Genomic DNA, 121,160 nt, shown 5'->3' on the forward strand with positions numbered 1-121,160 from the left:
AGACTACCCTCCCGACCCCCAGGCTACCCTCCCGACCCCCAGACTACCCTCCCGACCCCCAGACTACCCTCCCGACCCCCAGACTACCGTCCCGACCCCAGAGTACCCTCCCAACCCCCAGACTACCCTCCCGACCCCAGACTACCCTCCCGACCCCCAGACTACCCTCCCGACCCCCAGACTACCCTCCCGACCCCAGGGCTACCCTCCCGTCCCCGACACTACCCTCCCGACCCCCAGACTACCCTCCCGACCCCAGGCTACCCTCCCGACCTCAGACTACCCTCCTGACCCCGGACTACCGTCCCAACCCCAGAGTACCCTCCCAACCCCCAGACTACCCTCCCGACCCCCAGGCTACCCTCCCGACCCCCAGACTACCCTCCCGACCCCAGACTACCCTCCCGACACCCAGACTACCCTCCCGACACCCAGACTACCCTCCCGACACCCAGACTACCCTCCCGACCCCCAGACTACCTTACCGACCCCCAGACTACCCTCCCGACCCCCAGACTACCCTCCCGACCCCCAGGCTACCCTCCCGACCCCCAGACTACCCTCCCGACCCCCAGACTACCCTCCCAACCCCCAGACTACCCTCCCGACCCCCAGACTACCCTCCCGACACCCAGACTACCCTCCCGACACCCAGACTACCCTCCCGAGCCCCTGACTACCCTCCCGAGCCCCTGACTACCCTCCCGACCCCCAGACTACCCTCCCGACCCCAGGCTACCCTCCCGACCTCAGACTACCCTCCTGACCCCAGACTACCCTCCTGACCCCCAGACTACCCTCCTGACCCCAGACTACCCTCCCAACCCCCTACCCTCCCAAACCCCTACCCTCCCGACCCCCTATCCTCCGACCCCAGACTACCGTCCCAACCCCAGACTACCCTCCCAACCCCCAGACTACCCTCCTGACCCCAGACTACCCTCCCGACCCCCTATCCTCCGACCCCAGATTACCGTCCCAACCCCAGACTACCCTCCCGACCCCCAGACTACCCTCCCAACCCCCAGACTACCCTCCTGACCCCAGACTACCCTCCCGACCCCAGACTACCCTCCCAAGCCCCAGACTACCCTCCCGACCCCCAGACTACCCTCCCAACCCCCAGACTACCCTCCTGACCCCAGACTTCCCTCCCGACCCTCAGACTACCCTCCCGATCCCAGACTACCCTCCCGACCCCCAGACTACCCTCCCGACCCCAGACTACCCTCCTGACCCCAGACTACCCTCCCGACCCCCAGACTACCCTCCCAAGCCCCAGACTACCCTCCCGACCCCCAGACTACCCTCCCAACCCCCAGACTACCCTCCTGACCCCAGACTACCCTCCCGACCCCCAGACTACCCTCCCGACCCCCAGACTACCCTCCCAACGCTGCGTCAGATCTCCCTATCACCCGACTACCTTCCTGACTTCCCGACTGTCCTCATGGCCCCTGACTACCACAACCCGTAGAATAGTACCACAGAATCCACAGTGCAGAAGGAGGCCATTTAGCCCATCGGGTCTGCACCGGCTCTTGGAAAGAGCACCCTACTGAAGTTCACACCTCCACCCTATCCCCGTAACCCTGCAACCCCATCTCACCCAAGGGCAATTTATCATGGCCAATGTGCCTAACCTGCACATTTTTGGACGTGTGGGAGGAAACCGGAGTACCCGGAGGAAACCCACGCACACACGGGGAGAACGTGCAGACTCCACACAGACAGTGACTCAAGCAGGAATTGAACCTGGGGCCCTGGCGCTGTGAAGCCATAGTGCTAACCACTGTCCTAGTGTGCTGCCCCACTATCCCCCACATCCCTGACTATCCCCCACATCCAACTGCCCCCTAGCTTCTGACTACTTTGCTCCCCCACCGCCCCAACCCCCCCCCCCCAGCCCCGTCCACCCACCCCGAGCACCCCCCCCCCCCCACCTGCCCTGCCGATGTCGCACCCACAGTTCCTGCACCATGTTTAAATGGAGCCCCTCTCTCCAACCCCCTGATGCGATCTCTGGATCCTCCAGTCCCCCAACTCATGTTTTGGGGTGGGTCCCTGATCTTAAGGAATGGTTTAAGTGGCATTCCAATTAAATGTCTCATTTATGTTAAGTATCCAGTCATTGACACTGATTATGTAAAGAAGCTACAGAGAAAGAGTTTTGTGCGGAGTTGTGTTTAAGGAAAATAAAGGTGTTTGTGAGAAGGAGCAGAACTTTTGATTCTTTACACAACAGCAGCTAAACGTCTAACAAATGGTAGCAGAGGACGGTTGCTGTGCACATGTGGAGGGTTGAAAGATACAACTTTTCCAGACCAAACCAAGGAGTGGGTGAGGAAAAAAAAGTTTATATAATGGCTGAACCCAGGATAAAGATGGCCGGATATAACTACCCCCCCCCCCCTTATTTTCTGAAAGGGGATCGTACGGCCAATGGAGAAGTGCAGTAGTTATGTGGACTAAGGTAACTGCCTTGGGAAATAGAAAACAAGGTATGGCATTGGCTCTTTCTCTACCTTATGACAGTAAAATCCAAAGCAAAGGGTTCTCTGAGCTGGAATTGGAAGAGTTAGACTCAGAAGAAGGTCTGGAGACTATTACGTTATATGGATGAGATTTATCAAAAGGATGACTTGTTAAGTGTGTATGAAGCATGGTTGGATTTTGATAGTTTCCGGAAAACAGAGGATATCTCCATGGAAGACTATGGGCGGGATTCTCCGACCCCACGCAGGGTCGGAGAATTGGCGGGAAGCGGCGTGATTTCCGCTCCCGCAGGTCTCCTAATTCTCCCGCCGGTAAAAAACCGGCGTTGTGCAAATCCCGCCGGCAGCCTGTGAAACAGCTGGCGCCGGCGGGATTTCATTTTTTTTAAACTCACCTTTAAATCTCCGGCCCGGATGGGCCGAAGTCCCGCCGCTGGGAGGCCTTCTCCCGCCGCCGAGGTGTACACCACCTCAGAAACGGCGGACTCAGCGGCGCGAGCGGGCCCCCGGGGTCCTGGGGGGGGCGGGGGGCGATCGGACCCAGGGGGGTGCCCCCACGGAAGCCTGGCCCGCGATCAGGGCCCCCCGCTCACTCCGCGGGGCAGTGCCGTGGGGGCACTCTTTCTCCTTCCGCGCCGCCACGGCCTCCGCCATGGCGGACGCGGAGGAGAACCCCGCATCGCGCATGCGCCGGCAGTGAGGTCAGCGGCCAGCTGCCGCTGACGTCACTGCCGGCGCATGCGCCGACCGCCGAAAGCCTTTCGGCCAGCCCCGCTACCGACTGCGCCGGGTGTTTGCGCCAGTCTACCGGTGCAAACTGCTCCGGCGCGGGGCTGGCCCCCAAAGGTGGGGAGAATTCCCCACCTTTGGAGGAGGCGCGACCCCTGAGTGGTTGGCGCCACTCCCCTACGCCGGCACCCTCCGTCATGCCGGGTAGGGGAGAATCCCGCCCCTGATAATGGAATTTGACAGACTATATAAAAGGCTGCAGAAACACAACCTGGAATTTCCACAGTCTGCGTTGGCATTTGAATTACTGGACTGTGCTAGAGTGAGCAACATGGATAGGCTCCTGGCTTTGACAGGAGTTCAGTTTGCGGATAAGGATACCTTATTTGAACAGATGACAGAGGCCTTAAAAAGGTTTCTGGGGAAACATTCGATTCCGATGGCTCTGATGACCCAAATCGGTCAGTCAGCGATAAAGCAGAATATGGAAGATACACTATTAACAGGATGGCGAAATCGTATGGCTACGAAACATGTTGCAAGAGTATGGAAGGAGATCGGGAACCTATAATAGGAGGAGGGACATGGAGAATGGAAATAGGGAGATGAACCCCAGAAATGCCCGGGGTATGATAAATCAATGTTTACGATGTCACTCTCAATACCATTATGCTTTCAACTGTCCAACACGTTATAATAGAATATTTGAAGCGACACATGACATAGAAGAGTGAGAGAGGAAAAAGATAGTGACCAGAAAGAAGGCATTGTCCTATTAATAAGCAGTTTTACTCCGGTAATGAGGGTTTTGGTTGCAGAATCCTTCAATTGTGCTGTATTGGACAGTGACTGAACATCCACTGTGTGTGGGATTGACTGGTTCAAATGTTACCTGGACTCTTTGCTCTTTGAATGCTGAAAATCGTAACAAGGTTAAGGAATTTGAAAGTTCCACAAGTTTCAGGTTTGGGGATGATAATACTCTGAAGTCGCTGAAAAGAGTGGTGATCCCTTGCAATATTGCTGGAATGAATCATTTCACTAGCACAGATGTTGTATCGAGTGAGATACCTTTGCTTCTGAGCAGACCGTCGATGAAGAAAGCACACATGAAACTGCAAATAATATTTCAGGTGCAGTTGTTAAGGATGTGTTAATGGCAGTTGGAAATGGGACTTTAGCTGATAAAAAGCTTGTTGTATTCAAACTGCAGAAGCAATTTGCGCATCCGTCTCCTCGGAGGCTGAAAAATTTATTAAAGGATGCAGGGGTAAGGGATGAAGTCTATACTAAGCTGATAGAACAGGTTAGTGATTGTTGTGAAATTTGTAGGAAGTACAGAAGAACACCAGCACGACCGATAGTAACCCTACCTTCAGCCAGGGATTGTAACGACATTGTGGGCATGAACCTTAAGATCTGGGATAAAGCTAACAATATATTTATTTTGCATTTTGTAGATTTAGCTATCAGATTTAGTCAATCAGCTATTGTACGAAGTAAAGAAAAGAGAGTAATTCTGGATCAAATCGTGGAAAAATGGATAGGGACGGGAATGGGCCACCGGCAAAATTCCTGCCGGACAATGGGGGAGAATTTGCTAATGATGAGTTTAGGGATATGTATGAAAATGTGAATATCACAGTTATGAATACGGCTGCGGAAAGCCCATTTAGTAATGGTGTGTGTGAAATAAACCATGCCATAATAGAAGACATGCCCCGGAAAATGTTGGCAGATAGGCCAAACTGCAAGTTAATTTCAGCTTTAGCATGGGCAGTACATGCAAAGAATTCATTGCAGATGGTTGGGGGCTATAGTCCCTATCAATTAGTGTTTGGTAGAAATCCTAAAATTCTGTCCATTTTGGATGACCAGCCTCCAGCTTGGGAAGGGACTACAATTAGCTCTGCCTTTGCTGAGCATTTAAATGCATTACTTTTTTTTTGAAGCAGAAGTCTCTGAAAGAATTCTCAGAGCTTTAAGACATAACGTACGGCCATCAAATACCATTTTTCAGCAAGGAGACATAGTATACGATAAGCGAGACAATTTTAATGAAAGGAAAGGCCCAGGGAAGATCAATGGCCTAGATGGCAAAACAATTATTTTGCAACATGGCAATCAAACTGTTAGGGTAGATTCATCAAGGATAATGGGTACAGATTACAAATGTTCATATTTAGACAGAGCAGACAGACATGACGAGGAACCAGGGTCATCTGGTACGCACGTGTTACAGAACTATGAGGACCAGTTAACTGATATAGACAGGGTTTCTGTAGAGGAACAGAACACTTCTGATGAATTAGAACAGGCCATTTTTCCGAAACGACAACTGCCAAAAGTTGGTGCAAAAGTGACATACTTGCCTGAAGGGTCTAGTCAATGACAAGATGCAACTGTTATTAGTAGAGCAGGGAAGGCCACTGTAAAGTATAAACATTGGTTGAATGTACAGCATACAGGGGAGGGAGTCAAGACAATGGATTGGGAACTCGAAGTTCAAAAATGGAGGACACAGAAACACAGTGCCAGTTCAGATAGTACATCGGATAGTGAACAGGTCCGCAGGAAAAGGTTGAGAACTATTGAAAGGACATCCCACAGCAGAAGGGAAAGATCAAGCAGCAGCAGTACAGAACGAGATACCAGGCGGGAAAGGGGACGTAGTTTACCAAGGTCTCGGAACATGGGTAAGACTATAAATACCACTAGGAGTAGAAGTCCACATGCATGTGAGATTTTGGTGGCTTCCAATAAATTAGATGAAAAAATTATAAAAGATGCCAAACAGCATAGTTGGAGTGAATTTGGGGTATACACTGAAGTACCGGATAGGGGACAAAGAGCTCTAACCCACAGATGGATTTGCACGGAAAAGGTTCTTCCGGACAGAACTTATAAGGCAAAGGCCAGGCTTGTGGCAAGGGGATTTGAAGAAAACTTAGAAGATCAGGATTTAAGGGTAGATTCACCTACAGCAGGAAAGGTTATTTTAAAGATCTTCTTGTCTCTATTAGTCACAAAGGCATGGGAATGCAAATCTATGGATATAAAAGCTGCCTTTTTGCAGGGGCATCAGCTCCAGAGAGACATTTTTCTCTGTCCTCCTAAAGAGGCAGCTAACACAGAAGGGGTACTCTGGAAGTTGAACAAATGTGTCTATGGATTAAATGATGCATCTAGAGTCTGGTATATTTTGGTAAGGTCAGTTTTGTTAAAGTTAGGCTGTTGCCAGTTGAAAGCAGATCCAGCAATGTTTTACTGGCACTATAAAGGAAATCTTTATGATGAATGTCGATGATTTTCTGGGGGGTGGGACTAGTGATTTCGAAGCTATTGCAATCTCTGGTTTGAGGAAAGAATTCACGGTTGGAAGCCAGGCTTCCGGTGCATTTTAATATATTGGACTGGAAATCAGACAGACTAAGTTAGAGACAACTTCACGTCAGCAATCTTATTTGGAAAGCATCAGTCTAACAGCAATTAGTCGTGGCCGGGTTTCACAAAAAGGCGCAATGGTTTCAAAGACGAAAAAGAGCAACTGAGAAATTTAAATGGGCAACTGAATTGGTTAGGTAGACAGACTAGACCGGACGTGAGTTTTGATGTCTTAGAGTTGAGTACAAAAATGAATGATCTCAAAGTGGAAGAGATAATAAGAGCAAATTAAGCATTGGTCAAATTAAAAATGCAGGAGTGTGTTTTGAGGTTCCCGGTTTTAGGTGACCTTTTGGGCAAATGAAACTCATAGTTTATAGTGATGCGCCCTATGCAAATTTATGTGATGGGGTTCCAAGCGCAGGAGGTTTTATAATTTTCCTTTTGGAGAACAATGGTAAATCTTACCTTCTTGTGTGGGAAACAAAGAAAATAAGGAGAGTGGTCAAAAGCACTTTGGCTGCTGAGACGTTAAGCCTTGTCGAGGCGGTGGATATGGCCTTTTATATATCTCAGATATTGACAGAAATTTGGGGATTAGGAGATTTGGGTAATATACCTATTGATTGTCACATTGATAATAAATTCCTGTGGGAAAATGTGCACTCACAAAAAGTGTCAATGAAAAAGGTTAAGGATAGACATCGCAAGTTTGAAGTTTGAAGTTGGACAGAGGGGAGATAGCAAAAATGAAATGGGTCGACAGTGGTATCAATTGTCCGACTGTTTTACGAAAAGAGAGGCTAGTACACAGAATCTTTTGGATATTGTTAATGAAGGGTGTCTGTTTCTGTGACTTTGTTTTTTTTCCTTCCAAAACTAAAAAAAAAGAAGGGGGGAAATTGCGTGTATTTTTGAGTTTCTGGTAATTTTGTTTTCACCTAATTATATTTTTTCTCTAAGGAAGGGGAGACTGTTAAGGAATGGGTTAAGAGACATTCCAATTAAATGTCTAATTTATGTTAAGTATCCAGTAATTGACACTGATATGTAAAGAAGCTGCAGGTGGCCTTTGGGGCATGTGATGTGATGATAGAGTTTTTGTAAAGGAAAATAAAGGTGTTTGTGAGGAGTAGAACTTTTCACTCTTTATACAACAGCAGCTAAACAGCTAACACTTGAGCCCCCAATACCCCACCTCATAGGGGTAGGGCACCCTGGGCCCCATCCCTGGTGTGGGCAAAATGCTACCTGGGCAATTTGGCACTGCCATGGTACCAGGCTGGCAGTGCCAAGGTGCCCGGGTGGTATTAGCAGTGTCAGGGTGCCACCCTGCCCAGATACCAAACACCCTGGGGCTTCTGATTACCTAGGGCACCCCGAATTGTCAGTCCGCCTCGTCCCCGTTTATGGGCACCAGTGCTAAATGGCATCAGGCTGGGGTCTCCTCGTTGAGGCCGGTAGAACCCAGGGGCCAATTAGATCTGGCACCAGCAGAGTTGCTCTCCTATCTCTGCAGGTCTGGGTGCTGCCCATTGTGGGCGGGATCCAGATCATGACGTCTCGCATGATCTCATTAGATCTCGTGAGGCGTAATGACAGTCAGGAATCCCGGAAGAGGCCTATCACAGGATCTACCAGCTGCGTCTTGTCCCGATTCTAGCAGCACACAGCCGGTAAATTGTGCCCTAGTTGTCTGTCCACAGTTAGCCCAGTTGGACCTTACTCTGAGTACTCATGACCTGGGCTGCCTCTGTACCCACGGTAACTAAACCACCCAGGCTTGTTGTCGGGCGGAATTCATGACTCTATTTACTACTTCATTTTACCTTGATTTAAAAAGGCAGTCCAAAACAGAATCATCTTCTGACACCTCACATCTGTAACAACTGATTAGCAAATGAACAAAAGGTGATGCGAAGGAAAAACTTTTTATGCAGCTAATTGTTTATAATCTGGAATGCAGTGTGTCAGAGACAGATCCAATTGTGGCTTTCAAAATGGAATTATCTTTTCTGGAATGATCAATCTGTGATTCTATAACTCAAATCAATTTGTTTTTATTAATTCAAGGGTGTCGCTGACTCGGCCAGCGTTTATTGCCCATCTCTAGTTGCCCTTGAGAAGGTGGTGGTGAGCTGCCTTCTTGAACCTCTGCAGTCCATGTGGTGTAGGTACACCCACTGTGCTGTTAGAGAGGGAGTTCCAGGATTCTGACCCAGTCAGGATGGTGGGTGACTTGGAGGGCAACCTCCAGGAGGTGGGGTTCCCATTTATATGCTGCCCTTGTCCTTCTAGATGGCAGTGGTCACGGGGTTGGAAGGTGTTGCCTAAGGAGCCTTGATGAGTTTTTGCAGTGTATCTTATAGATGGTACACATGACTGTTACTATGCGTTGGTGGTGGAGGGAGTGAATGTTTGTGGAAGGGGTGCCAATCAAGAGGGGCTGCTTTGTCCTGGATGGTGTCGAGCTTCTTGAGTGTTGCTGGAGCTGCACTCATCTGAGAGTTTGGCTCAAGTTAGAATCAGAGCATGATGGGAAATGGAATGAGAGTTTGGTCAAGTTAAATCAGAGCTTGATGGGAAATGGAATGTCAGGTTTGTATACCAGCTTTGTGAAATGAATTGTTCCTGTGAGAAGGCGTTATCACGACCTTGACTGTCTGTGAGAATCTGTGGTGGGAACGAAACACAGCCAGGGGAAGATTCACTCCTCAGGACTTTTTGATAAAGAATTACTATGCTATGAAACTAACTGTATTACTAATCATGGGAAGAAAATAATTACTTAAAGGAGGGGCGTAATGAGCTAATTGTATCACTATTGATTGAAAGCTTGATGGGTTTTGTAAGAATATATAGTCAACTGTAACTAAGAGAAGTTTTCTTTTTCACCAGCTGTAACTCTGAGTTACAGCTGTGTTGCAGCCCCGCGGTGAATAAAAACAACTCTTTGAAGTTATCTGGTGTTCGACTGCTGATTACCTCTGGACTGGTGTCGAGCTTCTTGAGTGTTGCTGGAGCTGCACTCATCTAGGCAAGTGGAGAGTATTCCATTACACTCCTGACTTGTGCCTTGTAGACGGACTTTGGGGAGGGTCGTGAGGCGCGTTACTCTCTGCAGGATTCCTTGCCTCTGATTTGCTCTTGTAGCCACAGTATGTATATTGTTATGGAAGCCTGGTCATCTCTCAACAGTGACTAAGAGACTGGACCAGAACAATAACCTTTTTAAATTTTACTGCGGTACAGAAAGATCGATTCATTCCAGGAGTGATAAAATAAGAAATAAGACTTGGTTATTTTATAAACAAACTTTATTAAAATAAAAGGGGAAAAAAAACAATATTTAAACTTTTAAACTTCAACCCTAACAATAATAGACTACATGTAGTTTCTTAACCTTAACACACTAGTTCCCATTAAACAGCACTTTAATAGAACATGCTGCTCTCATGCCACTTACACAGGAATACTTGAATTTACAAAGCAATTTTTCTTCCGTTAGGGACATGCGTTCTGAACCCTTTTCCAAAGCCTGCCTCGGTGGTAACTTTCATGACCTATCTTGATCTCTTTCCAAAGCCTTCTGAAGATCTTCAGTAACTGTTCAAAACAGGATTTTTTTTCTCTCATTCTCTAAGCTCTGCCCTGCCCCTCAAACAAAGGTTCTCTGGGGTATCCAGACTTGAACCTATCATTGTTATCTTGGCTATTTGACGGCCACTCCCGTGGAACAGACCACGCTTTTTAAAAAATTGTTCATAGGATGTGGGCATCACTGGCTGGGCCAGCATTGATTGCCCATCCCTGAGGGCATTTAAGAGTCAACAACATTGCTGTGGGCCTGGAGTCACGTGTAGGCCAGACCAGGTAAGGACAACAGATTTCCTTCCCTAAAGGACATTAGGGAACCAATTGGGTTTTTACGACAAACAACAATGGTTTCAGGGTCTTCTTTAGACTTTTAATTCCAAATTATTTTATTAAATTCAAATTTCACCATCTGCTATTGTGGGATTTGAACCTGGGTCCCCAGAGAATGACTCTGGATCTGTGGCTTACTAGTTGAGCGACAATATCAATAAGCCACTGCCTTCCCTTATTGATATGCAACTAACCTCCCATTGATGGACAACAAGGCCATCAGGCACTGTAATGGGCTAATGGCTTGTCATACAGGAGTGTCCCAAAGGACAATGGATCTGGGGCATCCTGTACATTCCCAGTAACAAATTTAAGTCTGAATGGGGCAATGTAACTCAGTCGGGTGTGGGTGTATCCCTCTGACTCTGTGCTAGGAGTTTTTTTCCCCCTCAGTTTGTTTAACCCCTAAATTGCCGCTACATCTTGGACCTCATTTCTGGACCCACATCCCTAACATCTCCCTTGTGTAACAATATGGCAAGTCCAGCTCAGTTTCTGGTCAATAGTAACCCCCAGGGTGTTGTTAGTGGCGGATTCAGTGATGGTAATGCCATTGAATGTCAAGGGGGATGGTTAGATTTTCTGTTGTTGGAGATGGTCATGGCCTGACACTTGTGTGATATGAATGTCACTTGCCACTTGCCAAATTTGGACATTGTCCAGATCTTGTTGCATTTGGACATGTACAGCTTCTCTAACTAATTTTGCAAGGCTTGGGATACACTTTCTTCATACAATTACTGAGCCTTTTACTGACGCTGTTGCTGATTACTGATGCTTCTTTAGCACAGTGGGCTAAACACCTGGCTTGTGATGCAGAACAAGACCAGCAGCGCAGGTTCAATTCCCGTACCGACCTCCCCGAACAGGCGCCGGAATGTGGCGACCCGGGGCTTTCCACAGTAACTTAATTGAAGCCTACCTGCGACAATAAGCGATTATTATTATTATTATTATTATTATGTGTGGAAATACAAATATTTATGAAAAATTGAGTAAATGAATAATTTCTCATCATTGCGCTTTATTAGGATGTGCAGTATTCAGTCAACTAACTAAGCTCTCGTGGGACCGCAGTGTATTGTATCTGGAGGTTTCTAATTGCCTTGCATTATTTATGTTGTTTCACTGATATTGAAGACAAATGAAATGAACCAGAAGATGTTTGTTCCACAATGACAATAAGCAGAGACGGTTAAGGGGAGATTTTCTTTTGAAGAGGCGTTCAAAATCTTGAATGTGCTTCACCCGAGTAAATCAGGAAGGACTGTTCCACTTGCTGGAGGGTTGACAGTCAGAGGAAAGAGAATTAAGATGATTGGTGAAAAGAAGCAGAGGATTTTTTCTTTAACGTAACAAGCTGTAAACATCTGGAATTCGACCTCCTGAAAGGATAGCGGGTGCAGGTTCGATAATTACTTCCAAAGGGAAAGCGGATGATTATTTGAAGACAACAGATTTTACAGGGAAAATAGCTGAGGGGTTATTGGGCTGAATTTTCCGCTTCACACCGCCAGTAGCCCGGGCCAAGCATCGTATTCTCTAAGCTCTCGTGCTTGTCCGGTCCAATGGACCTGGAATAATGTGGGAGGGAATTGGTGCCGGTCCTAACAAACGTGCATTTGACGCGATGGACCTCACGGTGGCTCAAGGGGGTAGATCTTTAAGAGAGTTGCCCCCAAATGCATTGGAGGGCTACCTCCCCCCCCCCCCTCCCCCATCCCCCCCCAACAATGTCAGACTGGCCCACCCCACTCACACCAGACCCCTCCCACTACTCCCCATCAGAGACCCCCTAAATATCATTGTTATAGACAGGGCAGAAGGGGGAACAAAAGAGGTGGGGGAGTTGCATTGCTGATTAGGGAGCAGATCACGGCTGTGTTGAGGGAGGACACATTAGAGGGATCTTGTCGTGAGGCATTATGGGTGGTGCTTAGGAATAAGGAGGGTAAAATCACAATGCTGGGGGTGAACGGTAGACCTCCCAGAGCCCGCAGGAGACAGAGGAGCAGTCAGATAGTGAAAAAAGCAGGGTAGTTGTGATGGGTGACTTTAACTTGCACCCATGCTGACTTGGAATCCCTTACAGCCCGGGGCTCGGATGAAGAGGAATTTGTTAGATGTCACCAGGAGGGCTTTTTGATACAGCATGTTGATAATGCAACCAGTGAGGAGGCCATACTAGGCTTGGTATTGGGGAATGAGCCAGGCCAGGTGATTGATGTTTCAGTGGGGGAGCATTTTGGGCTTAGTGACCATAATTCCATAAGATTTTGAGTAGTCATGGATAAGGACAAGAGTGACCTGTGGGTGAGGAAGTTTAATTGGGCGAGGGCCAATTACATCCAAATTAGACAGGAATTGGGGAATGTGGATTGGGAGCGGCCAATTGAGGGCAAATCCACGTCTGACCTGTGGGAGACTTTTAAAGGCCAGTTGATTGAAGTGCAGAACAGGCATGTCCCCGTAAAAATGAAGGGTAGAAATGGCAGGATTCGGGAACCATGGATGACAAAGGAAATTGTAAGTTTAGTCAAAAGGAAGCATATGACATGTCTAGGCATCTAAAAACTGACAAAGTCCTTGAGGAGAACAGTGAAAGGAGGAAGGAACTTAAACGTGGAATTAGGAGGGCTAAAAGGGGCCACTAAATAAAATGTCTTTGTGAATAAAACTTGGTCAAGGAGAATCCCAAGGCTTTTTATGAATGTACTAGGAGCAAGAGTGTAGCAAGAGAAAGAGTAGGCCCACTCAGTGACTATGGAGGGAAGTTAAGCGTGGAACCACAGGAAGTGGGTGAAACCCTTAATGAAGACCATCGGTATTCACCAGGGAGAAGGATATGATGGATGTTGAGGTCAGGTATAGGTGTGTGAACGCTCTGGAGAACATCAATACATCTAAGGAAAAATTGTTGAGTATCCTAAATTGCGTTAAGGTAGACAAGTCCCTGGGGCCGGATGGGATCGATCCCAGGTTATTGTGGGAGGCAAGGGGAGAAATAACTGGGGCCTTAACAGATATCTTCACATCCTCTTTGACCACAGGCGAGGTTCCGGAGGACTGGAGAGTAGCCAGTGTTATTCCCTTGTTTAAGAAAGGAAGCAGGGATAATCCACCAAATTATAGGCCGGTGCGCCTGATAACAGTGGTGGGGAAGCTTCTGGAAAAGATACTGAGGGACAGGATATATGCACATTTGGAGGAAAATGGATTAGTTAGTGACAGGCACCATGATTTTGTACGGGGAGTTGATTGAGTTTTTTGAAGAGGTGACAAATAAAATTGATGAGGAAAGGGCTATGGATGTAGTTTATATGGACTTAAGTAAGGCATTGACAAGGTCTCACATGGCAGGCTGCTAAAAATACTAAAATCACATGGAATTCGGGGTGGGTTGGCTGGATGGATACAGAACTGGCTTGGTTATAGAAGACAGAGAGCAGCGGTGGAAGGGTGTTTTTAAAAAATGGAAATCTGTAGCTAGTGGTCTGAGGCGTTCAAGTCAGACAACCCTGACCTATACAAGAAAACCAGGTACGGCCTCCGCAAAGCCATCCGAGATGCCAAGAGAGAATATCAAACCAAGCTAGAGTCACAGGCAGACTCTCGGTGATTGTGGCAAGGACTAAACAACATAACGGGCTACAAAGCGAAGCCGAGCAGTATCTCCGGCAGCAGCGCACCCCCCACCCCCACCCCCTCAATGAACCAATGAACTCAATGTTTTCTCTGCTCGGTTCGAGCAGGTAACCAACAATCCACTATCGAGTGCCCCAGCAGCCCATAATTCACCATCACAGCTTCTGAAGTCAGATCGGCCTTCCTAAAAGTGAACCCACGGAAGGCGATGGGCCCGGACGGGATCCCTGGTCGTGCACTCAGAGCCTGCACGGACCAGCTGGGAGAGGTGTTCGCGAACATCTTTAACCTGTCCCTACTCCACTCCGAGGTCCCCACCTGCCTCAAGAAGATCACCATCATACCAGTGCCAAAGAAAAACCAGGCAACGTGCCTCAATGACTACTGTCCGGTGGCCCTGACTTCAGTTGTAATGAAGTGCTTCGAGAGGTTGGTCATGAAGCGCATCACCTCCATACTCCCAGAATGCCTTGATCCACTGCAATTCGCATACCGTCGTAACCGGTCCACATCAGACGCCATTTCCCTGCCCCTATACTCATCCCCAGAGCATTTCCACAACAAGGACTCCTACATCAGGCTCCTATTTATTGACTACAGTTCCGCCTTCAACACCATAATCCCAGCCAAACTCATATCAAAGCTCCAAAACCTAGGACTTGGCTCCCCACTCTGCAACTGGATCCTCGACTTTCTAAACCACAGACCACAATCAGTAAGAATGAACAACATCACCTCCTCCACAATAGTCCTCAATACCGGGGCCCCGCAAGGCTGCGTACTCAGCCCCCTACTCTACTCCCTGTGCACACACGACTGCATGGCAAAATTTGGTTCCAACTCCATCTACAAGTTTGCTGACGATACGACCATAGTGGGCCGGATCTCGAATAACGACGAGTCAGAATGCAGGAGGGAGATAGAGAACCTAGTGGAGTGGTGTAGCGACAACAATCTCTCCCTCAATGCCAGCAAAACTAAAGAGTTGGTCATTGACTTCAGGAAGCAAAGTACTGTATGCACCCCTGTCAGCATCAACGGGGCCGAGGTGGAGATGGTTAGCAGTTTCAAATTCATAGGGGTGCACATCTCCAAAAGTCTGTCCTGGTCCACCCACGTCGACGCTGCCACCAAGAAAGCACAACAGTGCCTATACTTCCTCAGGAAACTAAGGAAATTCGGCATGTCCACATTAACACTTACCAACATTTACAGATGCACCACAGAAAGCATCCTATCTGGCTGCATTACAGCCTGGTATGGCAACTGCTCGGCCCAGGACCGCAAGAAACTTCAGAGGGTCGTGAATACCGCCCAGTCCATCACGCGAACCTGCCTCCCATCCATTGACTCCATCTACACCTCCCACTGCCTGGGTAAAGCAGGCTGCATAAACAGAGACCCCTTCCACCTGGCTTACTCACTCTTGCAACTTCTTCCATCGGGAAGGAGATACAGAAGTCTGAGAACACACCCGAACAGACTCAGAAACAGCTTCCCCGCTGTTACCAGACTCCTAAATGACCCTCTTATGGACTGACCTCATTAACACTACACCCTGTATGCTTCAAGCGATGCCGGTGCTTATGTAGTTACATTGTATACCTTGTGTTGCCCTATTATATATTTTCTTTTATTCCCTTTTCTTCCCATGTACTTAATGGTCTGTTGAGCTGCTCACAGAAAAATACTTTACACTGTACCTCGGTACACGTGACAATAAACAAATCCAATCCAATCCAATCCAGTGTTGTTCCACAGGGATCAGTGCTGGGACCTCTGTTGTTTGTAGTATACATAAATGATCTGGAGGGAAATGTGGGTTCTCTGATTAGTAAGTTTGGGGATGATACGAAGATTGGCGGAGCTGCTGATAGTGCCGAGGATTGTCAGAGGATAGAACAGGATAGAGACTTGGGCACAGAAATAGCAGATGGAGTTTAATCCAGACAAATGCAAGGTGATGCATTTTGGAGGATCAAATCTAGGTATGAATTATACTGTAAATGGCAGAACCCTCAGGAACATTAACATACAGAGGGATCTGGGCGTTCAGGTCCACAGTTCCTTAAAGTGGCAACACAGGTGGCCAATGTGATTAAGAAGGCTATGGCATGCTGCCTTCTTCAGCTGGGGCATTGAGTACAGGAGTTGGGAAATCATGTTGCAGCTATGTAAAACCTTTTAGGCTGTTAAATAAGCTAAGAGCCCATGTTGTTAAGGGTAGAATATTCATGGCATGGATATAGGATTGGCTGACTGGCAGAAAGCCGAACATGGAGATAAAGGGGTCTTTTTCAGGATGACAGCCAGTGACTAATGGTGTAATAATAATCTTTATTAGTGTCACAAGTAGGCTTCAATTATCATCTTCTATCATCAAGGAAGAAATAGCGAGGCATCTGGATGGAAATTGTCCCATTGGACAGACGCAACATGTATCCATAAACTAATACCTAACTAATTTTGTGGAATTTTTTGAGGACATTATCACTGTGGTAGACAACTTGGAGCCAATGAATTTGGTATGTCTGGATTTCCAGAAAGCCTTTGACAAGGTGCCACACAAAAGGTTGCTGCACAAGATAAAGATTCATGGCATTAAGAGTAAAGCAGTAGCATGGATAGAGGATTAGTTAATTAATAGAAAGCGAAGAGTGGGGATTCTCTTGTTGGCAATCAGTAGCTAGTGGTGTCCATCAGGGATCAGTGTTGGACCCACAATTGTTCACAATTGACATAGATGATTTGGAGTTGGGGACCAAGTGCAATGTGTCCAAGTTTGCAGATGACTCTAAGTTGAGTGGTAAAGCAAAAAGTGCAGAGAATACCGGAAGTCTGCAGAGGGATTTGGATAGGTTAAGTCAATGGGCTAGGGTCTGGCAGATGGAATACAATGTTGACAAATGTGAGGTTATCCATTTTGGTAGGAATAACAGCAAAAGGGATTATTATTTAAATGATAAAATATTAAAACATGCTGCTGTGCAGAGAGACCTGGGTGTGCTAGTGCATGCGTCGCAAAAAGTTGGTTTACAGTGCAACAGGTGATTAAGAAGGCAAATGGAATTTTGTCCTTCATTGCTAGAGGGATGGAGTTTAAGACTAGGGAGGTTATGTTGCAATTGTATAAGGTGTTAGTGAGGCCACACCTGGAGTATTGTGTTCAGTTTTGGTCTCTTTACCTGAGAAAGGACGTACTGGCTCTGGAGGGTGTGCAGAGGAGATTCACTAGGTTAATCCCAGAGCTGAAAGGGTTGGATTACAAGGAGAGGTTGAGTAGACTGGGACTGTACTCGTTGGAATTTAGAAGGATGCGGGGGGGATCTGAGAGAAACATGAAATTATGAAGGGAATAGATAGGATAGATGCGGGCAGGTTGTTTCCACTGGCGGGTGAAAGCAGAACTAGGGGGCATAGCCTCAAAATACATAAAGAGAATATTCAGAATGTCCAATTCACCTAACAAGCACGTCTTTCGGGACTTGTGGGAGGAAACCGAAGCACCCGGAGGAAACCCACGCAGACACGGAGACAACGGGCAGACTGCGCACAGACAGTGACCCAAGCTGTGAAGCAACAATGCTAACCACTGTGCTACCATGCCACCCACGGTATGAGGTGTGCTTCAGGCATCGGTGTTGGAACCACAACTTGGAAAGTGTCCAAGAATGATCCCTGGAATGAAGAGCTTGTCGTATGAGGAGCAGTTGAAGACTCTGGGTCTGTACTCATTGGAGTTTAGAAAGATGAGGAGGGATCTTATTGAAACTTACAGGATCCTGAGAGGCCTGGATAAAGTGGACATGGAGAGGATGTTTTCACTAGTAGGAGAAACTGGAACCAGAGGCTACAGCCTCAGACTGAAGGGACAACCATTTCATAATAATAATCGTTATTAGTGTCACAAATAGGACTACATTAACACAGCAATGAAGTTACTGTGAAAATACCCTCGTCGCCACATTCCGACGCCTGTTCGGGTACACTGAGGGAGAATTCAGAATGCCCCATTCACCTAACAGCACATCTTTCAGGACTTGTGCGGACGAAACCGGAGCACCCGGAGGAACCTCACGCAGACACGGGGAGAACGTGCAGACGCCGCACACACAGTGACCCAAGCCGGGAATCAAACCCAGGTCCCTGTGAAGCAATTGTGCTAACCACTGTGCTACCGTACCGCCCCAGTTTAAAACTGGGTTTAAAACTCAGCTTAAAACTGAGATGAGGAGGAATTTCTTCAGCCAGAGGGTGGTGAATCTGTGGAACTCTTTGCCGCAGAAGGCTGTGGAGGCCAAATCACTGAGTGTCTTTAAGGCAGAGATAGATAGGTTCTTGATTAATAAGGGGATCAGGGATTATAGGGAGAAGGCAGGAGAATGGGGGATGAGAAACACATCAACCATGATTGAATGGCAGAGCAGACTCGATGGGCCGAATGGCCTAATTCTGCTCACGTGTCTTATGGTCCAAACAGGAAACTAAGTGTTTTGACTCCGAGAATATTTTTTAAAAAATAATTTTTATTGGAATTTTTTACAGAAAATATAAAAATATAACAACAAGTCTAGCAACAAGCAGTAATATGCAACTAACAGCCCCATAACACCCACAATTCCCCCCATACCATAACATCACATGTATCACACTCCCCCCACCCCCCACCCCAACAAGAGAACTTAACCATAAATAAAAATTAAATAAATCGAATTTAAACAAAATAAGCAAACATAATCAACGCCCCCCCCCCCCCCCCCCCCCCCCGGGTTGCTGCTGCTACTGTCCCAGTACCCTATCGTTGAGCCAGAAAGTCGAGGAAAGGTTGCCACCGTTTAAAGAACCCTTGTACCGATCCTCTCAGGGCGAATTTAACCTTCTCAAGCTTAATGAAGCCCGCCATGTCATTGATCCAGGTCTCCACGCTTGGGGGCCTCGCGTCCTTCCACTGTAGCAAAATCCTTCGCCGGGCTACTAGGGACGCAAAGGCCAGCACACCGGCCTCTTTCGCCTCCTGCACTCCCGGCTCTACACCCAACCCCAAAGATCGCTAGTCCCCATCCTGGCTTGACCCTGGATCCCACCACCCTTGACACCGTCCTCGCCACCCCCTTCCAGAACTCTTCCAATGCAGAACATATGGAATTCCAGAACATATGGGCATGGTTCGCTGGACTCCCCGAGCACCTGACACACCTATCTTCACCCCCAAAGAACCTACTCATCCTCGTCCCAGTCATGTGGGCCCTATGCAGCACCTTGAATTGGATTAGGCTAAGCTGCGCACACGAGGAGGAAGAATTTACCCTCTCCAGGTCATCAGCCCATGTCCCGTCTTCGATCTGTTCCCCCAGTTCCCCCTCCCACTTCATTTTCAGCTCCTCTACTGATGCCTCTTCCACCTCCTGCATAAGCTTGTAGATATCGGATATCTTCCCCTCCCCGACCCAGACCCCCGAGAGCACCCTGTCACTCACCCCCCTCGCGGGGAGCGCAGGGAATCCCTCCACCTGCCGTCTAGCAAATGCCTTTACCTGCAGATATCTAAACATGTTTCCCGGCGGGAGCCCAAATTTCTCCTCCAACTCCCCCAGGCTCGCAAACCTTCCGTCGATAAACAGGTCCCTCAGCTGTCTAATGCCCGCTCTATACCATCCCCGACTCCGAGAATATTTTTAATTGCTGACGCCTGTTAGATCAAGACACAGTTACAAGAAAATACTTGGCAATTGGAGAAAAAAGGGGAACACAATCCTTGCAGGTTTGTTTTGTTTAACAGCTAGATTCCAGTGCGTAGCTCTGCAGCTTAGACAGCAGGAGTGTGTGAGTGAGTGTGTGTGTGTGTGTGTGGAGAGAGGGTTAAATTCTCTCCTCCCTCCCCCCCTCCCATCTGTTACAGGCAGCCTGGGAACAGGATCAGTGACAGGGTTGCAGTGCAGTCAGCATTAGTGTTGCTGCAGGCTTGGCTGTGCAGCTTTCCTTTTTGTTTTATTTTCTAATTTTGTTTTCTCTGTGTCTCTCTCTCTCCGTGGCTCCGTTGTGTGTTTCCTCAGGAGCCATGAGGACCCTCTCGCCCTTGGGTGGCTGGCACTCCAACAGCTGCTGCTTCTGCTGTCACGTTCGAACAGGAACCATAATCCTGGGAGTCTGGTACATGGTGAGTGCGGGATGGTGTGAGGGAATGCCGGAGCGCTGGGGGAGGGGAGTGAGTGAGGTGAGGCAGAGTGCAAGAGATAGGGGCAAGCAGAGGGGGGGGGGGGGGGATTGAGGAGGGAGGGGGTGTGAGAGAGGAGGGCGGGTGGTAAGGGAGGAAGAGGGAATTCGGAGCGAGGGTGGGAAAAAGGAGAGGGCGGTGAGGTGGGGAGGGAGAGGAGTGGGTGTGAGTGAGGAAGAGAGGAGTGCGAGGGATTTAGAGAAGAGGGAAGCGAAGGAGGGCGAAGAGAGGAGATTGGGGACGGAGATAAGAGTGAGGGAGAGGTGAACGGGGGGGGGGAAGAGAACGAGGGGGAGGAGAGCGAGGTGAAGAGAGGGAGGGTGACGGGAAGAGAAGGAAGTTGAGGAGGAGAGGGAGTGTGCAGAGAGGGAGAGGAGATTGAGGAAGACAGGAGTGTGACGGAGGGACTGAGTAAGGAAATGAAATGAAAATCGCTTATTGTCACGAGTAGGCTTTAAATGAAGTTACTGTGAAAAGTCCCTAGTAGCCACATTCCTGCGCCTGTTCGGGGAGGCTGGTACGGGAATTGAACCCGTGCTGCTGGCCTGCCTTGGTCTGCTTTAAAAGCCAGCGTATCAGCCCAGTGTGCTAAACCAGCCCCAGAGGAGGGGGTTGGTGAGGGAAGAAGAGAGCAGTGGGAGTAAAGGAGGAAGTAATGAGAGTGGAGGAGGGGTGGGAAGAGGAGGGGCTGAGGAGGAGAGGGAGAGGGAGTGTGAGGGAGGGAGTGAGTGAGGAGGTGGGGAGTGAGGGAGGGAATGAATGAGTGCCAGACAGAAGAGTTATCATGGGACACTTTGAGCAAGCTGGGTGCTTTGTGAGACTCATCCAGTCTAATTGTGATAAACACCTAGAAATGGCGAACCCCTTTCACATGGTTGCGATGTTTATGATTGGTGTCTGTTGACCAAAAAGGCCGGAGGTTATTGTTTGACTTGAGGCCCAGTGCTACTTCCAAACAGGTCAAATCTCCCTGGTGAAAACTCCTTCACTATCGGGATACATTGCGATTGTACATTCTGTACAATTTACTCCCTTTCATTGAATTGGTGAAGCTGCAAGATGCCAAACGCAGGGCTATTTGTGACCTTGGGAGGGTATTTCTGGAACTGTGTAACCTTCGCATGGCTTTATATCTCCAGTCTTAGTAAGATAATACTTCAGGCTAGACACTTTCTCTAAGCTGTTGCTTGAGTCAGAGAACATCCTGCAATGTATTGCAAAAAGGTTAGATAAACATGACTGTGTCAAAGGTGCAATAGTTGAAGCCCTTAGAACAAAAGTGGATGAAGAAAATGCTAATTTATCAAGTATGCGGGTGTTTCACAATTTGCTTCACAGAATCCGGTGTAAACACCAACTTCATTTTCAAAATAATTCTAAAAGATGGAAGTTAAAGTATAGCTTTGGAGTTGAATTTCCTGTGATTTTTCCCACCGAGCAGAGTAATTACTCTAACTGGTTTTAAGCCCTATTATTCTCCTGTTTGTAGATATAAGCACAGTGCAATGGTTGATTTCATGTAGCTGATGAGCTACATTTTCAGTAACTTATGTGCATGGAATTCTGCAAAGTAACCTCCCGACACTTTACCTAACACTGAAGGGCAACTAGGGACAGGCAATTGATGCTGTCCGAGCCAGCTGTGATAGTAGCTTGATTCACCGAATGCAGCATTACAGATCTCTTCCCCCCTATCCACCAACACCCCAGTGTCCCAGGAGTCCCCATTTTTGTTCCCTCTGTTGGCAGAGACAAAGGGCGAAATTCTCCGACCCCACGCAGGGTCGGAGAATTGGCGGGAAGCGGCGTTATTTCCGCTCCCGCAGGTTTTTCAATTCTCCCGCCGGTCAAAAACCGGCGTTGTGCAAATCCCGCCGGCAGCCTGTGAAAACAGCTGGCGCCGGCGGGATTTCATTTTTTAAAAAAATTACCTTAAATCTCCGGCCCGGATGGGCCGAAGTCCCGCCGCTGGGAGGCCTTCTCCCGCCGCCGAGGTTTAAACCACCTCTGGAACGGCGGGCTCAGCGGCGCGAGCGGGCCCCCGGGGTCCTGGGGGGGCGGGGGGCGATCGGACCCGGGGGGGTGCCCCCACGGAGGCCTGGCCCGCGATCGGGGCCCCCCGCTCACTCTGCGGGGCAGTGCCGTGGGGGCACTCTTTCTCCTTCCGCGCCGCCACGGCCTCCGCCATGGCGGACGCGGAGGAGAACCCCGCATCGCGCATGCGCCGGCAGTGACGTCAGCGGCCAGCTGCCGCTGACGTCACTGCCGGCGCATGCGCCGACCGCCGAAAGCCTTTCGGCCAGCCCCGCTGCCGGGGGCGCCGGGTGTTTGCGCCAGTCTACCGGTGCAAACTGCTCCGGCGCGGGGCTGGCCCCCAAAGGTGGGGAGAATTCCCCACCTTTGGGGAGGCGCGACCCCTGAGTGGTTGGCGCCACTCCCCTACGCCGGCACCCTCCGTCACGCCGGGTAGGGGAGAATCCAGCCCAAAGGGAGAAATTCTCCCATCGGGAGACTAATGGGGCGATTCTCCACCCCCCACGCCGGGTGGGAGAATAGCGGGAGGGCCTCCCGCCATTTTTCACGCCCACCCGCTATTCTCCCCCCCCCCACGCCCGACCCACGCCACGAATCGCCGCTCGCCGCTTTTTACGGCGAGCGGCGATTCTCCAAGGCCGATGGGCACAGCGGCCAGGCCTTCACGCCCGTTTCAAAACGGCAGCAAACACACCTGCTCGCTGCCGTCGTGGAACGGGCGCCAGATGCCCATTTGGGGCATCTGGGGGCCCGATTGGCACGGCAGTACCACGGCCGTGCCAAGGGGGGCATAGGCCCGCGATCGGTGGGCCGTGCGTCCGTAACAGACGCGCTCTTTTCCCTCTGCCGCCCCGCAAGATCAAGCCGCCACGTCTTGCAGGGCGGCTGAGGGAAATGACGGCAACTGCGCATGCCGTCATCAAGGCCGCGCCACCGTGAGGCACGGGGCTGCGCTCCTAGCCCCGCCCAGGGGGGAGAATCGGCCCCGGAAGTGGGCGTGAAGGCTGCTGTGGGTCACGGCCTGTCCCACGGCAGCCTTTACGATTCTCCGCATTTGTGGAGAATCTCGCCCTAAGTGCCGACGCCGGATTGAAAACCGGAGTGTTTCACTCCGGCGTCGGAGGTAGCTCCTCGCCCCCTATTCTCCCACCCCCAGGGGGCTAGAAGCGATGATGCGTCAATTACGCGCGCTGGGCCTTGGTGCCGCGTCAAAGCAGTGCCGCGTAAATTACACAGCCGGTGGCGCGTACATGATGTCACCCGCGCATGCGCGGTTGCCGTCCTCCCCGCGGGCGCCCCACAAGACATGGAGGATTGATCTTGCGGGGCGGTAGAGGAAAAGAGTGCGTCCTTTAGAGACGCCGGCCCACCGATCGGTGGGCACCAATCGCGGGCCAGACCCCTATTGAGCACCCCCCTGGTGCTCGATTCTCCCTTTCCCCCCCCCCCCCACAGGCCGCACACGCAGCGTTCGCGCGCTGTTCACGCTGGCAGTGACCAGGTGTGGTTGGCACCGGCGTGAACCGCCGGTCAGGCCGCTCAGCCCATCCGGGCCGGAGAATCGCCGCTCGACCATTAGAAACGGTGAGCGGCAATTCTCCGAGCGGCCTGTCGTGAAACGCGGCATGCCGTTTTGGGGGGGTGGGAGAATCCCTTATGGGTGCCAGGGCGGCGTGGCAGGAATCGCCCGGCACTCCCGCGATTCTCGCACCCGGCGTGGGGATCGGAGAATTGCGCCCAAAGTCCCTGCATATGAATCCCCGTCACTGCTAGCAAGTGTGAATGAGCCGTGTTACAAACTCGACTGATTGTCCTCAATTGGTTGTTAGTGTAGTTATTAGCACACTCAGGATTGCTTGGCAAGTGCAGCCCAATCACGTAAGCACACTTAACAAATCAAGAGCTGCCTTCCCTTCCTTTTCTTGCTTTCGGCTGATAGTTGGCAGGATTAGCAGGCTGATTATCAACCTGTTGAATCTCTTCATCCTTCTGTGACCCAACGAGTGCTAGAGTGGGGCAGGGAGTCTCCCCCTCGGGGGCAGGGGCATTACAAACGGAGGCACAAGAACTCTTTCAGTCCCTTTTTATACTCTTCAGAGAAAACGAGAACAATCAACCTCGTTAAATAATTATTAAAGGAACACTGCACCAAATAATTCTTTAAAGTAAACTTCACAAATTAAATCAAAATAATGGGCGCGATTCTCCGCAAATGCGGCGAGTCGTAAAGGCTGCCGTGAAACTGGCCGTGTTTCACGGCAGCCTCCGCGCCCCCTCCCAGGACCCCATTCTCCCCCCCGGGCGGGGCTAGCAGCGCGGCCCCGTGAAGCACGCATTGCGGGCTTAGCGTCCGTCGCTAAGTCCGTGCGCTAAGCGTCACGGCGGCTGACGCTCATGATGACGTCAGCCGCGCATGCGCGGGTTGGACGGCTCCAACCCGCGCATGCGCGGATGAAGTTATCACGCAGACGCATCAAACCTGCGCATGCGCGGGCCGTCATGCCCCTCAGCCGCCCCGCGGACTGATCCTGCGGGGCGGCAGAAGAACAAATAGTGCGCGAGTATCGGACCCGCTGCCCGCGATCAGTGCCCACCGATCGCAGGCCCATGCCGTGTTGCGGCCGTGCCAATCGGTGCCATGGTTGTCCGGGGCGGCACTTTGCGGCCGCTTTCACGAACGGTGAGAGCAGGTGGGATTGCGTTCGTGAAAACGGCCGTAAAGGCCTGGGAACTCGGCCCATCGGCCAGGGGAGAATCGCTGTTCGCCGTAAAAAACGGCGAGCAGCGATTCGTGTCGTGGGGCGGCCGTGGGGGGGGGGGGGGGGGGGGGGGGGGGGGGAGAATAGCGGGAGGGCGGAAAATTGTCGGGAAGGCCCTCCCGCTATTCTCCGACCCGTCGTGGGCAGCGGAGAATCGCGCCCAATGTTCCCGGGACTGGTGATGCACTGCCCGCAATGGCTTTATACTCTTTTGAGTACAAATAAAAATAAAGTAATTGACAAGTTAACTAAGAAACAAGTTAACAGTGCCTAAAGGGCAGTCCTTTTTTAGATGTGCTTAAGATATTTAATCAATCAAAACCCTCCACCTGTTTATCCTTGACCTTAAGTACATGATTAATAATAATAATCTGCTGCCAGACATTACTGCAATCAAAGATCCCCCCTTGTGGGAGAGTCTAGGACCAGAGGGCACAATCTCAGAGTAAGGGAATACAGGAATGAGGAGGAATTTCTTCTCTCAGAGGGGAGTGAATCTGTGGAATTCTTTACCGCAGAGAGCTGTAGAGGCCGGGTCATTGAGTATGTTCAAGGCTGAGAGAAACAGATTTTTAATCAGTGAGGGAATTGAGGGTTATGGAGATAAGGCGGCAAGTGTTGATGTTGAGAGGCTCTTTCCCTGGGCTGGACAATCTGGAACTAAAGGTCATAGACTCAGGATAAAGGGTCAGCCATGTGGGGTTGGGATGAGGAGAAATTTCTTCACCCACAGGGTTGTGAATCTTTGGAATTCTCGTTCCCGGCGACCTGTTGATGCCTTTGAGTATATTCAAAATAGAAGTCGATAGACTTTTACACTCTCACTAAATCAAGAGATACTGGGACAATTTGAGAAACTGAGGACAAAGGCAGGCATGATCTTACTTAATGGGCTTGAGGGGCTGAATGGGACACGTTCACTGTCCCTGGCTCCTTCACGTGCAAGAAGTGTGTTCAGTTGCAGCTCCTGTTAGACCGCCTGATGGCTCTGGAGCTGCGGATGGACTCACTTTGGAGCATCCGCGATGCTGAGGAGGTCGTGGATAGCACGTTTAGCGAGTTGGTCACACCGCAGGTGAAAGTTACTGAGGGAGATAGCGAATGGGTGACCAAAAGACAGAGCAAGAGTAGGAAGGCAGTGCAGGTGTCCCCTGCGGTCATCTCCCTGCAAAACAGATATACCGCTGTGGATACTGTTGAGGGAGATGGCTCACCAGGGGAAGGCAGCAGCAGCCAGGTTCATGGCACCGTGGCTGGTTCTGCTGCACAGCAGGGCAGGAAGAAAAATGGCAGGGCTATTGTGATAGGGGACTCAATCGTAAGTGGAATAGGCAGGCGGTTTTGCGGACGCAATCGAGAGTCCAGGATGGTACGTTGCCTCTCTGGTGCAAGGGTCAAGGATGTCTCGGAGCGGCTGCAGGACATCAGGACATTCTGGGGGGGGGGGGGGGGGGGGGAAGGTGAACAGCCAGCTGTTGTGCTGCACATAGGCACCAATGATATAGGTAAAAAACGGGACATTTTCCTACAAGCTGAGTTCAGGGAGTTAGGAGTTAAACTAAAAAGTAGGACCTCAAAGGTAGTGATCTCAGGATTGCTACCTGTGCCACGAGCTAGTCAGAGTAGGAATGTCAGGATAGATAGGATGAATGCGTGGCTCGAGAGATGGTGCCAAGAGGGAGGGATTCAAATTCCTGGGATTTAGGAACCGGTTCTGGGGGAAGTGGGACCAGTACAAACCGGACGGTCTGCATCTGGGCAGGAATGGAACTGATGTCCTCGGGGGGTTGTTTGCTAGAGCTGTTGGAGAGGGTTTAAACGAATGTGGCAGGCGGATGGGAACCAATGCAGGAAGTCAGAAGGTAGTAAAATAGGGACATAAACAAAAGGCAGTAAGGGGGAAAGAGTAAGGCAGAGAAGACATAGTCAAAAATCAAAGAGGGCGACAGTCCAAGGTACAGTGACTGAGGGGAGCTCAGTGAATAGGCCCAGTAATAACAAAAGGAATAAAACGGGAAGTAAAAACATAAATTGTAAGTGACGCGGCAGGTTGTTACATGAAGATATGGGTTCAACGACAAGGAAGATTAGGAGAAAAGTTAAGAGGAAATATAAGTTAGGAAAGATTACTGATCGAGGTGTTAAGATTCAAAGCAGAGGTATTGTTGCTCGTTCTGATGAGTGTACTTAACACTCAATTGGCTCTGTTTTATTCCTTAGCTCTAGAGTCGCCAGGTATCCTTATGATACCGCCACGAGGTTCAAGTTCAGATCAATGACTCAATACACCAGTTAGTAAGGTTCAATCAAACACATTTATTATTACACAGTAAATCGATACTCATGCAACTAATACTAACGGACTAAACTATTCCTACCACTATAAGCCAATACTTATCTTTGATAAGGGAACCCACTGGATCAGGGAACAATGGCCTCTTGTTCTGTCCTGAGACTGCAAGCTTCCCAGTTGGTTCGGGCTAAGGGGTCAGGAGTGTTTATTCTCGTAGTGAGCGTTGGGTGACACATGTCGGTGCAGCTGCTGGCCAGGCCTTTCCTCCTCACGTTCAAGTTCTTAGAGAGCTGCTGCAAAGGTGTTCTGCTGGGAGGGCCGACTAAGAGAGAGAACTGGACTTGGGATCTGTCCTTTATAGGTCACAGGGGCTTCGCGCCCATCTGGGTGGACCCTATACCTGCTTGCAATCGATTAGACCTCATACCAATCGATTGGTTTGAATTCCCCAATACTGGGGCTGTTTCCCGATCGCTGGGCGGTTCTTGGGGCTGTTTGTAACTTATCGTCCGGGACTCCTGCTGGCGCCTAAGAGTCTGGCTTGACCTTTTGTTATTCTCGATTGTGTCCATTGTGCCCGGGAATCACCGGGAATCACTCAATTAATATGCGCAACTGTTAGTTTCAGTGCTGTCTGGTTTCTTTGCAGACAGAATACACAGGGAGATTCTGCAGCCTGCTTGTCTTTCTGACATTGTCCAATTTTCCCTGCATGCATTTCAATTCTCCATTTTATGTCGGGAAATGGCCAACTTCGGTGGCTACAGTATAAAAGCCAACATAAGTGTACTTTACCTGAATGCTCATAGTATTCGGAATAAGGGAAATGAGTTGATGGCGCAAATCATCGTGAATGACTATGATTTAGTGGCTATTGCTGAAACGTAGTTAAAGGATGGTCACGACTGGGAGTTAAATATCCGAGGGTATCAAACTATTCGGAAGGACAGAGTGGATGGTAAAGGAGGTGGTGTAGCTCTGTTATTTAAGGATGACATCCGGGCAATAGTAAGGGATGACATCGGTGCTATGGAGGATAAGGTTGAATCCATTTGGGTGGAAATCAGGAATAGTAAGGCAAAAAAGTCACTGAAAGGAGTAGTCTATAGGGCACCAAATAGTAACAGGTGGGGCAGGCAATAAACAAAGAAATAACTGATGCATGTAGAAATGGTACATCAGTTATCATGGGGGATTTTAATCTACATGTTGATTGGTTTAACCAGGTCGGTCAAGGCAGCCTTGAGGAGGAGTTTATAGAATGTATCTGCGATAGTTTCCTAGAACAGTATGTAATGGAACCTACGAGGAAACAAGCGGTCCTAGATCTTGTCCTATGTAATGAGACAGGATTGATTAATAATCTCATAGTTAGGGATCCTCTCGGAAGGAGCGATCACAATATAGTGGAATTTAAAACACAGATGGAGGGTGAGAAGGGAAAATCAAAGACTAGAGTTTTGTGCTGAAACAAAGGAGATTACAATGGGATGAGAGAAGCGCTAGCAAAGGTAGACTGGGAGCAAAGACTTTATGGTGAAACAGTTAAGAAACAGTGGAGAACCTTCCAAGCGATTTTTCACACTGCTCAGCAAAGATTTATACCAACAAAAAGGAAGGACGGTAGAAGAGGGAAAATCGACTGTGGGTATCTAAGGAAATAAGGGAGAGTATCAAATTGAAGGAAAAAGCATACAAAGTGGCAAAGATTAGTGGGAGACTAGAGGACTGGGAAATCTCTAGGGGGCAACAAAAGCTACTAAAAAAGCTATAAAGAAGAGTAAGATAGATTATGAGAGTATAGAACAGATAGTAAAAGTTTCTGCAAATATATAAAACAAAAAAGAGTGGCTAAGGTAAATATTGGTCCTTTAGAGGATGAGAAGGGAGACTTAATAATGGGAGATGAGGAAATGGCTGAGGAACTGAACAGGTTTTTTGGGTCGGTCTTCACAGTGGAAGACACAAATAACATACCAGTGACTGATAGAAATGAGGCTATGACAGGTGAGGACCTTGAGAAGATTGTTATCACTAAGGAGGTAGTGATAGGCAAGCTAATGGGGCTAAAGGTAGACAAGTCTCCTGGCCCTGATGGAATACATCCCAGAGTGCTAAAAGAGATGGCTAGGGAAATTGCAGATGCACTAGTGATAATTTACGAAAATTCACTAGACTCTGGGATCGTCCCGACGGATTGGAAATTAGCAAACGTGACACCACTGTTTAAAAAAGGAGGTAGGCAGAGAGCGGGTAATTGTAGGCCAGTGAGCTTAACTTCAGTAGTAGGGAAGATGCTGGAATCTATCATCAAGGAAGAAATAGCGAGGCATCTGGATGGAAATTGTCCGATTGGGTAGACGCAGCATGGGTTCATAAAGGGCAGGTCGTGCCTAACTAATTTAGTGGAATTTTTTGAGGACATTACCAGTGCGGTAGATAACGGGGAGCCAATGGATGTGGTATATCTGGATTTCCAGAAAGCCTTTAACAAGGTGCCACACAAAAGGTTGCTGCACAAGATAAAGATGCATGGCATTAAGGGTAAAGTAGTAGCATGGATAGAGGATTGGTTAATTAATAGAAAGCAAAGAGTGGGGATTAATGGGTGTTTCTCTGGTTGGCAATCAGTAGCTAGTGGTGTCCCTCAGGGGTCAGTGTTGGGCCCACAATTGTTCACAATTTACATAGATGATTTGGAGTTGGGGACCAAGGGCAATGTGTCCAAGTTTGCAGATGACACTAAATAGAGTGATGAAGCAAAAAGTGCAGAGGATACTGGAAGTCTGCAGAGGGATTTGGATAGGTTAAGTGAATGGGCTAGGGTCTGGCAGATGGAATACATTGTTGACAAATGTGAGGTTATCCATTTTGGTAGGAATAACAGCAAAAGGGATTATTATTTAAATGGCAAAATATTAAAACATGCTGCTGTGCAGAGAGACCTGGGTGTGCTAGTGCATGAGTCGCTAAAAGTTAGTTTATAGGTGCAACAGGTGATTAAGAAGACAAATGGAATTTTGTCCTTCATTGCTAGAGGGGGTTTAAGACTAGGGAGGTTATGCTGCAATTGTATAAGGTGTTAGTGAGGCCACACCTGGAGTATTGTGTTCAGTTTTGGTCTCCTTACCTGAGAAAGGACGTACTGGCGCTGGAGGGTGTGCAGAGGAGATTCACTAGGTTAATCCCAGAGCTGAAGGGGTTGGATTATGAGGAGAGGTTGAGTAGACGGGGACTGTACTCGTTGGAATTTAGAAGGATGCGGGGGATCTGAGAGAAACATATAAAATTATGAAGGGAATAGATAGGATAGATGCGGGCAGGTTGTTTCCACTGGTGGGTGAAAGCAGAACTAGGGGGCATAGCCTCAAAATAAGGGGAAGTAGATTTAGGACTGAGTTTAGGAGGAACTTCTTCACCCAAACGGTTGTGAATCTATGAAATTCCTTGCCCAGTGAAGCAGTTGAGGCTCCTTCATTAAATGTTTTTAAGGTAAAGATAGATAGTTTTTTGAAGAATAAAGGGATTAAGGGGTATGGTGTTCGGGCCGGAAAGTGGAGCTGAGTCCACATAAGATCAGCCATGATGTCATTGAATGGCGGAGCAGGCTCGAGGGGCTAGATGGCCCACTCCTGCTCCTCGATCTTGTGGCCTATTTCTGCTCCTATTACTGAGTTTTTGTGTATCATCGAATATCTCAGTGCATTTACATCTGAAAGATTAACGGGTATTTCTGATCCTGTGCCCAAAGCACTTTAGCCAAAACTCTTGGTGCCGATCTAACCAAAATAAAAGAGTCAGTTCTTGGGGGGGATTAGCGGGATCATTCCCAGCAAGTGTAGCACCAGGACTGACCCTGCTATATAACGGCCCTCTGTCTTGGTTTTTGTAACCCTGAGGAGAACGCCTCCCAAGGCTGCATTTTAGCTTCATTTCCTCCGACGAGCGGGACCCCTCAGTTCAGGAAGCGATCGGGGCACCATATTTAAATGGTGGCCCCATCTGTCGACCCCCCCCCCCGCCCCCGATGCAACCTCTGGACGTCCCCAATGTCCTAACTCACCAATTGTAGGTCCCTACGCCCCATCACATACCAGCAGGGCACCCCAAGCCAATTCCCATCACAGGCACAATGCCAGCCTGGCAGTGCCACCTGGGAACTCAGCAGTGACAGGCTGGCACCCAGGTGACAAGGGCACGAACAGGGTGCCAGGCTGGATGTGCCCAGGTGCCTGGGTGGCTTCACCCGTGCCAGGGTTCCACCCTGCCCAGAGGCTGACCAAGGTACCGGTCTCCTTGGTAACAGGAGCAGGAGGAGGCCATTCGGCCCTTCAAGCCCGCTCCGCCATTCATTATGATCATGACTGATCATGTAACTCAATAGCCTAATCCCGCTTTCCACCATATTCTGTGATCTCCCTCAGTGCTATATCTAACTGCTTCTTGAAAACGTACAATGTTTTGGACTCAACTACTTCAACGAATTCCACAGACCGACCACTCTCTGGGTGAAGACATTTCTCCTCATCTCTGTCCTAAATGGTCAGCCCCGTATCCTCAGACTGTGATCCCTGGTTCCGGAGGCGTAATGGCCATTGGGAATGATGGGGGTGGCCATCAGGAATGCTGGAGTAGAGGGGTGGGGGAGGGGGGGGGGGAGGTTTGGGGTAGTGTTGACTGTGAACAAAGTCAATAAAGTCTCTGCAGTAACGAAAGCAGCTCTGTCTTCGTTTTAACTTCAGTAACCGGCGCCGATCCAGTTAACAGCCTTTATATAATGTTGTGTGGAATTTTCAGCACAGAAACAGGCCATTCGTCCCAACTAGTCCGTCCTAGCGATTATGCTCCACGGAAACCTCCTCCCGCCCTACTTCACCTCGTTCCACCAATGTATTTTTCTATTCCTTTCTCCCTCATGTGTTTATCGAGTTTCCCCTTGACTGCACCCTTCACCGGTGCTGTGTGACCTACTTTGCGTCCCCAGCATTTTCTGTTTACCTTTCTGATTTCGAGGGCCGATGGGAATTTCGCTCTTTTTCTCCTCACTCGCAGGGACTGCCTTTGGTCGTCCAACAGCAAAGTATTCGATTAAACGATATCTCCGACGCTGGTTAATTAGGACAGGTCAACAAATGATTGACCGGGTATTTAAATGTCAGAAACATTGCTACATGAGCTGCAATTGTGTGGGAACTGCAAGTGACTTGAATTTGACCCGCGAGGGAGATTATATTCATTGCCTGGTATCCATTACTGCTTTGTATCTTGAGATGGTTCTTTGGCAACATAAGTAGCTATCTAGCGATTGAGGAAAAAGCGAAGCATCAATTTTGCCGATAACATCTGAATGGAAATGTCGGCCCACAAAAGATATGTCTCACCGGACATGAATCACTCGGAAAGATGATCAAGGAAACTGAAACACACAAATCTCATTAAATTTTCAGTAGCTCCTTAAGCTTCAGGCAAGATAACTGACACACTCGAATGAGGCAATAAAATGGTCATATTTTAATTGAATCGACAATCTGTCAAGCACTGAATTCGTAAGAGCCAATCTGATTTTGCCTTTAAAGCACACTTCCACGCATAACCATTTATGAATTGTATTTTTGTTGTCAGGTACTGGCCCTGTACAAAGGCAGCCACAAGCTATTTTTAAGATGACCAGCGATTGGGCAAGTGTAGGCCACTCGGCCCCTCGAGCCTGCTCCACCATTCGATAATTGAGTAGGGTGATCATGGCTCGGCACAACATTGAGGGCCGAAGGGCCTGTTCTGTGCTGTACTGTTCTATGTTCTATGTTCTATGATAAGAACATGGCTGATCTGATTGTAACCTTAAGCCCACGTCCCTGCCGACCCTTGCCCCATGACCTTTCACCTCCTTGTCACAGTAGACTTTTTCTTTTGATTATTACCACAGCTTCTTTCACCTCTATGCTTGTTTGTACTCAACAGTTTCTATATAATAATAATCTTTATTAGTGTCACAAGTGGGCTTACATTAACACTGCAATGAAGTTACTGTGAAAATCCCCTAGTCGCCACTTTCCGGCACCTGTTCGGGTACACTGAGGGAGAATTCAGAGTGTCTAAATTACCTAATAGCACGTCTTTCAGGTCTTGTAGGAGGAAACCGGGGCACCCGGAGGAAGCCCACGCAGACACGGGGAGAATGTGCAGACTCTGCACAGACAGTGACCCAATCGGGAATCGAACCTGGGACCCTGGCGCTGTGAAGCCACAGTGCTAACCACTGTGCTACCATGCTACCCATAACATGAGTAGCCTCCCTCCTCTGCTGATATCTTTAACGTTGCCAAAGGTTTTCTCATTACTTCACCATTCCTCGATGTGAACGTCACTGTGGATAAGGGGAAGCCACAGAATCAGAATTTCTACAGTGCAAAAGGAGGCCATTCGGCCCATTCAGTCTGCACCAGCCCTCTGAGACAGCACCCTACCTAGACCCACTCCCCGCCCTATCTTCGTAACCCCACCTAACCTGCGCGTCTTTGTACACCCTTGAGCCAGTTCCGCTATTCAATCAGCCCAGCAATGCTCTGTATCTCAATTCCAATCTCTTTTCCTTAACACCCCTACCTAATATTAATCCATCCATTTTAGAAATTTTCAATTGACCCCCAACCTTTTTGCAGGAGGGAATTGCAGATTTCCACCATACTTTGCGTGAAAAAAAATGCCTCCTGACATAACCCCTGCTCATTTTCAGGTGATGGACTTAACAAACCAGAGCAAACTTTCCATCTCTCCTATCAAACCCTTTAATCATCGGGAAGAAAAACTCAATTAGATCACTCCTTAATGCGGAGTCAACCGCATTACTGTGGGTCTGGAGTCAAATGTAGGCCAGACCTGGTAAAGACGGCAGATTTCTTTCCTTACAGGACATTAGTGAACTAGATGATAGTTTCAGAGGCGAGCTTTCAATACCAGACGTTGAATCTCGCGAGAGGCCCCTTGCGAGGTTTGCGAAGTCCCGCGGGACTGAACCGAACCTCGCGAGGTGTTGCAATCTGGATCTCGCCCACGCGAGGAGATGTCCAGATCAGCATATTTAAATGAGCCATTAGGTTTATTTAAATATGCATGCGCCAGATTCTCCGGACACCCGGGAACCAACGGCCTCCCCAGCGAGGCCTCGCTGGGTCCACTAGTCCACACAAATATTGACTCGGCGTAACAGCACTTGGGAGGTCTCCAAGGCCATTAGGGAGATGAGGGAGGTTTGAAGGGTGGGAGGTGAAGGGCAGGTATGAAGGTAGGGGGGGTAGCGAAGGATGAGGGTCCTGAAAGGGGGGGGGCAAAACTGGGAGGTGAAGAGACCTAAAAAGGGGTGGGCCTCAGCGACCCCATAGTGAGGTGTCCTCACTTAGGGGGTGGGGTGGGGGAGGGGGTGTAATACCCATGTGTGCGGGGGAGGGGGTGACATTGCCCCTGTCTGAGGGTCTGTGGGAGACCCTCAAGCCCACTTAGAGATCGGGACACCCTTTCACAATGGGCGGGACCCAGACTCACAGAGTTAAGTGAGTTTAAAAATCCACTTAACTATTTCTATGCCGGAAATGACCCCGCTAATCCCATCCAGAGCAGACGCTGTTTATTTATTAAATCGCACCCTAACTGTGGGTTTGACTGGGGAGAAATTCTCCAAGGCCCAAAAATGACTAAGGGCGCGATCTACTGGTGGCATCCCACCGGAATGGGAATGGGACCCGGCCAGTAAATGCTGGGAGAAGCCTCTCCCTAGATCCCCAATGGCTGCTCACTAGATTGTGCCCCAAAAGCCTGACCGCTATGGTCACCCACCGAGATGTGCGTCTCTGCGCTGGTGGAGTAGGGGGGGGGGGGGGGGGACACAGCCCGCCTACCCTTGCAGCCCAGTGGAAGGTGTCGATCTTCTTACGGCACAGCGTGCTGGTTTTCCTGGTGACGCTCCCCGAGCTTAAGGTCACCGCCGCTTCCTCCCAGGAGACAATGGCTGCCCCGCGGCTGACCCTCCGAGCCCCTCGGGGGGAACAGGGCATCACGTCTGCACTCGGCCGCATCCAAACAATCTGGCCAGGTCGGCATCCCCGAATTGTGGGGCATGGCTGCGAGCTGTGTGGGGTTTGTTCTGCAGGATCGGTTTAAGTGGCAGCACGGTAGCACAAGTGGATAGCACTGTGGCTTCACAGCGCCAGGGTCCCAGGTTCGATTCCCCGCTGGGTCACTGTCTGTGCGGAGTCGGCACGTTCTCCCTGTGACTGCGTGGGTTTCCTCCGGGTGCTCCGGTTTCCTCCCACAAGTCCAAAGACGTGCAGGTTGGGTGGATTGGCCATGATAAATTGCCCTTAGTCACCAAAAAGGTTAGGAGGGGTTATTGGATTACAGGGATAGGGTGGAAGTGAGGGCTGAAGTGGGTCGGTGCAGACTCGATGGGCCGAATGGCCTCCTTCTGCACTGTATAGTCTATGTTTTTAAGGTAAAGATAGATAGTTTTTTGAAGAATAAAGGGATTAAGGGTTATGGTGTTCGGGCCGGAAAGTGGAGCTGAGTCCACAAAAGATCAGCCATGATCTCATTGAATAGCGGAGCAGGCTCGAGGGGCCAGATGGCCTACTCCTGCTCCTAGTTCTTATGTTCTAAGTGCTGCTCCCCCTTGTTGCCGGGGAGCTGGTGGGCGTTGTCCCGCCGAATCAGCCGGTGGGACCATCATTTGCGGCGAGAAGCCTCGTTAAGTGGACCAATTAACGTTTGGTACAGGTAACGTTTGGTACAGGTAACGTTTGGTACAGGTGATTGCCTCGCCGGGTCCAGCACCGGGAAGCTTGCAGCAATTCCCGCTCGCTACCACACTCCGAAACTTTTCCATTAAATTGCACCCTAAGTGTGGGTGAATGGCAGTGCGGATCTCACCCAAACCTGCGGAAAACCCTCACCAAATTCTTTCAGTTGAATTCCACCCTTTATTAATTGATTGAATTCACCCACAATTGATTGAATTGATTGAACGAGGTGGGATTTGAACCCACGTCCCCCAGGGCGTTGGCCTGGGATACTGGATTACTAATCCAGCGATATTGCCACTGTGCCACCATCACCTTGGTGCTAGCCCCCTTGTCTTCACAGACATTAAATGGCATGCTTGCACCCTGTCCTGTGATCAACATTTTAGGATTTTGAAAGGAATTGGATGGGACAGAAAATCTCTCCACTGATGTGGAAATGGAGGACGAGGGAACGTAACGTTTAAAACAGAGCCAGGCCGGTCAGTCGAGGTTCGGGAACACCAGAGCACATGTCATCAGAGCAGGAGCAGACCATGTTCCCTGTCACAGCCCCCCCCCCCCCCCTTTCCCCCCCATTCAATACTGATCCTGGGCCGCAACTCCATTTCCCCGCCCACTCGCCAAATCCCTCGATTCCCTGTGAGACCAGAAATCTACGGGAAGCCGGAGAGGAAGTAAAGTCGAAACCCAATGTCCGCCAGGATCGTGTTGAATGGAGGCGTGGCTCAATGATCTACATGGCCTCCCCCTGCTCCTGCTCTGTGTTCATACCCTCCTGTTGGCAATGGAGGAAGTGCAGCAACCATTCAAGCCAATGGCCTCAGGGATGAAGAACTTGAGGCAGGTGGGTAGATTGGAGAAGTCGGTACTTTTTTTCCTCAAAGTAGTGAATCTTGAGAGGAGATTTGATAGAGGTGTTCAAAACATTGAGGGGCCTGGACAGAGTAGTCAAGGAGAAACCGTTCTTACTGCTGGAAAGACCGAGAACAGGAAAGCAACCATTTCAGGTAATTGGCAGAAGAAGCGATGGCGACGACATGAGGAAAGCCCTTTTCACACTGCGAGTGGTCAGGATCTGGAATGCGCTGTCTGAGAGCGTGGTGGAGGTAGGTTCAATCGAGGCTTTCGAAAGGGAATTGGAATATTATCTGAACAGGAAGAATGTGCAGGTCTGTGGGGGTAAGGCCAGGGAGCGGTAATGTGCTCATTGGGAGAACCAGCACAGACACGGCGGGCAGAATGGCCTCCTTCAGTGCTGTAACCAGCCTGCCATTTTGCGAACTTTGACCACCGACATTGCGGCCTGTGGGAACGGTTTTTCACCATCTACTCTATCAAAACCTCTGTTAATTCTCCCCTTAACAAAGAACAACACAGCACGGGAACAAGCCCCTCAGCCCTCCAAGCCTGTACCAGTCATTTTTAAAAATAAATTTAGAGTAGCCAATTATGTTTCTTTTTCCAATTAAGGGGCAATTTAGCGTGGCCAATCCACTTAACCGGCACATCTTTGGGTTGTGGGGGTGAAACCCACGCAGAGACGGGGAGAATGTGCAAACTCCACACAGACAGTGACCCGGGGCCGGGATTCGAACCTGGGTCCTCACTGCCGCAGTCCCAGTGCTAACCACTGCGCCACACGCCGCCCTGCCTGTACCAGTCATGATACCACCCTTGGCTAAAACCCTCAGCACTTCCTAGTGCCGTCTCCCTCTATACCCATCCTATCCATGTATTTGTCGAGATGCCTTTTGAACGCCGTTAATGTATCTGCTTCCACAACCTCCCCTGGCAACGTGTTCCAGACACTCACCACCCTCTGCGTAAAAAACCTGCCTCACACATCTCCTCTAAACTTTGCCCCACCGACCTTAAACCTATGCCCCCTGGTGACTGACCCCTCCACCCTGGGAAAGAGTGCCTGCCCATCCACTCTATCCATGCCCCTCATAATCTTGTCGACCTCTATCAGGTCACTCCTCAACCTCCGTCATTCTAACCTTCCCTGCTCGAAGGAGATAAGCTTCTCCAGTCCCTCCATGTCACTGAAATCCTTCATCTCTGCTGCATTCTTCTAAATGGCATCTGCGCCCTTTCCAAGGCCTTGACCTCCCTCAAGTGTTCACCAGCTGAGGCCGAAGCAGTGATTTATAAAGGGTCCTGATATCTGTATTAAAGCAAGTCTCTGAATGTCTCTTTTCAGCTGTGCTCAATTCCGTAACTTTTGGACAGACAATAGTCACCGCATAACATTCCCAGATTTCCAGGTGATTAAATATATTTATTGGTTGGTTAAGACTATTCAAACCAATCTGTATTCTGGTCAAAGGTATTTGTGCATTGAAAGAAGGTTTGCTTTGAGTTGCTCACTGTTTTTTGTTTATCTTCCATTAGTTGATCAATGGCGTGGTGCTGTTGATTTTGCTGTCGGCTCTCAGTGATCCAGAACGGTACCACCTTCCCCACTCCGAGCTGGGCAGTGACTTTGACTTCACGGAAGATGCCAGTAAGTCCATACATTGGTTCATTGTCACTCCCCATCCACTCTCCCCCCACCATTCCACCCCTCCCTTCCCTTCTCACTAACTTAGAGTCTTTTTAAAGTTGTGCCTCATCTCCTTCAAACTGTTTGCACCAAACTCCGTAACTTTTTTGTGCTTGCTACGACGTCCCAGATCTCTGCTCTCCGTTCTTTACCATTTCGCTCAAGAAGGTTTTGGGCGTCTTGGGAGCCACTGGCTCATGGAATGTCCCTCTACCGTGTGTCTAAGGACCTAACCTAGTGGCTGCCAATAGGCCAGGATTCATTTGTCCGATGTAATAATAATAATCTTTATTAGTGTTACAAGTAGGCTTACATTCACACTGCAATGAGGTTACTGTGAAAAGCCCCTAGTCACCACATTCCGTCGCCTATTCGGGTACACGGAGGGAGAATTCAGAATGTCCAATTCACCTAACAAGCATGTCTTTCGGGACTTGTGGGAGGAAACCGGAGCACCCGGAGGAAGCCCACGCAGACACGGGGAGAACGTGCAGACTCCGCACAGTGACCCAAGGCGGGAATTGAACCCGGGTTCCTGGCGCTGTGAGGCAGGATTTTCGGACCCGGGTTCCTCTTCGGGGTTCACATCAGGCAGGGCACCAACTTTCACTGCTTCCATCTCAGTGTCCGTGTTCCCATTATCCGGAGGGATAGAATCTGGGTTAATGGGTTACGGGGATAGGGTGGAGGGGTGGGCTTAAGTAGGGTGCTCTTTCTAAGGGTCGGTGCAGACTCGATGGGCCGAATGGCCTCCTTCTGCACTGTAAATTCTATGTTCTAAAATCACAATTCTCCATGGCCTCGACAGCGGCGTCAATGCGTGCTAGAACTCACGTGGAGTAAACGGCGTTGGCATATCATTCGCAGGCCTGACCCGATGTTCTCCGGGGCCTCTGCGATTCTCCGCCTCAACTGGGGCGAATTTCCGACGACAAAGTTCTCTTGTGCTTTTAAAAATTGTGAATCAGCTGCCTTGGTTGATGAGGGAGAGAGAGAGGAGGTAGGTCACGGAGTGGTGTGACCATGGGCTGCCGGGCTGAACAGGTTGGGGTGAGGGGGGCCCTAACAGGGCTGGAGGGGTGGAGGAGCTGACGGGGGAAACAGGTCATGGGGCCGGGGTGACTCCCCACGGGACAGGGTCTGGAGCCTCTTCTTTAAAGTGCCCCACTGCAGTACCCTCAATAACGACACAAGAGTGTGGAATGGTAAATGAAGGCTTTAATAAGCAGAGAACTAGCCAGCTACAGAGACGTGTGCTTACTGAGTGCCGCCTACAGGGCTTCACCTTATATACGGCCCACTGGTGGGCGGAGCCGGAGGCGGAGTCCCCCAGGGTTCCAAACCAGGTCTCAAAGGGACATCACCTACATGGTGTTAAGGGTCCAGTAACAATTCATCACACCCACTAAGGTGAGTGTCTCTGGGATGGTGGAGGGTGTTGGACATAGCTGTGTGCTGAGAGGTGATGGGGGTGGTGCGAGGATGGTGTGGGGTGAGGGTAGTGTTGGAATGGGGGTGTTGACACATGTGTCACGGGGAACCGCAACTAAGAGGAGTGTCACTTCCTCGCTCGAGGCCGATCTCCACCCTGGCGAAGTCCCTTTCCTCGGGCTGGCCGACCACGGTCAGGGCCCGCTCTTCTGCCACGGTGAGGCTCCGCAGGTCCGGTGGTTCCCCTCCAGTCATTCCTGGTAACACAGTGTTAGACAGCCCGGCGCATGCAGCCCAGGGGGTGGGGAGCTGGTGGCCTCAGTGGCCAGGGCACCCGGCCATGGCGGCCGGTATGGGTGCCGGCATGTGGTGCAGGGTGGGGGGTTTGGTCGACCCCCTGGTTGGGGAGGGGTTGGGTTGCGGATGTAGGGGATGTAGGGTTACTGCCAGAGGCACAGTGCTGCCCACTCACCCTGCCCACCCTGAGGGGATCGTGCAGTTTGTTCCGGTACTGCTGGCCCGTCCGGACGGTGTTACTGGTGGCGCTGACCACCTCTGCCATCTGTGCCCAGGCACGGCAAACGGTGGCAGTGGCAGCCTCCGTGAATCTCGGGGCCGCTCTCCTCGCTGCCATCTTGTTGGCTGTGATGACTGAGTGTGAGGAGTGAAGTGTGTATAAGCGGCTGCAGCTTCTCAGCCTCCTGAGTGTCAATCGCGAACCCGGCCAATCCGGCACCGTTTCTCATTGGAATCGATTGTGTTCCACGTGGCGCCGGTGCTAGCCCCCCCCCCCCAGTCGCTGAATTGGTCCTGGTGCGGCTCCAGTTTTGCTGTCGTGGAACTCCATGAATCCTGCCCCAACGCCAACACTTAGAGCGGGATTCTCCGCTTGCCGACGCCGAAATTGTATGAGACAACCGAAGAGCAGCCGCCAATAATGGCCCCACCGCGGCGCTCGGCAAGGAAACGACGTTCGCCGTCCAGAAATAATGAAATGAAAATGAAAATCGCTTACTGTCACGAGTAGGCTTCAATGAAGTTACTGTGAAAAGCCCCTAGTCGCCACATTCCGGCGCCTGTCCGGGGAGGCTGGTACGGGAATCGAACCGTGCTGCTGGCCTGCTTGGACTCCTCTGTGAGCACGGGAGTGCGTTTCTGGTAGAAGAAGGGATGGACACCCGAGAAGACAGATTTATGATGAACTGGGAAAGTCACAAGAGGTGATACAAGGAAACATTTTGCTTTATACAGCGAGCACACTGCCTGGACATGCGGTGGAAGCAGATTCAACAACCCCGTCCATTAGAGAATTAGATGAATGGTCGAAGCAGAAATATCTCCAGGGCTATGGGGAAAGGGCAGTAGGATTAAACCAGATAACTGTACCAAAGGGCCAACACATGCACGATGGGCTGAATGGTCTCTTTCTGCGCTGTATCACTCTATGATTCTAGGATGGTCAAAGAATTTGTGAGGGTGGTTAGTAACCATTTCCTCTGCTATGCGGGGTGCGGGAGTCCAAAACAAGGGCAAGGAACTGAAAATTGGAGCTACGATATTCAGGGGTGACGTCAGTGAGCAATTCTTCACACAAAAATTTTGAACATTTCAAAACTTAGATCCATAAATTTTGGGTAGGGAAGGATATTAAGGGTTACAGAACCAAAATGGGTTGATGGGCTTAAGATTCAGATCATCTATGATCGAACAAGCAAGAGGGCCTGAATAGCCTCCTCGATTCATATTCTAGCATCATGTGGATCCAGGGTACGTACAAATATAGCTGTGAAAATGAAGATGAAGAGCAGATTCAGTGGACCCAATTGAATAAAATGTCAAAAATATAATAAATAATTCAAGCAGAACGTTTCTGAGCAAACGAGTTCAGTTTGTTACAGTTCCGCTATAAGAGAGACTCCGAAAAGTCCTATTGTACATACACAAAGGCTGTTAGATCAAGTTTATTATTCATATCTGATTTACAATCTTCCATATTGTAAATCAGAAACTTACAATGACACAATGATTTCTTGTCCTCCTCCATTAACAATACATTTTGACAGTAATCACTAGTGTGAGGCAGCAAAGGCTTTTTGCTGGGGCTTTTCACAGTAACTTAATTGAAGCCGACTCGTGACAATAAGCGATTTTCATTTCAATTGCGCAGTAAACTCTCAAATGACAGCCAAAGCTGGGTCAGAATAGGTCCCTCCGTGTTCAACTCCTTGTGGCTCTAACCTTCTTTCGCCTATCTTCTGATCTCTGCTCCATCACCTCTCCCCACATCCCCCACAATACTTGCTCATCCCCAATTTGATGGCCATGTTTTCAGATGCCTGAGCCTCAACCTAAACCCCATCATTCCCTCCCTAAATTACAACATTAATTGTGTAATGTTATCAGTATGCACAGATGGCGATGCCTTTGTAGTTGAAGTGATCAGAGAATATACAGCTTTGTAAATGAACAAAAATATTAACTAACTAAAACACTAAAAGGTTTCTATGATGTCTACGATGATTGCAGTTGGATACTATGGCTAAATACAAATAACTATGATTAACTAGTATTAATTACTATTGACTCAGGAGCTACTCAATGTGTGACTGGATTCAATGCCGACAATCCACGTTCTGCCTCACATGTGCCTGTATTCCAGTAACATTTTCCTGTCGCCACGCCACCTGTGGTCGGATGCTAGAAAACATTCTGCCTCACATGCGTCTGTGTTCCAGGAAGATTCTCCTGCCGCCACGCCACCTGTGGCCGGATGCTAGAATACGTTCTGCCTCACATGTGTCTGTGTTCCAGAAAGATTCTCCTGCCGCCACGCCACCTGTGGCCGGATGCTAGAATACGTTCTGCCTCACATGTGTCTGTGTTCCAGTAAGATTCCCCTGCCACCACGCCACCTGTGGTCGGATGCTAGAATACATTCTGCCTCACATGTGTCTGTATTCCTGTAATGTTCTCCTGCCGTCACGCCACCTGTGGTCGGATGCAACTTTATACTGTGGCAGGGAATTAGAGCACCCAGTGGATGTGGAGAGATATTTTGCCTTGAGTCTAGAACTAGGGGGTCACTGTCAAAAAATGAGGAGGTCTCACTTTTAGGTGTGAGATGAAGGGAGTATTTTTTCACTCAGAGGCTGGTTAATCTATGGAATTCTCTACCACAGAGAGCAGTGGAAACTGGGTCATTGAGCCTATTCAAAGCTGAATTAGACACGCTTCTGACTGGCAAAGGAGTCAAGGGCTATGGGGGAAAGACAGGAATGTGGAGTTGAGGCCATAGAAGTCGTCATAGAGGCCATCAGATCAGCCATGATCTTATTAAATGGTAAGAAGTCTTACAACACCAGGTTAAAGTCCAACAGGTTTGTTCCAAACACTAGCTTTCGGAGCACTGCTCCTTCCTCAGGCTCCTTCCTCATTCACCTGAGGAAGGAGCAGTGCTCCGAAAGCTAGTGTTTGAAACAAACCTGTTGGACTTTAACCTGGTGTTGTAAGACTTCTTACTGTGCTCACCCCAGTCCAACGCCGGCATCTCCACATCTTATTAAATGGTACAGCAGGCTTGAGGGGCTGAATGGCCTTTTCCTGCTTTTATGCTTCTGTCCTTGCAAGTTGTTATTGTTCTTGTGAGGATTGTGAGGATTTTCTCACCCTCTCATCAGCAGTCAATGATTATTCTCCATTCCCGTTCCGTGAATGAAGTTATTTATTTATTTATTTTTATTTAAAAGGCTTATATTTACTTAAAAAACAACTTCCCTAACAGTCGAGGGGCCGAATTGACGCAAGCTTTCCAATCAATCATTCTAAGCAAAATATAAAATTCAACAAATGGTGGAAAGAGCAGACTAGAATAATGTAGCAGTCATCAGATTAGGGGCCCCAAGTTCAAGTGGATTGAAGTCACCCAAGGCAGAGATTCCAGTGGCCGATTGTCCCAGCCCCTGCCTCTCAGTGCTCCCTCGACGATCCTAGCTGAGTGTCCTGGGGGTCTGGTTATGTGTGTGAAAGGATTTGAAGTGTACGAACAACCACGATCGTATTGAATGGCGGAGCAGGCACGATGGGCTGAATGGCCTCCCCCTGCTCCTGTGTTCCCATAAAAACATCTTGCGGGATTCTCCGTCGGCGGGATCCTCCACTTTCCCGGCAGCGCACCCACTCCTGCGGGATTCCCAACGGCATGGGGGGGTGGCCACAATGGGAAACCCCATTGGCTGCCTGTGGAAACGGGGAATCCCACTTCCAGCGGGGGGGGTGCGTCGTGCCAGAAAACAGGGCGGGCGGGATGGGGAATCTCGCTGCCGGTGGGTGGGGGGCGCGCCGGGCCGGAAAACGGGGTCTGCAGCACAGAGAATCTCGCCCATCAACTTACTTAATACAGAATAGGTTTATGGGGAAATGTAAGTATTCCACCAGTCCTAAGGTTGGTTTGTTCTCATACTTTGCATTTACATAGCACCTAATGTGCTGTTCATGGTGTGGAAACCTTCCATTTCTCTGTTGCAGATATATGTATTGCCACTGCGATTTCCCTCCTCATGATAACGATCTGTGGAATGGCCACTTATGGAGCATATAAGGTAATGTAACCTGATGACAGAAATGATGATCTAATACGTTTTATTTCGATGATGATATTATAACTAATTTTAATGCTGCCTTTGATTAGATATTCAATTTCGAGCAAGTAAATTGCAATTTTCACAAGTCTATAAATTTAGAAATCAAAAGCTGTTTCGTGCTTTCCAGAAAGTTTTGTTGAGCAAGTTACAGGATTGACACCTCCCGCAATGTGCCAGGCTGGTCAGGGGTCAAAGGTAAAATCCCCTGGCCCGCTGGCCCAGGTTTGGCCGGCCAAAGTGAAAGAAAACAGCTCTTGCCATTGACATCAAAGAAGGCTGCCTGACAAAGGTTTGCTGGTCTATGTGGAGGATTTCCCAGTTTGCATCTGGTGTCAACGGGATTTCCAAACGTTTAGCAACAGCGATTTAATCGAATAGAGTAAGCAGCCACTCACACAACGGTTAGGGTGCAGAAGGAGGCCATTCGGCCCATCATGTCTGCATAGTCTCTCCAAACGGGCATCGTGACTCAGGGCCCATTCCCCTGCCTTTTCCCCGTACCCCTGCACATTGTTTCTATTCAAATAATCGTCTAATGTCTCGATTCAACCTGCCTCCCACCACACATCCAGACAGCGCATTCCAGACCCCAACCACTCGCTGTGTGAAAAAGTATTTTCTCACATCACATTTGCTTCTTTTGCAAATATCTTTACGGGTGGAATTCCCCCGGCCAGCCCGTGACGTGTCTGGCGGCAGGCGGGCATGGAAGGTCTGGTGGGAACCAAAAAGTCAGAAACCCGTCAGAGTAAAGTTACATGGCAATTCTCCCAATGGCAGGTGGCCATTTGCGTCACATGATGCTCCCGCCAGTTTCCTGCAGGCCATTCAATCTTGTGTCACGCCCGGGGGAAATCTTGTCAGTGTCAAACCTACCTGCTAAAGAATGCCGTGAACAAGGTGGGAAGGGACTCTGAGCTGAGTGCAACAAAGTATTTCTGCCATAGTGCTGGGCTCCTCCTGATCCCCTGTCCACCTCTCTGCCGGAGCAGGCTGGTTCCTGCCCTCTGTCTCCAAGCCGAGCTGGTCTTCATGGACAGCACCCTGCCGCTAGGCCCATGGGTGGAGTGCAAGGAGAGGCCGGGGGGGGCTAAGGGGAAGTGCGGCCTTTCAGAGACAATGGGGGCATTGTGGGAAGAGGGTAGTGCAAAGAGTTAGGTGGGAGGGTGAGGGCTCACGATGGCAGGCATGAAGAAGACAAACAATGGAAGGCAGAGGGAAGACCGAGGGGGTGGGGGGGGCGGGGGAAGCTCACAAACAAGGGGGTCAAAGGGTGACCACATAGTTTACTGGAAGGACTTGGATGAGGACTCCAGATGTGTTGGGTAGAGGTCCAAGTGGGGGGCATGGGCGTTTCATAGGCTTTGGGCTCTGGCTGAACATGGTCGACTCAAGGAAGAAACTTCCTCTGGAGGCTGCAGCCTTTCCCCTCTGGGTTCGCTGACATCCTGCAGGGTCTGGTGAAGACAGGTGGGCTAGGAGTGTGCTGGGCTAGTCTTTAAATATGGTGTCTGAGGGAGGGCGGACAAACCAGGCGCTGGCCCACCAGGAGAGATGAAGGAAAACTCGCCTGTGCATAATTCATGAGGTTCCAAGAGCAGACTCTGGCACGGGATTGGCAGAACAGGCGCCACTGAAGTCACGAAGCCACCCACCATTACGCTTACTCTCAAAATGGGAGAATTCCACCTTCCGTCTGCGCTCTCTCGTTCTTGATCCTTTTACGAGCGGGAACAGTTATACCCTATCTACTCTGGCCAAAGTCATGATTTTGAGCATCTCTATCAAATCTCCTCTCAGCCTTCTTCTCTCCAAGAAGAACAGCCCCGGCCTCTCCAATCTATCCTCATAACTGAAGTTACTCATCCCTGGAACCATTCTTGTAAACCTCTTTTGCGCTCTCTCCAATGTGAAATGAAATGAAAATCGCTTCTTGTCATGAGTAGGCTTCAATGAAGTTACTGTCGCCACATTCCGGCACCTGTCCGGGGAGGCTGGTACGGGAATCGAACTGTGCTGGCCTGCTTGGTCTGCTTTAAAAGCCAGCGATTTAGCTGAGTGAGCTAAACCAGCACCAGGTTCATATCCTTCCTATACCGTGGGGCCCAGAACTGGACACAATACTCCAGTTGAGGTCTAATGAGTGTCCATTAGAGGTTTAGCATAACCTCCTTGCTCCTGTACCTTATGTCCTATTAATAAAAGCCCAGGATACTATTTGCTTTGATAACTGCATTTGCCGGGTATTTGTCCACTCACTTAATCCATCTACATCCCTTTGCAGACCTCTTCACATTTACTATCCCACCTATCTTTGTGTATCAGCAAATTTAGAAACATTTGGTCCTTTCATCTAAGTCATTTATATAAATGGCAAAAAGTTGATGTCCCAGCACTGATCCCTGTGACACACCACATCCTGTCAACCAGACAAAGAGCTGTTTATGCCTACCCTCCATTTCCTGTTAGCCTGCCAATCTTCTATCTATGACAATATGTTTCCCCTGCTTCATGAGCTTTTATTTTCCACAACTGCCTTTGATGTGGCACCTTATCAAATGCCTTCTGGAAATCTAAGTACAGTACATCCACCGGTCCCCCTTTATCCACAGCATAGGTTGCTTCTTCAAAGAAGCCCTATGAATTGGTTAAATATGATTTCCCTTTCACAAAACCATGTCGACACTCCGTGATTACCCTGAAGTTTTCTAAGTGACTTGTTATAACGAGCAGGATTCTCCAATCCACATTCTCCTAGTCACCGCTGCTAGCGAGAACAGAGTATCTGGTCCTCAGCCAAAACTCCATTCACGGCGCGCAGCCAGAGAATCCCACCGGCGTGAACGAACGGAGAATTCCGGCCAACGTCTTTACTAATAGCTGGTGACGCTTCCCTCTGACAGATGTTAGATTGACTGGTCTATAGTTTCCTGGCTTCTGGCTCCCTCCCTTTTTGAATGAAAGAGTTACAATCTGACAGTGGCTTTCCTGAATCTAAGGAATTTCAGAAAATTAAAACGAAAGCATCAACTATCTCACTAGCCACTTCCCACTTTTAAGACCCCAGGATGTGTATTGCTGAAAAAGACATTGTGTCGAAGCTTTTTGTCTTGCACTCACCAGATCAATTGCGAGAACACCAATGTCAGGGGAAAACAACAACTTTATATTGTATGAGAAGGGAGTGCCAATTGGTTGGCAAGTGGACACTGATTGATCCAGGCATTGCTGTGGAAAATGTACCAGTTCATGGTGACTGGCAGTTAACTGCCAAGCAATGTCTGAACATTAAAACCAGGCAGCTTGACCATGCAGTGCAAGGGCTGTTAGGGAAGAGCAACAAATGCTGACCTTGCCAGCGACGCCAACATCCCATGAACGAATAAAGAAAATAAAGCTCATGTTCAATGAGAATTGAGTCAAGGGTATGAAAAAAGAACTCCCTTCTCTCATTTAACTAAATATTTGAAAAGTTTAATACTCATCCGGCGGAGGTGGTAGAGGCGGGCACGATAGCATCATTTAAGTTGTATCTAGACAGATACATGAATGGGCAGGGAGCAGTTGGATACAGATCCTTAGAAAATAGGCGACAGTTTTAGATAGAGGATCTGGATCGGCGCAGGCTTGGAGGGCCGAAGGGCCTGTTCATGTGCTGTAATTTTTCTTTGTTCTTTTGTTCATGGGCAGTGTTCGGCTTCTATGTTAAGAGGTATGAATTTGCACGGGTTCCCTTGTTCACTCCGCTGTTACAGTACCGTCAACATAACATAAAGTGACTTGCTTCAGCAGCACAAAGATGCTAAAGATATCAGTTAGGAAGCTACTGATCAGGAATGCAAGATTGATGGTGCTCACAATATAATGCCAAGTCTCTCATTCTGCAGTGTATGTTTAAAAATGCCATAGTTCCTGATTCTAGTTCCAATAAAAATGCGTGAGGTGGAATCTCATCAAACTGTGTCGGAGGTGACGTTTGCAAAACTTACACTTCTTTGTTTTCTTCTGGTTTTCCAGCAACTCAGTGCTTGGATCATCCCCTTCTTCTGTTACCAGATCTTTGATTTTGCCCTCAATACTCTCGTCGCCATCAGTGTGGTCATCTATCCAACCTCCATTCAAGACTATTTGCGACAGCTGGTACAAAAATGCACAATTTTATGTGGAATGATTTCGCATTTATATCTTGAAACGTGGGAACAGGAGAGGAGGGTTCCCACCTCAACATGCAAATTTAGATTCAGTGAATCCATAAACTCTGGAATCGAAACATTTCCACTTTTAAATTAAGTATAATTGCTGTCACTTAAACGATCATTAATTTGTCGTTAAAATCCCATCCGGTTCAATTATCTCCTTTCGGGAAGGAAATCTGCCGTCCTTACCCGGTCTGGCCTACATGTGGCTCCAGACCAAGTGGTTGGTTCTTGACTGCTCTCAAGGGCAATCCGGGATGGGCGACAAATGCTGGCCTATCCAGTGATGCCCCCATCTAATGATCAAATAACAAAATGACAAACTTCTTTGCCCCAGAGAGTGGCGAGAATGTGAAATTCACCGCCCCAGGGAACATTTTGAAGGGGGGAGCTTTAAATATATTCAAGGGGAATTTAGATAAATCCACAGGGGGAAAAAGAAAATCAAAGTCAAGGGAGACACCCTCATAACCTTCGAGAAGTATTGAGATGTGGACTTGCGACACCAAGGCAAACAAGGCTGTGGGCCGTACACTGGAAAATACGATTAGAATAATTAAGTGTTTCTTTTTGGCTGCCGTTGATTATCATAGAATTTACAGTGCAGAAGGAGGCCATTCAGCCCATCGAGACTGCACCGGTTCTTGGAATGAGCACCCTACCCGAGGTCAACACCTCCTCCCTATCCCCATAACCCAGCAACCCCACCCAACACTAAGGGCAATTTATCATGGCCAATCCACCCAACCTGCACATCTTTGGGCTGTGGGAGGAAACCGGAGCACCCGGAGGAAACCCACGCACACACGGGGAGGACGTGCAGACTCCACACAGACAGTGACCCAAGCTGGGAATCGAACCTGGGACCCTGGAGCTGTGAAGCATTTGTGCTATCCACAATGCTACCGTGCTGCCCCAATGTTGATGCGATGGGCCGATGAGCCTTTTCTGTGCTATAGCCCTCTATGACTCTAAAGTTATATTGTTAGGGTTGGATGAGGTTGGCAGCAGAGGGTTCATATGGAGTTTAAACATTAGTATAGACCAGCTTTACCTCCTGCCCTGTTTCTGTTTTAGTAAAACTCAAGGTCCACACAGTCCCAGATGTCATTGTTTCTCAACTTTCTGTTTCCACAGCCTGCTAATCTCCCACACAAGGAGGATCTAATGTCGATGAACCCAACATGTCTGGTGTTTATTGTTCTTACCTTTGCCGGCATCATTCTGGCCTTTAAGGTAAGTTTGAGCTCCCAATTTATCCGACCCCTGTTGAAGAGGTAGATTGAGGTATAAAGAGGTAGGTTTAGGTATAAAACCTAAATACTGTGTTTAAATAAAACCTCAGGGCTCACATGGGCTGCTGCTTGCAGAAACTAGGAGGTTTCCGTCGACAGATAACCTCAGGCCATTGCTGTGACAAGAGATAAAACTCCCAAGCACTTGTAATTTTGGCAAGGATTTCTGCCCCCAGAAGGTTAATTGGTACCAAGCAGCTGCTGCTCACATGATCATCACAGAACACAGGATAATGGAAGGGAATCTGAGGGCTAGAACTCAGTCGTATACTCAATCTAATAACTGTCTGGAAGCTTGTAGATAAGTAAAGGCACCTACATTACTGGCGATATAATACCATGAACGTGCATTGATTATGATTGGAAAACGATACTCATATGAAATGCATTATGTAATCCTAATTATTAATTATGAGTGGACATAGATAATTTTTGAACAAATATGTTCTTTTGATTGGTGTATGTTAATTACCTGAGATAACAGGGAAAAGTATAATTGATCTGTATTTTCTGTGCTCGGGCAGCTGGCAAGCCATCTAGTGGTAGTTTGGCTCCCATAAAGGTTTAAAAGTGTTGTCTGGTCAGTTGGAGAGTGAAGTACACTGCAGTTGAATAACTACTGGTGAAACTCTTGCAACACCCGTTTACCTGAATGACCACTGGGCTGCAAGAGAGATGCATGCTTGATGCTACTGCCCTTGCTTGGCAATATGATTTAATTCCACGGCAACTATGCTGTTGCCAGCGATTTCTGCCTCTCGCCCCATAATTCATCATTTTTATTAATGACCCATGATCACCATTTTCAAGAAAGTAATCCTTCCACAATACACTCCAGCTAAGAGTATTTTGGAAAAATGGAATTGGAAGTTGAATAGCTCTACTTGTACAAAGCTAGGAAACATATTTTTAAGGAGTATTGTTCTGATTTCAGGCTGGACAAGGCGCATTGGGCATCTGACACACACATTCGAAACGTAACGTCTTGCTGTGATTTCCAATGTTACTAACCCCCACAGAGGTCAAGGGGTGTGGAACACCTGGTTCCCCGTGACCTCCAGGGAATACGAACTTCCCTGGGAATGGGGTAGGACTTCTCCTTTAATGGGGGGATCCCTCATAGTATAACAACCCCGACCTGCGTGCAGTTTGAGGAGGGAGACCTTTCGGCGAGTGGAGCGTTATTGGACACCAAGAATAAGTCAGTATTGTTGTACCTGCCTACCGTTGCATCTGTATTCACTCTGCCCCGATTCTACATCCAAATATTAATTTAAATGATTAGACAGAATACAGAAAGGATTCATGAGAATGGTTGTGGAGTTACAGGGAAAGACAGGAGAAGTCAACACTGTTCTCCTTGTGGAAGGGAAGATTTGATTGAGGTGTTCAAAGTGCCTGAATAGAGTAGATAGGGAGAAAACTGTTCCCATTGGTGGACGAATCAAGAATGAGAGGAGACCGGTTTAAATTAGTTGGCAAAATGAAGCAATAGAGACATTGTTATGTTCTTGTCGGATGGCCTAATTTATTACAAGAACACTTATAGCTAAAGTTATAAACGATTTATTAATATTAACTGTGGGTAAACTATATGCAAGACAACGGATGAAAACACTAAAATCATGCCAAGCAACCTCTCTCTTCAACATTCCTCCAGCCAGTCTGAGGTCAGCTGACTTTAACATTGACTTATTTATATACCAGTGAGACTCCTAGTGGTCAGCCAGTGAATTACAACACAACCATGCTATCACGACAGACATAGATATAGAATTTGCAGTGCAGAAGGAGGCCATTCGGCCCATCGAGTCTGCACCGGCTCCTGGAAAGAGCACCCTACCCAAGTTTAACACCTCCACCCTATCCCCATAACCCAGTAACCCCACCCAACACTAAGGGCAATTTTTGGACACTAAGGGCAATTTATCATGGCCAATCCACCTAACCTGCACATCTTTGGACTGTGGGAGGAAACCGGAGCACCCGGAGGAAACCCATGCACACACGGGGAGGATGTGCAGACTCCGCACAGACAGTGACCCAAGCCGGAATCGAACCTGGGACCCTAGAGCTGTGAAGCGATTGTGCTATCCACAATGCTACCGTGCTGCCCCATGAGAGTAGAAACATTTTCATGCAGCGAGTGGTCAGGATCTGGAATGCGCTGCCTGGGAGTGTGGTGGAGGCAGGTTCAATCGAGGCTTTCAAGAGGGAATTGGATTATTATCTGAAAAGGGAGAATGTGCAGGGTTACTGGGAGAAGGCGAGGGAATGACACCAGATGATTGCTCTTTTGTAGAACCGGCACTGGCACGACAGGCTGAATGGCCTCCTCCTAGGCTGTAATGATTCGATGATTCTATCAGAACATCTCACTGCTGACAAACGAAGCTTCCCAAAGACTTGGGCAGTTACCCATTTAGTACTTTTTTATCCCTCTTCTGGCCTTATTCTGGTGGTGTCAAAAGGATAGGCAATACCGGAGGTATCATTTTTCAAGCCAATTGTCCTAACTATGTTCAGTACACAGCGGCCGTGTCTCCACATCAGAATGATTGTGGATCCAAAGCTATTCTTCGGCATGAGTGGAGAATCTAGGTGGACATCCCAGTGCAGTGCCGACGGGTTGGTACATTGTTGGAGGTGCCATGCCAACAATACAACATTTTCTGATGGTACGAAGCTATCTGACTTGATGAACGGTGGCATAGTGGTTTGCACAGTTGCTTCACAGCTCCAGGGTCCCAGGTTCGATTCCCGCTTGGGGGGCTGTCTGTGCGGAGTCTGCATGTTCTCCCCGTGTCTGAGTGGGTTTCCTCCGGGTGCTCCGGTTTCCTCCCACAGTCCAAAGATGTGCAGGTTAGGTGAATTTGTGAATTGCGCTTTCACGTATCTGATCGTCAGTCCAGAAGTAAAACACTCGAACACGTCAGTAACGAATATTCGTTTATTTACGGCCGGGACAAATCTCTAAGCAGTCGGGTAACCACCTTCGAGAAGTGCCAAAGTCCAAAATATGGACGGTATCTTTATACAATCACAGCTTAGAGGTGGTCCCTTTAAATTCCTACATACACCTATGATTTTGCAAGGATCCAGAACATGTACATATATGGAATTATTCTTCGAGGTCGGGAGGTTATTTTTGACATAATCATTAGCACAAGTCACTATCAATATTAATACAAAGGTTTTTGTATCCCATGGCCATCTGGCTTATCTCATTCCAAGGCCCTTCCAATAAACATTTCAATGTTTATTTGTTCCAACTGGTCAAACGAGCTCAATTATGTTATCTCTGCAATAAAGTAACGGTTACCATTCATTCCATTCTTTGCCTTTTTGACCTCTCTGCTTTTACAGATACGGGTCAGAACATTAATTAGTACCAATGCCACACTCCCTATATTCCATCCCATAACCTTCTGACATCTTTGCTTTTACAGATACGGTCAGAACATTAATTAGTACCAATGCCACACTCCCTATATTTCATCCCTTGACCTGTTGACATCTCTTTCACAGAGCTTTTCAGAACTGTTATATTAACCCTATCAGTTAAGTTCCAAATGAAATCCACTTCTACATTCCCCCCTTTGATCATTCCTTGATCACATAACACTCAGGATACTTTAGATGGAAATGAGAGCGAGGCGGAGGTACTCCTCCTCTACTAGGCTCCGGCAGGATGCCACTTCCTCATATAGGTCAGGGGTAGGTGGAACCAGTGTTTCTTTTTCGTCTAGCGCGGATCTCTGAAGCATCTGTGGTAATGCAGTGGCACCCAAACGGTTGCATAGGCATTTCACACCAGTAGCTATGATACAGAGCAACAAACAGATGGTAACGAAGATAATGAGCCCATGGAATAGGTAAGTGGCCCAAGAATTGGACCACATCCAGCTCCACCAGTCAGCCTGACCGGCGAGTCGCAAGCGCTGTACTCCATCTCTGATATGGGTTACCAGACGCGTGATATTCTCTGAACTGTCTGGAATGTAAGTGCAACATTCGGTCCCTATGATAGCACAGGTCCCCCCTTCTTTGGCTAGTAAATAATCCAGGGCCATGCGATTCTGTAGGGCTACCGTTCGTACGGCTACCAACTCTGCACTGAGTTCACTAAATCCCTCCGCGGTGTCATTTGCAACCTGTTCCAATAGGTCGCGGAGGAGCGCGTACTTCTTGAGGGACCAGATGGCGCCTATTTGGGGCCATAAGAGGGAAGTCATCACCTCCCACGGTGGTACTGACCTCTGGGCTCGAAAGTGGGGATGATGTTCGAGCTGGGCATAGTGTGTAGTACCCGGAACAACGAAACCCAAGTAGCACGACCCTGCCCAGTCAGTGGGGAGCCAGGGGTAAGCCTTATGGCCACAAATGAAGTAGGTGCCATTATAGGAGGTGAGGCTAGTTACCATCGAGGAGGTCCATATTTGGGTCCAATCAGGGCCCCCTGTGTGGTTGATAATGTTATTGATGATGGCGTGGCCTTTCCAGTCAGTAAGACCAAAAGTGTACTTACATGAACTGGTTCCTAACACATATGTTCCAGGAGTTCGTACTTCCCGGAGTAAGCAGACCGTTCCGGTCTGGGGGTTCTGGATATTGAAGAACGGGGGTGTGCGATCTGCTGAGTAAGATGGCTGTCGCCAACCAAAGAAATCCCGCAAAGGGTAGCCGGCACTCAGCCATTCTTGGGCTGCTTCCCTGTGGTTTACAGAGGAGGACCTGGAGGCCCTGGTTGGTAAGGCAGAGTGACTAGTTACTGTCCTGTTCTGGTATATAACCCATTCAGCCGTCTGTTCGATCGAGAAAGGAACAGATATCAAGGGAACGCCTCCATGGGCATGGGTCGGGACCTGTGTACATACCCAGCAAGAGGAGACACCCACTTTCTTAGCATAGACATAGGACATAAACAGAAAAGAATTTGCCGTTACATGGTGCGTTGCCCGCTTCCTTCTGGAAGGCGAGTAGGGGTGAGTAGTCCTTGATGGTAAAATTTGTACCCTGTCCTTATCAATGCACCGGTGGTTCCACCGGCATGTGCGGCGATCGTAGATCAGAACCATGTACGTAGTCCGGAATCGGGGCTTCTGGTCGTCGGGATGAACGGTGGTTGGGCAGGTTTTGATAGCCGTGGTGATCCATCGGAGATCTGTCGTTGTTCCACATCGTGGGGTCCCTTCTCGGCACAGGGGTGGACGTCGGCTTCCATACGGGCATCTCCTTCCGGATGCAGCGAGAGAGAGCAGGGTGGCGAGTATTGTGACGGTGAAGAGGGACTTCATCCTGGTACTCGTGTTCCTAGGACTTAAAGGAAAAGTTTAGAACATCATGGATACTTAATTAACTTACAATGGTGCATATGTACCCATGCGTTCCGGCCCTCCACTTTTACTGCAGTGGGGGTAGTGAGTAGAACCTGTAGGGGACCCTCCCATCGAGGTTCCAAACCTTTACGTGTCCAATTTCGAATTAGGACATAATCCCCAGGGTTGATGGAGACGTCATGAGTAATGGATGGGACTTCTTCCTGGGTGGCACGAACTCGGGAGTGTAATCCTTTCAAAATTCTAGTTAGTGTTAATATATAATTAGCCATCTCGGTAGTCATGTAATGGAATTGAACATTCCGTGGAACACTGCTGTCCCAAGGCGTTCGAAAGGGTCTGCCATATAGTATTTCCGCTGGGCTTAGGCGAGTTTTTCCTGCGGGGGTGGCACGTAGCTGGAAGAGTGCTAAAGGCAGGAGTTTGAGCCAAGTGGCCCCAGTGTCTGCTTGTAGTTTAGCGAGTTTAGTCTTTAGAGTCTGATTAGCCCTTTCCACCACTCCAGCGGCTTGTGGTCTGTAGGCACAATGAAACTGTTGCTTTATTCCTAGCAGAGCACAGAATTCCTTATTGATCTGACCTATGAAGTGGGGACCATTGTCAGAGCTCAGCCGGGCTGGAATTCCAAATCGCGGAACAATTTCTCGCATTAACACCTTAACTACTGTCGAGGCCTTGTTATCCGTAGTCGGGTAGGCCTCGATCCATTTGCTAAAAGTGTCCACAATGACTAACACATATTTATAGCATTGACATCTTTCCAACTCAATGTAATCCATTTGCAGGGTCTCAAATGGACCCTCAGGTAAGGGGGTTGTGCCAGGATCACAGGGGACGGCCTTACCGGGGTTGTGCTGTTGACAGATTAGGCACCGACTGCTAATTTGTTGGGCCATTTCTTGCAGTCGTGGGTGCCACCAGCTTTTTAACAATATGTCCCCTGTGGCACGAGCTCCACAGTGAGTTGCAAAGTGTACACATTCGGTCACCCAGGCTGCTAATGCATCGGTCATACATGTTTGTCCTACCGGGGTGACCCACAGCTTATTTTCGATATCATATATACATCCTAAGTTTTTCCACATATTTACAGCAGTTGCAGGAGCGTCCTCCTGCATTTGGGTTATGTCAGCAATGGTTGGCATAGGTTTTTCAGAGGGGGACTTTCCCGAGGGGGTTTTAGTCTGCCTCATCATTCTAGGCACCATTAGTTTGCCAGATTTAGAAATTTCTTTTGCCTTCTCGTCCGCTCTCCTGTTGCCCGTTTCCACCAGTCCTGTGCCTTTTGTATGCGCTGCGCATTTTATCACCGCTATCTTGTCTGGGAGCATAAGGGCCTGCAATAACTGGGTTACTAACTGCTGGTGTGAGATGGGTGTACCAGCGGAGGTTAGAAATCCTCTGTTTTTCCATAATTGCCCGAAATCATGTACTACCCCGAAGGCGTATCGGGAATCTGTATAAATATTAACCTTCCTCCCCTGTGCCAATATGCATGCTCGTATTAACGCAAACAATTCTGCCTGTTGGGCAGAAAAGGGAACTTCAAATGCTGCTGCTTCTACTACGTCACCGTCTTGATCGATGATTGCATAGCCAGATTGTCTATCCCCCCTTTCGCCGACGGAAGAACTTCCATCGGTGAAAAAGGAACAATCTGCACTCGGGATGGGTATATCGGAGAGGTCGTCTCGAACCGAGGAGACTTCCTGCAACAGTTGCAGACAGTCATGAGTTGGGTCGAGCATGTCTGTGGGAGGATGCGTCAAAAAGTCAGCAGGGTTGATAGTGGTGCAGTGGGCAAACTGGACTTTCGGGTTATTAAGGAGAGCAATCTCATATTTGTTCTGACGAGCCATCGTGAGATGCTGAGTCTGTAGCTGTCCCAAAAGGGCCGTAACAGAATGGGAACTATAGACAGTGATATCTTGTTGGAGGGTAATATTAGCAGCCGATTGCAGGCTGCTGTAGATAGCTGCAAGAATTTGGGTACAGATAGGATAGCCAAGGGCTACCGGATCGAGTTTAGAGGAGTAGTATGCAACCGGGCGACAGCGGTCGCCGTGGCGTTGGGTCAGGACAGCTGTGGCGCAGTCGGCAAGGACTGTGCAATAGAGCTGAAAAGGGCGATCATATAAGGGTCGACCAAGGGCAGGGGCCTGGAGGAGTGCCTCCTTGAGGCGGTTAAAGGCCAGTGCGGCTTCCGGGGACAAGGAAAAAGTACCGGGTTCATTGGTGTAGGGGGTAAGGAGGCGGGAATCCAGAGTAATATTCGGGATCCACTGACGGCAATAATTGACCATGCCGAGCCACTGACGGAGCTGCTTGGCCGTCGTTGGGGGTGGGAAATCGCAGATAGGGCGGATCCGGTCTGGATCTAAGGAACGAGAGGTGGCAGATATCCTAACACCTAGGAACTTAACAGTAGGCTGAGCAATCGTAACCTTCAAGGGAGAGACAATGTAACCAAGGGAAGCCAGAAAATTGAGTAAAAGTTGAGTATCGGCCCGACATCCCTCCTCAGTCGGGTTAGCGATCAAGAGATCGTCGACGTACTGAACAAGAGTGGAGCCCTGGGAGAAGGAGAGGGATTGTAGTTGGCGTTGGAGACAGCGGGAGAAAAGAGTGGGAGAGTGAATAAAACCTTGAGGCAACCGTGTCCAAGTATATTGTTGGCCATTATAAGTGAATGCAAAGAGATACTGGCATGATGGATCGAGTGGCAGAGCGAAAAAGGCATGCTGGAGGTCTACAAGGGAAAAAAATAGTGCATCTGCAGGGACCTGGGCGAGAATATGAGCAGGGTTAGGAACAAGGGCGTGGAGAGGTTGAACAATAGAATTGATAGCACGTAAGTCCTGTACGAGGCGGTACTGATCTGGTTTCCCAGGTTTGGGCACTGCTAGGATGGGGGTATTGCACGGAGACTGACAAGGAACTAGGATGCCCTGGTCGAGAAGTTTAGCTATGAGTGCATCGATGGAGTGGCGAGCTTGTGCCTTAATGGGATATTGGCGGATCGAAGGGAGCTGAACATCGGGGAGGAGAGGAATAGTAATAGGCTGGGTAGGGACGAGACCAACATCAAACTTATCCGCAGCCCATACGTGGGGAGAAACAGTCGCAGCGGTCCGGGCGCGATGGTGTAAAAGAATGGACTGGGATGTAGCTGGTGGTGACATGTATGTAATGGTGAGACCGCCAGGGAGAAGTTGGGGTTCCAGAAGAGAGGGGTCAGACTGGTCCAACGCCTGTCGGACCATAGGCCCTAAATCCTTGGCATGGTGGGGGTAGTGGACATGGCGGGTGACATGCGGGGCGGTGTACCCGTCTTGGCGCCATAGCCAGGTAGGCACTTGCGCCGCATCCGCAGTCCCTTGGGGCCCGCTCACAGAAGCAAAAAGGGTGACTGAGAATTCTTGTTCAAGATGAGGGCTGTAAGAATCGACCAGGCCTTCATCGGCTCCGGTCGAGTCGTAAGCCAGCGTGACATGGAACAACCGCTCAGGCATCAAATGAAGTGCCCACCATTGCGGGTGCACATGGGTGAGCAACTGGCGTGGTATGCTGGGTGAATGGGCAGTGATCCCGTTATCCCCACATTCAAGATGTATTCCAAAGGCACAGAGAAGGTCTCGGGCCAGTAGATTACAATCTAGTCCGGTTGTAACAATAAATCGGTGCTGGAGGGTGTAGCCCTGGTAGGAAACGGGCACAGGGAAAGAAATGGGGTAACTAGCTACCTGTCCCTGGAAACCAGATAGTTGCTGGGTCTCTGATGAGAGGGGAAGGTTGAGGTGAGCCTGTACAGAAGACATGGTAGCGCCCGTGTCTATGAGAAACGGGTAAGAGTGACCGTAAATGGTTAAAGAAAGGACAGGTTCAGAATCAGGGGAGGTTAAACGAGAAGGCAACATCGACTGTCAGTTTTGTTGGAAGGGGTTATTCTGAGTGAACGGAGTAGTGACTGGAGCAGCCACTGCGGGCGCTCCCCTGCCCCGTCCTCCCCCTCTACGACCCCCTCCGCCGTGGTTAGGGTGCGTGGGACAGTTACGAGCATAATGCCCTGGCTGACCACAACTATAACAGAGCCTTGCCTGTTGTGGTGGTTGTGCGGGGGTAGGTGCTACCTGGGTCGGCGCTGGTGAATAATAGGGAGATGGGGGAAGGGGGGGGTACTGGTAGGGTGTGGCATAGGGATAAAAGGGGGGTAGCGCGTAGGTCGCCGCTGCTCCCGGGGGGGCATACGGAGGCCCATAGAGCGGTGCTTGGGGCCCGTTTGGATGGGGGGTATATCCTCCACCCTGTGGGGTCACCCAAGCAGGGGCGCGGCACTGAGGTGCCACCTGGCAGCCCGTGTTATCAGGCTCCCGGGAGGGTATTGGAACCTCCTGGGCGTCTTTTCTAAGGACATACTCAGTCTTAATTTTAGGGGTTACTTTAGACGGACCCTCAGGTGAGCTGTTTTTCCAGTAGTACCTCACAGCTCGTGCCATTTGGGTGGGACTATTATCGGACCAATCCATATTGTTAGTCTTAATTGCATCTGATAAGGAGATGGGCAGGCAGCTCAAGAGCATGGCACAATACTGTGGGCTGTTGTTGCCAGCACGGTAATTAGCGTCTCCGGCTTGATTACGGTAGGCCTCATTAAAACGCTCTAAAAAGGAGTCGGCTTCCTCATCCTTGCGGGGTTTGGTCTCAAGTATTCTAGTAATATCTACAGGCTTTTGAAGAGTAGTGTCTAAGGCAGCAAAAATAGCATCTTGGCGTAGCTGGTCCGCCTGGTGGAGCACGTTAAGGGACGCTAAAGACACAGGGAGGGTAATAGTAGGATTCTGCTGTTGTAAGACATTGCAGAAGCGAACGTGTTCCTCTGGGCGCAAGACCCGCTGGACCAAGGCCCATAAGTCTCGTGCTTCGGCCTCATATACACGAATTGTGCATTGAAGTTGGTCAACAAAGGCACTAGGGGACACTTTCCTATCAGGTATTCCAGCCAGTAGGGACATGATCTCATTGGGTTTCCACGGAAAATAAATATTCATGGTACGTTCAGCATTAGGGTTGCCCGCGTTTGCATTAGGGTCATAGGCAGGATTTGGCACCTGGCGCATTGGCATCTGTCGTGGTGGGGGTGAGGGATGGTCGAGGGCTGGTGGAGGAGGAGGAGGAGGAGGAGGAGGAGGTACCTCCTCGTCCTCATCCTGGTCTTGGAAAAGACTATCTAATTGTTTTCCCAATTCCTCCTTTAACTGGACTAATTGCATGAATGGTCTCCCTTTTCCCCTTGTTCTCGACCTTGTACTCATGGCCGGGGGTTGATATGCTGGTTGGGGCGGTGGTGCATAAGGTGGTGGATTCTGAATGGGCGCGTTAGGTGGAGACTGGGGAGGCTTCTGACGTCCCCCGCAATTGAACAGATGTTCCTCATCCCCATCGTCCCCTTCCTCCCAACCTTGCTTCGCATTGCTGACCGGCGCCGGGGGAGGAATAGCAGTCTTACGGTCTTTATATTCTTTACATTCCCTCTTTAAAACCTCTACTGTTTTAACAATTCCCCCTTTGGTGAGGCCAATACCCAATTTTGAGGCATTTGCCTGCCAGCTAGCCAGTATAGAGGCATCTTTCACTGACTGACAGTATTCCCTCCACAAGGCAATTAATTTCTTTGCGGTGGAACCGCGATTGGTTTTCCAGATTACTTGTTGGGCCTCCAGGACAGGACCCAAATCTTTAGGTCCCCCCAGAGGCCATTTATCTTCGCCTAGGCTCTTATGGAGGGCCCCCGACAATTGTCGGAGTTGCTTAGAATGTTCAGGGTATTGTTCACACAGAGTTTGGAGCGCACTGCCCGAGTCATTACAAGTGTCTACCGTATTACCCATGGTGGAAATCTAATTCGGTAGACAATTGGAAATTAAACGATGTGTAATCACAGAAATAAAAGTTAACTATTAAAACGAAAGCAATTTTTTTAATCGAATCTGTGAGGAGACGATATGCCTGAAATGAATAATTAGTTGTAGTAAGATGTTTACATCAAAGATACTTTTAAACTATAAAAGTGAAACAAGCCCATATACAATACAGTCGTTAAAACTTAATAACTCTTCGAAAGAGAATATAAACCCAGGGAGCAGAAGCACCAGCACTCTGCAACAGCAACAGGAGAGAGAGAGAGAGAGAGAGAGAGAGAGAGACACAGCCTGCTGGAGAAAGACAAGGAAAGCAGCCGAGTTTAAACAGCTAATTCAACTCAAGAAGACCAGATTTTAAGTGGTTATTAGCTTACTTTACTTCCTTAATAACACAGGACCCAGGACACCAATGCTATTAAGGGGTAAGTAGGTAAAATTCTTCAGTGAAGGTATGGGTTACACCGGGGGATAGGCTCCGAGAACCCCGCCCGTAACTTCCAGAGAACGCTGCCTGGAATCACGGCGGCAGTCCCGTCCAGAGCCCACAGCCCGTTAACCGTCCCCTAGCAATCCTGAGAACCCCGCCCGTAACTCCAGCGAACGCTGCCTGGAATCACGGCGGCTCCTCAGGCTGCCTCTAGCAGTCCTGGCAACCCCGCCCGTCACTCCAGCGAACGCTGCCTGGAATCACGGCGGCAGTCCCAGGCTGCCCACAGCCCGTTAACCGTCCCCTAGCAATCCTGAGAACCCCGCCCGTAACTCCAGCGAACGCTGCCTGGAATCACGGCGACTCCTCAGGCTGCCTCTAGAGACGATAACCACAGGGTTCACTCACTTACCCTCTTTAAAACGGGTTCGCTGGACTGACCTGGATCTCGCAGAGGCTTCTCGACAAACCAACGGCAAGGCTGAGCAACGATCAAACTAGTAGTAGGCGAATACCAAGGTGGAAAAGAAATTTTTACTCACGTTGGGGGCCAAATTCGTCCTCTACTTTGAACGAGCTCAGTCGATTACGCCGGTTAGTTGCGCAGACCCCTCTGGAGATCCCCGTACGGGCCACCAAATGTGAATTGCGCTTTCACGTATCTGATCGTCAGTCCAGAAGTAAAACACTCGAACACGTCAGTAACGAATATTCGTTTATTTACGGCCGGGACAAATCTCTAAGCAGTCGGGTAACCACCTTCGAGAAGTGCCAAAGTCCAAAATATGGACGGTATCTTTATACAATCACAGCTTAGAGGTGGTCCCTTTAAATTCCTACATACACCTATGATTTTGCAAGGATCCAGAACATGTACATATATGGAATTATTCTTCGAGGTCGGGAGGTTATTTTTGACATAATCATTAGCACAAGTCACTATCAATATTAATACAAAGGTTTTTGTATCCCATGGCCATCTGGCTTATCTCATTCCAAGGCCCTTCCAATAAACATTTCAATGTTTATTTGTTCCAACTGGTCAAACGAGCTCAATTATGTTATCTCTGCAATAAAGTAACGGTTACCATTCATTCCATTCTTTGCCTTTTTGACCTCTCTGCTTTTACAGATACGGGTCAGAACATTAATTAGTACCAATGCCACACTCCCTATATTCCATCCCATAACCTTCTGACATCTTTGCTTTTACAGATACGGTCAGAACATTAATTAGTACCAATGCCACACTCCCTATATTTCATCCCTTGACCTGTTGACATCTCTTTCACAGAGCTTTTCAGAACTGTTATATTAACCCTATCAGTTAAGTTCCAAATGAAATCCACTTCTACAAATTGACCATGATAAATTGCCCTTAGTGTCCAAAAGGTTTCGGTGGGGTTACTGAGATACTTGATGGGCCAAATGGCCTCCTTCTGCATTATAAATTCTATGATTGATTCTATGAAGCTCCTGTTAGAAGTTGTTATTATTTCCAGGCATATGGGCCAACTAAATGAATTTCTGTCCGGCTGGATTTTAATGCTGGGTAAATATCCAGAGTATATGAAAAATACCCCAAGTAGCAAAAATAGTAAAAGGTTAGCTATTCAGTGAATATATTGTTGATTGTGTATAGGGATCCATTTTAATGACACTCTGCTACAAATTAAGTTATTTTAACCTTGTTTCAATCATGGGTGATGCCACGCCGGGGATTTTATCTTCGGAAACATAATGCAGTATTGGGAAGGTTCAAGAAAGAGCAAACCATGATTGCAATGCAAGAGATAGAGAGACAGATTCTTGTGCTGAATTTGCTTTCCATGGAGCAAAGAAGATTGAGATGGCTTTGAGATTTAGATTTTCAGAGTTTGGTCAAATTTAGATACAACGGCTCAAATGGGACTCTTTTAAAACGATTTTTTATGAGATGTGGGCTTCGCTGGCTAGGCCTGCATTTGTTGTCGCTCCTATTTGCCCCTTGAGGAGGTGGTGGTGAGCTGCCTTCTTGAACCGCTGCAGTCCATGTGGTGTAGACGCACCCACTGTGCTGTTAGAGAGCCAATTCCAGGCTTTCGACCCAGTGACAGTGAAGGAATGACCAATATATTTCCAATTCAGGGTGGTGAGTGACTTGAAGCGGGACCTCCAGCTGGTGGGGTTCCCAGGTATCTGTTGCCCTTTCCCCTCCGGATGGTAGTGATCGTGGGTTTGTAAGGTGCTGCCTCAGGAGCCTTGGTGAGTTCTTGCAGTGCATCTTATAGATGGTACACACAGCCCAAGTGGATGTTGTCCTGGTCTTGCTGCATTTGGACATGGTCTGCTTCAGTATCTGAGGAGTCATGAATGGTGCTGAACATTGTGCAGTCATCTGCAAACATTCCTATTTCTGACCTTTTGTTGGAAAGAAGGTCATTGATGAATCATCTGAAGATGGTTGGGCCCAGGCCACTACCCTGAGCCCAAAACTAAAAGACATGAGTACAAGGTTAACGATTAAACAAAACCTTATTGAGACATATATGATTCTCAGGGGGATTGACAGGGTCGATGCTGAGAGGATATTTCCTCTTGTGGAAGAGTCTAGGACCAGAGGGCACAATCTCAGAATGAGGGGTCACCCATTGAAGACAGAGATGAGGAGGAATTTCTTCTCTGAGAAGGTAGTGAATCTGTGGAATTCTTTACCACAGAGAGCTGTAGAAGCTGGGTCGTAGTATGGTCAAGGCTGAGACAGACAGATTTTTAATCAGTGAGGGGGGGGGGGCGGTGTCACTCATTTAGCACTGAAAGGAGAATATTTTCACTCAGTGTCGTGAATCTTTGGAATTCTCTATCCCAGCGAGCTCTCAGTTATTGAGTATATTCAAGTCAAATGTTGTTAGACTTTTGGGTACTGAGGGAATTCAGGGATGTGGGGATACTACAGGAAGATGGAGTTAATTATCTTGCTGTGTGGCACAGCAGGCTTGAGGAAGGATAAAACTGGACCCAATCTTCACACACATCTCCAAGCATCTATTTACAGAGATCCATAAAATCCCGACAGTGGAGAAGGGTCTGCAGCGACCCTCTGAAAGAGCACCCCACCCAGGTCCAATCCCCTGACCCATCCCCACCTAACCTCCATATTTTGGGACACTAAGAGGACATTTTAGCACGGCCAATCCACCTAACCTGCTCTGTGGGAGGGAACACCTGGAGGAAACCCAGGCAGACACAGGGAGAATCTGTAAACTCCATACAGATCATCACCCAGAATTGAACCCGGGTCCCTGGCGCTGTCAGACAGCAGTGCTAACCACTGTGCTACCGTGCCAACCCCTGCTGAGATCTGCATTAAAAAGACACACCTCAATTTCAGTCTGTTGCTCCCCAAAAGGGGTACAGATGAATCCCCAGTTAATGTCAAAAAACCTACATGCAATTAAATACAATGAATATAAAATTACCACCAAATGGCCGACTGCAGCTTATTTCTTATGTCACTGGATATTCTCCCACTCAAATAAAACAATTTTAGGGCAGCACGGTGGCACAGTGGTTAGCATTGCTGCCTACGACGCTGAGGGCCCAGGTTCGAATCCCGGCCTTGGGTCACTGTCTGTGTGGAGTTTGCACATTCTCCCCGTGTCTGCGTGGGTTTCACCCCCACAACCCAAAGATGTGCCGGTTAGGTGGATTGGCCACGCTAAATTGGCCCTTAATCGGAAAAAATAATTGGGTAATCTAAATTTATTAAAAAAAACTAAACAATTTTAGAGACATATCATTCTTAAGCATAATACTCCTGTACCCTCGAAACACAAATTCCGATTTGAGTGCATTCAAGGAAAAGGAAAAAGTAGATAATGGAACGGGTATGTTTTCATTTCTCAGATTATTCAGGGAACTGGAGTAGAAAGGCTTCTGTAATTTACAAAGGTCAAAATAACACATTTCTGTGTATTTTGAACTGTCGCCTCTTCATGCTTTTCATAATGTGCTGTTTTATTCTTCTTACCTGGCCTGGCAGCAGATTTGTTTTAGGAATTGAAAATTTCTACATAAATATACTCGCAGCAGCCAAAGAAAATTAATAGTCAATGGATTAAACTGATGTTAAAGGATTTGGAATAAGCACACTTCATGGGATAATATTAGTGCTGGCTGGAGTTATGTAGTTTCCTAGTCCTGGTGAATGGCTTCAAGCCCTTCTGCAGTCTTGTCTCGGGCGTTGGAGATTGATGCTGTCTGCCAGAGTAAGATGGTTTTATCAAATTTGAATCTACATCGGCCGGGTTCGCCAGCTGTTGGGATCTTTCTTTTCCCAGTGGCAGTGCACTCCCGTGTGCGGGTTTCCCAAAGGCACGGAGTGGCTTCACTGGGAAATCCCATTGGCAGCAGGGGCAGTACATAACCCCACCACCAGCAGAATCCATAAGACCATCAGACATAGGAGCAGAATTGGTCACTCGGCCCATCGAGTCTGCTCTGCCATTCAATCATGGCTGATATTTTTCTCATCCTCATTCTCCTGCCTTCTCCCCATAATCCCTGATCCCCTTATTAATCAAGAACCTATCTATCTCTGTCTTAAAGACACTCAGTGATTTGGCCTCCACAGCCTTCTGCGGCAAAGAGTTCCACAGATTCACCACCCTCTGGCTGTAGAAATTCTTCCTCATCTCTGTTTTAAAGGATCGTCCCTTTAGTCTGGGATTGTGTCCTCTGGTTATAGTTTTTCCTACAAGTGGAAACATCCTCTCCACATCCACCTCTATCCAGGCCTCGCAGTATCCTGTAAGATCCCCCCTCATCCTTCTAAACTCCAACGAGTACAGACCCAGAGGCCTCAACCGTTCCTCATACGACAAGCTCTTCATTCCAGGAATCATTCTTGTGAACCTCCTCTGGACCTTTCCAAGGCCAGCACATCCTTCCTTAGAGACGGGGCCCAAAACTGCTCACAATACTCCAAATGGGGTCTGACCAGAGCCTTATGCAGCCTCAGAAGTACATCCCTGCTCATTAAACAGCAGCAGAGATTGACCTATCCATGCGGGAATTGGAAAAATACACAGAAGAAAACTTCTGGACCAAGATGCAAACAGAGTTTGTGGTTTTGTTACGAAGCAACCAAGGTGGGTAAACGGGAGGGGGTAACAGGGAGCAACCTCAATAGGAGATCTTTCATAGAATCCCTACGGTGCAGAAGGAGGTCATTCGGCCCATCGAGTCTGCACCGACTCTCTGAAAGTGCACCCTACCTAGACCCAATCCCTCGCAACCCAGTAACCCCATCGAACGATTGGACATTAGGCAGCAATTTACCATGTCTGATCCACCTAACCTGCACAGCTTTGGACTGTGGGAAGAAACCGGAGGAAACCCACGCAGACACAGGAAGAAAGTGCAAACTCCACACAGACAGTCACCCGAGGCCGGAATTGAACCTGGGTCCCTGGCGCTGTGAGGCAGCAGTGCTAACCACTGGGCCACCGTGCCACCAGATGCTCTTTGAACAGCTTACACCCACCATCTGAACATTGGATTTCACTATGAGAAGGCAGCCTTAGTTCAGTGTGCAACACCCTCCCTTCTGGGCCGAGATGGTTATAAGGTCAAGATGCAATCCATAGCACAAAATCTAGTAAGGTACCACTGCAGTACTGAGGGAGTGCCACTTCGTCCCAAGTATGGTCGTTTTTTAAAATATTTTTTATCCTCCTCCTTTTTCCCATTTTGTCCCAAATGTACACCCAACAATAAACGATAATCAGTAACGAATGTGCCAATCCCCATATCAATAACAATGATCCCATCCTCCCACCAAACCCCAAACATTAGCCCGCATGTTGACATAAACAAATGACCGAAAGGAATCAGGAATCACCCATAGTCACCATTAACACATACAGCGCCCCCTCTCCCCAACCCTCCCAGCCTCCAGCCCCCCTAAAGCTCGATGTGATCCAATTCTCAAAAGTGCATAATGAATAACGCCCATGAATTGTAGAACCCCTCCATCCTTCACCTCAGTTCAAATTTGACCTTTACAAGCGTCAAGAATTCCAGCAAGTCCCCCCGCCACGCAAGGGCACAGGGTGGAGAGGTTGATCTCCACCCTAACAGGATCCGTCTTCGGGCGACCAACGAGGTGAAGGCTACAACATCTGCCTCCGCGCCCGTTTCCAACCCCGGCTGGTCCGACACCCCGAACATGGTCTCCCGAGGCCCGGGTCCAGTTTCACGTGCACCACTTTAGAGATTATCCTAAACACCTCCTTCCAGTAATCCTCCAGCTTTGGACAGGAACAAAACATATGAACGTGGCAACGTTCACACGCATCTTCTCCCCGCTCAAAGAGCCGCTCATCCTCGCCCTTGGAAGGTGCGCTCTATACACCACCTTCAGCTGTATCAGCCCCAACCTCGCACACGAGGTGGAGGCATTCACCCTCCGAAGTTTGGTCGTTTTATTGAAATGTTAAGCCAAGACCATGTCTGCCTCTCGGATACCATCATGCCACTAATTTAAAGAATAGGACGTTGTTTTGAAATGTAATCGTCCTAACTGACACATCTGGCTTCCTGTAATCATGTGACTATGCCAGGAGGCTGCCTCAGGAAGCAGACATCTTCAGATCAGTTCAATAAAGCCTCTCACTGAGAACACACTGAAGAAGTACAGCTGTTCTCCTTATTTCTGAATTCGTCTACGTTTTATGATACTCATGACACTCACCATCTGGAAAAGGCATTTATTCTGCAGTTACAATGTATCTTCTGAAGAATCTGGAATTAAATGTTTAGTGATGACCCTGAAACCATTGTCGATTGTTGGGAATCTGGTTTACTAATGTCCTGTGGGGACGGAAATCTGCCGTCCTTACCCGGTCTGGCCTACATGTGACTTCAGACCCACAATAATGTGGTTGACTCTTAAATGGTCTAGAAAGCCCCTCAGTTGGAGGGCAATAAGGTATAGGCTGTAAATTCTCAGCCAGTGACGCGTACATTCCATGAGTGAATTTTTAAAATGCTTTACTAATACATAGTTGTGATATTATCTTTGTACATATTTCAAAGCTCCATGTGCAATACCTCGATATCTATTTTGCAATCGATGATCAGGACACCTCACAACACTGATAAGTGTCGCCTAATCAAGATTCGATGCACAACGTCTCCACACTGAAATGCTATCATAGAACACAGAAAGATACAGCACAGAACAGTCCCTTTGACCCACGATGTTGTGCCGAACCTTTTTGTCCTAGATTAATCATAGATTATCATAGAATTTACAGTGCAGAAGGAGGCCATTCGGCCCATCGAGCCTGCACCGGCTCTTGGAAAGAGCACCCTACCCAAGGTCAACACCTCCACCCTATCCCCATAACCCAGTAACCACACCCAACACTAAGGGCAATTTTGGACACTAAGGGCAATTTATCATGGCCAATCCACCTAACCTGCACATCTTTGGACCGTGGGAGGAAACCGGAGCACCCGGAGGAAACCCACGCACACACGGGGAGGATGTGCAGACTCTGCACAGACAGTGACCCAAGCCGGAATCGAACCTGGGACCCTGGAGCTGTGAAGCAATTGTGCTATCCACAATGCTACCGTGCTGCCCTTAAGAACAAATTAATCTACACTCCATTATTCTACCGTAATCCATGTACCTATCCAATATGCGCTTGAAGGTCCCTAATGTTTCCGACTCAACTACTTCCACAGGCAGTGCATTCCATGCCCCCACTACTCTCTGGGTAAAGAACCTCCCTCTGACATCTCCCCTGATATCGTCCACCATTCACCTTAAATTTATGTCCCCTTGTAATGGTTTGTTCCGCCCGGGGAAAAAGTCTCTGACTGTCTACTTTATCTATTCCCCTGATCATTTTATAAACCTCTATCAAGTTGCCCCTCATCCTTCTCCGTTCTAATGAGAAAAGGCCTATCACCCTCAACCTTTCCTCGTAAGACCTACTCTCCATTCCAGGCAACATCTTTGTAAACCTCCTTTGCACCTTTTCCAAAGCTTCCATATCCTTCCCAAAATGAGGCGACCAGAACTGCACACAGTACTCCAAATGTGGCCTTACCAAGTTTTGTACAGCTTACATCCTTATATGGTCTGGGATTGTGGGCCTGGGTTTGTACTCCACGGAATTGTGGGTTTAATTCCCCCATGGCAGCAGTTAAATATAAATGTTAAATATGTAAATAGAGAGCCTACATCATCAGTGATGTACAGTCACATGACAACAGAGTATGCCGAGGGACAGTTCTATGCAGAGCCTCCTGCTAAGCATTGTACTGTACATAGTTAGTAGAATCTTCAATGAAAGGTAAGGTTTAGCAACAGCCTCACCTCCAAAAACCTCTATCAATCCTGACCCAGGGCACCCACAATGATGCTAACAGATGAAGTAGGGTTCAGTTGATCTGGTGCTTGGTTGGATAGCGGCCAGAATTACAATAAACATTAGGATAGTTTTTTTTAAAAGCAAGGATAGAGGCCGGGAAAGAAATAGAGGGAAAGTCGGTGATAGGATTGATGAGACCATCAATTCACGCGACACGTGGTTAGAAGTGAACAGTGGTTTTAATCGTCTTACAACAGAGCCTGCCTGTGACACGATGAACTCCAGATGAACTGCAGGCAGGCTCTCAGCATCAACCTTTATACATCCGGTTAGGGGGGGAGGAGCCGTGGGTGGAGCCACGGGTGGAGCCCAGTACAAACTCCCGTACACTCCCAGTGCATCTCCCCCTAGTGGCAGAGCAGCACAACTGCTCGTGTGCCGAGCTTACAGAGACATAGTAATACAGTGTGAATTACGCTACTGTGATTCACCACAAGGATGGAAGGCAGGCGTGAGTAAATTAGAAGAATGGTGAAGATGCATGGCAGAAGGCGACGGTAATGAGGCAAGTAGAGAAACAAAAGGTCGGCCTGGAGGAGGTGTGAATGAGTGGGGTGGGGAGGCAGGGAAACAGTGGCAATCTGAAAAAGCGGAGTGGGTACCATTGCCTGGCAATGTGGCAGAGGAAAGACATCACGCCAGCTGTGTACCAATAGGAAAACCCCAATCTAAGCACCTCCTCCACTCCCAGAACTTGCTGTCAGAGAAAGCTCAAGCCTGCAGCCCTGACAGTGACACTCTACACTCACAAAACCGAGCAGGCTTTCTCCTCCGTGCCAACAAACATAAATAAGCAACAATTTCAGAAACCAAGCCTAAAATGTTGAAGATATTTTGATACAGGTTCTTTTGGGCTGGTATTACTCCAATGGGGTTGTCAAAGTTGTGTAACGTAACATGTGGACAATCTATCTGTATTGAAATAGAAATTAAAAGGTTAACTTTCTGTATTTTCTAGGCATACCTAATTGGCTGCGTCTGGAACTGCTACAGGTACATCAATGGCAGACACTCGGCAGATATTCTAGTCTACATGACCAATGATACTGCGGTGAGCATTGATATTCAGGTTTTCGTTTCATTTCATTTTGCGAAATGTTTTCCTCTGGGGGAAAGTTAGTCTGGTCGCCAGCCTCTCTTGGAATTTACAGCGCAGAAGGAGGCCATTCGGCCCATCGAGTCTGCACCGGCTCTTGGAAAGAGCACCCCACCCAAACCCATACCTCTACCCTACCCCCATAACCCAGTCACCCCACCCAACACTAAGGGCAATTTTGGACACTAAGGGCAATTTAGCATGGCCAATCCACCTAACCTGCACATCTTTGGACTGTGGGAGGAAACTGGAGCACCCGGAGGAAACCCACGCACACGCGGGGAGAACGTGCAGACTCCGCACAGACAGTGACCCAAGCCGGGAATCGAACCTGGGACCCTGGAGCTGTGAAGCAATTGTGCTAACCACTATGCTACCGCGCTGCCGTCTTCGCTTAGAAAGTGAAGTGAAGTGCAGCTTTCCTCCAGGGGGGGGGGCAAAACGTTGGTTGAATTTCAGACAATCCGCTCGATTACTTGGGGCGGATTTTCAATGAATTCCGGGTCCCAACTCCACGCCTCAACTGTGCCGTCCCGCAAACTGTGACCCAGTTTTGAACTGTAAATGCCCGAACTAGGCAGGAGCCGAATTCATAGCTCGGAGTGTCTCCAGAATGCAGGGGTTGCCAGCCTGCTGCCAGTGGTAATGGTGGATGGCAGCCACAATGGGAACAGCCACTGCCTTGCCAAAGACAGCAGGCAGCACCTCAAAGGGCCAGCAGCGTAAACCCTTCCAGCAATGTCTACACAGCCGGACTACAGGTAATGCGGTGATGATGGTGCTGCGGTGATGTCACTAGACTAGTTTCTCTGATGCCTGGGCTAATGCTCTGGGGTCACGGGTTCAAATCCCACCATGGCGGCTGGCGGAATTTAAATTCTATTGATAATTCTGGAATATAAAAGCTAACCTCAGTCATGGTGACCAAGGAACTAGCATTATGAAACTGAAATGAAAATCGCTTATTGTCACGAGTAGGCTTCAATGAAGTTACTGTGAAAAGCCCCTAGTCGCCACATTCCGGCGCCTGTCCGGGGAGGCTGGTACGGGAATTAATTGTTGTAACGACCCATCTGGTTGATTAATGTACTGTACGGGAGCAGGTCTGCCACCGTTACCCGGTCTGGCCCACATGTATGTGACTCCAGGCCCACAGCAATGTGGTTGATTCTTAAATGCCCCCTGAAGTGGCCGAAGCCATTCAGTCCAAGGACAATTAAGGAGGGGCAACCAATACTGGTATTTCACATCCCATAAGGGAACATAAGGAGAATGATAATGTACTCAATCAGGTGTGAGATTCCCCCACAGCTCCATAATTCCCATATCAGAAAAAAACTTTTCCTTTGCGCCATAAAACCATGGCATGTCCACAGTGCAGAAGGAGGCCATTCGGCCCATCGAGTCTGCCTCATCCCCCCACCCTATCTATACAGCCCCACCTAACTTGCACATCCCTGGACAAAAAGGGGCAATTTATCATGTCCAATCCACCTGACCTGCACATGTTTGGACTGTGGGAGGAAACCGGATCACCCGGATGGAAACCCGCGCAGACACGGGGAGAACGTGCAGACTCCGCACAGACGGTCACCCAAAGCTGGAATTGAACCTGGGTCCCTGGCGCTGTGAGGCAGCAGTGTTAACCACTGTGCCACCGTGAGCACAACAGCTATGCACTATGTAGTTATGTCTGGATTTGGAGTCCTCGAGCCCATTTACAAAGTTCCTCAAGGAGTTAGGGTTAGGGTTAGGGTTAGGGTTAGGGTTAGATAGGACAAGCAAGTTCCCCATTCCCTCCCCTCTATCAGCACTTTGAAAATTGTAGACTGTGTCAAAGGCACCGGGCTCCAGCCCTTTGTTCCACCAATGACATTCGTTCATTCTACAATTAGAACTATTGTCAGCTGCATTTATGGCAAGTAGCTTCTTTCTCCCTGGAGGACAAACTTGTCCCTTGACTAGGCTTGGCCATATTCCTAGAGGAATGGGATAGGAACAGGAGTTGCCCATTCAGCCCCTCGAGCCTGTTGGGCCGTTCAGCAAGATCATGGTTGAAACAACTTCCTCAATTCCCCATTTCCCGCCCTGTCCCTATAAAAACATGAAGGCATAGAATGATGTCAGTCTAAGTCACATGACCTCCTACCTCAAACTGCCCTGCCCCCACACCCCGTCATTGGTCACCTGACATGTCCATCCTCACAGCACAAAATTGGATGATTCTTGACGGTTGATCAAACAGCCTTTAACCCTGTGCACGATATTTTGTTATTACTGAGAGGAGAGACATGCCGGCAAAGAGCTTTCATCTTGCTCCTATCGGGACAAATGCAAGAATGTCAAATTTCAAACGATCGCAGCAATTTCCTCCACAGGACGAAAGGCTGTTGATCAGTGCAATGCCTTTAACAATATGTCTCTCTTTTCAGCAATATTCATGTTCTGTGTCACCAAGCAACTGATAATATTTTTGAAAACAGAGGAAAAAAAGTACTTAAAGAAAGTATAAAAGTAAACATGGAGTTTTCTCCAAATGATGTTGCTCATGGCAGAGTGTGATGAATGTCGCAATTTCAGATATGTGTATTATATGTATTTGGCACAGTAAGGGTTAAAAGCCTGGGATACCGTGTGTGTGACTGCTGCTGTCATGTTTTTTAAAGACAGCCATGGGTTTTGTAGCCAGAGGTGCAATTAAAGCTTTGTAAAAGTTTGGGCTAATGGACTTTTACATTAAGAGGGTTCCTTGCGGAGTAGATAATTAGAGACATTGGGCTGGACTCTCCATTTCTGAGACTCAGTGTTGACGCCAACGCAGAATGCGTGGATTTTCACGACAGAAAAATTGCCACCATACCTAGACCGATTCCGCTACCGTTGAGGGGCTAGTATCGGGGCCACGTGGAACACAATCAATTCCAATGAAAATTGGTGTGGGATTCGCCGGGTCCATGATTGACACTCGGGAGGCTGACAAGCTGCAGCCGCACATACACATTGCACACCCCACACACACTCACCCAGCCAAAAAGGTGGGACAGGTTGTGCTGGAGTGCACCCATACAGCTGATGGGTCGGCAAGGGCCAGAGGGCATCTAGAGGGTTTCCCTGGGGGGACAACTATACGACCCGTGTCATTAAGTTCACAGTGGGCTGTTGAAAAAATGAAAAATGAAATGAAAATCGCTTATTGTCACGAGTAGACTTCAATGAAGTTACTGTGAAAAGCCCCTAGTCGCCACATTCCGGCGCCTGTCCGGGGAGGCTGGTACGGGAATCGAACCGTGCTGCTGGCCTGCTTGGTCTGCTTTAAAAGCCAGCGATTTAGCTCAGTGAGCTAAACCAGCTGTGAGCGCATGGCTACTGTACCAGCTGCGACAATGGTGTTCCTTGCTCGTCCACCCCGACCTCACAGTCCACCTCCTGGCCATTCCCCGCTACTCTACCTGGCAGAAGCCCCCCGGCTAGCGGCACAACTGTCAGCAAATTATAGCGACGTTTGACACTTTCCATACCCCCTCTCTCTCGCTCAGCAGCCACGACGCCCGTTTCACGATTTTTAAAAGCGCAAATGAACCGAACCATTGGGAACTCGGCCCATCATAAGGTGATGTCTAAAACAGGGGTTGGGGTTAGGAGGGTCTCGGAAATGTACAAGGAACTGATGGAGTGGGAAGGGGTCCCAATTGGGGAGGTGAAGGGGAAGTGGGAGGAAGAGCTGGGTGGGGTGTTGGAAGTCGGGTTATGGGAGAAGGCCCTGAGGAGAGTCAATGAATCCTGGTCGTGTGCCAGGCTCAGCCTGACCCAGTTCAAGGTGGCCCACAGGGCTCATAGGGGCTGGTTTAGCTCACGGGGCTAAATCGCTGGCTTTTAAAGCAGACCAAGCAGGCCAGCAGCACGGTTCGATTCCCGTACCAGCCTCCCCATACAGGCGCCGGAATGTGGCGACTAGGGGCGTTTCACAGTAACTTCATTGAAGCCTACTCGTGACAATAAGCGATTTTCATTTTCATTTTCATGACGGTGGCCCTGATGAGCAGGTTTTTTGAGGAGGTGGAGGACAGGTGTGGGGGAAGCCCGGCGAATCATGTACCTATGTTCTGGGTATGTCCGAGGCTCAGGGAATTCTGGCAGGGATTTTCAGATGTCATGTCAGAGGTCCTGGGAGGGAGGCTGGCTCCGAAGCCAGAGATGGCAATATTTGGACTGTTCGAAGATCCGGGAGCCCAGTGGGGGAGAGAGGCCGATGTTGTGGCCTTTGCCTCCCTGATGGCCCGGAGACGGATTTTGCTGCGTGGGAGGGGGGAGGCATGCAAGGGATGGATAAGGGCAGGGAATCTAGTGTATGGGTAGATAAGGTTTAGGGATGGGGGGAGTTCAGTGTGTTATTTCGGGGTTCTTGCGTGTGTTGGATCTCTGTTTAAAACGTTAAAATTATAAATGCCTCAATAAAATATTCTCTTAAAAACAAAAAGTTACATGAGAAGGTCAAAGGGCGCTGTAACAGCAATTAAATAACTTACTGATTACTAATCATTAAATGGGTCATTGTTCAATAAAAAAAAAGGAACTCGGCCCATCGGAGGCAGAGAATCGCGTTGGCCCCGGAGAATACCGGGTCGGGCCTGCTAACGAAATGCAAGCGGTGTTTACTGTCTGTGCGTTCCGGAACCGATTTGGCTGCCAAGGTGACGGAGAAAAGCGATTTAGCGTCAAATTGACACCTGCCCCGGTTTCAGCGTCGGAACCGATTCTCCACCCATTCGCCTTTCCCGATTTCGCCGTCGGCTAACGGAGAATCCTGCCCATTATGTTCAGCCTAGTGAGGTGATGTAATTAATGGGAGGAGCCCAGGGTTAAAGCAGTCTGAGGGGCAGCACGGTGGCGCAGTGGGTTAGCCCTGCTGCCTCACGGCGCCGCAGTCCCAGGTTCGATCCCGGCTCTGGGTCACTGTCCGTGTGGAGTTTGCGCATTCTCCCCATGTTTGCGTGAGTTTCGCCCCCACAACCCAAAAGATGTGCAGGGTAGGTGAATTGGCCACACTAAATTGCCCCTTAATTAGAAAAATTAATTGGGTACTCTAAATTTATGATTAAAAAAGCAGTCGGTTGTTGAGGTTTTCAGTGTTCGTTTTTGGCTGGAAGAGGAGCTGAAAGCTTCTGCAGAGATTCTGCATTATTCTGAGAGGGTGTCAGGTCCCTTTCTTTCCAGCAGTCTCCAAAGATCTCTCTTTCTCAAATAAATGTCTTTACAACATGTATTCCTGAGTGCTAACTGTGGATTGGTAGCTGAGATGGTTCTGTTGTTTGAGTGGAAGTAAAGATAGCAGTTAAGGGTTATAGTGTTACTGTATTGATTGATTAACATTGGTTAAGGGGTAATTGTAAACTATTTTCTTGTAAGATGTTAAAGATATTTTAATACTGGCAGTAATAATGTTTATTTTAATATACAATATACCTAATTTTGTGTGAAATCGCTTCTGGACCGAGGTATCCTTTCCTCACAGTCTTAAGAAATTCAAATAAAATATTGGGGTCTTTGCCCAGTATCCAAGCCGCTGTTGGGGTCAGGTCTGGGATCGTAATAGCGATGGAAAGTTGTCTTTAATCCCCGGAAACTCCAAGGGTCGATCTGAGCCTTGAACAATAGGTGAACTCTTGATTCGTTTTTATTGTGCGGGCTGTCAGCAGCAACTACAGCTTTGAACTGGTGAAAGTGAGAGAGGAGCTGTTTGCCCCATCGTAAAGTACCAGGTTTCAGAGGCTCAGCCAACGTTTTCACGATACTGGTTCGAATCCCGCAGCGGCAGCTGGTGGAATTTGAATTCAATTCATAAAATCTGAAATTGAAAATGATTGAATGAATGAAAAAATGAAAATCGCTTATTGTCACGAGTAGGCTTCAATGAAGTTGCTGTGAAAAGCCCCTAGTCGCCACATTCCGGCGCCTGTTCGGGAAGGCTGTTACGGGAATCGAACCGTGCTGCTGGCCTACCTTGGTCTGCTTTCAAAGCCAGCGATTTAGCCCAGTGTGCTAAACATCCCAATCATGCCACCATGATTATCGTAAAACCCCCTCGAGTTCACTAATGCCCTTTAGGGAAGGAAATCTGCCGTCCTTACCCGGTCTGGCCTACATGTGACTCCAGACCCACAGCAATGTGGTTGGCTCTTAACTGCCCACATAAATGGCCTAGCAAACTATTCAATCCAAGGGCAATTAGGGGTCGGCAACAAATGCTGGCCTGACCTCATCACCCCATGAAAGAATAAAATCACCAGTGGTGCCTCCACAAATCACAACTGATTTGTAGGTTTGATCTCCAGGCAGTTCGAATAAATCTTTTCTGCGCATTCTCTAATGCCGTTGCAGCCTTCCTAAAGTGTAATGCTCAGAAATGGACGCAATACTTTAGTTGAGATCAATATGTTGTTTTATAAAAGTTCACCATATCTTCCTTATTTTTGTACTCTATGCCCCTATGTAGGGGCAGCAGGGTAGCATGGTGGTTAGCATAAATGCTTCACAGCTCCAGGGTCCCAGGTTCAATTCCCGGCTGGGTCACTGTCTGTGCGGAGTCTGCACATCCTCCCCGTGTGTGCGTGGGTTTCCTCCAGGTGCTCCGGTTTCCTCCCACAGTCCAAAGATGTGCGGGTTAGGTGGATTGGCCATGCTAAATTGCCCTTAGTGTCCTAAAAAGTAAGGTTAAGGAGGGGGGGGGGGGTATAGGGTGGATATGTGGGTTTGAGTAGGGTGATCATTGCTCGGCACAACATTGAGGGCCGAAGGGCCTGTTCTGTGCTGTACTGTTCTCTGTTCTATTTATAAAATCTGGAACCCATGTAGTTTATTAATCATTTTGTCAACTTGACCTGCCATATTCAACACTCCACACTCAGGGCCATGCACCACCATATGTACACACTCAACCTCTTTCTCCAGCAGCACTGACTCATTCTCTCTCAAAGCTGCCCTTGTCCCCAGTTCCATTTCATTTGTTGCCTCATCCAACTTACGCCACTATTAACGCCTACCTTAGTCTTTAACACTATCTTTCTTTGCTACTGTCTTTGAGTGAAATTCTCTGGCCTCCCCGCACCGTGATTTCGGCGGCTGTAGGTGACACACCATTGGCCGGCAGCGGCATCTTCTGGCCCCACTACTGTCAATGGGATTTCCCATTGAATCCAGCCCACGCCCCCGAGCAACCCGTGGTGGGGGTGCGCTGTCGCCGGGACTGGATGGTCTCGCCCGTTGTCTCGTGTTCCATGGCACCGTTATCAAATCTCTACTGCGTTGTCACCCGTCCCCCGCCATTCTTTTGATCCACCTGCTCCATCCCCCTCTTCAACATTTTTAAACTCATCACATTTCTTCCTCTCTTCAGCTCCTTCGAAGAGTCATGCGGACTCGAAACGTTAACTCTGTTCCTCTTTCCACGGATGCTCCCAGACCTGCCAGAGTTTTCCCAGCATTTTCTGTTTTTATCCCTGCCATATTCGATGATCAACGAGGCACGGATTGTTCCGTCCAAAAGGAACGTGACTGTTTCCAACTGCATTATTGATCAATACGCAGTCTCGCCTTACATGAACAAACCAGACTAATTCTGACACCGCATATCGTGCACGTATCCTGTGTGTAAACTGTGTTTCGACCAACTGCCCTATTACCCAAAGTAGTTTGACCCAGCATGGTGTCCATATTTCAGTGACAACTCATGATCAAACCTAACCCCCCACCCCAAAAAAAAATGGAATGGGTCGAGCGGAAAGTTGAAAATCTATAAATCTGAAACTCAAACCCATCTCCCGTCGAAGGTACGGTGTTAGTGGATGCAGAGAGAGACATGGTGGTCTTCTCGCAGTGGACAGATTGTTCCTATTATAATAAGGCCGAGTACCTTCAATTCTAACATTGATTCAATTTTTTAAAAAGTATTTTTATTAAGGTTTTGCAGAATTTTTCATAATAAAACAGCAGTAACCATAATAACAAAACAAACTAGAGTGAACATTAACATAGTGCAAAAAGAGAATATACAATAACAATTAAATAGACATTACCCCACGCGACCCAGTCTTCCCCACACCATCCCAATGAAGCACTCATCCCCACCCCCTACGGATTGCTGCTGCTGCTGACATTTTAATTTTACCCGCAAAGGTCGACGAACAGCTGCCACCTCCGAGAGAACCCTAGCGTAGACCCTCTTAAGGCAAACCTTATTTTCTCGAGGCTGAGAAACCCAGCCATGTCGGTAACCCAAGTCTCTGCACTCGGGGGCTTCGAGTCCCTCCACATTCATAAAATCCGTCTCCGGGCTACTAGGGAGGCAAAGGTCAAGACGTCGGCCTCTTTCGCCCCCTGAACTCCCGGGTCTTCTGACACTCCAAAGATCGCTACCTCCGGACTCGGCACCACCCGTGGGTTAAGCACCTTGGGCATTGCCCTTGTGAACCCTTGCCAGAACACTCTAAGCTCCGGGCATGCCCAAAACATGTGGACATGGTTTGCAGGGCTGCCCTGGCACCTCGTACAACTGTCTTCTTCCCCAAAAAACTTGCTCATTCTCGCTGCCGCCATGTGTGCCCGGTGGACCACCTTAAATTGAATTAGACTGAGCCTGGCACATGATGGGGAGGAATTAACCCTGCCCAGGACCTTTGCCCACAGACCCGCTTCCAACTCCTCACCTAGCTCCTCCTACCACTTGCCCTTGAGCTCATCCACCGGGGTTTCCTCCGCCTCCTGTAGTTCCTGGTAGATATCCAACACCCTCCCCTCCCCCACCCAGGTGCCGGAGACCACCCTCCTGTATCCTCAGTGGCAGCAGCGTCGGAAAGGCCACTACCTGTTTTTTCAGGAAGGCTCGTACTTGCAGATATTTAAAGGCGTTTCCCGGCGGCAGATTAAATTTGTCCTTTCGCGCCTTCAAACTGGGAAAGCTTCCGTCTATAAACAGATCTCCCATCCTTCTGATGCCTGTCCTCTGCCAGCTCTGGAACCCACTGTAGCGCTAACAATTATACTCAAAGACGAGAGAGTAATACAATAGTGGCGTTATTGCTGTGCGATGCTATTCCTCCATCTGCAACTGTAGACTAGGGTCTGAGTGACTCACACGCATATTTATACACAAGCTCCCTGTGGGCGGAGCTAGCTGGCAGGGGCTTACCGGAGGAACCTGTATTACAGGTACAGGCATACATCCCCCTACTGCAAGTACACATCACTTCAGTGGTTATAGAACATAGAACAGTACAGCACAGAACAGGCCCTTCGGCCCTCAATGTTGTGCCGAACAATGATCACCCCACTTAAACCCACGTAACCCGTATACCCGTAACCCAACAATCCCCCCATTAACCTTACACTACGGGCAATTTAGCATGGCCAATCCACCTAACCCGCACATCTTTGGACTGTGGGAGGAAACCGGAGCACCCGGAGGAAACCCACGCGCACACGGGGAGGACGTGCAGACTCCACACAGACAGTGACCCAGCCGGGAATCGAACCTGGGACCCTGGAGCTGTGAAGCATTGATGCTAACCACCATGCTACCGTGAGGCCCCAACCCTAGTCTACAGTTGCAGATGGAGGAATAGCATCGCACAGCAATAAAGCCACTATTGTATTACTCTCTCGTCTTTGAGTATATCACCACACCCACCATCCATCCTACCCGGGACAAACCTGTGATTGTTGCATATCGGGGTCCAGACCGACGCTCCCTCCACCTTCTTGTATCTCCTCCACTGTCCCCAGATCCACAGTGTCGCCACCACCACCGGACTTGTGGAGTAACGGGTCGGTGAGAACGGCAAAGGAGCCATTATCAAAGCTCCCAGACTAGTACCTTTACATGACGCCGCCTCCAGATGCTCCCATGCTGACCCCCCCCCCCCCCCCCCCCCCCCCCCCCAGCCATTGCCCACTTCCTAATGATAGCTATATTGGCCGCCCAGTAGTAGTTGCAAAGGTTCGGCAGCGCCAACCCACACCCACCCACCCCCCCCGACTGTGCTCCAACAGCGATCTCCTTACTCGCGGGTCTTCTTCGCCCACACAAAGCCCGTAATGATCCTATTCACCCGCTTAAAAAAGGTCTTGGGGATGAAGATGGGGAGGTACTGAAAGACAAACAAAGATCTGGGGAGGACAGTCATTTTCACTGTCTGCACCCTCCCTGCCGGTGACAGCGGGAGCATGTCCCAACTTTAAAGTCACACGCGAGACTGCGTGTTGAGGAGTTCACCCTTTCTAGGGCATCCGCCCACGTCCCCTCCTCAATCTCCTCACACAGCTCCTCCTCCCATTTATCTTTCAGCTCCTCCACTGAGGCCTCGTCTACCACCTGTTCTTATAGAATTCTACCTGGTAACAGTCCAGCCCCCGGGGCTTTACCCGATTGCATGCCCTCTATACCCTTGACAATCTCCTCCAATTCAATCGGGGTCCCAGCCCTTCCACCAGGTCCTCTTCCACCTTTGGAAACCTCAACTGGTCCAAACATTGCCTCATCACTTCCGCTCCCGTCGGGGGCTCCAACTCGTATAGCTTACTATAGAACTCCTTAAAGACTTTGTTCACCCCCCCTTGGATCCAAGACCGTGTTACCCTCCTTATTCTTTACTCCCCCCGATTTCCCTGGCCGCCTCCCTCTTTCGCAGTTGGTGTGCCAGCATTCTACTCACTTTCTCCCCATACTCATAGACTGCCCCCCTTGCCTTCCTCAGCTGTGCTACCGCTTACCCAGAGGTCAGCAGTTCAAACTCCGCCTGCAGACTCCGCCGCTCCCTCAGTAGCCCCGCCTCGGGGGTCTCCGCGTATCTCCTGTCCACTCGGAGTATCTCCTCCACCAGTCTCTCCCTCTCGGCTCTTTCTCTCTCTTTTCCCTATGGGATGGAATTGAGATGAGTTCCCCTCTGACAACGGCCTTCAGAGCCTCCCAGACCGTTGCTGCTGCTACCTCATCCGTATCATTTGCTTCCAGGTAATCCTGGATTTCCTGCTAATCCGCCCGCAAACCCCTTTGTCTGCCAGCAGCAGCCCCACATCCAGTCTCCGGAGTGGGCGCCGCCCTCTCTCCTCACTGAGCCACAGGTCCACCCAGTGCGGGGCATGGTCCGAGACTGTGATTGCTGAGTATTCTGACCCCGCCACCTTTGGGATTAACGCCCTGCTCAAGACAAGGAAGTCTATGTGGGACTAAACCTTATGAACGTGGGAGAAAAAATAAAACTCCTTCGCTCTCAGCCACGCGAACCTACAGGGATCCCCCCCCCCATCTGCTCCATAAAATCTTTCAGTTCCTTAGCCACTGCTGGTCGCTTCCCTGTCCTGGACTTCGACCAGTCCATCTCGGGGTCAATGACTCTGTTAAAGTCTCCCCCCATGATCAGGCGGTGTGACTCTATGTCTGGACTTTTGCCCAGCTTACGTCTCATAATTCCACATCATCCCAATACGGAGCGTAGACATTCACAAACACCACCCGGGACCCACTCCCACTTTCCACTCACCATTATATACCTGCCCCCCTTATCTGCCACAATTCTCCCAGCCTCGAATGCCACACCCTTACTGATCAGAATTGCTACCCCCCTGGTCTCCGAATCCAGCCATTAATGGAACACCTGGCCTACCCATCCCTTTCTCAATCTCGTGTGATCTGCGAGCTTTAAATGTGTCTCCTGAAGCATCACTACGTCTGCCTTTAAACCCTTTAGATGCGCGAACACGCGCACTCTTTTGACCGGCCCATTCAAACCCCTCAAATTCCACGTGGTAAGCCTGGATGGGGGGGGGGGGGGGGGGGTAACTCTCTCCCCCCCCCCCCCCCCCCCCCCCCCCCGACGACTAGCCATCGCCCGTTCTTGGCCAACCTCGAGCCCGCACCCTTCGCTTCCTCGAGCGCCCCCACAGGGAGCCGCCGCCCCGACCCTCAATTGGTACCCCGAAATTGATACCTCCTGCCAGCAAAGCAGCATCCCTCCCTCCGCTGCCCCCCCCCCCCCCACAGCCCCACGACCCAAAACCCCCCGCCAAGCACCAGCTGGGCACTTGCTCACCCCCCACTATGCTCCCGAGAGTCAGCTGACCCATGCTGACCCTGGCAGTTCCCACCCCTTGCACCGATCAGACTGTCGCCTCATTGTTCGGACCCTTCTCCCCACATGAATAAACCAATTAAACTACCTCTCCAGCCCCAGTGAGTAAATAGTAATACGAAACAAAAAAATAAACAGAAGACACTAACATTGCCCCGTGAGGAGACACTTGTTGAACCAAGGCTCCAACTTCCCGAAAATCAGCACTAAGTACAGAGCCTACTCCCCCCTCCGTATCTCAACTTTGCCGAAAGCACTGCACCCTCCAGCCACCACCACAGCCCTTACACGCACCCAACATTGTACACAATCTTATATTAGAAATGGTACCGTGTTACCCAGTCCCACCGCCGCATTCCACCAAAGCTTCACTGTCCTTTAATTTGAGTCCAGCTTTTCTTGTTTGACGAATGACCACGCCTCGTCCAGCGTCACAAAATAGTGATGCCGTTCCTTGTACGTGACCCATAGCCTCGCTGGGTGTAGCATCCCAAGTTTCACCCCCTTGCTGAAGAGGGTCGCATTCACCCAGTTGAATCCAGCATGCCTATTGGCCAACTCCGCACCCAGGTTCTGGTAGATGCGTATCACGCTGTTATCCCACCTGCCGCTCCGTTCTTTTTTTGCCCACCGCAAGACAAGTTCCTTGCCCGAGAAGCGATGAAATCTCACCACCGTGGCCCTCGGCGGTTCATTCGCCTTGGGCTTCCTCGAGAGAGCTCTGTGCGCCCCGTCCAGCTCCAGGGGTCGAGGGAATACCCCCGTCCCTATCAGCGTCTCCAGCATCTTGGACACAAATGCTCCCGTATCCGACCCCTCCACACCTTCGGGGAGGCCCACAATTCTCAAGTTCTGTCTCCTGGACCTGTTTCCCACGTCCTCCAGCCTCTCCTGCCACTTCTTGTGGAGGTAATCCTGCGCCTCCACCTTAAGGGCTAATACGACCAACTCGTCCTCATGGTCGGATAGCTTTCTCTCCATCTCCTTAATCGCTTTCCTTTGTGTTGCCTGAGTTGTGATCATTTGGTCTATTGATGCCTTCATCGGGGCCAGCATGCCCTTTTTAAGATCAGCAAAACAGCCCCTAAGGAACTCCTGCTGCTCCTGTGACCACTGCGCCCATGGACCCTGGTCTATACCGGCCGCCATGCCGTGCCTCGGCGCCCGCTCCGCACGCTTCTGTCTGCTGGGAGTTAAACGCTGCACCCGGCCACTCCTGTTCCAGCTATCCATACAACAGAGAGGGAATCCTTTTGGCAGTGTTCGCTTCACCAATCTGCCCCACAAAGTCCATGGAAACTCCTGAAAAAGTTCCGAGAGTCGGTTCCAGATGGGAGCTGCCGAATGCGCGACCTACTCCTCCATGGCCGCCACCGGAGGTCTCGTCACTGCTTCTTTAATGGCCTTGGCGAGGTCTTTTCACAGTTGTTCCCTCTGCTGCTAGAATTCAGCTTTAATAAAGGCCCTCAAGTTAGCTCGAAGCCTTAAAGCTTGTCTTCACAGCACGGCATGTGGGTCAGGAGGAAATGTTTCCGTCGGCCCCGACAAGCTACCCTGTAAATCGCCCCACGCCACCACTTTCCCCTCCCGCCATTACCATCTGCACCCCACCCCAGACGCAACAGGATGATTGAGAGATCTGAACGTCCAGGTTTCCTGTACTTAGAACTCACCACCACCGTGCACTCCCCAACACCCCCCCCCCCCCCCCCCCCCCCCCCCCCCCCCCGGTCCAATGTATGAATGTACTTTGGAGATATGATCAGGGTTCTTTTCTCCTTTACAGCAGTTAAAATGAGAATAATTCAAGTTGCACTATTCCGCCCAATGTTGCTCACTAAGTTTATTGTGAATGATTCATCGTGAAATGATCATCGCCTCTGCTCCTCACTCCAAGCTTCAATCCCTCGCCATCGACTTCATCCATCGCATTGGTAACTGCCTGAGACGAGACTGTGCACAATTTTGGTATCCTACCTGATGCCAAGCTGGGCATCTGACCTCATATTCAGGCCATCACTGAGACTGTTCTTTGCACGTTCTCTCCGTATCTCCGTGGGTTTCCTCCGGGTACTCCTGTTTCCTCCCACAGGTCCCGAAAAACGGGCTTGTTGGGTGAATTGGACATTCTGAATTCTCCCTCAGTGTACCCGAACAGGCGCCAGAATGTGGCGACTAGGGGATTTTCACAGTAACTTCATTGCAGTGTTAATGTAAGCCTACTTGTGACAATAAAGACTTATTATTATTATTACATTGTGCAGTCATCACTTCTGACCTTATGATGGAAGGAAGATCATTGATGAAGCAGCTGAAGATGGTTGGGCCTGGGACACTACCCTGAGGAACTCCTGCAGTGATGTCCCGGGACTGAGGTGATTAAAAAGAGAGGCCTTTAGCGAGTACAAGGGGAGCAAATAAACGGAGGCATAAGTGGAGCTCAGAATGTACAAGATGGAACTTAAGAAAGCAATTAAGAGAGCAATGAGAAGATATGAGAAAGGTCTGGCTGGTAAAAGAAGGGAAAATCCCAGGATATTCTGTAAGTATATCAATGGGAAGAGGATAACTAGGGAAAGAGTAGGGCCCATTAGAGACCAACAGGGAAATCTGTGGGTGGAGCCAGAGAACATTGTTAGAGTGTTGAACGAATATTTCACATCTGCTTCACCCAGGAGAATGAGAAGGTAGATATGGAATTCAGGGAGAGAGATTGTGAGGCTCTTGAGCAAATTGTCAAAGGAAGTGACAAGGTATTAGATGCTTAAAAATGGACAAATCTCCAGGTCCAGATGAATTGTGGCCCAGGATGCTGTGTGAGGTGAGGGAGGAGATTGCAGGGGCTCTGACCCAAAATTTTTAATTTCTCTGTGGTCTCGGAGGAGGTGCCAGAGGACTGGAGAATGTGGTCCCACTATTTAAGAAAGGTTGTGGAGATAAGCCAGGGAACTACAGACCAGTGAGTCTCATTTCAGTGGTCGGGAAACTATTGGAGAAAATCCTGTAGAAGAGAATCTATCTCCACTTGGAGAGGCAGGGTTAGATCAGGAATAGCCAGCATGGCTTTGTCAGCAGGAGGTCATGCCAAACAAATCTGATTGAATTTTTGAGCATGTGACTAAGTGTGTAGATGAGGGTAATGCAGTTGATGTCGTTTTTAAAAAATAAATTTAGAGTACACAATTCTTTTTTTTGCAAATTAAGGGGCAATGTAGCATGGCCGATTCACCGACCCTGCATATCTTTTTGGGTTGTGGGGGCGAAACCCATGCAAACATGGGGAGAATGTGCAAACTCCACACGGGGCCGGGATCGAACCCGGGTCCTCGGCGCCTTGAGGCAGCGGTGCTAACCACTGCGCCACCGTGCTGCCCTGTCAATTGACGCAGTTTTCATGGATTTCAGGAAACCTTTGACAAGGTCCCACATGGGAGACAGATAAAGAAGGCAAATGCACATGGGATACAGGGTAACTTGATAAGGTGGATTCAAAATTGGCTTGGCTGTAGGAGACCGAGGGTGCTGACAGGCGGCTGCTTTAGTGGCTGGAAGCCAGTGTCCAGTGGCATACCACAGGGATCTGTGCTGGCTCCCCTATTGTTTGTCATTTATATAAATGACATTGATGACTCTGTGGGGGGTAGGATCAGTAAGTTTGTGGATGACACAAAGATTGGCCGGGAGGTTAACAGTGAGGTTGAGTGTCTTGGGTTCCAGGAAGATACGGACGGGATGGTCAAATGGGCAGAAAAGTAGCTGATGGAATTTAACCCTGAGAAGTGTGAGGTGATGAGTAATTTGACAAGGAAATATTCAATGAATGGACTGACACTGGGAAGTTCCAAGGAACAAAGGGACATGGTGTGTTTGTCCGTAGCTCTCTGAAGGCAGAAGGCAGGTTAATAGGTTGTTGAAAAAGGCATATGGGACATTTGCCTTGATCAATCAGGGCAGAGATTACAAAGTAAGAAGTCTTACAGCATCAGGTTAAAGACCAACAGGTTTGTTTGAACCACTAGCTGTCGGAGCGCAGCTCCTTCATGAGACTCACCTGAGGAAGGAGCTGTGCCCCGAAAGCTAGTGATTCGAAACAAACCTGTTAGATTTTAACCTGGTGTTGCAAAACTTCTTACTGTACCCACCCCAGTCCAACGCCGGCACATCACAGATTACAAAAGCAGGGAGGCCATGTTGGAATTGTATAGAACTTTGGTGAGGCCACAGCTGGAGTACTGTGTGCAATTCTGGTCACCACACTATAGGAAGGATGTGATCGCACTGGAGGGGGTGCAGAGGAGATTGACCAGGATGTTGCCTGGGATGGAACATTGAAGTTATGAAGAGTGGTTGGAGAGGTTTGGGTTGTTTTCGCTGGAGCAGAGAAGGCTGAGGGGCGACCTGATTGAGGTCTACAAGATTATGAGGGGCATGGACAGGGTGGATAGGGAACAGCTGTTCCCCTTAGTCGAAGGGTCAATTTTGAGGGGACACAAGGAGGATGGGGGGGATTTGAGGAAAATTGTTTTGTACCCAGACGGTGCTGAGGGTCTGGAACGCGCTGTCTTTGGGGGGGGGGGGGGGGGGGGGGGGGGGGGGGGTAGTAGAGGCGGGTTGCCTCATATCCTTTAAAAAGTACCTGGATGACCACTTGGCACGTCACAACATTTGAGGCTATGGGCCAAGTGCTGGCAACTGGGATTAGATAGGCAGGTAAGGTGTCTTCCATGCACGGTGCAGACTCGATGGGCTGAAGGGCCTCTTCTGTGCTGTATTTTTCTGTGACTCTGCGATTCTGTGAACGTCCAACCACCACAACCATCCTCCTTTGTACCAGGTATGACTCCAACAGGCGGAGAGCTTTTCCCCTGATTCCCATTGACTTCATTGCCAGGGCTCCTTGATGCCACACCCAGTACAATGTAGCTTGATGTCAAGGACAGTCACTCTCACCTCATCTCATCTCTTGGGTTCAGCAAATTTGTCTATTTTTGGACTAATGCTGTAATGTCAGGAGCCCTACCGGACTCAAACTCAGTCTCAATGAGAAGGTTATAAACGTGGCAGCCAATTTGTGCACAGCAAGTTCGCACCAACAGCCACCTGATAATAATTACTTCATCTGTTTATCTCTGAGGTTGATTGAAGGATAAATAGTGACCAGGGTGATAGTTAACAGTGCAGAGAAGTGACCTGAAATGGAGATTGTGTTGTGGGTGGGGAAGAGGGGGAAAGAGGAGATCAAATAAATTTTTAATTTTCAATTAGTTGCCTGAAAGAAATATAATGCACCAATCATTTAATGTTTGACATATCCTATTAGCTATTTCATCAATAATTAATTATGGTTGGTAGCTAATTGAATATTGTAGACATTAGCTAGCATGTTACATGAACACAATTAACATTTATCAACTTCATCAATATGAATGCAGAATACAGGGTTAACGGTCGGATTCTTGGCAATGTGGAGGAGCAGAGAGATCTTGGGGTCTATATTCATAGATCTTTGAAAGTTGCCACTCAAATGGATAGAGCTGCGAAGAAGGCCTATGGTGTGCTCGCGTTCATTAGCAGAGGGATTGAATTTAAGAGCCGTGAGGTGATTATGCAGCTGTACAAAACCTTGGTAAGGCCACATTTGGAGTACTGTGTGCAGTTCTGGTCGCCTCATTTTAGGAAGGATATGGAAGCTTTGGAAAAGGTGCAAAGGAGATTTACCAGGATGTTGCCTGGAATGGAGAGTAGGTCTTATGAGGAAAGGTTGAGGGTGCTAGGCCTTTTCTCATTAGAATGGAGAAGGATGAGGGGCAACTTGATAGAGGTTTCTAAGATGATCAGAGGAATAGATAAAGTAGACAGTCAGAGACTTTTTCCCCGGGTGGAACAAACCATTACAAGGGGACATAAATTTAAAATGAATGGTGGAAGATATAGGGGAGATGTCAGAGGTAGGTTCTTTACCCAGAGAGTAGTGGGGGCATGGAATGCACTGCCTGTGGAAGTAGTTGAGTCGGAAACATTAGGGACCTTCAAGCGGCTATTGGATAGGTACATGGATTACGGTAGAATGATGGAGTGTAGATTAATTTGTTCTTAAGGGCAGCACGGTAGCATTGTGGCTAGCACAATTGCTTCATATCTCCAGAGTCCCAGGTTCGATTCCAGCTTGGGTCACTGTCTGTGCAGAGTCTGCACATCCTCCCCGTGTGTGTGTGGGTTTCCTACGGGTGCTCCGGTTTCCTCCCACAGTCCAAAGATGTACAGGTTAGGTGGATTGGCCATGATAAATTGCCCTTAGTGTCCAAAATTGCCCTTAGTGTTGGGTGGGGTTACTGGGTTATGGGGATAGGGTGGAGGTGTTGACCTTGGGTAGGGTGCTCTTTCCAAGAGTCGGTGCAGACTCGATGGGCCGAATGGCCTCCTTCTGCACTGTAAATTCTATGATAATCTATAATTAATCTAGGACAAAGGTTCGGCGCAACATTGTGGGCCGAAGGGCATGTTCTGTGCTGTATTTTTGCTATGTTCTATGTTCTAATATAATTATGAGTCGATTGCTTTTAATATTGAACAGAGCCTCTGAATGGGTATATTTTAAGTTGGAAGATATTTTCTGTAAAGACAGAACGTGCACTGTTAAAATAAATCATAGAATTATCATAGAATTTACAGTGCAGAAGGTGGCCATTTGGCCCATCGAGTCTGCACCAGCCCTTGGAAAGAGCACCCTACCCAAGCCCACACACCCACCCTATCCCCACACCTCCACCCTATCCCCGTAACCCCACCTAACCTGTTTTGGACACTGATGCACGATCAATAACTCTCGAAGCGAGATTGGAGTACAATTGAAGGCTTTATTGGACTAGATGTTTCCCCCAGCAGCGCAGGTACAGAATGCAGCAACTAGGGAGACACAGACTCTTATACTCCGCCTTACTGGGCGGAACCAGCAGGCAGGCTTGACCAATGATCTTACTGTCTCAGGTACTTCCCACACCAATGATCTTCCAGCATCAACCTAGGTACCTCTAATACCGACTACCGCAGACACTTAAGGGCAATTTTAGCATAGCCAATCTACCTAACCTGCACACCTTTGGATTGTGGGAGGAAACCGGAGCACCCGGAGGAAACCCACGCACACACGGGGAGGACATGCAGACTCCGCACAGACAGTGACCCAAGCCGGAATCGAACCCGGGACCCTGGAGCTGTGAAGCAAATGTAGCCTAAATGTAGAAAGTGGAGTGTAAATGTAGGGAAAATGGTGCGAGAGGTGAAGACAGTGTGAGAGGCATCATCAGGCATGTGTCCATTTTAAAACACTGGGGGCGGTTTTGAGCCACTACTTGGGATTGGAAACACGGACGCAATATCTGGAGAGAATCAGGAAACGTTTGTGGCATTTCCAGAATTTCCCTGCTCCTCGCTGACAACATCACCAGGTTCACACCCTAATTTAAATAGATTTTAATGGATTCAAATAGCATTAATGGGCCTCATGCCACATGATCCTCCCTCCCTAAATATTCAGGTTGCGTCAGCGAGGTTGACAACAGGTTTGACCAAACGAGAATCAGTCAGGGGGCAGTGCCAACCTGTGCCAGGGCAGTGCTAGAGGTGGGCCCTAGTGGGAGCCCCATTTGTGGGGGGGGGGGGGGTATTCATTTATGTGTGGTGGGGGGAGCAGGGGACACTGAGGGGGGCTGGCGGGAGGTGCCAGCCATACTTCTGTGGTGGTGATGGGGGAAAGCCGGCGATGATTGTCAGGGGAAAGTAGGGCCGACGGGAATGCCGCCGGTAATTGTCAGTGTGGGTGAGGAGAGACCCGATACCCCCATTGGGGGGCCGGGGGCCAGTATGTTTCAGTGCTGATCGGCGGGCGCCGATTAAAGATGGCGCCCTGATCTCCGTGGAGCCGATTACCGGCCCTGTGAGGCTCCGCCCCCGCCAGAGTAATGGCGCAAACCACGCCCGCTCATTATTTTTCTTTAGAGATCTGGAGGTGAAACTGGGTCACTGGAGAGCTGCAGCCCAGTTTCCCGCCTGAGCCTCACAGTTTGTCAAATTCTGGTAAGATTCCGCCCAGTGTAAGAGGGTAGGGGGTCTATTTGAAAACAGGGTGAGAGGCGAGAGCAGTGGGAGAATGAAAACACGGCGAAAATCCATTCGAAAACAACACAAAGTGCAAGATCACAAGGAAATAAGTAAGCGATTGGTTGGTGCACACAAGAGTGTGTAAGTTATGAATAATTGTAAGGATATTGGTAGTATTAAGATTCACTCGCAGTCGTAAAGGATATTGGGAGTAGAAGGGTATATTAAGTATAAATTCATTAATGAGAAAGTAATTAATTAATGAACATATTCTAAAGGCCGCAGGGACAGGTGATGTGCTGCGACTGTAGAGTGTGGGATCTCCTGAACACCGGTGTGATCCTGGGCAAGCACATCTGCAGTTAGTGTCCGCAGCTTAGGCAGCACGGTAGCACAGTGGTTAGCACTGTTGCTTCACAGCGCCAGGGACCGTTGTTGTCTGTCCACACTCTTTTGATTGGCTAGTGGGTGGGTCCGGGTTGGCAGAGCCTGGCACACACACACAGGCAGTAACTGGCACCCAAACAGTTATGAAGTCAAATGGTTACATAGAAGATATGAGCAGGAGGAGGCCTTTTGGCCCTTCGAGCCTGCTCTGCCATTTATCACGATCATGGCTGATCATCCAACTCAACAGCCTAATCCTGCTTTCTCCCCATAGCCTTTGATCCCATTCTCCCCAAGTGCTATATCCAGCCGCCTCTTGAATATATTCAAAGTTTTAGCATCAACTACTTCCTGTGGTAATGAATTTCACAGGCTCACCACTCTTTGTGTGAAGAAATGTCTCCTTATCTCTGTCCAAAATGGTTTACCCTGAATCCTCAGACTGTGACCCCTGGTTCTGGACACACCCATCATTGGTAACATCTTCCCTGCATCTACCCTGTTTGGTCCTGTTAGAATTTTATTAGTCTTTTTGAGACCCCCCTCATTCTTCTGAACTCCAGCGAGAACAATCCCAACCTAGTCAATCTTTCCTCATATGACAGTCCCGCCATCCCTGGAATCAGTCTGGTAAACCTTCGCTGCACTCCCTCGAGAGCAAGAAGATCCTTCCTCAGAGAAGGAGACCAAAACCGGTTACTTTTTACTTAAACCCCGTTGAAATGTAAACATCCGCATTCCTTGTGGTTTATTTAATGACAGGCGACCTGTCCCTCTTCTTACTGAGTTTATAAACACCTCAAATCAATGCTGTGTAAATACAGCCTGTGTCTAACTTACGACATGTGGATTAATATTTCAAGGACTTGTCGAATTGTCTTTGGCCAGCTTTAAACCAGACTGTAGGAATGAAGTTGATGCTTAGGTCCTGAAATACTTCTGCTGTCGAGCACTTGAGGAGACAAGTAGGCTGCAGTAGCAAGTGGGGACTTTGATCCCAGCTTGTGGCTTGGATATGGTGGGGAAGGCGAATGGATTAATTTTCCAGCCTTCAGCTCCGCAATTGCCTTCCTGTAGTGGATTGGATTGGATTTGTTTATTGTCACGTGTACCGAGGTACAGTGAAAAGTATTTTTCTGCGAGCAGCTCAACAGATCATTAAGTACATGGGAAGAAAAGGGAAGAAAATAAAATACATAATAGGGCAACACAAGGTATACAATGTAACTACATAAACACTGGCATCGGGTGAAGCATACAGGGTGTAGTGTTAATGAGGTCAGTCAATAAGAGGGTCATTTAGGAGTCTGGTGACAGTGGGGAAAAAGCTGTTTTTGAGTCTGTTCGTGCGTGTTCTCAGACTTCTGTATCTCCTGCCCGATGGAAGAAGTTGGAAGAGTGAGTAAGCCGGGTGGGAGGGGTCTTTGATTATGCTGCCCGCTTTCCCCAGGCAGCGGGAGATGTAGATGGAATCAATGGATGGGAGGCAGGTTCGTGTGATGGACTGGGCGGTATTCACGACTCTCTGAAGTTTCTAGTGTGTGTGGTAAGAACACTGAAAGACTAAGGGGGCCCCCCACGCCCCCTCACAAACACACACACAGCGTGTAATTCCGGTGGTAGAGGCCAACAGTAAGATCTCCCAGTCCCGCCGATATCTAACACGCTTTGCTTGCCTCGCCCGTCCCGCTGCTGGGGCGGCCTCTCTGATGTTGCTGCCTGTTTTTTAACCATCAGATTGTACCAGGAGTAAGGCTGGGCTATATTCTCATACTCATACTCTTCCCTTTTTCTGTACTTCCAGCAAAACCAACTTGGTGTCTAATTCTTCAGAATAATAATTACCAAGGGACTAGTATGTGGAATATTGCTGAACAGAGAGACATGATGGGGGCAATTCTCCGGTTGGAGACTGAATAATCCCGCCAGTTTGAAAACTAGAGTGATTCGCTCTGGCGCTCGGAGCGTGCCCCACGTGCCTTTCCACAGCTCATCGGGGTCCTGGCTGGAATTGAGTGGGGCGGAACTAATCTTGCGGACAGGTCCCGCTGCTCCAAGACCAGGGCGTCGTGTTTAAAGAGCTCCCCAATTTCAGAATACTGCTACAGCACTCCCCCCCCCCCCCCCAACAGAATCGCTGGCATGCCCCCCCCCCCCCATCTGATTGGTGATGCTGATTGGTTAGTAACTTGACTCTGATTGGTGTGGCGTTACCATTGGGAAAGCAAGTGGCTCATGTACTCTTGCTAGAAGCAACGTACATCATACACAGGCACTTGTTCTCTCCGAAAATTGAAAACGGTCAAGCCTTGTTCCTTTTTTTTTCAATTACCCGCCAGCTCAAGGATCCTTTATCCTTGTTTTCTTCATTGAAATGCTTCAGCCAATCAGAGTCAACCAAACAGCACCCATCACTCTTGCAGTATAAATTGTTGTGATGGTTTGAAAATTGGTATTCTTGCATTTGTCCAGATAAGTGTAAGACGGAAACATGTGTCTTGTTACAGCAGTATTGAAGATCTGTACCATCAAATGACTAGGATATTTTTGGAAAGGCTGTAAGTCGGGGTGGGTCTCCTCTTTTATTCCCCCAGGCAAGGTTTGTTCTCATTAAGCTAAGGATATTGGTCTTTGAAGATACTAAACCTTTTTTATTATTGGCACCAAAATATCTCAGGGCAAGTAACGCAATGAGTTCAGAACCTATTTTTTTATTGGACCACTCAGAATGAACCAGACAATTCAATGGAGATCAAATCCTGCCACGGCAGTTTGACAAATTGAATATGTGTTTCACACATAATGGGAGCGATTCTCCGCGGCGCGGACCAAGTTCCCGCTCCGTCGTGAACGCCGTTGTACGGGCCTACGGCGCGGCCAATTCACTGCCTGAGAGGGGGCCAGCAGCGGCGCCGCGAGGAACGCGGTGTGCGGAGCGCTGGAGCGGATCGATGATGCCGCGCCACGCATAAGGGGGGGAGGAATGGAGGAAGGAAGGAAAAGGGGGGAGGAAGGCAGGGGAAGGAAGGAAGTGGGGGAGGAAGGGGGGAGGAAGAGGGGGGCTGGGTGGGGAGGAAGGGGGGATTGGGTGGGGAGGAGGGGGGACTGGGTGGGGAGGAGGGGGGACTGGGTGGGGAGGAGGGGGGGACTGGGTGGGGAGGAGGGGGGACTGGATGGGGAGGAGGGGGAGCTGGGTGGGGAGAAGGGGGGAGCTGGGTGGGGGGGGAGAAGGGGCTGGGAGGGAGGAGGGGGGACTGGGTGGGGAGGAAGGGGGCCTGGGTGGGGAGGAGGGGGGGCTGGGTGGGGAGGAGGGGGGCTGGGTGGGGAGGAAGGGGGCTGGGTGGAGGGGAGGGGGGGACTGGGTGGGGAGAGGGGGCTGGGTGGGGAGGAAGGGGGGGGGCTGGGTGGGGAGAAGGGGGGGCTGGGTGGGGATGAAGAGGGGCTGTGTGGGGAGGAGGGGGGACTGGGTGGGGAGGAGGGGGGGCTGGGTGGGGAGGAGGGGGGCTGGGTGGGGGAGAGGGATGGGGTTGGGGGGCTGGATGGAGGTATGGGGGATGGTTCCCCCCAAACCCCCATCCACCCCCCCAACCCCCCCATCCACCCACCCCACCACATCCACCCCATCCAACCCCCCCATCCCTCCCCAACCCCACCCCCTCCACTCCCTCCCATCACTAGCTGCAGACGCTTCTTCCTGGTTGCCGGGATGGGCCCGCCTACTTACCTCCCTCCTCCGCTGAACGGCGATGGCGTGACCTGGGGTCACGCCGTCGGGACTTCGGCCCATCCGGGCCGGAGAATAGCGGGGGCCTGTGTGAAGAGCCTCGATTGCCCTCTCGGCGGATTCTCCGACGTGCGCGGCGCAGATCCCGATGAAGCCGTTCCCGCGGTTGGGAGAATGGTGGGACGGCGTCGGACCGGCGTCGCGCGGGAAAATGGCGTAAACATCGATTCTCCGGTACGGCACGGCATGGGAGAATCACGCCCAATATTTGCACCACACAATTACTGCCCATCCTCAGGGACAGAAAGGAAGAATAACTTACATTTATATATTCCTAACCATTGGGAGGTTTAACAAGTGGTTTACAGACAATTGAGTACTTTTAAAGTGTAACCACTGTAGCAATAAAGAGAGAATCTCACCATCACCCCTTGACATTCAATGGTATTACCATCACTGAATCCCCCAAAATCAACATCTTGGGGGTTACCATTGACTGCTGGACTGGCCATATAAATACTGTGCTACAAGAGCAGGTCAGTGGCTAGGAATCCTGCAGCGAGTAACTCACCTCCTGACTCCCCAAAGCCTGTCCACCATCTACAAGGCACAAGTCAGGAGTGTGATGGAATATTCTCCATTTGCCTGGACGAGTGCAGCTCCAACAACACTCAAGAAACTCAACACCATCGATGACAAGGCAGCCCATTTGATTGGCTCCCCATCCACAAACATTCACTCCCTCCACCACCGACGCACAGTGGCTGCCGTGTGTACCATCTACAAGATGCACTGCAGTAACTCACTAAGGTTCCTTTCGACAACACCTTCCAAACCCTCGACGGCTACCATCTAGAAGGACAAGAGCAGCAGATACCTGGGAACCCCAAGTTTCCCTCCATGTCGCTCACCATCCCGACTTGGAAATATATCGCCGTTCATTCACTGCCGCTGGGTGAAAATCCTGGATCTCCCTCCCTAACAGCACCGGGGATGTACCTACATCTCAGGGACTGCAATGGTTCAACCCATCACCACCATCTCAAGGGCAATCAGGGATTGGGAGAAATGATGCCTGGGCCTGTGACTTCTGCATCCCCAGGAATTAATTTAAAAAAGGAGGTTCGTGTGGAGCTTGGCACAGATCAGTTTGGCCAAATGCCCTTTTCTGAGCTGTTAAACCACTTCAAAGGTAAATGACAACCTTATTTCAATGCTGCCAGCCAAATAAGAATTCAATGCCAAGGAATGGGATTGAGTCAAATTCTTTTTAAATATCGCATTGAAATGAAATGTGATTTTTGGAAGCTGCAAATTATATCAGAAGTTAAAATTGGATTGAAAGAATGTTTCCACTAATGGAATGTATTTCCAGATTGCTTGGGCAGAGTTTGTAAAGTCATTAAAATTAGATCACCATAACAACATTGCACAATGTACCATTTACGTTCAGCATTTGCTAATCCTCTTTCAAATTAAAAGACTTTTTTGTGGTTCAGTGCCGGCACACTCATCCTGCAGTCATCAAGTCGTGGGTTCAAGACCCACTCCAGGGGGAGCAGGCTGGACGGGCCGAATGATCTTCTTGCACTCCTACATCTTATGGTCTTGCGCACAAAGTTGACACTGGAGAAGTGCTGGGCTGTTGGAAATAGTCAACTTCTGAATTCCCCTTAAACCTCAGTCTGCTCTCAGATTTCCTTTTCGCCTTAATTTAAAGGAGACATTTCAAAACATAACCCTCCATTCCTAACACCTTTAGGGAAGGAAATCTGCTGTCCTTACCCAAGCTCACTCAGCTAAATCGCTGGCTTTTAAAGCAGACCAAGGCAGGCCAGCAGCATGGTTCGATTCCCGTACCAGCCTCCCCGGACAGGCGCCGGAATGTGGCGACTAGGGGCTTTTCACAGTAACTTCACTGAAACCTACTCGTGACAATAAGTGATTTGATTTTCATTTCATTTTCAGTCGAGCCTGTACGGGGCTGGAGACCCACAAATAATAAACACAAGTGTCCAAAAAATACTATTTAAAAAATAATGGGTGAGATCTTCCGCCATGTTTCCCAGTGGCGTGCGGTGAATTCAGTGAAAATTCCATTGACAGTGGTGGGACAAGAACATGCCGCCACTGGTCAATGGCAGGCCGCCTCTCACCGACGAAGATCACACCACAGGAAGGACAGTGAATCTCGGCCAGTGACTTTTTTTCCGATTGCCTCTGTGACTTTCCCCCTGTTGTTTATTTCTCCCAGCAGTGTCCGAGACATTCGTCTTACATTCCTAGCGACTCCAGGGCAATTCTGGGGAGGTTGGCACCAGTAGATGGTGCGCTCAATGAGCAGGAGGTGGTCAAGGTGAAGGAAATGCCAGAGCCATCTTGTATTAAACGCTAGTGTGTCCGGGCTGGAGCACTGCAGGTAGACCTTATCATCGCAGTATAGGGTAGATGGGATTGCACGCGAGAGAGTGTAGGAGTTAGTTACAAGGATATTACCTGGACTGGGGAAATTTAGTTATGAGAAAAGATTGGATCGGTTGCTTCTTTGGAGCAGAAGATGCTGAAGGGAGGCGTAATTGAAATTAATAGTGAGAGTGGATAGGAAGATCCAATTCCCATTGTTTGAGGGGGGTCCATAACCAGGGAGCACAGGATTTCAGGTAAGAGAGGTTCAGAGGGGATTCAAGGGGGTCTTGGCAGGATTCTCTGGTCACTCTGGCAACGCAGCCTGCCCGTCGGTTTCCTAGCGGTGTGAGGTGGCTTCAATGAGAATTCCCATTGCCAGCGGTAGGAGCAGCCAATCCCTCCGCCGGCAAACGGCTCGCCACCTCCCGCTGCCGAGAAACGTGTGGTTTGGAGGTCGGAGAATCCCACCCTTATCTCCCAGAGGATGGTAGAGATCTGGAGCTCACTGCCTGAAAAGGTGATTGAGGCAGAAACCCTCACAGCGTTTATAACATGTTTGAAAACCTACCAGGCTAGGGGGCCGAGAGCTGGAAGGGGGGATTAGACAGGATGGACGTAGAAACATAGAAAATAGAAGCAGGAGGAGACCATTCGGCCCTTCGATCTGCTCTGCCATTGTGGTGAATTATAAGCCTAGTAATTCACACTGTGTTCTATGATATGTATTGTGTCCTTGTGGGCTCTGTATGCGTGCAGTTGCACGGCTCTGCCCATAGGGGGAGATGAGGAGTTTGTACTGGGCTCCACCCATGGCTCCGCCCATGACTCCTCCCACTAACCAGAAGTATAAAGCTCTGCAGTCGTGAGCCTGCTGCCAGTTTATCTCGTCGCAGGCAGGCTCTGTTGTAAGATTATTAAAACCACTGTTCACTTCCAATCACGTGTCTTGTGAATTGATGGTCACATCAGCTATTCATTATGATAATGGCTGATCATCAAGTTCAATACCCTGATCCCGCCTTTCCCCCCATATCCCTTGATCCCTTTAGCCCCAAGAGCTGTATCTAATTCCGTCTTGAAATGACACAATGTTTGGCCTCAACTACTTTCTGTGATAGTGAATTCCACAGATTCCCCACTCTCTGGGTGGAAAGATTTCTCCTCACCTCAGTCCTAAAGGGTTACCCCTTATCCTCAAACTATGACCCCTAGTTCTGGACCCCCCCACCATCGGGAACATTCTTTCTGAATCTGCCCTGTCTAATCCTGTTAGAATTTTATAAGTTTCTATGAGACCCCCCCCCCAAATCACTGGACATCACGATGGTGAGAGCTGAATGGCCTCGTAAATGATTACGATTTTGTTAATCTTTTATTAATACCAGGAAAATACTGCAGGTTCTGGAAATCTAAATTAAAAACAGGAATTGCTGGAAAAACTCAGTAGGTCTGGAACAACGGGGAGAGGAGCAGAGTTAACATTTGGAGTCCCTATGATAATGGTCCCTCTGGGCAGCACGGTAGCACAAGTGGATAGCACTGTGGCTTCACAGCGCCAGGGTCCCAGGTTCGATTCCCCGCTGGGTCACTGTCTGTGTGGAGTCTGCACGTTCTCCCCGTGTCTGCGTGGGTTTCCTCTGGGTGCTCCGGTTTCCTCCCACAGTCCAAAGACGTGCAGGTCAGGTGGATTGGCCATGATAAATTGCCCTTAGTGACCAAAAAGATTAGGAGGGGTTATTGGGTTACGGGGATAGGGTGGAAGTGAGGGCTTAAATGGGTCGGTGCAGACTTGATGGGCTGAATGGCCTCCTTCCGCACTGTATATTCTATGACTATTCCTCAAAGCTCTGAAAAAGAGTCACCCGGATTCGAAACATTAACCAACATTTTACACCATTTCTGTTTGGGATCAGCACTCAGATTGATGATACATTCTAATCCGGATTCCATATTGAACTGCTTTCGACATACCTGCAAAATGCATGTTTGTAGCTGTTCCCTTGCTTGATGGGAGCGAGGAAGCGAATACTTTACGCCATATTATTGACACAGAGTTGGTGACGTGTGTCTTCATTGCAAGTAGCTTTACGCCCACCTTCACTGTTATTCCTGTTCTTTAACAGCATTAAACTTCACTCTGAGAGGATTATTGCTGCTTTTTATTTTCCCCTGGTCTTGTCATAAGTAAATTTAGTGATGACATTTCGGCGCAAAATAGTCAATCAGCTTTTTATACATCTCTGTAAGATATTCTTCTCCGTTCAAAGACAATGCCGACAGAAACTGGCGTGATTCATCACTTTAAATCATCCCCTGTCTTGGCTGTGAATAGCATCTCTTGAGTTTAGTTTGCATTTACATTGTTGAAAGTGAATACTTCTATCTGGAAACTAAAATGTTTCAAGCGCCCTAATGGGTTCAGTCAGGCACAGCTCAGTGGCTAGCACACTTTCCTCTGAATCGGAATTTTGTGGGTTTATATCTCGCTCCAGAGACTTGATTTGATTTATTGTCACATGTACCGAAGTACAGTGAAAAGTCTTTTTCTGCGACCGAGGAACGTACACAGTGCGTACATAGTAGACATAAGAATAATCAACAGGGAACATTGACAAATGGCACATCGACAAACAGTGATTGGTTACAGTGCGGAACAAGGGGCCAAACAAAGCAAATACATGAGCAAGAGCAGCATAGGGCATCGTGAATAGTGTTCTTTCAGGGAACAGACCAGTCCGAGGGGGAACCGTTGAGGAGTCTTGTAGCTGTGGGGAAGAAGCTGTTCCTATATCTGTATGTGCGAGTCTTCAGACTTCTGTACCATCTGCCTGATGGAAGGGTCTGGAAGAAGGCAATGCCTGGGTGGGAGGGGTCTCTGATAATGCTGTCTGCCTTCCTGAGGCAGCAGGAGGTGTAGACATAATCAATGTGGGGTTGGCAGGTTTGTGTGATGCGTTGGGATAAGTTCACTACAGTCTGCAGTTTCTTGCAAGCTTGGACCGAGCAGTTGCCATACCAGGCTGTGATGCAGCCGGATAGGATGCTCTCTATCGCACATCTGTAGACGTTTGCCAGAGTCGATGCAGACATGCCGAATTTCTTTAGCTTCTGTAGAGAGACGTTGTTGGGCTTTCTTGACTGTTGCAACAACGTGAGTGGACCAGGACAGACTGTTGGTGATGGTGACCCCCAGGAACTTAAAGCTATCGACCATCTCCACTTCGGAGCCATTGATGCAGACAGGAGTGTGTGTCGTGCTGCGCTTCCTGAAGTCGATGATCAGTTCCATGGTCTTTCCAACACTTAGAGAGAAGTTGTTTTCGGTGCACCATGCAACCATATCTCCCTTGAGCACAGAAATCTAGGCTGATGCTCCAATGCCAGCAGCAAGGGGGCGCCGCACTATCAGAGGCACCGTCTTTCAGATGAGAGCTGGAATTCTCCGCCTGTTGGAATTCTCTGTCGGAAGCCTACCCCTGCCCGAGGGTTTCCCGGACGCTTGGGATGGCTTCAATGAGAAATCCCATTGACAAGCAGCGGGAATACAGAATCCCGTTGCCAGCGAATGGCACACTGCCAAGAAACAGGCGGCTGGAGGACCAGAGAATCCAGCCCGAGGGGTTAAACCAAGATCCTGTCAGCTCTCCCAAGGGGGATGTAAATGATCCCATTGATGTTATTTTTAGGAAGGGCTTGAACTGCTGAGGTACATCTGTTGTAGGTACACCCACAATGCTGCTAGGGAGAGAGTTCCAGGATTTTGACCCAGCGACAGTGAAGGAGCGTTCAAAATATTTCCAAGTCAGGATGGTGAGTGACTTGGAGGGGACTTGCCGGGGGGGGGGGGGGTTCTGGTGTGCTTGCTGCCCTTGACCTTCCAGGTAGGAGAGGTCGCAGGTTTGGAAAGTGCTGTCGAGGGACGTTTGCCGAGTTATCGTGTTGCTGCTTGTGGGAGCTTGCTGTGTCCAAATTGGCTGCCACATGTGCTACGTTACAACAGTGACTGCACTTGGAAAACTGCTTCCCTCACTGAAGAGTTGGCGAAAGGCTCTAAGGGCATGCAGGCTGTCCCTTCACCCAAGACAATTAGAATGGTGCAGAAGCAAATGAGGATTGGAATACACGGCCTTTCTCCTAATAAACTGTCTCCTTGGTTTACTTTTAGATCCTTCTGCCACCAGATGAGGAAGCTGCCATGATGCCGACAAAAGATCCAGCTCCACCTTATATGTCAGCTTAAAGATCATCACAGCAGCAAAAACCTGTGCAAGTATTGAAACAACATACGTACGGTGTCAAACCAAAAACTATCCAAGAGATACCTTCATTCCATTGTGAAAAGTGTTTTGCAGTATTCTGGGAGTGAAGCTTTCTAGACGTATGACTTGGTTTTTTTTTTGTGTATTTTGGTGGCTCGGTTTTAAAATATGATTCAAGAACATTTATCGACGTTTTAGCATTCATTACAGATTGGTTATGAATCCTATTGTGATCCCGCCCGATTATTTTGGAGATGATTGTAGTGAGTTGGAATCTTGACTAAGAAACTAGTTTGCCGACGTGAGGAGGAGGTCAATGATTCAGAGCCTTTTGATTCGCTGCAAGTGATTTTGAATAGATTACTTTTGTCGTTAAACACTTGGAGATTTCCCCCCCCGTTATAAAGGGCCAATGGTTGACCCGTCATTGATGATCTACTCAGAGCAAAATTACATGGAATCGTGCAGCACGGAAAGAGGCCATTTGGCCCATCCTGACGGTGCTGACACTCTTAAAGATTTGCTCAATTAGTTCCCCCTCCCCTACTCCTTCCCTGCAGCCCTGCAAATCTCCTCCCCTTCAACTAATTAACCAATTCCCTTTGAGAGTTACGGTTGGATCTGCTTCCACCTCCTGCCAGACAGCACCTTCCAGATCACATTCCAACTCGCCGCATCAGATACCCCTCATTTCAATTCTGACTCCTTTACCAACCCCCTCAAACCTACAACCTCTTGTAAGTGGCCCTCCTAACATTGGAAACAGTCACTTCTCAATCACTCTACCAAAACCCTCCATGATTTTGAACACATGTATTGTGCTTCAATGAATAAATCTATCGGCATCCTTCTGCGCCCACCCCTTCCCCTCCCCCCCCAGAACCATGAAAGTCTTCCCAACGCCCTCGCTTTTCACCCCCACCAGCCTCCGCAATCAAAGAATCGTTGTGGTGGTGGCCTTCTACGAGGTGTACAAGCAGAGTCACCTCTTTCGAGCTAGAGACAATCAGATGTTCCATATCTGCCCCCACTGAATGCCTGTCCTTTTAACAGTAAACAACCAAGATATTTCTGGAAGGTTCTTACTGATCTCAGATCCTTGAGGGTGATAACTGGGGTATAACCATTTGACGAGCCCGTGCTCAGACTGTTACTAAATCTATTCATTTCCCCTAACAATCATCCCCCACCTTTTCCGCCAACTGCAGAAAGGTGCCGCTACCAAGCATGTCCATCCCTCACCTTCCCGTCAGCATTCTGTCGGGACCATTCCCTCCGTGACACTCTGGTCTACTCCTCCATCACCTCCAACATCTCATCCCCTTCCCACAACACCTTCCAAGGCAATTGCAGGAGGTGCAACACTTGCCCCTTTACCCCCATCCCTCCCTCCTCACTGTCCAAGGCCCCAAATACTCCTTCCAGATGAAGCAGAAGTTCTTTCAATTTGGTCAACTGTATTCCCTGCTCACAATACGGTCTCCTCTACAGTGGGGAGACTTAACCCAGACTGGGTGACACTTTACGCAACGCCTTCGTCCAGTCCGCACGACCCTGACCTTTCCGTCGCTTGCAATTTTAACTCACCTTGTTCTAATGCTCACATTTCTTTCCTCGGCCAGCTGCAATATTCCAGTGAAGCCCATTGCAAACGGGAGGAGCAGCACCTCATTTTCCAATTAGGCACTTTACAACATTTTGGACTTAACCTTGAGTTCAACAACTTCAGACCATAAACTCTGTTCTCCACTTTGCTGTAATTTTTTTCCTACCCCTCTCTCCCCACAGGGCCAATGATCTTATTCTTATTTTTGCTTTCAGAGAGTGCTGACCCTCGTTCTGCCATTGACACATTCTGCAACCTGACCGATGTGCCACTATTAGCAGCTGCCTTAGTCTTTAACACTCTCATTAACAATTTGTCTTGTGTCCGTGACGTCCTTGTCAAATCTCTCCTGAGCACCCCCACCCCCCGGTCCCTGGCCTTCTATTTGGCTCCACCCGTTCTACCCCATTCTCTTCAACAGTATAAAACCCATCACGTTTCTACCTCTCCTCAGATCTGAAGAAGAGCCATGAGGACCCGAAGCATTGGGCGGGATTCTCCGACCCCCCCCTGCTGGTCGGAGAATCGCCCGGGGGGGGGGGGGGGGGGCGTGAATCCCGCCCCCCCCGGCTGCCGAATTCTCCAGCACGATGGCCGACGCAGAGATGAACCCCACCTTGCGCATGCGCTGGGATGACGCCAGCACACACTGGCGCTCCCATGCATGCGCCAACTCCAGCCGGCCGGCAGAGGCCCTTCAGCGCCGGTTGGCGTGGCACCAAGCCCCTTCCCCGCCGGTCGGCGCGGCACAAACCACTGCGGCGCTGGCCTAGCCCCTGAAGGAGGATTCCGCACTTTTGGGGCGGCCCGACGCCAGAGTGGTTCACGCCACTCCTCGGGGCGGGAGTTGCCCAGCCCGCCGATTCTCGCAGAATCCCGCCCATTATCTCTGCTTCTCTCTCCACAGATGCCGCCAGACCTGCTGAGCTGTTCCAGCATTTCCTGGGTTTCTTTTGCTTCTGGTCTGTTGATTTAAACAACTTCAGACCTGAATTCTGCTCCCCATTTTGATTCCTGTCCCCCCCCCCCCCCCCCCCCCCCCGCCCATATTTTGATTCTATTTTTATCCTGTTTGACTATTATTCACCTTTTCTTTGTACATGACACTTTGCAGCTGATTTTTCCTTCCTGGTTTATTCACGTAGCAAACATTCAAATGAATCAAGTTCAAACTAGGTCAGAATTGTGAGCATTTTAAAAACTGTTTATATACACTAAATAAAGCAGAAAAATGAATCATTTGTCAACACACTGTGAATGAATGAACTTGCAGCACATTAACTGAAGGCTGTCTGTGTACCTGTAGCCCTTCCTGCAAATACTCCCGGTTTAATAAATCCTGTGCAAGTTGACCCTGTACGTCTGGTGTTTGATTCCTGTGTCACTTTATTACCTTAGTCAACAGGACGGACGCAGTAATTAGTTCATGCACCTTACAGGCAACGTTTCAAAGGACAGGTAATTAATTCTGGCTGTGAGATGCTCCAATTGACCTCTTCACATTGTTACATCTCGCTTCACGAGTACAAGGCTGACAGCTGTGCGGAAACCAGACGTGTCCACGTTATACATCATCGCCCCAAATTGGCGCGCTCTGCCCATGACGAAGAAAAACTGCAGATGGAAGATTGAGATGCTTTTATGTTTCCCGTCCTACAGCATCATCGCCCCAAATTGTGGGGCGGGACTTCCCTATCGCGTCCGTGGCGGGACACGTTGTGAGCGAGAACGGAAAATCTGGCGCGACAGCCAAAACGCCGTTAACTTTCAGCGGGAACGGAAAATCCCAGACACGAAGGAGGGCGGAAGATTCGGCCATGGCTACCCAATGGCTGTCTGCTGACGTATTGTCTGTTCCAGCTCATTCACTGCACAAAACAAAAATAAAGGGCTTCCTTTGATGACGCTGTTCTGCTCCTTTGACTAATTGCTTTTTTGTTCGTTTTCAATATTTACCTTTGTACCTTTAACAAACACTGCTCTATTTAAAATTATTACAGCTCCCAACAATGGTTCCTGCTTTTAGCTCCACCCAAACTGATTCTACATCTTGATCCTTCGATCTAAGATCCTCTCTGACCTATGTAGTAATCTTATTGCTTATTAACAATGCTACTCAACCTCCTTTTCCTTTTTGCCTATCCTTCCTAAATGGCGTATGCCCTTGGATATTCAGCGCCCAATTTTGATCACCCTGCAGCCACATCGCCATAATAGCAGTTAAATCGTACCCATTTAGCTCAAACTGTGCATTGAAATCATCAACCCTTTTGCAAATGCCCTGTGCATTCAGATACAGTTCCTTTAATTCTGCATTTTCAATGCCATTCTCCATCTGACCCTACTTGTTGCTTGTCTATGCTTCCTCTGACTTCTATTTACACTTTCTACTGTAATACTTCCTGTTACCAGTTTTGTTTCCCTCCAATCTGAGCTCCCTCTCATGTTCCCATCTCTATTCAACTGAATCACTTGCTCGGCCTATTCAGAGGGCTGTGGGTCTGGAGTCACACGCGGGCCAGACCGGGTAAGGACGGCAGATTTCCTTCTCTAAAGGATCTTTCCACCAATCCGATAGGCTCCTGAGTCCTGATCACCATTACTGAGGCTAGCTCATTAATGGCTAAACACAAGGGGAACATTTTTACTCAGGAATATTAAAATGTGGGATTAATTACCATGTGGAGAGGTTGAGGTAAGTACCATAGATATGTTTAAGGGAAAGCTAGGTAAGCACCTGAGTAGGCCATTCAGCCCTTTGAGCCATCCAGTTAACTCATGACTGATCTCTTCCTGGTCCCAAATCCATCTCCCTGTCTGTTCCCCATATCGCTTTAACCTGTGTTTTAGCAGCAGTATATCTATCTCCTCCTTGAAACCATTTAATGATCCAGACTCCACCGCACTATGAGTTCCACAAATTCACCACCCTCTGCGAGAAATAGTTCCTCCTCATCTCGGTTTTAAATCTACCGCCTCTCAGCCCTGAGAGGGGTGAGAGGGGATCTCATAGAAACCTGTAAAATTCTACCCGGACTGGACAGGGTAGATGCAAGAAGGATGTTCCCGGACAGTGGGTGTGTCCAGAACCAGGGGTCACAGTCAGAGGCAATGGGAACATTTAGGACAGAGATGAGGAGAAATCTTCTCACCCAGAGAGTGGTCGGTCAGCCTGTGGAATTCATTACCACAGGAAGGAGTTGAGGATTAAACATTAGTTTCACGAAGCATTTAGCTGTAGCACTTGGGGCAAAGGGGGTGAAAGGAAATAGGTGGAAAGTGGGATTAGGCTATTGAGTTGGATGATCAGCCGCGATCATAATGGATGGCAGAGCAGACTCGAAGGGCCGAATGGCCTCCCCCTGCTCCTATTTTCTATGTTTCTATGTTTCTGTGGAGCATAATAATAATTTTTATTGTCACAAGTATGAAGTTACTGTGAAAAGTCCCTAGTCGCCATATTCCGGTGCCTGTTCGAGTAAGCTGGTACAGGAATTGAACCTGCGCTGCTGGCCTTGTTCTGCATCAAAAACCAGCTGTCTAGCCCACTGAGCTAAACCCAGCCCTCAAAACATCAGCTTAGACCAATTGGGCTAAATGGCCTGTTTCTGTTTTACCATCTGCGATTAAATGTATTCCTGGAGTTTTCATCACTTGACCTGCCCTCATGCTCCAGCCATTAGTCGGTCAGCACTGTAATGTTCTTGTTGGATGGCCTGATTTATATTACAAGAACACTTGTAGCTAAAGCTACAAATGATTTATTAACGTTAACTGTGGGTCAGATATGTACAAAACAACAGATGAATAACAGCATGATCATGCACAAGCAACCTCTCTCCAGCTTCCTCCAGCCAGTCTGAGGTCACCCGACTCTAACTTTCACCGATATACTAGTGAGACTCCAAGTGGTCAGTCGGTGAATTACAGCACAACCATGATATCACTGCAGACACATCCGTCTCTGTGACACACCACCTTCCCCAAGCCAGGCGGAAAGAAAAAGACAACTGCCCAACAAGATGATACTTGACTGTCAGCTAAATGGCCTCAACATCCCTTCCCCCCCCCCCCCCCCCCCCCCCGACTCCTTTTAATATTTTTATATCTGGTGAGGAGAAATATTTTAAAAAGTGATAAATAAAAACAATCTTTTTTAATGATGATCTTTCTTCAGGGTCTCACACGGCAGTGTCGCAGAAACCCCAGGCCAATCCTAGAGGGGTGACAACCCTATCTGTAAATACAATGAAATAATGGGTCAGCAAGTGATCTTCCAAGAACTTTGCCACGATTGAGGTTAAAACAGAACTGGAATTGCTGATTTCCCAGCCTTCGTCAGCCACAAGTAGGGAGCAGTGGTAATACTGGCTGATGGAGACTCGATGGGCAAGTCTTAAATCATATCATCAGATTCCTCAAGCCCTCCAGCACCCATCAATATGTGTCCTGCTCTGGTCCCATTCCACCAAAGATCAGGGGAGAAGTCGTCACGGTCTGACCTTTTTTTAAAAGATAATTTTTATTCAAATTTTCAACAAATTTTAACCAACAACACGGAAGAGAAGAGGAAAAACAGTAACCCCACCCCCAAATACAGAAGTAATAAATTAATAAAAATAATTAAATAACATGGAAACAAGTACACATACCCAGCAAAGAACACCCCCCCCCCCCCCCCTCCCGTCCCCCCGCCCCCGGCTTGCTGCTGAAGTTGACCACCCCCTAATGCTCCGCCAGGAAGTCTAGAAACGGCTGCCACCGCCGGAAGAACCCTTGCACCGACCCCCTTAGGGCAAACTTGACCCTCTTCAGCTTGATAAACCCGGTCATATTGTTGATCCAGGATTCCACGCTCGGGGGCCTCGCATCCTTCCACTGCAAAAGAATCCTGCGCCGGGCTACCAGGAACGCAAAGGCCAGAATTCCGGCCTCTTTCGCCTCCTGCACTCCCGGCTCTGCTGCCACCTCAAAAATTGGGAGCCCCCAGCCCGGCTCAACCCTGGAGCCAACCACCCTTGACAACGTCTCCGCGACGCCCTCCAAAAGCCCTCCAGCGCAGGGCACACCCAAAACATGTGGGTGTGGTTTGCCGGGCTCCCCGAACACCTGACACACCTGTCCTCTCCCCCAAAGAACCGGCTCAGCCTTGTCCCAGTCATGTGCGCCCTATGCAGCACCTTTAGTTGAATCAAACTAAGCCTCGCGCAGGAGGAGGAGGAATTCACCCTCCCCAGGGCATCCGCCCACGTCCCCTCATCAATCTCCTCTCCCAGCTCCTCCTCCCACTTATCCTTCAGCTCCTCCACCGAGGCCTCCTCCCCCTCCTGTATCACTTGATAGACTGCTGGGTCCTCCCCTCACCGACCCACGTCCCCTAGAGCACCCTGTCCTAAACCCCCCTTGGTGGCAACAGTGGAAACTCCGCCACCTGCCGCCTAACAAACGCCCTAATCTGCATGTATCTAAAGGTGTTCCCTGGGGGGAGGCCCAACCTTCCCTCCAACTCCTCCAAGGTTGCAAACTTCCCGTCGAGAAAGAGGTCCCCCATCCGCCTGATACCTGCCCTGTGCAGGCTCAAAAACCCTCCGTCCATTCTCCCTGGTACAAACCGGTGGTTCCCCCGTATCGGGGACCAAATTGAAGCCTTCACCTCCCCCCTATGCCGCCTCCACTGCCCCCAAATCTTGAGGGTAGCCGCCACCACCGGACTCGTAGTATACCTTGTTGGGGGGAGCGGCAACGGCGCCGTCACCAGCGCCTCCAGGTTCGTGCCCACACAGGACGTCACCTCCATCCTTTCCCAAGCCGCCCCCTCCCCCTCCATCACCCACCTACGTATCATCGCCAAATTGGCGGCCCAGTAGTACCCACACAGGTTGGGCAACGCCAACCCCCCCCACATCCCTACCCCACTCCAGGAACCCCCTCCTTACCCTCAGGGTCTTCTGCGCCCACACAAACCCCATAATACTCCTATTGACCCTCCTGAAGAAAGCCTTCGGAATATTGAGGGTCTGACCTTTTTTTAAAAATGTATTTTATTACAAACATGTATCAAAACAGGTGACAGCGAACAAACACCCCAGGAAACATACTTCCCATCGATCAACCATACAGTCTGTACAGATTTTTCCCCTTTTTTACCCTCCCCCTCCCCCGCAACGAACAGCCCCTCAACATGGTCACAAACATCCCCCACCTTTCCTCAAACCCCCCTGAAGAGCCCCTTCACTCATACTTTATCGTCTCCAACCACAGGAAGTCTTACCCAACCAAGCCGCTACCCCTGGTGGCGATGCCGACCGCCACTCCAGCAAAATTCGCCGCCGTGCAATCAGAGAAGCGAAGGCCAAGACATTGGCCTTCCCCCTCTCCGTGAGCTCCGGCTTCTCCGAAACCCCAAATATCGCCACCAAAGGGTCCGGGTCCACCTCCTCCTCCACTATCCTAGCTAAGACCGTGAACACTCCTGTCACAATATGCACCCATGCACATCATGAGGTGAAAGCAGGCAGTGGCAGACACCCAGGTGAGCCAATCAACATACAGAACAGAACACAACCAATCACCAGACAGAACACCAGAGGGGGGGCTTCCAACTATAAATCAGCACTCCGCCTCTTTCCACTGGTGACAACAGTAGTGACAGTCAGGGTGTACAAATCATTCAACACCTTCCACACGTGGATCAGAGCTAGCCTAGTCTAGATAGTTAATGTTAGTTTACTTAGAGTAGTAGAGTCAACCCAGAGGCAGCTGTATACTCCATTACTAAAGTTCAATAAATCTTATATTGAACCAACGCCTACGTTTGGTGTATGCTTTATTGTTCATCTGCATCGTGTTGCAGTCCGTGTTACCCCAGGGTGAATAACACGACAACTCCTGCCCAGAATCTTTCCAATTTTTCGCAACCCCAAAACATGTGCGCGCGATTTGCTGGTCCCCGTCCACACCTCTCACACTCATCCGCTACCCCCTGAAAGAACCCACTCATTCTCGCCCGAGTCATATGCACCCTGTGCACCACCTTAAACTGTATCAGGTTCATCCTTAAGGACTGACTTTAATATGACAGCATTCTTACTATTGCTCCCCTATCTCGGTTAGCTCCCCTTTGCACAGTTATGAATGTCAATCCTGGAAAGAGGTTTTGCCGAGTGGAATGTCCAATCAGGTTGCCGCCAAGGTTTGTTCAATAATTTTTGGAGATGGTGTATTCCTGAAATTTAACTGGGAAAACAAGTTCTCTGGCAGATGTTTGGCGTCATTTGTACGTTCTTGATCTCGTTGTTGAGTGCAAGAACAGGAGCATTGTCCAGGTCCTGGGTCAAAGCCATTCAGGTGAGAGCAACAAGTCACGAGGGAGCAGTGACTATCATCGGATCGCAAAGTATCGATGCAAATTGGAGAGGGCATTTGTTGTTCCTCTTCCCGGAGAATGAATGGTTATGTACATTTGGTTAGGAGGAGGTGTTCAAAATCGTGAAGCATCTTGTTTGGGTAAACAGGGAGAGACTCATTTTCCATCAGAAGAAGGGTGGGTATCCGAAGGAGTAAGGCTTCTGGAAAGAGCAAGCACAGATTCGACGGGCCGAGTGCCCTGCTCCTTTGCCACACTATTCTCTGGTCAGGATTTTCCCGAGTGTTTTCCAGCAGCAGAGGCGGCTCGCCATTGGCCGCCGGTGGGAACTTCCTTTCCCGCCAAAGTCTACAAGTCTACAGTGTTTTACACCCCCCCCCCCCCCCCCCCCCCCCCCCCCCCCCCCCCACCCACCGACCCACCTCCTTCGGCTGGACTGGAAATGCTGTTGGCGGAAAAACTTCGCGGATTGGTGTCCGAATGCCATTCTCTGCAGGGGGTGAAAGGTCAACATGTTAGCATGGCGCATACTCCCTTGCCCATCCGGGTTCCATGGGCTACACAGTGGCCCCCGATGGCACAGCGGGCTCTGCCCACGCATGCCCCCGCATCCCAACCCCCCAACACACACACACATGCACCCACGGTGTGACCATGCCGCCCAGGTTATGAAATGACACATGACTGCTCGAGCCCTGGAATGAACCCGAGGCATAAAGGTTCAGGTCTGCTGTAACCATCACGGCCACCGGGAGCGAGCGTCCTCCTCCTGCATGGAACATGTGTCGCACCATCTCCTTGCTGTCTGACATCTACAGGGATCAGAGTGGTGCAGCGGAAGCGTGTTGGGCCCATAACCCAGAGGTCAATGGATCGAAACCTTCTGTTATCTTGGAGGGTGGCCTGGTAACACACTGGTTAGCACAGTTGCTTCACAGCGCCATGGACCCGAGTTTGATTCCCGGCTTGGGTCACTATCTGAGCGGAGTCTGCACGTTCTCCCCGTGTCTGCGTGGGTTTCCTCCGGGTGCTCCGGTTTCCTCCCACAAGTCCCGAAGGACGTGTTTGTTAGGTGAATTGCACAATTTGAATTCTCCCTCCGTGTACCCAAACAGGAGCCGGAATGTGGCGACGAGGGGATTTTCACAGTAACTTCATTGCCGTGTTAATGTAAGCATATTGACTAACGACACTTGTACACCTTGGGTCGTTGCCAGCCTCCCACTCTGGGTCACACCCCAGCCTGATGGGTGGCAGGGTCCTCGGGGTGTAGGGCAGCACCTTGCACATGGGCTGCCACCTTGATCTGATAGAGTTTACAAAATTATGAGGGGCATAGACTGTGGCGCTAACAATTATACTCAAAGCCGAGAGACTAGTACAATAGAGGCTTTATTGCTGTACGATGTTGTCCCTCCATCTGCAACAGTAGACTAAGGGTCTGAGCAGCTCTCATACATTTATACATAAGCTCCCTGTGGGCGGAGCTAGCCGGCAGGGGCTGACCGGAGGAACCTGTATTACAGGTACAGGCATACATCCCCCTACTGCAGTACACATAACTACAGTGGTTATCTCACCACATAGACAGAGTGGATAGTCCCAGACTTTTTCCCAGGATAGACGGGTCAATTACTAAAGGGCACAGGTTTAAGGTGCGAGGGGCAAGGTTTAGAGGAGATGTACGAGGTAAGTTTTTTACACAGAGGGTAGTGGGTGCCTGGAACTCGCTGCCGGAGGAGGTGGTGGAAGCAGGGACGTTAGTGACATTTAAGGGGCTTCTTGACAAATACATGAATAGGATGGGAATAGAAGGATACGGACCCCGGAAGTGTAGAAGATTTTAGTTTAGACGAGCAGCATGGTCAGCACAGGAGGGCCGAAGGGCCTGTTCCTGTGCTGTACCTTTCTTTGTTCTTTGTTCTTTGTTCCTTGAGCGTGCGTCGATGCTGCTGCCCCACCCCATAAATAAATAAAGTAAAGCAAGCGAGTGATCTCAACACCCTCCTGATTTCCCAAGTGCTCGCTTGCTCTCAGAAGATCGCAATGACCGTGGAAAATCTACCTGAGACTGTGAGTGTTTGGATCAGTAAGGGCAGGCCCTGCTTTCCATTCAGAATCCCTGCAATTGGTTATCAGATCCTGTGAGTTAGGCCAAGTGAATCAACATTCAAAAGTTTAAATTTCAGAATGGAAATGAAATACTTGGCAAACCATACCCCCTCCTCAAAAGTTATAAAAATACACTAAATACTAGAAGCATTATGCTTGGTTTCTCCAGAGAATCAATGGAAAACTAATTACTTGACAACTTTGCTTGGCTCCTTTGGCATTGTTAGAAAATCGTGTGCTACTGGATTTGAACTAATGGGCAATTTGTTCTTTCAGTGCTGTACAGTGGCGGTGGTCTGTTAACCTAATTTGCTCTGATTAGGTGTGGACTTTTATTTAAAGAAGAAGCTGGACTTGAACTAAAGGACTCTGGGCTCTCATAGCGTTTGTGTGGCGGCGGTTTGTTAAACTATCCTGTACTGTAATGTTTTATCCAAGATTGTTTTCAGCCTGGACAGAGAGTGGGGGCTGGAGGGCGCACTGTTTAGGGTGTTTTGGGGGGATTGCAACAAAGGGGGGGGTGGAAGAGAGGGGCCCTGCAAAGGGGGCCCTGCACTTGGTACCTTTTGGCGGGAGATCGGGGCCTCTGATAGGGGGATGGGCTAGGGGCTGGTTACGGGACTTGAAAGGGCACGGTGGGATACAATTAGGTTAATGGGTCCCTGGTGTGTGGGGGGAGGGCCCAAGCGCTCGGATGGGAGACAGGCAGGCGCCAAGGGCAGGGGTCAGCGTAGCTAGCATAGGTCAGGGGGCACCAGGGAGAGTCGGAGGTGGGGCGGGCTAGGGCCAAGTGCAGGGCTGACCTGGCAGATCACGCCTCGGGGGGCGGGGGAGGCCGGGGGCCGGGGGGAGGGGGGGGGGGGGGGGGGGTTAGGGCCACGTTAGTTTAGTTGAATACGTGTGGCATGGGCAAACAGAGCTGGCAGGGGAAGTGCCTTATTAACATTGGTATTCTTTCCCACTGTTCGTTTTCACTATGTTAAGGCTCTTTGCACGGGGCCATTTTTCTCTCTGTAAATGTTCCAAATTTGTGTTAAATAAAAAATTCAAAAAAGAACAAAAAAAGGAAAATTGTGTGCTGCCTCAACAAGTTAAATTGCCAACGTTATTTTTGCAACCTTTGTTCAACAGCTACCGTACTTCGCCTCAGTAGCCATTGCGCAAGATTCCTGTTTTAGAAAAGGAGTTCTAAACGACACCGTCTGACTTCCCGCTGGGAATTGGGCAATTCCCGGGATCCGCTGAATTCAACATCAATCTCGCTAATGAGATTGAAATGAATGCAAATTAGCCTTAGTGAACTTCTCCCCATTTTTTTGGGACAGATCTGGAACTCGCCAACGGGTGAATTGCAAAATAATTTCCGCCCGATGTGAATCTCCAATTTGGCCTTTCCCGCTATTCACCTGGTGCGCCCCGATCTGCGCCAGGTGCAAGGCGGTCGCTGAATCACATCGTCAGAGAACTCCGGGTTCAAACTCCAGCCCAGAAACCTAAACCCAAAATCCCGTCTATCAGTCGCAGTGCCGGTGCTGAGGGAGCGCTGCATTGTCGGAGGTGTCACCTTGCTGACGAGACGTTAAACCGAGACCTCGTCCACCACTTCTGCTGGATCCAAAAGATCCCACAGCCACCAGGTTGAAGAAGAGCAGGAATCCTGGGCAACATTTCTCCCTCAATCAACACCATTGAAACCATATCTTGGTCATTATGTCATCGCTGTTAGTGAAATCTTGCCACGTGGAAAATGACTCCCATGTTTCCATGGGTGGAACGGTAGCACAGCGGTTAGCACTGCTGCCTCACAGCGCCAGGGACCTGGGTTCGATTCCCGGCTTGGGTCACTGTTTGTGTGGAGTCTGCACGTTCTCCCTGTGGCTGCGTGGGTTTCCTCCGGGGGCTCCGGTTTCCTCCCACATGTCCAAAGATGCGCAGGTTAGGTGGATTGGCCATGCTAAATTGCCCCTTAGTGTCCAATGATTGGGTGAGGTTCCAGGGACAGGGGTGGGATGTGGGCCTAGGTAGGGAGCTCTTTCAGAGGGTCAGTGCAGACTCGATGGGCCGAATGGCCTCCTTCTGCACTGCAGGAATTCGATGAGCACAACAGTGATCACAATTCGAAAATATTTCATTGGCTGCCAAGTGCTCTGGGCATCCTGAGTACAGGCGCTACCCATCTGTGAAATGCCTTTAGGTATTTGGTTAAGTGAAAGGTGCCGTGAAAATTGCAGAAACTTTGCATAGGGCCGTCAGAATGGAGCGCGGATCAGCTCCAGTGGCTGAACAGGAGGTTTTTACCTCGCTATGCAGTAAACTCCGGAGCTAATACTCCCGAGGCGGAATCCACCCGGGTTGGAGGGGCTGAATGGACAAGCAGGCACGGAAATGAGCTCACATCAAAGCCTTTTCCATTTCTCACTGGGTAGGTTGGCTCCTTATTTACTCCGTCCAAACATTCTGAAATTATAACCAGAATTCCCCGGCCTTTGTGATTCTCTGTTCCCACTGGCCGCGCACCCCCCCACCCGCGGGTTCCCCGACGGAGTGAGTGGCTTCAAAAGTAAATTCCATTGGCGAGCAACGGCAGGAAGAGAGAATCCACCATCAGGGACCGGCGCATCGCTGAGAAACCCAGGGGCCGGGAGAATCCAGCCCGACATCTTACACAAAACTGGAAGCTGTAAACACTTTGCTCCTGTTGTAGTCCGCATTAAGTGATCAAGTTGACTCCCCTATCAGAAATCTGTCGAACTGAGCCTTGACGGTATTCAATGACCCAGACTCCGCTGCTACCTGGGGAAAGACGATTCCGCACACTGACGATCCTCTGAGAGAGAAACGTGCTCCTCATCTCCGTCTTAAGTAGTTCTTAAACTGTGTCTGCCCAGCTTTAGTCTGTGCCCACTGGGTACCAGCAAGGTCTGGAGTGTTTGGTGGGTGCCTGGAATAATATTACAACTTAGTCAGGCTTTCCATTTGTTTTGTTCAATTATTAAAGGAAATGAAATAGATAAGGTGTTATAACCCAACCAGAGGCCACGATGTCTGCAACCTTGGAGCCCCTGTGGCCTCACCTGAGTACGATCTCCCTATCCGAGGGAGCGGAGGTACACCCTTAAGCCAAGGTCCTCGTGGGACATAGATATTATAGAATTTACAGTGCAGAAGGAGGCCATTCGGCCCATCGAGTCTGCACCGGCTCTTGGAAAGAGCACCCTACCCAAGGTCAACACCTCCACCCTATCCCCATAACCCAGTAACCCCACCCAACGCTAAGGGCAATTTTTGACACTAAGGGCAATGTATCATGGCCAATCCACCTAACCCGCACATCTTTGGACTGTGGGAGGAAACCGGAGCACCCGGAGGAAACCCACGCACACACGGGGAGGATGTGCAGACTCCGCACAGACAGTGACCCAAGCCGGAATCGAACCTGGGACCCTGGAGCTGCGAAGCGATTGTGCTATCCACAATGCTACCGTGCTGCCCTATATATCCCAGCCAAAGGTGTGCCGAGCGCAGGAGACCGTTCGGGGAGTAGGAGTTGTGATATAGTCGGTAAAATAGACCGTTTTCCGGGGGTTTCTCCATTGTTTCGCCGGTCTGGATTTCTTCGGCCGTTGGGGCCTGAGGGTCGGGCTCCGGGTCGATCCGGTTTGGAGCCGGTGGGGAGCCCCGTGGCCGGAGGAGCGGGGGCATCGAGCCCGAAGCAAGCGGCGGGGGAGGAGCGTGGCCTGAGGCGAGGCCTGAATCACCACAGATGTGGAGGGGGAGCAGCGCACACCGGGCGGCCCCCGCTGAAAATGAATGTTTGGGATGTTTGAAGTCCGGTCCCAGATCCCAGAGATTTTTTGAACTTTGATTTTTGAAATGTTTTTAATTTAAAAAAATTTTTTAATTTATTTTTATTTTTAAAAAAATGTATTATTTATTTATCTCGAGATTGAAGAAAGAAGGAGAAAATACTAAGTGGTTAAGGGATGCTAAAAGCAGCTGTGAAGAAGGGAGGAAACGCGAGTTCTCCGCCTAATGAGAGGACCAGTAAAAGCGTTGACAAGATGGCGGAGGCCAGACTGCGTGGTGGGGCCGCACTGCTTACGGTGGAAAGGCTAACTGAGGTGATGGCTGTGGAGCTGGAGAAGCAGTTTGCGAGGCACATGGAGGCGTTGAGGAAGGAGATGGCGGTCGCCCTGAGATCAGTGGTGGAGGAGGCAATCGCCCCGGTAAGGGAGGTTGTGGCAAAGACATCGACCGAGGTGAGAGAGCAGGGTTAGGAGATGAAGGAAGTGGAGGAGGCCATGTCGCAGCACAGCGACCAGTTCACCCCGATGGAGGACGAGCTGCGGAGGGAGGTGGAGTCAACAGAGGACTCCGAGCAAAGCTCGAAGATTTGGAGAACCGCTCAAGGTTGCACAATCTCAGAATTGTGGGCTTGCCCGAAGGGGCAGAGGGCTCGAGGCCAACAGAGTACTTTGCTAAGATGCTGGCGGAGTTGATGGGGGAGGGTGAAGACCACTCCCGGTATGAACTCGACCGAGCCTATCGGTTGTTAAGGCCGAAACCCAAAGTAAACGAGCCGCCGAGAGCAGTAATTATCTGCTTCCATAAATACCGCATGAAGGAGAAGGTGTTAAACTGGGCGAAGCAGAAGCGCGAGGTGCAGTGGGATGGTGCTAGAATTCGGATCTACCAGGACTTGACGGTGGAGTTGGCGAAGAGACGAGCGGCATTTGACCGAGTAAAGGCGGCATTGTACGACAAGGGGTTGCGATTTGGTATGGTGCACCCGGCGAAGCTGAGGGTGACGTACAACGCCAAAGATTTTTATTTTGAAACAGTGGAGGCGGCTGAAGCGTTCATGAGGGCAGAAGGTTTGGGACAGACATGACGAGTGGAGCTAGAAGAGAGATGCGGACCGTGATCGGGCAGCTGGAAAATGTATAAATGTTATAACTTTCTTTTCACTTACCTGTATTGTAACTTACTTGAGTTCACATTGTTATCGAGCTTAAGTTTTTGTTTGGTTTGATTGGCATTTTTGTTCCTTGTTTTTGTTGCAGCGGTTATATGTTATTTTATTGAATTGTATCGGTTAGACAGTTTTTCTTTTTCTTCTGGGACTGGGTGGGAGGGGACAGTATGCCTTCTGTGGGGGGGGGGAGGGGGGGGAGGACTACCCGTGCTGGCTAACTAAAGCCGGCTAGTGAATGGAGGTGAGGTGAGAGGAGGGCTGAGGACATTGGAGCCTGGTTAGCGGGTTTTGATGGGCCTACGAGGCGAGAGAGTGGGGGGGGGGATTGATGCTGGGAGATGTTTTTTCAAGAGGAAATGTGGGGGGGGGGGGGTTTGGGAGGGGGGGAAGGGGTTCGATGTTAATAATGGATAGGGGCGGGTCAGGCTCATGGGGCAGGGCCCGGTGGTATGATGATGGTGGATAAAACGGGGGGGGTGAGAGACCCCCAGTTAGGATTGTCACATGGAACATGAGGGGGCTGGGAGGCCCAGTCAAGGGGTCAAGGGTGCTTGCGCATCTTAAAAGTTTGAAAACCGATGTAGCAATGCTGCAGGAGACTCACCTGAGGGTGAAGGACCAAGTGAGACTTAAAAAGGGCCGGGTTAGTCAGGCGTTTCACTCTGAATTTGACGGAAGGGCTCGAGGGGTAACGGTAATGGTCAACAAAAGGGTATGGTTCCAGATGGAGAAGGTGGTGGCAGATCAGGGGGGTAGATATGTGATTGTGACGGGGGCGCTGGAGGGGAGATTAGTGGCGCTGTAAGTGTATACGGTCCCAATTGGGACAATGTGGGATTCGCGAAGGTGTTTGGGGCCATCCCCACTTGGACACACACAAACTGATAGTGGGGGGGGGGGGGGGGGGGGGGGGGGGGGACTGGAACTTGGTGCAGGAGCCAAGACAGGTCACGGCCACGCTCGCTGGTCCCATAGGTTGGAGGTGCGGTGGTGGTGGGGGGGGGGGGGGGGGGGGGGGGGGGGGGGGGCGAAGGCGCTGGCTGGGCTAATGGTGGAAATGGGAGGGATGGACCCTTGGAAGTTTCTGCACCCATGGGAGCGGGAGTACTCGATTTTCTCAGTGGTCCATAAGGTGTACTCACGGATCGACTTTTCCATGGTGAAGGTGCTGCTGGCTTGGGTTAAAGGTTCGGAGTACTCGGCAATTACAGTATCAGATCACGCTCCGCATTGGGGGATGTGGTACTGGAGAAGGGGATGGTACAGAGACGAGGGTGGAAGTTAGGTGTGGGACTATTGGGGGACCGAGGGTTCTGTGACAAAATTGAAAAAGTAATCGAGGGATATATAGGTTTTAACTGCACGGGTGAGGGGTCGAAGGCTGTTATCTGGGAGGCTTTAAAGGCATTGGTGAGGGGTGAGGTGATCTCGTTCAAGTCTAGGCTAGACAAAGAGAAGAGGTTGGAACGTCAGAGGATAATAGATAAGATGCTGGAGGTAGACAGGAGATATGCAGAAGATGGGGACCCAGCGAAGTTGGAAAAGAGGAAGGAACTCCAGGCGAGCTTTAACCGACTATCTACCAGGAAGGCGGTGCGCCAATTGAGGCGAGCAAGGGGGGCAGTTTACGAGCATGGGGATAAGGCAGGTATGTTAGCAGGTCAGCTCCGGAGGGAGGCCGCGGTAAGAGAAATTGTCCAGGTGCGGGACAGGGCAGGGAAGTTGGTGGTGGCTCCAGATCAGATTAACAAGGTCTTTAAGGAATTCTATGTGAGGCTGTACAGGTCTGAGCCACCTGGGGGAGGCCGGGAGATGCAGGAATTTCTGGATGGGTTGGAGTACCCGAGGTTAGGGGAGGGGGGCAAGGCTACATTAGAAGGAGCGATAGTGGAGCAGGAGATAAAGGATGCGATTGGGAGAATGCAGTCGGGGAAGGTGGCAGGGCCGGATGGGTTTCCGGTGGAATATTATTAAAAATTCAAAAATAAGCTGGCACCGCTGATGGTGGGTTTGAGAAGGCGATAGGGAAGGGGATGTTACCACAAACCTTGAGGCAGGCATCGATTTCACTGTTACTTAAGAAAGATAAGGATCCAACGGAGTGTGTGTTGTATAGGCCCGTATCACTTTTAAACGTGGACGCAATGATATTGGCGAAGGTACTGGCGGGTAGGCTGGAGGAGTGCCTCCCGAAGGTGATAGGTGAAGATCAAATGGGGTTTGTGAGAGGGAGGCAGCTCTTTTTGAATTTTAGGAGGGTATTGAACGTGGTGATGGCACCAGTGGAGGGGAAGGAAACCGAGGTGGTTGTGACATTGGAGGACGAGAAAGCAATTACCGGGTAGAATGGGGGTACTGGATGGCAGTTCTATAGCGGTTTGGGATGGTCCATAATTTGTGGACTGGGTAAAGCTACTGTATAAGGAGCTGAGGGCGAGTGTCAGCAAAAATAACATCCGCTCGAGATACTTTTCTCTCCACTGTGGGACTAGACCGGGATGTCCTATGTCCC

At 49.4% G+C, this 121,160-nt stretch overlaps 1 protein-coding gene across 4 annotated transcripts; it reads left to right on the plus strand.

Annotated features, from left to right (window-relative positions):
• Window positions 1-20,071: 20,071 nt before the first annotated feature.
• laptm4b (lysosomal protein transmembrane 4 beta) lies at window positions 20,072-106,100 on the plus strand. Of its 4 annotated transcripts, none has more exons than XM_038808594.1 (8): window positions 20,072-20,337; window positions 38,670-38,781; window positions 44,776-44,849; window positions 48,909-49,031; window positions 50,225-50,323; window positions 71,454-71,546; window positions 102,496-102,596; window positions 105,855-106,100. In XM_038808594.1, exons 1-7 carry the CDS (start codon window positions 20,239-20,241, stop codon window positions 102,568-102,570), a joined length of 675 nt encoding a protein of 224 aa, XP_038664522.1. In that variant the 5' UTR covers window positions 20,072-20,238; the 3' UTR covers window positions 102,571-102,596; window positions 105,855-106,100. The 4 variants fall into 4 exon arrangements, with proteins under 4 accessions (XP_038664522.1, XP_038664523.1, XP_038664521.1 ...); XM_038808595.1 differs by lacking the exon at window positions 105,855-106,100 and adding an exon at window positions 105,635-105,844; XM_038808593.1 differs by lacking the exon at window positions 105,855-106,100 and having other exon boundaries at window positions 102,496-103,474.
• Window positions 106,101-121,160: the final 15,060 nt, after the last annotated feature.

The sequence above is a fragment of the Scyliorhinus canicula genome, chromosome 10 (genome assembly GCF_902713615.1).
Source record: "Scyliorhinus canicula chromosome 10, sScyCan1.1, whole genome shotgun sequence".
NCBI classification, from domain to species: domain Eukaryota; kingdom Metazoa; phylum Chordata; class Chondrichthyes; order Carcharhiniformes; family Scyliorhinidae; genus Scyliorhinus; species Scyliorhinus canicula.

Excerpts from the sequence above, each read along its gene's own strand:
- laptm4b (XM_038808594.1), top strand. The coding sequence starts at position 20,239 with ATGAGGACCCTCTCGCCCTTGGGTGGCTGGCACTCCAACAGCTGCTGC. Across the intron at positions 20,338-38,669 it reads TCCTGGGAGTCTGGTACATG|TTGATCAATGGCGTGGTGCT; the intron begins GTGAGTGCGGGA and ends ATCTTCCATTAG. Across the intron at positions 49,032-50,224 it reads AAGACTATTTGCGACAGCTG|CCTGCTAATCTCCCACACAA; the intron begins GTACAAAAATGC and ends CTGTTTCCACAG.